Raw genomic sequence first — 144179 nt, 5'->3', positions numbered from 1 at the left:
ACCCTAACCCTAACCCTAACCCTAACCCTAACCCTAACCCTAACCCTAACCCTAACCCTAACCCTAACCCTAACCCTAACCCTAACCCTAACCCTAACCCTAACCCTAACCCTAACCCTAACCCTAACCCTAACCCTAACCCTAACCCTAACCCTAACCCTAACCCTAACCCTAACCCTAACCCTAACCCTAACCCTAACCCTAACCCTAACCCTAACCCTAACCCTAACCCTAACCCTAACCCTAACCCTAACCCTAACCCTAACCCTAACCCTAACCCTAACCCTAACCCTAACCCTAACCCTAACCCTAACCCTAACCCTAACCCTAACCCTAACCCTAACCCTAACCCTAACCCTAACCCTAACCCTAACCCTAACCCTAACCCTAACCCTAACCCTAACCCTAACCCTAACCCTAACCCTAACCCTAACCCTAACCCTAACCCTAACCCTAACCCTAACCCTAACCCTAACCCTAACCCTAACCCTAACCCTAACCCTAACCCTAACCCTAACCCTAACCCTAACCCTAACCCTAACCCTAACCCTAACCCTAACCCTAACCCTAACCCTAACCCTAACCCTAACCCTAACCCTAACCCTAACCCTAACCCTAACCCTAACCCTAACCCTAACCCTAACCCTAACCCTAACCCTAACCCTAACCCTAACCCTAACCCTAACCCTAACCCTAACCCTAACCCTAACCCTAACCCTAACCCTAACCCTAACCCTAACCCTAACCCTAACCCTAACCCTAACCCTAACCCTAACCCTAACCCTAACCCTAACCCTAACCCTAACCCTAACCCTAACCCTAACCCTAACCCTAACCCTAACCCTAACCCTAACCCTAACCCTAACCCTAACCCTAACCCTAACCCTAACCCTAACCCTAACCCTAACCCTAACCCTAACCCTAACCCTAACCCTAACCCTAACCCTAACCCTAACCCTAACCCTAACCCTAACCCTAACCCTAACCCTAACCCTAACCCTAACCCTAACCCTAACCCTAACCCTAACCCTAACCCTAACCCTAACCCTAACCCTAACCCTAACCCTAACCCTAACCCTAACCCTAACCCTAACCCTAACCCTAACCCTAACCCTAACCCTAACCCTAACCCTAACCCTAACCCTAACCCTAACCCTAACCCTAACCCTAACCCTAACCCTAACCCTAACCCTAACCCTAACCCTAACCCTAACCCTAACCCTAACCCTAACCCTAACCCTAACCCTAACCCTAACCCTAACCCTAACCCTAACCCTAACCCTAACCCTAACCCTAACCCTAACCCTAACCCTAACCCTAACCCTAACCCTAACCCTAACCCTAACCCTAACCCTAACCCTAACCCTAACCCTAACCCTAACCCTAACCCTAACCCTAAGCCATCGTCAATCTCGTCATCAGTTGTTTGCAGCTGAAAATAAGAAGCCAAATCGCCAACAGGCAGCGAAGCCCCAACTTGACAAGAGCGCTGCGACATCCGGTCGAGAGAAAATTATGACCAAGCCGCATGCGCCGTTAAAAATTCCCCCGTATGTGTAGACACGCCTCAAAGGTGTGTCTAACAGTAAAAAATATTTTGATTGGCTACCAACGTTCAGGAAGGTGGATATTCGACGATGAAGTCACGTGTCCGGAAACAGACCATGACGTCATAGGTGTGCAAACTGCGATATCTAGCGATTACGAGATCGTAGACTCCTCAAAGTAGGTTCATTCGAAAGATAATTTAATAGCGAATCGTTTAGGCTATAATTTAAAAAGATTGACGAAGGCTCCTTTGCAGGAAACCGGATTAGCAAAGCCGGGTACTGCCCGGAGGTGGAGACAAAGTACGCGCGTTACCGACGTCACTCCACGTGATGACCTAGGTAGGCGCGACGTAATAACTAGTCAGTAATAGATGGGTTAAACGATAAACTGATTGAATGATCAAACAGACACTCATTAGATTTAACCAGACAACACATGTACACCGTCGGACACCGTACCACTTTTCTCTTAATCCATCCACTAACATACGACATACCCCAAGCTTTACCTTCATGCCAAGATCGCCGAATAGTCACTCCCACCCCAACAACTACATAGCATAACTCTCCCTAACTTTGACCCTTAAGATCGCCGTAATTGTCACTCCCACTCCAACGAATACATAGCTTAACCTTCCTTAACCCTGACCCTAAAATCGCCGAATAGTCACTCCCACCACAACGAATACATAGTTTATCTCTTCGTAACCCTAACCTTAAGATCGCCGAATATTCATTCTCACAACAACGAATACATAGCTTAACCCTTTGTAACACTTACTCTAAGATCACCGAATGGTTACTGCCACCACAAAGAATACATAGCTTATCTCTTCGTATCTCTGACCCAAAGATCGCCGAATAGTCACTCCCACACTAGCGAATACATACCTTACCCATCTCTAACCATGATCTTAAGTTTGTTGAGAGCCCGCACTAATACACGACACGACTCCACTCTTTACCCTCACCATAAGATCGCCGAATACTAACACCGACACCAACAAATACATAGCTTAACCATCTTCAACCATCACCCAAACATCGCGGAAAAACCGCACTAATACACGACACGATCTCACTCTTTACCCCCACCATAAGATCGTCGATTAGATGCCACCACACCGACGAATACATCGCCTAATCCTGTTTAGCCTTGACCTTACTTAAGATCACCGAGAACCCGCACTAATACACGACACGATTCCTCTTTTTACTCTCACTACAAGATCCTCGAATAGTCGCTCTCACGCCGACGAATACATAGTATAACTTTTTTTAATCTTGATTTTAAAATCGCTGAGAACTCGCATTAAATCACCACACGAACCCGGTCTTTACTCTCACCATAACATCAACGAATAGTCGCTCCAACACTGACGAACACATATGCATATCAACTGGTTACTATGAACATAACTCAAATACTACCACACAGCTATAGTCCGAACTGACAAACACTTTCTAAAACATTGTAAGAGCAAGATCTAGCGAAAAAACTAAGCGATTAGACATCCAAATGCATAAATTAGAGCGTGAAAGCGTCGCTATTTTGACAAACATGAATTTCATTATTTTTTTCCGTCGCGTCTTTAGTCTAAAGCATAAAACACATCAATGACAACAACAGGCGATGTTCCTGACATAAAGATTTAGCGAAATCTCCAAAGTCACGGCTACGCGGCCAAACCGACCCGATCAACGTGTCGGCAAAATTGTTACCAAGCAGCATGGACAGTTAAAATATTTGCAGTATACAAAGAAACGCCCAAAAAGTGTGTCTAACTCGTAAACATATTTTGATTCGCTAACAATACGCCGAAAGCTGGATATTAAAAGTCGAAGTCACGCGGCCGAAATAAGCCGGTAATGTCACAAGGTGTGGCATCATAGAAAATGCGATATCTGGATATTGCTACAACGTAGAAAGCGAAATGTAGGCTCATTCAAAATGAAATGTATTTACAATACATTTAAATTAAAGTTTGTTAGGCGAAACCAAAGCTACGTTTCGGTAAAACGTCCTACGTAGAGACAAGAAGTAAACTAAAGCAAAAATATAGGGCGGAAAAAAAACATTGATACTAAGTAACTGACACGGAAACAAACGTCATAAAATAGTGGAAATGAAAGGTTAAAGCTCTAGAAGCAATCATGGACAGGCAAAAAGAAAAGATGTTTTGAGTACTTGTTGGTTTGATGTGTGTCTATATGTGTGTGTGTGTGTGTGTGTGTGTGTGTGTGTGTGTGTGTGTGTGTGTGTGTGTGTATGTGTTTGTGTGTGCGTCTGTGTTTTTGCACATTCGTTTGTTGCGTTTATGTAAGTGTGTGTGTGTGGGTGTGTGTGTGTGCTTGTTAGTACACACACACATACATACACAGTCATACAACACACAACACATAAACCTTGAATCAAAAGACTTTGCATGAAACACAACAGACACAGCACACTCATATTTCAAACACCGCAAATGGTACACACACAGACAGAACACATGCACACATGCACAACAAAACAAATAACATAAAACATGTACATATCACAAACACAACACACACATACACATTCAACATACAAAGACACACACACACACAAACACACACACACACACACACACACACACACACAGAAACACACACACACACACAAATTACACACACACACTTTAAACATTTTGTTGTTTTAAACTGTTTTTCACTTTTGTACCATTTGGCTGTACTTGAAGAAATGTTTATCGATATTTTCTATTGTTGCGCTCACTGAAACACAAATGAAGTAAATGGATATACAGCTAAAGCATTTGAAAAGCTTTAAACAATCATTTAATGACAAAGAAAAAAAGGATGTTGCTTAGTGATTGTGATGTTATGTGTTTGTTTGTGAGTATGTGCCTTTGTGTGTCTGTGTCTGTGTTTATTTGTGTGGTGTATGTATAAGTGTAGTGTACGATTGCCAGTACACGCACCCATGTAAACATATTACAGACACAAAACAAACACAACAGACTCAACAGCCCAACTCAAACACACACACAAGACACACACACACATACACACACAATTTAATTTTTTCATTGTTTTCAACTGTTTCTCCACTGTTTAAGCATTTGACTGTTTTTAAAAATATTATAATTGATAATATAATTGTTGTGCACAATGAGAGATTATGAGACATCCACACGTAACACAACATACACAAGACACTAAATACAAACCATACACAAAACTAAAAACTAACACAAATCACAACTAGCACAACATGCAAAACAAACAACACAAACAACATACATAACACAAACAAGAGCACGCGACACATACAACACAGACGAAACAAAATGTACTCAACATACACAACAATCTCATCACAAACAAAACACAACACACACATATACAACACACATATACACACATAACACATACACTACACATAGAACACACTCAACACACAATATGCACATACACACACTCCAAAAAACATTACACACTTCACACATATCACACTCGGCATAAACACACCACACACACACACAGACACATACACACACACACGCGCATGCACAAACGCAAACACACATACAAACACACCACACTTACCAAACTTACACACACACACACAAAACAGAAAAAAATTTAACACAACAAAACACACACAACGCACTCTCACACATACAAACACACAACACAAGACACAACAAACACAAAAAAACAACTTTAAATACGCAATCAAAAAACACAAAAATCACACACACTTTACACAACAACCACACAAAACAACTCAAACATCACACACAACTGACAAACACACGCAAAATACCCTACAAACAGATCACATAACACACAACAAAACAACAAAAATACACACACAACACACACAACACAACCAACAACTTGCATAACACACACAACACATACAACACAAAACACTCAACACACACAACACACACAATACAGACTTGAACAAAATTATAGATGCACTTGTCATTTTTGTTTTTAGTCCAATTTTGTCATTACATTTATTTTTACCAAATCTAAATGCTTTACAAATTTCATTTTTGTGGATTGCGCTATTGTTAAAATTAACATAGCTGGAGTTCAAAACTGCAACTTTACTTATTACTTATTGTGCATCACATTTGCTTTCAGGAAAGAGGACGGCCATTCTTACATTTCTTGTTTTTGAACACATTTATCGCTTTTGGATGCTCTTCTTGGCATACAATTTAAAAATGTTTTGTACTAAACAGTCAAAGCAATTTTCTAAGTCCTCTTACTTGTAAATAAAGCTGTATTTACACAGTCTCCTTACAGCTGCGAGCGTTTGTGTGTCTGTGTGTGTGTGTATGTGTGTGTGTGTGTTTGTGTACGTTTTTTGGCTATTTGTGCACATGTGTGTGTCTGTGTGTGTGTATGTGTGTGTGTGTGTGTGTGTGTGTGTGTGTGTGTGTGTGTGTGTGCGTGTGTGTGTGTGTGTAGATGTGTGTGACTGTGTGTGTCTGTGTCTCTGTGTGTCCATGTGCGTGTGTGTGTGCTTGTATTTATGCCCATGTGTGTGTCCATGTGTGTGTGTATTTATTGTAAATTTTAATGCAAGTTTTATTAAATGTTTGTTTATATATTGTCATTATCATTAATTAATTTTTTCAAAACACAAGAATGTGTCGATGTGATTAAAACCGCTGCCCTTGAGACCACCAAACATACGCGATAAGTTAACCTGAAAGATCAATCTTTCTCCGTGCGATACATTACAAGTTGCAGCGATACATTGAAGCAAACATTTGAGTCGAAAAGCGCGAAAAAATATTGAAGCTTTTTACTTAGTTGGCCATTCTGCGCATCAAATCAACTTTCGTTCGCAGCAACAAGAATTTGATTCATCACTTCTTGCAACGGCTTTCTCATAGCAGAATCGATTATGAAAAACGATCTGGACGTGGGAAGGCAACGACAATCCGAGAAGATTATCGACTAAAGACAATAACACTGCAGAACCGCATAGCACCTTCACTATTGCTTTCGTACCAGCTGGCTGAAAATAGATGCAAGAAGTTGTCAAGTAGTACTGTCCGTCGTTGTCTCAGTGAGACAAGAGTAAACGATCGAAGGCTCAGATAAAGCCACTGCTTTCAGAAAAATATCGGCGTTTGCGACTGGGATTAGGAACCACTTTTTTACAGTCGACTTTCGATGACTGTAAATTGGTTTTTTTAAGAGATGTGTCAAAAGTCAACATAAATAACGATGGTGCTCTGTACATTCGGCTTCGCAAATAAGAGAAATTTTTTCATAAATGTTATAATCGTACGGTCCAGCACGCGGCTATTGTGATGGTGTGGGTAATGATGTGTTGGAATGGTGTGGTGTTTCTGGTGAAACTGGAAGGTCGTGTGGACAGCACGGCGTACAAACAGATTCTGCAAAAGAACATGCTTAAAGACGCAATAAAACTGAGAATAAAACGACTTTTGTTTACTAGCAAGACAACGTGTAAATGCACACGTCTCGGTCAACAAAACATTGGTTACGCCAGCATGACGTCACACTGTTGAAAAGACTGCCACAATCGCCTGATTAGAATCCAATCAAGAACTTGTGGCATGAACTCAAAACTGCTGCCAACCGTCGCGAAAAGAGCTGCTGCTGATCTCTGCAATGTTCCACAGGATACGCAACAACAGAATTTCAACCGCGCGAAAACAGAACTTAGCAGAAAATGTTTCGCGACGTCTGGACGCAAACAGGAGAACAAAACTCAATACTGACGAACTGGTAAAGGGCTTCAATTTTTATTCGCGTTACCGAAACCAACTGTTTTAATAGCAACTAAACAAATCTAAGAAAGTCAAACTTACGACATATAAGCAGTCATAAAGTCGTACACTTTTATAGTTTCTTTTATATCAATGCGAAACGTAAAGAAATTAATATAGGATTTACAGTATTCTCATAAAATCTAACAATAAACACTGTAACTATTATGTTCTTAACAATATTGATAGTTAGTAAATTGTGATTTAACTATTGTGTTGCTACATACAAACAAAAGGGTGTCCATATAATTTTGTTTAAGTTTATACACATAACACACACACACACACACACACACACACACACACACACACACACACACACAGTCACACACTCACACACACACACACACACACACACAAATACACACACACACACACACACACACATACACATAAAATATACACACACAACAATATGACCGCACACACACACACGACACACACAACAACATTACCAAAATACACAAAAACACCCTCACACATTTACACACAATTCAAAACAATCAACAGTAAACAATAACAACACACAAACACAACATACAACACTAACTAACACAATACACACATAACACTGACACAACGCAACTAAGGCACACACAAAGCACACATCCAACACACTTAATACACTCAATACACAAAACAATCACACACCATAAACACAGCACAAATTTTGAACATACACACCACACGGAATACAGACGGCACACACGGCACGCACACATACACACACAGACACACACAAGCACACAGACATACAAACACACCCATACACACACACACACACACACACACACACACACACACACACACCCTCACACACACCCACACACAAAAACACACACGCCATACACAAGCACGTCACACATACACACAATACACACAAAACATACAATTTTCAAAAAAATACAGTACTTACAACACACCCACACAACACACACAATACGCAACACACAAAAACACAGAACTCACTTCAAGTACACAACAACACACAACTCACACAACACACACATACACAAACGCATACGCAACATTAACAACAAAAAACACATTCAACACACAAAATACACACAACTCACACAAAACAAACAACAAACAACACACAAAACACGCAAATTAATTTCAACACAACAAACAAAAACACAATACACACACACCACACACAACACACACAACACACACAATACAAACAACATTCACAAAACAAAGAAAACACACTCCACACGTAAAACAATCTATGCACACACACACCACAAACACACCACACACACTACACAGAAACACACAACATACAACACATACGCTACATACACACAAAACAAATACACATAAACATTACTCATACACACAGCCAAAACACTTTCGCACATACAACACACTCAACACCCACAAAATATACAACACACATAACACAGTCAACACAAAACACACAACACACACAACAACACACAACTCACAATACACACAACACTAGCAATTCGCACTACACACATAACTCATAACACAACACTAAACAAAACACACAAGACACACAACACACACGCAACACACACACCCGAAACACAAAAGCACTCGAAGCACAATTTTCTCACAAACAACACACACCACACACACCAAACACAAACACCGCGTAAAAGCCATACACTAAATCAAAACACAAGACACATACAAAACGTACACACAAAACACCACACACACCGCTCGCACCACACACACACACACACACACACACACACACACACACACACACACACACACACACACACACACACACATACACACACACAAACACACACACACATACACTCACACACAACCCAAACAACACACAACACGCACAACACACACAAAACACACAACAAACACAACACTCATTAGACACAACACACAACAAAACAATCAGGAAGTTTGACTAATGTCATATAAATGATGTTTTTACCAATTTATATTTGATGTTGTTACAGCAATGTAAGTGAAAACTTGTATTTTATGGCAACTAGTGTTTCAGTAACTTGTCTCGTCACCTAACGCAAAAGACTACTGTTTATGACCTCATGACAATGTACTTTGAAAATTTGTAATATTTTTGCTGTTTATTGGACATTGGTGAATATATGAATGGTTAAAAACCACCAAGTCTGGCATCTGTTTACTAAATTATTTATACCCTTCTTACAAAAAAAAAGCAAAAGATAACACTTTTAGCATATAAAGTACATATTAATCAAGTTTGATAATTATTATATAATTATCTTGTAAAAACAAGGGATCATCAACTGGATCTTATTAAAATAATTGGTGTGGCATTTTCTAATAAGCACACCTGTTGTAACTTTTACTTCAATGCTCACTTTCCATATCAGGCTTTACAGGGATAAAAAGATAGTGGATGTACACCTAGAAAACATACTCTGATAATGCACATGGTCTAACTTATGAATGTCCGAATCTAGCGTTTTTGGTTTCACCATTCCAGTAGCCAATGTCTGGACATGTTTGTGCATGCACGTGTATTCAGAATAACTGATGATGTAAATGCCGGTAACTATTGGCTTACTACTAAGGGCTTTGTAATTGAGTAGTCAATTGCTTTTAAAGTTTACATCACATTTCTTTAGCATGTGAGCTTTACCTGCATGCCGTCTTCTCTTTTGTTTTCTATTACATACTTGGAAGAATAGGCAGCACATGAGCAACCACTTCTAGTAACTTAGGGTGTTGTACGTTGCATGCATTGAACGAAAAGATTATTGACAAAGCTTGATATTTGCACTCACCTAATTGCTATGATTTGCGTACATTGCAGTAGACTTTTGGTTTTACTTCTGTAGTGAACTTTGAGTCCAGTGCTCTTAAAATAAAAGACAGACAACGATAAAATCTGCAAAGAATCGACCTATTGTTTGTAGACTTGTATGGCATGTGTCAATATAACATGAACTAGAGTCAGAACGTAATTACATTAAAAAAAATTTAATTCAGACTTGCATCTCTATCGTAGATTACAAATAGTGAACGTCACTCTGATTGGAAAATTATAAGTATGCGTTTTGTTTGAGAGACGAATGTCTCCAGTCTGTCTTTCTTCGACAGATTCAGGTAATAACCGGCTGGACGTTCCAGCCTATGTATGGTAGACATTGACTTGTTTTGATCAGAAATATCTGGTGTCCGGGCCCGTACTTTTGCCTTCTGGACTTACTCACTTACTAGTAGTGAATTACTTCTTAAGCCCTATTGTAGAAACGAGACAAACTAATTTTCAGATTGAATTGCAGTTGACTTTCATCTATGTTTTATACAAATATTATTTTCTGTATGCTAAATTTGTTTCATAGGCATGGCCAAGATAATTTCTAATGCGTAAATATTTAGTGCACTTTCTAGTGCCCAGATATGGTGAATAAAAGACCATCTACCATTTAGCACTGTATTCTTTCATTTTTCAACATATGATCTCGACAAGCTTTCTTCTAATGTATAACGTACTGTAACAATCCATTGTGCAAGTAAACGTTTCCAAAGTATCACTCATGTAGCATAGAGTCAACAAGCAGGCTAGCTAAATGTCTTCATATAACAGGCATAGAATTTTTCCTTTACGACAATAGAAGAAGCAATAGATATGGCATTGTGTTGTAGTTTTTGAGCTATTTGCTATCGTGACATGCTCACCTTCTGTGCTACAAGTCAATGCTAGTGATGCAGCTCTGATACTATTAAACATGGAATGGTTTGCGAGTTATTAGAGAATCATCTGGATACAATTGAGCAACAACAAGATCTACTTGCAGTCTCGTACTCAATCCATATTAAGACAAATTTATACACAAGAAGTGATTGTATACCTAATGTACTTTCCCTGTACTATCAATGTCAATCATGAAAACTGTTCTAAAAATCATAACCACAAAACGATGCGACATCGGTAACTGTTACTGAAACCTTGAAAAATCCAAGTAAAAAACTGCTAGATTCACAGTATTTGGCAATAAAAAGTACTATGTCTTGTAGCTATAAAGAAAAGTAAAAGCAGCTGCTCTTGGTGTACGTTCAAAAAAAATTGTACTAAAGAATTAATCTTTGTCATACTTCCAAATGCAATTATAGCATTAAAAATTGCTAGCTTTTACTTGCAGTGATTAGAAACACAAACAATTAGTTTTCAAGACATTTATGGTTTTCATTCAAAACAACAACTCGTGCAACAAAGACTGCAGTCTTTTATATTAACTAATAAAACTGGTGCCAAACACTGATTGAAAACATATTAAGACAAAAAAATATTTTTGTTTTAAGATTGGATAAGCTATATAATCCACGTGTTGTTCTTACCATTTCAGTGCAAACAATATGACAAATCATCTTGTGCCACTTCAACACAAACAGATGTTTCTAGTAACCAAATGCAGAAACATGCTAATGAATGCATGTACATGCACTTGTATTGTCTCCTGTTTGATAGCAAAATTGTCAATCAGTGACTTACTGATACTGGTCACTGACATCGTTTGTTTCGGGTAGCTGTTACATTGATTCATGTATGTCGTTTAATGTTAGTAGTTTATAGCTAAGATAACTACAACCACCAAACAACTCTCTTTTTATTGAAGCTGTAGAGATAATGCGTTCGACGTCGCAATGACGGGATACTCTGAAAGTCGCCCTCTAATAAACAAGTGTATTAGCATGGCTCAAGTTGATGTGTTTTCGGCTGCCACAATTTTTTGGGTAGTTAAGATGCGCATTAAGCTAAACTTCGGAAATATCATAGTTCGTATTTGCACTAATATTTGGCAAAATCTATTGCGCATTTGTAATGAAGTTACCTCTACACTAAGCGAATTCTTTAAAGGTTTATGCAAGTTTTGGCCACTTTCACTTAGTGACATCAGGACGAATACTTCCTACACAACGCAAAGTTAGCTAAAAAATTACTCTAATTTTATAACAAAATTCAGCAGTAATGGTAGTATATTCCACCAGAAATCGCAATGTATTCTAACAGAACTCGCAGTGTATTTCAGAAGAACTCGTGGTGTATTCTAACAGAACTCGCAGTGTATTCCATCAGAACTCGCATTGTATTGCAGTAGAAACAGAGGCGGCGTCTATTCGAATTTTTAACGTATTCTTGCAATTTCTATACTCAGTGAAATCGTACGGAATTAGTTGCAAAGGAAAAACTTACCGGAACTATTGTCTACAATGTATGCATTTATAAACGCCACATCAATTCAGAATATCGATCTCTATTATACAGTACTACAATGCAAATAGTTCTCGCCTAAACTAAAACAGTCTCTTCTTACACTAAAATCGGAACTTGTTTCCAGACATTTTGTTCAACTTGTTCAAAACGACCATAAGTACTTCATCTGGACCCAAAAAAATCTCAGCATACAAAAACCTTAACACCACCACAAAGCAACCATCAGTCAGAGTGATGAACAAGACAAGCAAACATACTTCTTAAAGCTTCCATTTTCTTCACATCCTGTTGTCGTTTTTCTTGTGCTTTCCCTTTTATGCTGCTGCAGGACTGCTCTTCCTTAAAAAACAGAGTGTCTAGCAGGTTTCTTGCTAACTCTTTTTTTTATAGCAGCCTCAGCTTTGTTTAAGCACAGAAAAGAACTATCACATTCAGTCTTCGATCTTCAACAAACGCAACTGATAGTAACACAAACAGATGAGTAATAGTTCTTATACAAAACTAAATAAATCTTTATATCTCGTACCTTCACTTGATGAAGCATCTTGTATAAAAAAATGGAGAAGCGGCTAATTCCAACCTAACAACTAACCTGTCAAGCTCCTCCACTGATGATGTGCTCCTAGTTTGAGTATGCTGAGCTTGGTGTGGTAGAAGATCAGTTTTTTCAAATTTGATAAGAACATGAAAGCAAAGCTGTTGTTAACTGTTCAACACATGCTAGGTGTACCGACAATTACCTTCATCTTATTGTAATTAAGCAATATTTTGTGTATATTCTCTATCATAACTGTGCTGGTATCCAATGAGAAGTCAATGAGTCAACAGTTGATATCACTTCAGCCTGAGCAGCATTCATTAGCAAGAGAATGTTTTGAACTTTTTGTAAAGTGCTCTATTAATTTTTTACAAAGCCAGACATTGTTAAGTTAAACTTAGTTGATGAGCAACTTCAGAAAAGACGTTATATCACTACTAGTCTCATATTTAATAATATTTAGTCTGCTAAAAATTCAAAGCTTTATTGCTAGAAAGTCTGTAATTAGTCAAGTTAGCATATACTTAAAATTCATGGCATAGTTCCAGATAGATAGATAGCATGTTTACTATAATCTAAAGTGCGCTGACGCATTAGAGAGACTGTTGTAATGTGGCCATTTGCGCGACAAAGATGTTGCCCTCCGGGCAGATATTAGTATCAATCGAAAGCTATTCACTTGCTTGATCTTATTCCACTCACTATTGGGCTACAGAGATGTAATTGAAGTTAATAGAGCCAGTTTTTTTGTATTATATTGAGTTAAGGGGGAGAAAGGCCCGACTAAAGTGGGACTAAAGCGGGATTACTGTTAATTGCATAAAGCTAAGAACATAATTGTTATAGCTAGCAAGCTGATAACAGCATTCAGTTTCAGACGAAGACGCATATTTTGATTCAGTGCCAATTTCAATGACCAACTTCTCCACAACGTCGTCTAACACACCGTTTATTGTTCTGTAATACTTCCACCTTTTCACGTACGTGCCTTACGCAGTTTGCCCACTTCTCCACCGTAACGTTTGCTACACCTTCTCTACAAGGCGCTTGATGTTTTCCATTGGAAACCCCCTTAATCCCTGTGTTGTGTTGTGCAGAATATTTGTAAGCCAAAGAATGCAAATAGATTAAAGTCCTTACAGTGATATCATCAACGCTGAAGAATGCACTAAATGGCAATTTGTTTTGGTTCTAATATGGTCAAATTTGTCAAGTTTTTGTTGTTTCCAGACGCCTCTCAGAGACAGAATTAAATGAGTGTATATATCTGGTACATATAGCTAATTTTTTATAGAGGCAACTGACAAATACAACCAGTGAGTTCATAGAAAGGTGCAGGTTAGTTGTCATGGGTTAAAGCAAAAAAACAATTTTTAGTATATCATTCCATGATGAAAAAAACCGCGTTTCAAGAAAGCGTACCAGTCAGAGGCAACACAACACGTTCATACCTAAACTTTCACGTAACAATATAGTTACTTAAACTGTTATTGTCACCGTATACTCCTAAACATTAATGTTATTTGCCTCCTGTTACAACAAAACATTTGAAAGCGGAAACAACATGCATACTTAAATACTCTTTCTTCAATTGCTCAATGCACTTACAATAACAAACACGTTATTGTACAACTTCACTTAAAGCAAAAGGTATTGCAAATAATTACTTTTATGCATTGTATGTCTTTTTGAGAAATATTCTTGCCACTAAGTAATGCAACACACTACTCTATAATGTAAATCATACTTATATACGTACAACGTACAACCATATCTGTAGTTTCAATGCCATTACTGTACCTGATTTCTGAATTGACAATAACAAACTCTCTATACAATAAAATCACACATAACTATATACAGACCTCAACACACTAATGAAAACAACATACACAATTGCATCCATCCGAGTCAACGTTTAATTCGTCTGTGTCAGAAAATATCTATAAAAACCCGCAACCACCTGTGCAACTCTAATAGCCTGAGAAACAAAATTGATCAATCTTACATCACCTGATATTGATATACTTCGTTGTAATGATGATGATGCCTTCTTTGCTAGAAAAGAACTTTTACATTTCTTGACTTCTCTGACAAAAGACTCTGTTTGCAAGAACCACACAGTACATTAAGATGATCAGCAAACATCTCTGTACACGAGTATATCATACTTCATAATATTCCAGTTTCTGTTTGAAACCTCCTCGTTGTGCACTTAAACATTACAGAGCACAAGATCAAAACTAAGACAATTCTTTAAGAACAGACACCTCCTTCCTTCATAGTGAAAGTACTATTGATATTTCACTGTATGCTAAGACAGTTACTAAACCAAGCTTTGACGATATCCTTTCTTCGTGTACTGGTTTGAGATTTCTGTATCTAGCGTACATATCACTAACGTGCATGTACATGTATGTGTAACAAACCAGCAATTCAATTTATTGTCATATAGATTTACAACAAAATTGGGAGACGGATCAACATAACGAAGCCAGATCAACGACATGCGCCACAACTGACGTAAGGGTTTTCTTCAAAGGGTTTACTAAATTTTTACGAAATGATTTAGGTGACTCCCAATTCACGAAACGTAAGACAATAGGTAAGTGAGTTCTGACAAAAGAGTTGAGGTACATACACTAAAGCTCGCCCCAGCAATCATAATTATCAATTTTTACTAGTACTCTAAAACTAGACAAACCTTTCAGTGCCCATTGTAACGGCTGATGTCAGACAGCAAGCGTACGATGTCTTGTCCGGAGAGTAAAAGCAGAAGGGTGCATTGTGGACAAACTTAGTCGAATGCAACCATGTTTCCATGCTTATCTTTCAGCCTCTACGGCTACGTGACCACCCTTGTCACGTTGCCTGCATCGAAATATATATTGACAGTCGTCAAGCAATTTACAGAAACAGGAATAGTTGACTCTAAAGTACACAACAATATATCGTAAAAACGTGACAAGCCGACTGGCTCGCTAGACCTACTAAAACCATTCTGTTCAGTACTATAGAAAATATAGTAATCTTGTTGATTGACCCAATGTTTAATTCGTGTGGATCGTGTGGTTCTGGTCTTCGTTTTCTCTGCCATTGATCTCCAAGTTGTAAAACTTGGTAATAAACGACAACTGAGCACATGGACGGATAATATAATTGCTCGTTGACCCACTGAATTCACGAAGATATGACTTCATCTATTATCATAATCTATTCATTACAGAGAGCAGAAGTGATCGTCGATTGTGAGAGTGTTGCGAACATCGACCAAATGAACAATCCGATTGAATTCGAAGCTGACCAAGAAGACTAATGTCGCGATCTGAAAGAATTAGTGAGTTCACTTAATCGTAAAAAGAAGAGAACTTAGTAAGCAGTAAGATTTGGGTACCCGAAAAAATATTACAAGAAAGAAGAAGAAGCCATAGCTCAACAGCATCAATGGCTCCACATGATGACTTGTCCACATTGGCTCAAACTGTAAGAGAAATGTCTTCAAGAGTATACTTACTATTCATTATAATTAATTTCACGTGTAGTAAAGGGATAGTATAAAATAGAGAATCTGTACTTATATAATAATTTACTCGCATTAAAGATGCAAGTGTAGTGTGTGTGTGTGTGTGTCTGTGTGTGTCTGTGTTTTTGTGTGTGTGTGTGTGTGTGTGTGTGTGTGTGTGTGTGTGTGAGTGTGAGTGTGCATACATGTGTGTGTGTTTGTGTGTGTGTGTGAGTGTGAATGTTCATGCGTGTGTAAGTGTGTGTGTGGATATTTTGAACTTAATTGGTCTTTTCTGATTAGACAATATTATAACATTATTATTAAATATGATTCATAATCTAATTCTGAATGTTGACACAACTCTTGATATTTACATCAAATACCTTGCATTTACATATATATTTTGTTCTGTTGTTTTCTGAATTTATTGTGTTAAGCTGGATTTACAATATGCAAACGTTTGATCGTCGCGTCGCGTGCATCGTGTCGAGTCACGTCGCGCAGTACAAATTCAAATTTTAAATGGTCTACCCGACGCGACGTTCGACGGACACGACGCTCGCGACGCGACGCGTCCAAATAAAATCAAGTTCTATTTGAGCGTCAAATCGAAGGCTGTACACGTCCCGTCGGAAGTAGCACCTATATTTCGACCAATCACAGCCAACTATAAATGCACGTGTGGCTTCCGTGGGCAATGATTATTGATATGGGCGCTGTACTCGACGTTGAGCGGTCTATAGATTGTATAGGGAGTTGTCCTTTCTTGTGGACGATCAACTGCATGACGTACAAAGACCTGGCTGCATGGGAGAACGCCTCGAAATTGATTTTGAGCAAGCTGGGAATTCCGGCAGCGTTCTGCTAGTAGAAAATCGAAGCGCGAGTTGTCAGTTCAATAATTCAGGCAGCGACGTCTACGACGCGCCGATATCGTATTGTGAATAGTACGACGCGTGTGACGCGATACGTACCATTCCCACGCAAAACAAACGTGACTGGACGCACGCGACGCGACGCTCGAGCGTTCCCATATTGTAAATCCTGCTTTACGCTCAACATGCATATGATGTCTGCCCAGTATGCAAATGCATGTTTGTTGACATTGTCCAGTCTGTCTCTTATTTAGCTTTTATGTTATTGAAAAGAGATATGTTTACAGAGCTATAAATCAACCATTCAACAAAATGTCACATTTTGCTACTACTCAATTCATGTTTTGGCTACTGTAAATTTAAGAGTTCGAGACATGATGCTATATGCAATACCATTTTATTTCTTGTTTACAGAAAACATAATTTTTTGGGAGAGCTGTGTTGATTAAACTGCGAACACAAAGTCATTTTTATTAGTACATATCATTATATTTGTCTTTGAACTAATCGTGATATTCATTACATTATAACAACTTACTTCCATTGATTGGGTCTATAAGTTACTGAAACAACAGTAACTGTGTTCAGCTAAACTGTAATATGTGCTTAGCACCTTTTTTGACCTGAACTCTGACACTGCATACATAGATGATTCTGTACAGTGACTGGATTTGGATCTTAAACATTATATCTATAATACTGAATTATACATAAATTCATACATATAAGACAGGATATTATTATACGTATCAAGCTTTCATGAACAAAGTTGATTTTCTTCCAGGTACCTACTGCATGCTTAACAAAGTTGTCAAATGCATCTTATTGATGGAAACAGTGCTAGTAGTGATAAAGATGTGTCACCAAACAGTAGCTTTGATGATCAGTTGCTATCTGATTATTCAGACATTCCTATATCCGATAAAGAAAATATTCAAGAAATTGTGTAGGAAGAGTCTTCATAACCAGTGTTTGACAGCTGTCCTTTTTCTTGCAAAGTCAGTGCTTTGTCAACAATGGCTTTGATCAGTCCCCACAAGCTGACAACTCGTGCAGCCAAGACATCATAGTTCTACTGGTTCCTCATTGACCAGATCCTCAACCGGGTTTTACTTACTTGTACACTTTAAAGTCACGGTTTGCAGAAATGGTTAGGAAGCAACCTGAAATGTAAACAGTTAACTATTGCAAACAGTGCCACTCAATTCTAAATGAAAGTTGTCAGTAGTGTGACCAAGCCGCAACAGTTGGCGAATATCTTCAAGTCAATTTAGGAATACAAATTCAACAACTTTTCAAAGGTATGATCGTCTTAAAATTGTGACATAAATTAATTGCATACTTATTAGAGGATTTTATAACCATAGTTTTGTATCACACCTACACAAGAGATCTGACAATATAGGAGATCCTGATATAGTTGAGGATGTCACAACTGGTAAGTAGTATACGAAGTATCTCCTATTCCATAGATCTGCAATGTCAAAGAGTAACCTTAGCTTGACTCTAAACATAGATGGTGTAGCTGTTTTTCAAAATTCAAAAAAAGGTAGCCTGTGGCCAGTATATCTGACAGGAAATGAGATACAACCAAAGCTCAAATAGGCTTGTGATGTCAATTGCTTTTGGTACACTTAGCCAGATGTACACATCTTACTAAAACAATTAATGAGGCAATTACGTCAACACTTTGACCAAGTACAATTTGCAGTCTTGTAAGCAAAGAAATACAGAGGCAAGCAGACAGTTAAGCAAGCAGATATATACTCAACTGTTGACAATAAAATGGATTCATTACTTGTCGTCTATGCACTAAAGGTACCAGTTGAGACTTCTTTCTGGAAAGGTCGATGCCATCTTGGTCTGCTTCTTGTCACTGTTGATCTCCCAGAAAGAGCTTTAATTACTTGTATGAAATAGTATAATTCCAAAAGCTCACGCCTTTATTGTGAGCAAGTTGGCACAATCGTATCCACCCAAACATATTGGCCTTATGAAAATGAAGCACGTACAAGAACTCAACAGTCTCTGAAAAGAAATGCCAAATCAGCAAATTCCAGGAGAGAGCCTGTTAGGACAGTCTTGTCTGCGGTTGACTAGTAGGTCAATTAATTGATATACATTTACAGGTTGGTTGTAATAAAAGTTCATCTCCACTGCTGCTAGCAAAACCCTTTGACATGTCAAAGGGAGTTGTAATAGACTGGATGCATGGTATGCTGTTAGGGTTGACAAAAAATTGTTGGAGTTATGGCTACAACCAGTGAATCGACATTGCGTATTTTCCATTGATGACAAAGTATCTTTAGTGGATCCAGTATGAGAACGTATATATATAGTTTGCTAACTGTTCATTGCTTGCAATAGATTGATGCTGTGGATAACCGACTCCTGAAAATTGAAGTGCCAGATATTATTACAAGAAAACCTAGAATTTTGAGAGATTCGTCTGGTTGGAAAAGTTTCATAAAGTTTTGGTTTCGCACATAGTAGTTACTGGTATATATCCATGTTCTTGTCTTATCTAGCCAATGAACTGACTACATAGATTGTACATTTTAATTGTCTTGATCACGATCGCAAAACGACGACTACAGTACCTATACCAGACCTAGATACGTAATCTAAAAGCCTGTCCATGCTAGACCAGAATGGATCGCGATCCGATCGGGATAGCGAGCGTCCACACTGCACTTTGAAAACGATACCTCCGCCTCATTTCGCTATCACGTGACTGATGACCGATGTGTATGTGTGGTTTCTTTACTTATAGAAAGCGTTAAAACAGCGACGTAAAAGTGTGCGAAAACAAAGAGGAGCCTGGTATATGCTATATTCGCATGCGCGCAGAAATTAGAAGGAAATCGTGGTAATATATGCACGGATACGTAATCGGCGTTGTTTAGAAACTCGAGCCGATAATGTCGCGCGCAATGAGACCCAATTCGGCAAATGGTGAAGGCACAGCTTCTGGTTTTGATATGCGTCGTACTTTCCTCTAGGCAAGCTTAATGTAGTGCTGAAAGAGCAGCAGCGTGTTGTCGTAGAGCACATCTACAACAGAAACGACATGTTCGTCTGGCTTCCTATAAAATACGGTAAATCTCTGTGCTATCAACTTATACCGTCTAGGGTTGACTGTAAGCTAAGGAAATGTGGTGAAGAAGATTGTTGATATGTCGTCATTGTCGTGTCTTTTCTAGTTTCGCTGATGACAGAGCAAGTCAAAGATTGCGTGATCGCGGAGTTTCACTTGACCTGTGGTCTAGATCTAAAGCTTCATCACTACTGAACACGGAAGCTGTTTCACTGTCGATTGAGCGCGACATTATCGGCTCGAGATTCCAGACAACGTCGGTTCCGCATGCGTGCATACAATACCACGATTTCCATCTAATTATGCGCGCATGCGAATACAACGTGTACAAGGCACTCTTCTCCAGGCGCGCAAGAGGGCCTGAGTCCGAGGCTAGATCGAATCCACCTCGCGATGTAGATCGGACGGATCGTGATCGAATCGGACGGATCGCGATCGAATCGCGATCCAGTTACCAGAGTGCACAGACCTTAAACTACTAGGAAGTTCGTATGTTTACTTCCATGACAGCTAGTGTTTCAACAAATACATATTGTGTAGTTAGGACTCGGCATTTCAGTAGACGGTCTCCGTACTCTGTTGGACGTGTCACTCACAACGCGAGGCCCCTACGGATACCTTACAACTAGTTGTATGCACCAAAAGAAAACAGACAAAACCAACAAAACAGAACAAAATCGGATCTTGCCACTCACACCAGATCTGATATGCGTGTTTTTGCCACTCGACATGGCGACCTAGCAACCATTGCTATAACAAGACGACGTCAAGACAACCTCTATAGCCTGACATGGGCATAATTATGGAGCCACCCTGAGCATGTGACTTAGATTAAAGAATTATCGGGCTCTCAGACACAGCAATTACATGCATCTACAGCAACAGCTGCATTTTTTAGTAAATTAAACCAAGTCATAATGGTGAGGTAATGTCTCTGATTGTGCCATTCACATGTCTCAGATTGGAGGTGATCGTGTGTGACCTACAAGACTGCTTCTTGCTGTCAGTTCAATCAATTTAAAAGTTGATAACGAAAATCGTTTTCAAGAAAGATTCTAAACAATAAAATGACTTTGCTCATGTCAGAGGAGACTATACGTTTCAGTTTACTTGCATATTGTGATTCTGCTCTTGTGACGTTACAACATGGACGGTTTGGACATGGTAATTTATGATGGCGGTGGTTAGTCTGGTCTTTCTCAAATGCTTTGTTGCTAAGGGTTGTCAAAACGTCCAATCAGAACACTAAATACCCAAATAGCATGACTTATGTAGAATCAGCAAGTCAGCGGGTATATTCATAAATCTGCAATTTGTTGATTTTCATGCCTCAGCTGATAGGGTTGCTGTAAAACGCAGACTGCAGACTACGGAATGGGGACTTTGACGCTTTCAAAGATCAAAGACATGCGCACATTCCTATAAACATACCTTCACGTGCTAACGTTTCCAGCCTTGCCTCATAACATGTTCAGTAAAACAGCACGGCTAAGCCTCATCGAAGCCGCTTCTATCTCCATCTGTGCGAGCACGTACGTCGTCTGGATCTACGTCGATCACTTGCGCGACAACTAGATAGTGAAAACATGAGACCAACGCAATAGACAGCCTAGTGTTTCTCTAGCCTCGCAAGCCAGGCTCTTCCGCGCAGTCGCTGAGCTAAACGCACGTGAATCACACGAGGAGGAGGAGCTTTTACCGGAATTGCTCCAGCGCGAGAAGAGCCTGGTCGCTTTCGAGAACGTCATAGTGACGTGGGACCCCCGATCGGATTTCATAGCTTGATAAATCTAATTCGATTTCCTAAAGAGCTCGTTTATGTAATTGCGCTGATACACGAAGCAGAGAGGTAGCCCTCCGCGGAGAGCGCGTGAACACGAAATCCAGTGAAGCCGTTGATGGACGAAGTGCTGGTGAATATTGAGCGTAGGAATGGCCTACATGGGACTGGTCCGCTGAACCTACACTCTCCAGCAACGTTTCGTTCTACTGAACTCATCTGCAGGTTTGCGCGAATTGAAACAGACGTAGAACTATTCACCACTCCTGCGTGTCTACTCTGACATCTATAGCCTGTGGGGGAAATGGTGTGAGAACTGCCGGCCCAGTTTCACTCAACGGTTCATGAAAACAGTGGCCTAGAGCTTGTTGCAATTGACCTCTCCGCGTGTATTGCTAACACAGTCTATGTGACGGTACTTTCCACTCAGCAAGCAACACTTTTGTACGATATTGACCTCCTCACGGTGAACTGGAAACATGTAGGCATGGGAAAACAGCAGTGCAGTGGACCTACCATGTTCAGGAAGTGTAGAGTTGACTCGTAGTTGCACGTGTACACGTACGACTTGTTTCAATGCACGGTTTCTGACTGCTACATATATACACTAACCGCGTACAATGAGTTCATTTCTCAAACTACCGCGCTGCAGATCTAGATTCGGCGGTGTGCTGTTGGCGAAACTGAATGCTGAAAAGGAGTCGTGACAATGCAGAATATTACATGGCTGAGCTGTCTGCATACGTACTAGAAGCGAACGATGATGTCAACTACGTACTTCGTGCAAAACAAGCAAGTGCGTGAAGCGATGTCGCATGTTCTCAACTTTCATACCTACATGCTTACCTAATAGAATTAGCTTTATCAAGCTATGAAATCCGATCGGGGGTCCCACGTCACTATGACGTTCTCGAAAGCGACCAGGCTCTTCTCGCGCTGGAGCAATTCCGGTAAAAGCTCCTCCTCCTCGTGTGATTCACGTGCGGTTAGCTCAGCGACTGCGCGGAAGAGCCTGGCTTGCGAGGCTAGTGTTTCTCCATCACAGTCTGATTGTAAAATGTTTCTCTTCATATTGTGTGTGGTGAGGCGATAGTTGGAAGAAAGAGTTAGAAAATGGACGATAGGGCGGTCTCCTTGAAAGAACGAAGTGGCTAGAGAGCCGGTACCGGTCCCGCAAGCGGAGGACTTGGAGAGCCGGTAATTTGCACGTGACCGATGATGTCATGTTCATTAGTAGCGACGAATGGCGGGAAGTCCAACTGATTCCGCGTTTTCTGTTGGGAAAAGATTCAAGTCATTCGCCGACCTACAAGAGCGACTGTCGGCGTATGAGTCATCAACATACACAAAATTATGGCGGAGAGACTCGAGAAGTGTTGAGGCTGCCCGGAAGCGAATCAATCGTCCCCTTTCTGAAGCAATCACATACTACGAGGTGACGTATAGCTGCATTCACGGAGGGAAAAAATTCGCTGCCCGTGGTGAAGGAAAGCGGTCTACATCGTAAGTGCAGCTTGTGCGTTAGCAATTGTTTAGGAATCCAATGACCTACACTTTTCCATGGTGATGGCTCAAATTGTGGGCCCAGGCTAAATACTGTACATACAGTAGTCTCAGATAAAAAGAACAAATGTAAAAGAAACAATAATTAACTACGCTTGGCAAATACTCTTATTATATATATATATATATATATATATATATATATATATATATATATATATATATATATATATATATATATATAGTTGATCAGTGAAACCTCTGATGTAGTGTTACATCTGCACAGTACTGTACTACAATATTGAAAATACATAAATATACCCAGTATACATCATTGCTGCTTTACCGTCTTTTTTCTTTCTTCACACTTTCTAAAGACAAAAATGTCTTTCAATGAAGCATGTTCAAAATACAGCAAGGCATGGGCTGGGTAAAAATGCTAAGATTCTCTCTCATCTATTAGTTTGTATCAGGGTGGCAGTGTAGATGCATTTGGATATTCTATATTCTACAATTCTTAAGCAAATTTGAAATTACCACATTTAATATCAACTAGTCAACAGTAAAATTAATATCAACAATTGTTGGGGTACAATTTCAGACCTTTGGTTGATTTGTTTTGTAAAATTTAACCGGTAATCTAAAACATATTTCTATATCATATTACATATTATTTTTGTAATTTTATACAACCACAATTCCTACATTTAAAAACACACCTAAAATTTTGTCATGCTCTTACCGAAGTGCAAAGAAACGTTACTTGTGAGTGTTGCCTGACTTGAGTGCAGTATGCAAGCCATGAAAGAGCAACAGGATTTCCCTAAGATGTAGGCTTTACGATCAATTCCATAACAAACCATAATTAAATATTCCTTGTACATAAAGTACTAAAAATAAACTTCAAAGGATAAGCAAACACACCAAACTGCACATAAGCTTAATTAATTGATACCAGAATTTTTGCTAATGCAAATTTCTCAAATTTTATAACTTTAGTATTTGCACTCAACACAGTTTTTCATTTAATTTTCCAATTACATTTTCATTGTGTTTTGTATTTTTTCTTTGTGCTTTCCATCAACAGGACTTTTAGGAAAGAATGCCCATTTGAATTGTCCCTAAGAGTTTCTGAAGATGGTCAATCACTAGTTGTGCGAAGATTTAAAGAGAGCCATAATCATGAAATATCAAGAGTAAGAATAATTAATTCATCTTGTACATGTACATGTACTGTACCAACACATACCGTATTATCTCTAACATAAACGTCCTTAATTTTTCAAAGGGCCTGATAGATGTGACTTTATTAGAGACCCGACTGTGCCTTATGTAATTTCAATGTTGTTTAACTCAACATGGTTACATTAGCAATACAATTTAGCTATCATTTATTACCGTCCAATACATTACGTTTGACTACTGGTAATAGGTACTTTGGAGACTGTGCGTTTCATTCTTTGTATGAGGTCCCATAGCGTGCTTTTATTGGAGACGTAACTGTATTGGAGACATGTGTTTATGTTAGAGACAATACGGTATTCACCAATATGGTAGCTGCATTAATACTAAATAGTATTATTTGAATATTATAAACCTGTACAGGAACTATTCAAACAACTGCCTAGTCAGAGAAAGCTACCATTAGAAGCAAAGGAAGAAGCTGAAAAGCTAATAGAACTAAAAGCAAATAAAAAAATGATTCAGAACAAGCTGGCAGAAATGACAGGAAACGTAGTGCTGCTAAAAGACTTGAGCAATATCAGTACTGGTATGAGAGCAGGAAAGACAAGAAACGATTTAAATACAGCTGTAAAGCAACTGACAGACAAATACGGTACATGGCTGTTATGAACAGCTCGCCTTGAAGTTGCATTTTTTGTACGTTGTGGTGTTTTGCTTGTAGGAGCTAGTGTGAATGTTGTCGTCAGTGACAATAACGTGTTGCAAGGCATCTTCTTTCAGGAAGAGAAGATGAAGCAGGCGTTTTCAGCATACCCGGAACTACTATGTATTGATGCGACTTACAAGCTGCTGGAATTGAGATTTCCTCTCTATATCATGCTTATAGAAGATGGCAATGGCCATTCTGAAGTGGCTGCTGCATTCTTGTTATTAGAAGAATCCAAGGCATCAATTACATGTGTAGCAAATATTTTCAAAGAAAACAATCCTGAATGGTCGTCTGTAAGAGTGATAATGGCTGATAAAGACATGACAGAGAGAGATGTTCTTGCTGCCAGTTTCCCTTCTGCTGCTATTTTGATATGCTTATACCACACATTGCGATCGTTTCGAAGAGAGATAACGATGGAGAAGATGGGCATTATCTCTGGCCAGCGAAGCACATGCCTTGAAATGGTACAGCAAATGGCCTATGCTCCAAGTGAAAAAAAGTACCTGGATCTGTATAGGCAGTTTCAAAATTGTGCTCCTCCGATTGTGTTGAAGTATTTTGATAATCAGTGGCACCCTATTAGGAAGCAGTGGACGATGGGGATGAAGTATAGCACAGGGAATTTCCTCAACAACACCAACAATAGATTGGAGTCCCTGAATGCAAAGTTAAAATCAGTAATTTCCCGGTACTCATCACTAGAAACATTTGTTGACAAGTTCTTTCTTATTTTACGAGTGCTTCGATCAGAACGAGACTATCAAGCAAGCCTGTCTACTCTCAAAGTCCCTGTAACATACCATTCTATCACTGATGCAGCATTGATTAACTATATGAAGTATCTTACACCTTATGCCTACAGATTTGTTGCCAAACAGATGGATATGAAGACAAAGGTACAGCTCGCAAATGATGGCAACCAACATTACCATGTTGCATACAACGATAGTTCAATAGTAGTCACCCCCGCAACATGCCAGTGCATGACTTGGCAGTCAATGAGGTTGCCTTGTCGTCACATACTGGCAGCTCGATCTGATCTCGGATTGAACATGTTCACTGAAGAACTTTGTGACAGAAGATGGTCTTTAGATTACTACAAATCTAACCACAGAGCATTTTCACCTATTGCTCATCACAGCAACCATCGTTAGCTTTGAAACACCATCAAGAAAAGTACACTCTCAGGTGCGTTGTCAAAGTGATTCTCAACTGTTACATAACTTAGCACGTGTCCGTGTTGTAGTTTGAAAAATTCCATCAGGCTTCAAAGATTGCTACCAAACTTGCTAGTTTAGCTTCAGAAGCATCAGGAGTCAATTTCACCAGCAGATTGAATGTAATGAAAGAGTTGGTTTCTGCTTGGGAAAATGGACAAGAAGTGGAACTGATCAGTGGTAAGAGTCTGCTAGCGTCCATGAATATATGCAAACATATCTTTAACATCATACAGCCATATTAATTCTTTTGTGCCAATAGATTCAACTGAAGGAGAGAAACATGATGAGGTCTTACAACTACTGCTTAATCTTGACAAACCTTTGACAGGTAATTGTCTGTCAGCATCTACGGATACCTGTGTATCTACATTCTTACATACCTACCTTCCTACCTACATACTCTTGTTGGAGATACTTGTATGGGTTAGGGGCACCAGCTCCTCAAAATCACTAGGGGATCGAACCCGAGTACTTCCGCTGACCTCTGCCTGAGTTGTTTTTAAGCAGACCTCCATGTATATTCCTAGGTGTGCACGCTGACTAACTGAAGTATTACTACATGTAGAAAAGATGCACTTACAGTTCCTCAATATGACCCAAGTCAATCCGCATGATGTCCATGCAAAGTCAATCATCGACCTTCATAATACTTGCCATTAGCTTGATTGACTGACTGACTGACTGACAAAAACAAATCATTACACACAAGCTTTTGTTACATACAAAAAACTAAAGTTAAAAATATTATCCATGACAGTTCAAATCAGTACAATCACAGCAAACTGACTGACTGACTGACTGACGATAATTTATTAGACACAAACTTCTACGTACAGAACACTAAAAGTTCAAGTCAGTAGAAGCACGGTCTCAGCGCTGATGGACTCACTGATCGAATTGATGAGAGACTACTAGTACATTTTATTAATTCTTTTGTGCCAATAGATTCAACTGAAGGAGAGAAACATGATGAGAACTTACACCTACTGCTTAATCTTGATAAACCCTTGACAAGTAATTGTCTAACAGATTTTACACATACCTGTGTATCTACCTACCTACCTACCTACACCTACCTACCTACACCTACCTACCTACCTACCTACCTACATCACAGTGGTTCACTGGTTTCAGTGGAGACACTTTTATGTAGTGGCTGCATGCTCTCTATGGGAAGCAAGGCCTGAATTAGAGATGTGTGTAGGACAATGAAGCCTGAGAATATTACCAACAGACGATATTGTAAAATATTGTACAACACTAATACATACATTTTTTCTTTGTATTCTAGGAGTCTGTGCGACTCCACCAAAAACGTACAAAATTTACAACAAATCACTCTACTCACAAAACACTATGAAATCTAATCATGGTGTTACAGACTCAACCAATGGTACCCAGAACTTATAAAATGATTCTGTTTCTTTGCGTCTATACCAGCAGTGTCTTATACACGCAGACATACATACATTTATACATACATGCATGCATGCATGCGTATACACTTATACCATGGTCACAAGACGTGTGACCAGTCACAAGTGCTTATTTAGATGGAGTATATGAAATATTGTACGGCAAGTGTGCAAGAAGTTCCGGTTAATATTGCACTCTCACTTATCATATACACATCACATAACCATTGTATAAATTACTTCTTATATGATTAGCATGTTATATGGCTTTTAGTAGCAGCAGGGTTTTAGACATTGATAACCATGGCCCTCATGCTTTAAAAAGACATATAGCATGCTAATTACACAATAACCTATGCATACATACCATATTTCCTTGAATAATAAACTGTACTCAAATATAACTGAAGGATCTGATCAGTTTGAAATGATAGTAACCCATGTTTGAACAGTAACCCATGCCTTGGAGCCGAAGACTGGTATCCGACATTGTTCACACTCATTGTTTAGTTTGCCATTTGACAAGAACTGTCCACGAAGAGAAAAAGAGATCTTAAAAATTGAATATTGTGAAGGAAAGTAGAGCATCATCTCTGAACAACGTGTGGCAACAAAATACAAAATCGACAAACAGAACCTTCGTCAGTGGATAAAAAGAAATTCGAATGAATCTACATAAAAATGAAAACAAATGAGTGGAAAAGGCATAATACCAGATGCTGAAAAATAGTAAACCTGTGCTGAACAGTCACCCATGGAGCTAATTAAGTTGAAATAATAGTAACCCACGTGATAATATTTGAGGAAATATGGCACATACATGCATGAACACACACACACACACACACACACACACACACACACACACACACACACACACACACACACACACACACACACACACACACACACACACACACACACACACACACACACACACACACACACACATATATATATATATATATATATATATATATATATATATATATATATATACCCTTTACACGTATGCATACTTGTATACTGTGCAGACACACATACTGCACACATACCTACATGTATGCATTAACATATTACCTCTCTTGACACAGACAACAAACCACATTATTGTAAGAAAAACTAGGCTAATATGTTCCATACAATTATGTGTGTTGCAGCAGATGATCATTCACTAAAATCAGACAAAACAAACTTTGCAAAGAATAAAGCAGTATGTGCGCCTACTCAAAATATCATTGTTCAGGGTACGTTCTCAAAACACTTCTCTTATTGTTGAATGCTAAGTAACATTCATGCTGTTTAATACATTGTGTCCGCTGATGAATAGTTTTCTATATTGACAGAGCCAAGAAGTGTTACAGTTAGTGAATCACAACCACTCTCTCATCCATCAGAAACTCTCTCATCCGAAGCAACTACCTCTAACTATGACAAACGAAATTTACAAAATCTCCAAAGTGAGTTTTAACCAGAGGCATTAAATGCATTGATTAGAATACTCTACTTACTTACAACCTCATTCAATTTAAGTGATCAGCATATCTGATAGTAGACTCTGTACCTAACAGTTTCACAAGCAACTAAATGCAAGCACCATGCCAGCTAGTTCTACACTAAATTTTAGGCACAACAATCAGCATATCAACAGACTGTATATGGAACTACCTACAGAGTAACTATTTAATCAAAAATAGAATTAAATGACATGTTAGAAAAGATGATTAATTTTGGTGGTGTATGTGCAATGCCGACTTGACTTGTTAATTAAGCATTGCTAGTGTGGAGTTTTCAGTATCAGTGAAACTCGCATGCTTGAGTTATGAAAAAGGACTCAAAACCTGGGATACCTGCTAGCTTTGCCTGCATAATTAGATGTCCAAGGAGAATATTATATTCCTAGTTGCCTTCACGCTACTGTTGAATTTGGCAATGCAATGAATTTGATCATACTGTTCCTTACATAATGTACAGTACTCACAGAACAAATACCCTTACTCACTGTAACAATGTTACTGAGTGACTACTCTGCACATACCCCTGATGCACATAATCACTGAAATACTGTAATATCACTGCTAAGGATGAAAGGAAATCAACTGATACTGTTTCTAGGTATTTTAATGCCTCCTGTTCTTCGAAAACGTGGCCGTCCAAAAGGCCATGAATTGACTGTGATTGGTTTACCGGCTAAGAAGAAAGCAAAGTCAGGAAAAGTACAACCATTCATTAAATTACACATATCATTGAAAGAGAGAGGTATTCACATGTCCATTTACTTGCTTATAATTACGGCCTTGTTCACGAGGTGCTTTTGCATACTTTGCAGTCATGTTAGCATGGTTTGTGGATGACAATATAGCAGCTGCTGCACTACAAAATCCCAAGACGCTGATCAATGAATCAGACATCGAAGTTCAGCAAGAAAACATCTCTAATGCAGTCCTTGATGACAATGTTGACTTGCACATAATTCGAAAGTTTTTCACCGATGATGCCTGGCTACTACTTACAGATGTTGTCAAGCAGAAACGTAAACATTGCAGTTATGTCTGCCAAGTTTGCTTTCACAACTTGGATGAGGAAGCATCAATTTTGTGTGACCATTGCCTCTTGTGGTCCCACATGAGTTGTATTGGTCTTAAAGAAAGACCCAAATCAAAGTGGTGGTTTTGCCGAAGCTGTCACAAGACTAGCAAATAAGATAAACTGGTTGTAGAGGCAACCGTTGCTATGTAAATTAGACACGTGTGTGTATTATGTGCAAGCTATGCAGTGTTGTTTGACTATATATTAAGAGCAAGATCTGGCAGAGCAGATGACAGAATCATGTAATGCTATTTTACCAGTATCTTTTTACTCTCTTCAAACCACAGTGACATAAGAACTAAAATGATAATCTACCTATCTATGTATGCACCTGCCTACCTACCTACCTACCTAACTATATACCATATAACCGGTTATTACTGCAATTTGAGAATCTAGACAAAAATTTTAGCTGCGAATTAAATTTCTGCATTCCAACCAGGAAGAGAGTTACTGGTACACATATGTACACATGCATGTACATGTGTCGCAACATGACTCCTGGGACTTGGAAGATAAACATAAATATTTGCAAATTTTATTTGTGCACTCCATGAATCTGATTTCTTTGCAGAATTCGCAGGAATATCATGATCGCAGAAATAACCGGTTATACAGCACATGCATATAGGATACCTAACTAACTACAAATCTCTAAAGTAAAGTTCAACAACTACATAGCAATCAATTATTAACTAGCTAATAAAGCCAATATATTTAGCTTAGACAGTCAACACAGTCACTAATTAATTAATTGATTAATTAGTAGATTTATTACTACAATCACAGTCATACAACACAGCTTCCAACTCTGTCGCACCATGTGAAATACATTCCAAAACTTGTTCTTTGTATCCAAATTACGTGAGACTCGGCTTCGGTAGTCACGCAATGAACACTTCAAAACTAGGTGCTAGGTCAAGAACGCGTGCACGTATACTCCATCACAGCATCCATAACATAATACGATAATGCGACAATGAACTCAGTACGCACGTTAGCAGGAATCCGGGAGTATGGGTCACGTGCAAATTACCGGCTCTCGAAGTCCTCCGCTTGCGGGACCGGTACCGGCTCTCTAGCCACTTCGTTGAAAGAAAGGCGGTGACGTGTTGTCTTCTATCATATTTATCTTTGTGCTTCAGCCTTCGTTCTTTAGATGCTAGGAGGTAAAGCAGGCACTTGCTTTTGAACAACGTATGTTGCAGCGCATCGCAATCGACTAGAGGAGATATATGTATGGATTCAGATAGGCTCTTTATTGCGCAGTATCAGACAATGAAGATGCATTGCTAGGACAGTGTGAAGATCACGGAACTTGCTGACTAGGTGAAAACTTCCTTTGCCTTGGAGACGATCACATACATCTGAGGTAGACTAAAACTAACATTTTGAATGGTTATGTATCTAGATATGATCTAGAGATAGATCTAGCTTAGCAATGCAGGTAGAGTAAGCATATCCCAGTGCAATAACTAATAATGATGATAATAATGATATGTTAATTGGTTTGATATTTGCTGCATTCAATACTAACTGAAGGTACACAACTGCGTAAGTCATGCTTCAGTAAGTTTAGATGTACAGATAATGTTGTATTAAACTGACGTTTGATTTTTTCATACATATTCCACAGTTTGATCAACTCTGTTTAACTTTGACCTTGCTGGTTATTCGTGTATGCCCAGATATACAGAACGTACGTGCCGTTGGGACTGACAGAGACAGGGCACTATTCAATGGCTTTGTACAGCAATTCCCACGTGCTATTCATGTTTTATGCAAAAAGCATATGGAAGACTACATCCAAAGAAAGCTGACCACCTAGGAATCACGGGAAACTACAAAATAGACTTCATCAAAGACATCTTTGAATCAGCAGCTGAACATCAGTCCGGTATGGTAGACTGCACAGACGCATCAGAATTCCGGCAAAAATTGGAGGAATACAAAAACACTTGGGAAAGCAGAGAGCGACTGGCACGAGACAGCAATTCTTGCTCGTTCTTTTCCTGGTTTTAAAAATACCAGGCGAAGGATATATAAAAGAAGATGTTACTCAACATTAGACGGAACGCAGGGTTAGGCGACGACTTCTTTCTCAACAACGACGTTGAGAGTTCCCACCATGCTCACTCCTGCAACCACAAATTGTCTGACTGGCCAACATTTGTGAAAAGATTACGTGAGCTTGTAGACAGGCAACAAAGAGATGTGGAAAAATCTCTTGTTAATACCGGCCCGTACAAACTAGCGCCACATTACAACAATTTAGAAGTCTCTGTGGACAGGTGGTTTAGTGCCAATATCCCCAGAGCAGCCAAGAAGTCCTGACCAAAAAATCCTTCCCAATCACGAGAAGACCGTCACACGTACAAACTAAAATGGTTGAAGGGTACACGGGTAAAGAAATGCTATGGCTGCGGAGGCTCCATTCGTGATCCACCTCATGTACCTCCACCCAATGACATGGTCTTCACTTGCAACGAGTATAGATTGCACCCAACTACAAAGGGAACATTGAGATTCTTCATGAAAAAGGAAGCCACTCATTATCATTTATCCATGCTTTCATTGAACAAAAAAACAAGAACTTCAATCCTCAAGATGTTGAAATATTAGAGGAAGACCGTAAACAATTTCTTGTAAGCCACAAAGAGCTCCTTAAAGTTATCTTGGGTGTTGACATGTAGCTTTGTAAAAGAACTGCTAAAAGATTTAGTTAGAAAAAGATTTGTTTTCAATTGTTGGGCAGACTCATTGATCCTAAGATCATTTTAGCGTAAACAAACAGCTAAGAACAATTCAGGACATGCTACAATACCATTTTGTCAATTTTTTGCTTCCTGTTATAAAAAAACTGTATACATAACAAGTGCTAGACTAATAAATTAAGTAATACCTTTCAAACACACACTTTCCTGTTATACTAGTTAAAAGGATTCAAAAAACAGTTTCAAACACTGGTTCTAAAGTTTTATACACAATGAACACGTACCTGCTTACAAGTACATTCCACACCTAATGAGGCTGTCAGTACTTTGCATGTTGACAGTGCACTTCCCGCACCATTCTTACATTGACGAACTAAGATCCAGCAATTTCCGTGATCTTTACTGTCCTAACAAATTTAATGCATCTTCATTGTCATGCACCTTCATTGTCTAATACATGCACAATAAAGAGCCTATCTGAAACCATAAATATATCTCCTCTAGTCGACTGCGATGCGCTGCAACATACGTTGGTTGAAAGCAAGTACACCTGCTTTATCTCCTAACATCTAAAGACCGAAGACGAAGTACAAGGGTAAATATGATAAAAGACAACACGTCACCGCCTTTCTTTCAAGGAGACCGCCCTATCGTCCATTCTCTAACTCGTACTTCCAACTATCGCTTCACCACACACAATATGAACAGAAACATTATACAAACAGACTCTGATGGAGAAACACTAGCCTGTCTATTGCGTTGGTCGCCTGGTTTCACTATCTAGTTGTCGCGCAAGTGATCGACGTAGATCCAGACAACGTACGTGCTCGCACAGATGGAGATAGAAGCGGCTTCGAAGAGACTTAGCCGTGCTGTTTCACTGAACATGACGATGTCATGAGGCAAAGCCGGAAACATTAGCACGTGAAGGTATGTTTATAACAATGTGCGCATGTCTTTGATCTTTGAAAGCGCCAAAGTCCCCATTCCGAAGTCTGCAAGTCCCCATTCCGTAGTCTGCAGTCTGCGTACTCTGCAGTCTGTGTAGTCTGCAGTCTGCGTAGTCTGCAGTCTGCGTAGTCTGCAGTCTGCGTAGTCTGCAGTCTGCGTAGTTTACAGTCTGCGTAGTTTGCAGTCTGCGTAGTCTGCAGTCTGCGTAGGAGCAGAAGTAAAATTTGCACGATGCTAGCACAAAGGAGCATTCCACTTGCGTTTGCGGATTATCTTAGTCCAATGATTCGTGAAGTGTTTGATGGGCAAGTTGCAAAGAGTTATTCTTGTGCTATAACGAAATCAACGGCAATCTTAAACTATGCTGTTGCACCTGCATTAGAAGAAGACCTTGTATCAGCAATGAAGAATAGCCCATTCTCTATTTTGATTGATGGTTCCAATGACACCGGATTGGAAAAGATGAATCCAATTACAGTAAGGATATTTGATATACGTCGCGAACAGTCCAAAGCAAATGTTTCTACAAGGTGGCTCAGTCTTGCAACGGCGGTGGAACGTACCCTGAAACTGTATGAGGGTCTTCGCTCATATTTTCTTTCAGAAGAGGAATCCCCACGCTTCAAACGACTTTCGCTGCTCTTCAGTCGACCAGTTACGGAAGTGTACCTCCTATTCTACCATGCAGTACTTCCAGTGTTTACGCGCTTTAACTTGTTGCTGCAGCGGGAAGACCCGTGTATCCATATCCTGCACAGCCAGTGCGTTGAGTTACTTCGCAAGCTTCTTTCCAAATTTGTGAAGGTCGCAGTAATCAATGAGGCTACCCATTTAGCAGAAATTGACTATCACACGAAGGAAAATCAATTGACTGATGACACACTCTTTATTGGCCTTACCACCAAACAGAGATTAGAAAAGTTAAAAAGAGAAGGAGAAATGTCATCTTCAGTCGAAAAGAAGTTTTTGATGGTGTACGTCAGTACTACGAAGCGGCTACAAAGTATATCTTTGACAAATTTCCTTTGAACGATGATACCCTTAATTACGCATGCTCAATTTGTGGAGTTTCACAACAGAATGAATGCTCATTTTACCGACGTAGAATACTTTGCCGATCGTTACAGCACAGTTCTGCAGCTTACTTCCGAACAGTGCAATGCACTGTTTGATGAGTTTGTAGATTACCAACTCCTAGAATCAACAGATATTTCAGACGACACATGGAAAGCTGCCAATGTCCAAGTCGAAGAAGGAGAGATGCAAGCTGTACGTCCGGATGCTACATGGAATTTCTTGGCCAGCATGACGTCTACAGATGGCTGTCGACCAAGGTTTCCTAACCTGGCAAGGGTAGCAAAACTTGTTCTTGTTCTTCCCCATTCTAATGCTGGGGAAGAAGGCTATTTAGTCTCGTTCGTTTGAATAAGACTAGCTACAGATCCGCTGTGTCTTTGGATGGTACTCTATCAAGCATTATGACAGTGAAAACTCATCTTTCCGACTCGTCTACTAAGTTTGACCCACCCAAGGAGTTGCTGGAAAAAGCGAAGAAGGCCACAAAACAATACAATCTAGAACATCGCAACTAGTTGCGAGAATGTCCATACTTGTTTAGTTTATCTAAGCTCTCTTGTAATATTAGGCAGTAGTACAAGTTCTGTATTTAATATACTTAATTAATTAATTGGCGTTGGTATACCTAACTCACTTTGTGTGGGCAGTAATTGGTTGTACATTTGACATGAATTTGTTGCACTTAATTAACTAAGTGTATTTTCAATTAATAAAGGTTTCTACTCCAGCGGGTCATGCAAATATTTAAATTTTGATAATTAGATATATTATCTAACGCATATTACGATAACCTTTATTGATATTAATGCTATTGTGGGCGTGGCAAAAATTTATCTCCCGCATTCTTTCTGCAAACTCACGCATTTTGATTTGGCTAGGTGGCATGTCTGCGCAACTTGTCATCGAAGTGTGGAGCAGCCAGTGGTGGACAGCTGACGACGACAAGCATCTTCTAGTAGACTTCCGCCTACAGCTGTTGTCTGGATCCTATCGAATATTGCTTTCAGGTCGTGAAAGCGTATATCAAACGTAGCCTCAGCCAACATGCATGGCGCTGTCGTGCCTACGGAAGATCAGACTCTATCAGCAGCTAGACAGCAACTGCGTTACACATCGTACCGATGGAGCCACCCAGCGATAGCGCCCGCTTGTTGCCTGAATTCTGTTTAACATGTTGTGACGGTGAAGGCTCCTAGGCTGGAAGACATGTAGATTATTTTAGTTTGTGTAACTGGTACGTAGTTTACAGTATCTACATGTGTGCAGGTAAACAGACCGTTGCGCAATACTATGTAGTGTTATGTAATTACCATTATTCCTAGATGTCAATGCATAGGATAGATGTACAGTAGTCTTACCTGAAGGTGACTCCATTGCAACCAAGGAAGGTTTGCTAAATCGTGACGATCAAGAAGTACGCAGCCACAACGTTCGTTTGGTTGGCTCGAGAGTAACGTTACAAATGATTAGTGCGTAGAGACAGCTGGTACAGTCAGACCTCGTGATTCTGACCACGTTGGTCTGGCTGAGGGTGTCAGATTATCCGATAATCAGCCATCAAACCTCGTTATCTAAGTTGTCGGACTAATATGCTGATAAAACTCATAATGACATGTGGTTACTTAAAATACAAATCAATTCTACGTTGCAGTTTACTATGCAAAGATAGGACAGCACGTGTCTCATCCTTGAAAGATAGGAAATCTTTGTTCCATAAAGGTTGTTAAACAACTTAGGCTGTGTCTCCACTTGTTGCCCTTTAAACATGTTTAACATTAAACATGTTTAAACTCTAAACATGTTTAGTAGACAGCGTCTCCACGTGTCCATTTATTCCGGGCTATTAAAAGAATTATCCGGGACTTTGTTGTACCGCACGAATTCGTTTCTTGTGCACCAGACAGTCGGAGATCGTCTTCTTGTCGTCTGAAGAACAATCACAGACACAAGTCTCTGTCTTCGCCAAAATGGCTCTCTCCTGACACTCTGCATCAGTCTAAGCACTCTCTGACATTGCCTAGTTTTGTCTTCTTCCAATAGTCTCCAAAGAAAGAGAAAGAACAGCGTGAAAGAACTAACATCCACCGTTTTGGAACGCGTGTTTATATCACGCGACTGTTAAACCTAAACCACTTTCGTTAGACTACCTCTGAAACTTTTTTAGCAAAAGCTGTTTAGGTTTAGAGTTAAACAGGTTTAACGCCAGTGGGGACGCATTATTCTTAAACATGTTTAGACTTAAACAGGTTGTAAACATGTTTAGGCCCTAGTGGAGACGCGCCCTAAGTTAAAGTATGAACTGCAACAAGTGCATCAGACAAGGTGACAGCAGGTGGTGGATTACTGTCATCATCTTCATCTTCATCTCTCGTCCATATCTGTAGCAGTAACCAATTCCACAGTTTCCTCATCAGTCAGGGAGTAGTCTGTTTCAGCATCTGAGTCAACACTAACGAAGCCACTGGCTGACATCTGATTGGGTAGACTTCGGATTTTCTTGCTTGTAAATACAGATTTGGCGATTCTGCTCTCCACAGATCCACGCGTCTCCGCTTGACAGCCATGCGTGCAACACGTGCAATGCAAATATGATATTGCGCATGCGTATGTCGGATTAGCTAGCGATATTTTGTGTCATAGTCGGAATCCGAGTGTCGGACAAATGAGACTAAATCCAATACAAAGTGATCCATGTAAATTGGTTTCACGTACATCTGTGTCAGAAAGTGCGGGTGTCGGATTATCGAGTGTCGGAATAACAAGGTCTGACTGTCTAGCGATGAATGATAGTATTTCAGCAGATGCTCAACCGCAGACTATGTAAGTTATTTTAGTTCGTCATGCATATTAGGCGCAACAGATAATTGAACGCCTGAATCGGATAATTGGACGCCGGATTCGGATAATTGGACGCCGGATTCGGATAATTGAACGCAAAATACTATAGTAGGTACCATAGCCCTCCTAGATCACTAGTTCTACGAGAAAACCATCCGCGAGTGTAACGAGTCCTACTCACCTGTTGCACAAAGCAGGTATCATAAGCTGCAATGCCGGAGTCACGGATTCTGTAGACACAGCATGAAGAAAACTGCGCACGAGTAGTAAGCTGGTCACGTGAACCAGCAGTCACAGACTGATAACAACTACACTTTCTTCTATGCGTAGGAGCAAATTTGAAATAATTACCATTACTTCTAAACACACCCAACAAAAGATATGATAAATTATTCAGATACTGAGAAAGAAAGGTGGTCTTAGCCTGCAAAGAATAGCTTCGGAGTACCAGACTACCCAGCGCGAGCCAAACTCCAAGGCTAACAAAAGGGGGGTTGCAACCCCCACAACCACTACCCTAGATCCGCCACTGCACACACACACACACACACACACACACACACACACACGCACGCACCACATATGCACACACGCACCACATACGCACACACGCACCACATACGCACACACACACACGCGCGCACACACGCACCACATACGCACACACACACGCGCGCGCACACACGCACCACATACGCACGCGCTCACACACACACCACATACGCGCGCACGCACACACACACACACACACACACACACACACACACACACACACACACACAAACACACACACACACACACCACATACGCACACACATGCACACACACACACACACACACACACACACACACACACACCACATACGCACACACACGCACACACACACACACACACACACACACACACACACACTCGTAGCTCTGAAGCAAGCTTCATTTACTGCTATTAATTATAACGAATGTGCATGTGTTTTAAATATCTGCATCTAGATGAAGAAGACAAGGTGCATGTGGAATAGGTAATATTAAAGAATCTTTGTGAAGAATTTGATATCAAAATTTAGGGAATTAAGTTAAGAGGAGACCTTGGACTGTACTGGAATGGAATCTGGCACAGAGATCATCTGACACTATGACGCTGCATGTAGCATCAAAGCAAATTTTGCAGTGCCAGAGCAGCGTCAAGACTGTAGAAAGCTCTAGATCTGGCACGCCCTTAACTGATTATCATGCACAGTATAGATATGGTAACTTGTCAATCTGTCATATCAAAAAACAACTGACTTCTGTATACTGGTCAAGCATATCTAGAAGGTTTGGTTTTGAGATGCAAACTGTGGCTGTCACAGTCTGTGACACCAAGCGCTTCCACACACAGGGTTAGCTTGGGTTAACTTAGGGTTGGACTGGGATTAAACAAGGGTTAAGCTAACCCTGGCTCCGAGTAGGGTTAAACCAGGTTAAAGTGGAGCTAAGCAAAGACACGCTCTAATGTACGCAAAAACACGCCCAACGTACAAATGGCTTCTCCTTCTTGTTCTGCTATCGCCATTACTGCTTTCCTATTCTCAAGCAGAAACTTCAAGCTATCAATGTATTCCCTCTACTATAGATCTTCTGCATTTAATTACCTATGTTCTATGTGTGAACGCAAGTTGGCTGGAGTAGGGTTATCGTAACTCTACCCAAGCTATCCTAACCTGAGTTAACCCTGTTCGAGAAAGCGCTCCCTGAGGCTGCTGGTACACCTGCAGAACCAGCACAACTTCTCAGCCTTCAGATTCCATTAGTACAGTTACAGTATATTTTCTGTTGTGTCCAGTAGAAGTACAGTTAGACTATGCCACTGCAATGGACTAATGCGCGTTCCAACTGCTTACACCCACTTTAGACAAACGATCATTAGTACACTGTTTCCACAAAATCATTAGTAAACAGTTTTGAAATGTGTTTAAAAGAAAATTAAGAGTTAAAGTACAGATGAAAAACGTAAACACAATCAAAGTTTCTATTGCATCCAACCATTCATTACCAAGTTGATGTGACGTCTACTATACAATACTGAGTCAGTCGCTCAAGATCTATTGCTTCAAGTTCACGTCTGAGCCTGATATTAGACTGAACTGCCTAGTATTTCTGCATAGTTACCTGGAAAGAGGCCAGTCATGCCTCCCTCCATCACTCCCTCCCACCAGCCATCATCATTCAAACGAATAACATAAATAATTGTTCCTTCTTGAAAAGATAACTCATCATCACGATCCTTTGTGTAAGGGTAGATAGTCTCAACTGCACAGCACAAGACAAAGTCCATTGACAGCGTCATATTAATCATTTGGAATGTCATGCATGTACAATTTGCCACACACACACACACACACACACACACACACACACACACACACACACACACACACACACACACACACACACACACACACACACACACACCTGGAACCTGAAATTCCACCAATACCCACTATGGACGGCTTGTGACAGGTCAATGTTCAACAATATCAGGTCTCGTTGTATGGTATCTATCAACCCACCTATTCTTTGGACCATGCTGAACAGTTGCCCTTTGAGGTCAAAAAACTGCATTGCTCTTCCAAAAGAGAAGGTTCTATCACTGGTCTTAGCCGACCTATCAAACATTGGCAAGGACTTTCCCAAAATTACTGAGTAATGATATCCCACAATACCCGACGGTCATTCTTAGTAGTATATAGAGTATCGGTTCTGGCACAATTCTAGTCTGCACTACTTTCTTGTGCCCATTTTCGTACCAGCGCTAGTATTTCTTGAATCTGTGTTAGTAATTCCCTGAGTTACAGATGCTTCTACCCTATCTATTTCAATCTTCCACCCACTGTCCGTCCGTGAGTATAAGGTATGGATTACAATTGTCTATCTAGTATCTTCCCTTGTTGAGGGTGCATACCTCCACTTGGCACCTGAAACGCATCAAGACAAGCGAAGGCAAAGCGATAATGAAACACTACCATCACTCTAGAAAGGCTATGTTTATAATATGATGTGGATCGTCGGACGTCGGTTCAGGAGATGTCATTCCTGGCATACACCAATTCATCGTGGGTTCCTCTTTGATCTCCTCTTCCTGCTTGGGTGATGTTTCCTCCACATTCATAGGAGGTCTCAGATCACGCAATGAGGAGTCGAGCGCTTCATCACCGAGTCTATCATGCTCATGTAGTTGTAAGAGGTATTTCAGTATCTCCCATGCCAGAACGCACAATACATAGTCGAGTGCCGTGCAACTGATATGCTTCTGGTCATACAGTTGTAAGAGGTATGTGAGCTCCTTAGTGGGTGAATTCAGAAAGAGCAATGCACTGTCGAGTGCCACAGCACTATTATACCCTTGGTCGTACAAGGACAACAGATATTTGAGCTCCTCCATACCTATATAAACGGTTACATAAAAATGTTGCACTTTATTAGAGAAATGAAACCTATAGATAGAAGATGTTGTGTATGTGCAAAGCAGACGCTTGGTACGGCATCGGCACTTGCCGCAAACCTAGAGAAGTTATCCGGGGTCCTCATTGCCCATCCACTACGACGATGAGTGTTGGTATTGCGCCCTCCATCCTCTACCAAAATGCGTGGGATGTGGTTGCTTCTACAACATACATGTCTGAAAGCAGGGTCAAATACTCACTATGTCAAAAACTCCAAATACAACATCAAATACCACATCAACAAACAAACAATTAGAACGCTTCGATCTCCCTGAAGATCAGAAGAGGACGGTCGCGATGAGAATCTGACAAATAGAGAAAATATGGTATAGTCTCTACAAAAGAAAACTCATCAAAGTGGATTATGTTCTATCCGAGATATTCACGCGAATTGGGCATTCAGATCAAACTCACAATCCCAACAATGTGCACCCATCCGCGAAAAAACTCTGAACTAAACTACGAGAAACAATGAGGTTTTATCAAAGCTCTTATCCAAGGGTGGTTAAGAATACAACAGAAGACAAACAAAAGTAATACATACCTTAGACTCACAGATGGGAGACAGTGTGTGGAAGAGTAAGTAGATAGAGTAGAAGCATCTGTAACGCAGGGAATTTACAGAAGTGCGCCAGAACCGGTACTCTATATACCACTACTCTTTTTCAATACTAAAATCAGAACCAAATCTTTTCATTCTTGAAGAACCAGTCTCCCAGATCAATTGAATAATCTCAATTAGCCAGTCAACAAGTTAATTCAGGTGGCCCAGCTTTGAGAAACTCTGCTGCTAATCTGTCTTGATCAGTTGCCTTACCATTCTTCAACTTTCTAATGGCCTCTATAATTTCTTCATCATTGAGTGGAGTGCCAGGAACCGAACAAGGAGAAACACCCGTGTCCAAACTCACTGGGTGTGTCACATTCAACACTGACACAAAGTGGCGTTTCCAACGACGTAATTGATCTTCAGTTGCCAACAATTTGTGACCGTGTTCATCTAGGATTACATCAGGGGGCTGCACAGACACCTTATCAAACTTCCTGAGTTTCCTAAAGAATTCGCCATGCTTGTGTTGTTTACAATCACTTTCTAAATTTCTCATTTCCCAATTTAGTGACTCCTGTTTGTCCTTTCTTACAGTATTTCTTACCATTATTGCAATTCAGTATATTTAGTACTTGATTCTTGTTCATCCTGAGAACGCATTCATCGTTTCTTATCAATGAAATCCAAAGTTTGCCCAGAAATCCAATTGTTCTTTGCCCTTGCTACAAGATGTTCTCTTGCTGAATCCGTAACTGTTTTGCAAAATTCCGACCATTGTCTTCAGCAGTGTCACTAGATCTTCGTAAAAAATTCAGGAACTATACTAGCCCTGTATTCATTTAAGGATTTTGGGTCTTCCCGGACGTCTCTCCTTACAATATTAGCTTGATTTGTCACATTTGCCTTTAGCAGTTTCAATACCAGCTTGCTGACGACTAACTTGTGATCACTTCCAAATGTAGGCCTCGTTTTACTCTGCAGTCATAAACCATAGACCTCACACAAAGTTTGACCAAAATGAAATCTTTCACACTTGGATGCAACTGACCGGTCACTGGGAGAATACCAGGTGGCAGTATGGATGTGTTTGTGCTGAAAGAGAGTCTTTATAACTATCAACACATTTCTCTTTCAATAACAAATGAGAGAGAAACATTCAGCGAGCAGTCTAGCGTTTGCTACAGAGAATGTTCCTCTTTCTCTTGCTGCTGATTGAGTAAAAGGTTACAATCCCGGATGTAAAATATGAACATCCTGTATTTGCACACGCCAAACAGTGCTTCTCTTCAGATATTAATACAACAAAGCAGCCGTAGTAATAAATCCTGCTTGAAAAAAGTTAGATGGAAAAACAGTTCTAGCAACACCATGGCCATTTTACTTTAGAGAGGAACCACTGAGAGCAAGAAGGCAGATCTTCTGAATATATTCACATTCACATTCGGCATTCTTGATATATCCGTAGCAGTCATTATAAACGCATTGATGATTCGCTCACAGTTTGCAGAGCATAATCAACCAGGAAGCAGAGAGAGGGCGCATGGGCATTGCACATCACAGAAACATAGCTCTTTCTCGTTTACGAAAGCAGTGATAACGGAGTCGGAGTAACTTATACTGATCGATTTGTCTTCGTAAGATCTACTCAAACAAGTTAGGCCACAAGAAGAAAACTAGTTGTTTGACAGGTGTGCGACCAATACCATTTTTTATTTTATTCTGATCTGACTGTGCATGTGCTTGTAGTAACTGCTGTAATGAAAGAACATATTATTTCTGCCATATCTACTTATGTAAAGCAGTGAAAGGGGTTAGCAAATCACGATTGTTCTAATAGGTCTCGCTAAACTAAAAAAATCTCTCGTACACGTGTACGCATATACATAAATTATCCAGCATCCAGGCAGCATCCAGGTACTAACAGAACAAGTCTATCTAAGACTACGCGGACAATGATGTATTGCTGCGAAGACATGCACTGTTCAGTGCTTCTGTCAGTTAGTGTAAGCGTGCGGTTTTAAGATCATTGTCCCTAGTCGGTTAGTGCAGTGCTGCTCTGCATAAACTTTCTCCTCACGCACGCTCCACGAGTTTTAGCACATGCTTTTTGTTCCACTAGCAAGGAGAAGGACTGGTAACATATTATTTAATTACCTTCACAATTAGACGGTTATTAGCAATTGTTGTCATCACCCAAGGTGCAAGCTGATTAGTGTTGTGTGCTGTGGGCATCCTGACAATGACGTCTTCTCCAGCCAGAATTGACAGAGATGTCTCTAGCTGCTCAGTACAAAGTGAATGGTAGCCAATAAACGACAGGAGCGCGTATAAGGTGCATTCACTACTGCTAGATAGTAAAGCTACAATATTCATAAAGCGAGGTTTTCGCTCGCCGCAACAAAAACGATCTACTTTGTAACCCTAATTTCTGAACATTCCCTACAAAGAGCATAAAGCTTCTGTGTTTTTGGTGTTCGTTGGCAACATACACTCTCGTGAGATTAATTACTCGACACCATACTATCAGTGCAGGTGGCAACAATTTACAGGATCGGTTTCTAATAATTACTAAACTAATGAAATAAATGGTCACATGACATAATATGTTACCAGTCCTTCTCCTCGCTAGTGGAACAAAAATCATGTGCTAAAACACGTACTGGGTACGAGTCTACATGAACTCTACAAAGTTTATTTGTTGATGTACCTTATGATGAAGATACCGCTTCTCATTTGCCTATTAGTGGTGCGGACAACGTTTGCTTGGAAGAAGAACTACTTAGTCAACAAATGTCAGCCATAGTGAGTGCTGGAGCTCACTCTTCACGATCGAAAGAAACAGGCCAGTGGTGCCCTTTGGACACAACAATTGCTGACATTCAAGAGCACATTGGCAAGGCTGTTCTGTCAATTTCATGATTGAGCTTCTAAAAACGTTAAAATTTGTTCACTGGTAACCCATATGTTACATAATATTTATATTAATACTAATAATTGTAAAAATAAAAATAAAAATAAAAATAAAAATAAAATGCACGCACACACGGATTTCTGTAGCCTCGAACTTCCAGACCAGAGAGTGCGCGGAGCACAAGAATTCTAGTCTGGACCACAACTGTACTAAAATGATTTCGGAAATAGCCTTCTAAGCCAATCAATGTCTTAGAGAACCAGAACGTCGCTCGTAAATTCTGATTGGTTTAGCAGTAATTGGTTATGCTAAGTGCACCAATGCTAATTATGTGCATGTGAAATCCTCCTGGGCACTAAGTGCACGCCAGAAGTGCACGCCAAAGTCGTGAATAGAAATGCTGGTGCACACACAAGTCTTAGTTTTAGTTTCAGCTTCAATTCTTCAATCTCTTCAAGCTTGCGGTGACAGCAGCTGCACAGCAACGTACTATCATCTTTGACAGCTTGTCAAGCGGTAGTCTTGCTAGTCGAGCGGTTAGACTACTGTCTGTTCCCCATAAGTGTGAACTTTGAAAATCTTCAATATCTTCGCTGCTTTTTGGACTTCTGCGATGATCTCGGTATTGTTAGAAACCGCTAGGTCTGGCATTTCTGTTTATCAAATTATCAAAAAACCTTCAATGGAAGGATAATTCTTTTGCATATCAAAGATAAATGGATGGAGCAATGGTTATTATCCCATTATCTTGTAAGACCAATGGATCAGCAACTGGAACCATTTAAGATAATTGGTGTAAAATGGTCCAACTGGAGCATCTCTTAGTGCTCTAATGAGCACACCCGGTGTGACCTCTACTTCATTACTCACTTCCAAGTTCACACTTACGAGGAATTAGACAGTAGCTAACGCTCTGCCACAGAATCAAAGAGTTGTTGTTTCATGTCGTCCACTAAGATACCACCCCAAACACGGCAGACGACTCTTCTTCATTCGTGAGATCTCATGGCATTTACAAATGATATGTTTGTGTAACGCAAAAAGCACAGTATCTTTCCATCTCATTATTGAATTAGGTAAAATGACCCCACGCTGTTAGACTGCCATATAGCATCTCTTTTTGATAAGTGCTTCCGAAATCATTTTAGTATCGTTTTGGTCCAGACTAGAGTTCACGCACTTCGTGCGCTCCCTGGTCTAAAAGTGAGGCCAGGATTTCTGAGCCAAATTTCCTGTCACACTAATTTTCTTCTTGTGGTCTTAAGTTCATTCTTGTTGGACTTCCCACACCTCTATCTGTCATAACATCCACCCACATAACCCTATCTGAGATTGGGCCAAAACACATCAATGATTTCGTAGCATCAAGTTGCACAATCAAACCAACACCTCTTGCAGCAACGTCAGCCATTCCAGAAAAATACAGATTGTAACCTGACTGATTGTCCAACTCCATACAGCCGCAACCAGGCAAGTGAGTTTCAGTAATACTGTAGCACATAAAGGAATTTGAGCTGCTGCTAATTCTTGGGCAAGAAGATTGGGTTGAGATACACCTTGTAACGTCCCAACATTCCATAGACCAATCCATAAATTGGGTTTCTCTTCCAGAACTTGTTTCTGACATTCTTCCTTTTATGACAAAATCGAGACACATGAACTGCATTTACTGAATGCTGCTGAGAAGTTGGCATGCAGATTTTCACGGCAATATTTAGAGAGCTGTGAAATCGTCTCAGATGGTTTCTCATAGAGTTGGCTGATGATAACTCACTTTGACAAACAGCTACTGGACATTGTACTGGTTGACCATTAGTTGAAATTATTGCAAGATGCACTGACTTCCAACTTGTTGAGATGACATGATCAGTTGGAGGTTGCATGACAACCCCTTGATCCCCGAATTGCCTCTAGATCTTCAGAGTCCAGTACTATTCCTGGTGTCACTGGCTCTTTTCCTAGCATCACCCCTATTTCTGCCACACGCAAGGGAATGCGCTCTGTTCTGTAAGTAGTAGCATATACACAGTCACTCAGGTGACCAGCTTGCTAAACTAGCGCATCCTAGCCTCACACCATCCTCACTTTGCCAAGGCTGAAGTTAGCATGTATTTCCTCCCCCGAGGGCAGGAACCTACCAGAAATACAAGGTCCCATGGGGTACCCTTTTGAAGGGTTCTATGACACACACACCCACCCACCCACTGACACACACCTACTGACACACACACCCACTGACACACCCACCTACACCCACCCACACACACACCTACACCCACCCACACCTACACCCACCCACACCTACACCCACCCACACCTACACCCACCCACACCTACACCCACCCACACCTACACCCACCCACACCTACACCCACCCACACCTACACCCACCCACACCTACACCCACCCACACCTACACCCACCCACACCTACACCCACCCACACCTACACCCACCCACACCTACACCCACCCACACCTACACCCACCCACACCTACCCACACACACCTACACCCACCCACACCTACCCACCCACACCCACCCACACCCACCCACACCCACCCACACACCCACCCACACCCACCCACACCCCCACCCAACCCACCCACCCACACCCACCCACACACCCACCCACACACCCACCCACACCCACCCACACCCACACCCACCCACACACCCACCCACCTACACCCGCCCACACACCCACCTACACCCGCCCACACACCCACCTACACCCGCCCACACACCAACCTCCACCCATACACCAACCTACACCCACCCACACACCAACCTAACCCACCCACACACCCACCTACACCCACACACCTACACCCACCCACACACCCACCCACACACCCACCTACACCCACCCACACACCCACCTACACCCACACACACACCCACCTACACCCACCCACACACACACACACCTACACCCACACACACACCCACCTACACTCACCCACACACCTACCTACACCTACACACCTACCTACACCCACCCATACATCCACCTACACCCAAACACACACCCACCTACACCCAAACACACACCCACCTACACCCACCTACACCCACCAACACCCACCCACACCCACCTACACCCACCCACCTACACCCACCCACCTACACCCACCTACACCCACCCACACACACACCCACCTACACCTACCCACACACCCACCTACACCCACCCACACACCCACCTACATCCACACACCTACACCCACACACCTACCCCACCCACACACCTACCCCACCCACACACCTACCCCACCCACACACCTACCCCACCCACACACCTACCCCAGCCACACACCTACCCCAGCCACACACCTACCCCAGCCACACACCTACCCCAGCCACACACCTACCCCACCCACTCACCCACCTACCCCACCCACTCACCCACCTACCCCACACACACACCTACACCCACCCACCCACACACACACACACACACACACACACACACACACACACACACACACACACACACACACACACACAAGTGGGTGAGAAACATGCTTAACTACGTAAAAGTCTTAAATGCACCAAAGAGACTTACTAATAACAGCAGTACTGTAAATGCCTGACAGATTGTCAAACTTGTACAACAGATAGCAAAAACTGAAGTTTAGCATACCTTTGTGAATGTACTCCTTTGGTGCCCATGACAGTTCCCTTGGTTCATTGCTGCCTGAGTCCGCCACTGTTGAAAAATCTTCTCGATGTTTGTCTTCTCTACTTTCTTCCACTGGCTCAACTTGAATGGATTTTCTTTCCTTTGCTTTTGGTGGCTTGGTGCTGACAGGAGGGGCTACCTTAATCGCTCCATTATTTACAGCTGCTGTTCCATCTGGTTCTTGCCCTTGCTGCTGAGCTGCCATTCTCTGTTGTCTCTTACGGGCAAGCTCTGCAACCATTACAGCAGGATTCACAGGGTCAGGTTCTACTTTTGGCTTCGGTTGAGGTTTGACCTCCACAGGTTTGGAAGTACTCCCTGGTAAAGGAGGTGGTGGGGGAGGAGGAATACTTCCCAAAGGAGGCGGTGGAGGAGCAAGGTCAGAACCAGTACGTGGAGTAGCAGCAACAGTTGGTGGTGGTGGTGGTGGTGGTGGTGGTGGTGGAGTACCAACAGCTGAAGCAACAACAGGTGGAGCAGGTGCACCTGCAAAAGAGCATAGTCAGGAACTACTTAAGATAAGCATGCACAAACTTCCTTAGCTACACTGACAATCTTCTAACTAAGATATAACAACTTCAGGTTTGCCAAAACTTGCTATCACTTGAATTCTACGATGAGAACATGTTCAGATATTTTGCATTGTGTTAATAAGTTAACCACACATTCATTTAGCTAAGATATAACAACTTCAGGTTTGCCAAAACTTGCTATCACTTGAATTCTACGATGAGAACATGTTCAGATATTTTGCATTGTGTTAATAAGTTAACCACACATTCATTTAGCGATATATCAACTCTTTGATTCTACCAATGCATTTTGAAGCTGAAACTCCAGATATAACATGTGATGGAACAATATGTGTATTCACATATTGATTCCAAACCTACGCTGAATTCACGCTATCCGTTTACTAAACAAAAACAAATAAGAAATAAAAGTGGAGTTTGGAAATAACTGCTTTACCAAGTATATAATACAATTATGCTCTCTTGCCCACGCCGACTAAATCTTGATTTTGTAGGCTAAATATGTTTCTGGTCATCTATAATATCATTTCCCAACACATGAAGCTGAAAGCAAGTTTAGTAACTTCATTCTAGATTTTTGTCTAGGTTTCTTTATACACAAACCAACACCTGGTGTGCGAAATAATATTTTGGGATGGTTGCAACAACTAATTTCAAGCACTCACCTATCAAACAATTAAGTCACCGAATGTGGTCTAACATCAAGCCAACATCTCATGATTAAATGTCCTTACAAAAAATTGACTACATTCAATGTAAAGCTCTTGTAAATACAATATTGGAATGATTTGTTGACTAGCAGAAACAAAACCACAAACTCTAAATATTCCAATACATGTATCATTATTGGCCAGGTCTGCATACTCAACAAGTATCAACAAGTATCAACAAAAAACACCAAAACCTCTGCTTTGCAATTTGCACCAGTTCACTTCTGTTCAATAGATTTTCCTTCAAAAATATGATTTGGTAATTCTTTGGCAGGTTTACAGGATAGCAGAGTAGCCAAGATCAGCAAAGCATAGTGTAAGTTGTATCATGTCACGTGGTTTTTGGCACCCTGATTGGTCGATACAGTGGGTACAAATCGTTTTTACTGTGATACCCTACCGCCGTCAAGGGAAACGCATATACCTTATCAACAGCACAACACACCTGGCTTCAATAAAAACAAGGGAAAATACTTTGATATACCTTTAATGAGGTACTAAACGGCCAATGCATTTAAGCTGGATTTACAGCATGCCAACGCTTGAGCATCGCGTCCCATCATCTTGTGTGGGAGTGGCACACATCACATCACGCACGTTGTACCATTCACAATATGATTTCAGTGTGCCGTAGACGCTGCTGCATGAATTCTTGAACTGACCACTCGCGCTTCAATTTTCTACTGGCAGAACTCAGCCAAAACCCCAGCTTGCTCAAAATCCATTTTCATGCATTTCCTTGCAAGAGGGTCTTTGTAAATCTTGCAGCTGATCATCTACAGGCAAGGACAGCTCCTTACACAATCTAGAGACTGCTCAATGTCGAGTATAGCGCCGAAATCAGTAATCATCGCTTACGGAAGCCAGGTGCATTCTTAGTTGGCTGTGATTGGCCGAGATCTAGGTGTTACTTCCGAAGCAAAGTGTTCAGCTTCCGGTTTGACACTCAAATAGAACTCGGTTCTATTTGGATGCATCACATCGTGTGCATCGCGTCGAGCCATTTACAATTTGAATTTAGTATGACATGACGTATGAGACGCTCAAGCATTCGCATATTGTAAATCCAGCTTTAGACTCCATCAAATTAGTTACAGAATGGTTACTGACAAACAAGGAAAAGTAAGGTTTACGTACTCACAGCTCAAACTGAACTGTAATTCAAACCAACCAATGCCCTTGCATGATCGTATGGGCGAATCTCGGATATCGCTGTTATTCCGCCTCGGGTGAGCGGCAGCTAATTGCCTTGATAATTACCTTGGCTTGGCCCCCGTAATTATCTCGCTTTACCTGCCACTCCCCTCAAAGGAATAACAACAATATCCTTGACGTGCCCATACAATAACTAGTAAGTGTGGGACTGAATTGGAAAGTACAAAGTCAGCACTATAATCTGTACATAAACTATAATCAAATAAAGTGTCACTTCTATGATACCTTATAGTGCCTAATTTTATCCATAAACTAAACGAAGTGGCTCCATTACGTGTCAATGGTGCATGCGCAATGACAACGCCTCTGACGTGCCCTCTGCACATGCACATACAGTCCAGCTAGGCTCAACACTAGGCCAACTTCGCCTTATGTTGTGTGGTAGAGTAACACGCGCGATTATATGTGGGGCTCACATGACCTGAAACAAAGTTGCCACTGTAAGGCAAAGAATGCCCTAGAGACACATTATGCATAAATACCTTCGTGACTCATTACCCAATTAATCAATAATCTTTTTAAATTAATTAATAAAGTGAGCTCCTCCTGGTTCATCATCATTACCTTCTCTCATTCCGTAAGTAAGTCAACCTGGGAAAACCGTTTCCAGCTGTGGCAGATCAAACGACAGCCGGCTGCAAATGAGCAGAACAGGAAACTCTGTTAAACTGTGAGGATGATGTGGGTCTAAGTAATTTCAAGAATCAACAAACAATTGCCACGCTAACGGCAATTGTAGAAATGTAGTCTGTGCCTGTGCTTGCACAATTCTTTGGATGGCAGAGGTCCTGAGAAGACATCTATTCACAGAATCTTTGAAGGCACAGGTAGTAGAATTTCACTCACAAAGCAAAACCAGTGCTGTGTGCACGCAGAAACATAAGGTTTTATTCATTTTATTGTGCTTCAATCGCCATGATCTCACAGCCATTTCTTCTCTGACCACTAATCTATTGCTAATTAAATAACTGACTTCACAGGCACCACCTAGTAGTAATAATAATTAAGCTAATTTAATTGAATACATAATGTTTGGACAACCAATCACAGTATGAAAAAGCCATCACATGACATGTTTCCCTAGGTTATTCTTTGCCTTACAGTGGCAACTTTGTTTCCGTTCATGTGAACCCTATGTAACATGACGCACGTTACGTCACCACGTAAGGAGAAGGTGGCCTAGTGTCGAGGCTACAGTCAGACAGTCATGAAGCAGAAAACAGCGTTTCGCCAGAGTTTGGGATGTCCTACTCTAGTGGTGCGTCATCTGCTAATGTCATGTCATCATCTACACAAGTCTGCTCGCCACATCATCTAACCCACACCCAAGTTTCGATACTCGCGCCAAAACTATTGGCGTGACTCCAGTATCTCCAACCTGATTTTGCACTTCCATACTGTGCCGATTGGTATAAATGGAGGCTCTAGGGCAAAGGGGAGCAATACTGTTCACCGTCCTTGCCTGCGTTGTCAATAGAAGTTGCGACAAATTCGTAGGAGCGGTAGCATCCAGTCTTAACAGAACGTGCTTGACCTCTAGCCTGGCAGTTTAGACGACCAGCTGCCGCAACACCAGCCACTGCCTAAACTAACTGCTTCCCAAATGCCACGCACGACTATCGACATGCAGCTAACACAAAGTCTTTCGCAACAGCACAAACATCTATACTGCCTCTAAGTTCCTTGAGAACATAAAGCATAAGACAGTTAAGCGGGGTTTACATTAAACACGTAAAACCTGAACGTGTTTGCGTTCGCGTATTATGTCTTTGCGTCTTGCTTCTTCTTGCACCGTTTTTCTCTTCACATGATTAAATCTGCATTTAAATTAAATGCGTTTGCGTTTCCTGGTTACCACTCTGGCCTTTCCTGACTTGCAACATTGTAATTTAGCGCTTGTGTTGTGTCGAAAATGACAACAAAGAAAAAGGAAGAGAGAATGAGTCGCTCCAGTCCCCGCCAAAAAGATCCAGCATGGAACCTATCACAATTTAATACAAGAAATGCGTCTCAGCACTGTACACAATACAATGATATAAATGAATGCTCTCAATTAGAGGTTTTTCTATCAAAAAATATGGGACTATCATTCCTCCACAAATAAAGTTGATATAAAATGCAAGATGCAAGACACAAAAATAGAAACCGAGTATACTCCTGCAAATCTTTAGGTGTCCATCTGTCTCCTCTTTGGCATTCGCCATTTCAAATGTCAACAGACACACAAGGACATAAGAAACGCAAGAGCACGTAACACCTCCTAATGTCTTTAATGTAAACCCAGCTTATTCAGTCTTTCTGTGTCATGCGACTCCATAAGAAAGTCTTCAAGCAACATACAGAAGAAAGTGTTCTCTCTGACATAGCTGACAATATCAGCAGGGTGAGGTATAGGGGCAGCAATTTGTGTACGTCTGACAGCAATTCTTTATATGTATACTACTAACATTGCTTCTCATCCAGTCAATCCAAGTTGAGGGGAGCTTGAGCCCCTCAACCCTCACTCCGCATTTCCTGGTGAGTGAGCCCCTTCTTGATTTTCAGGAAACCTTTCTAATCTTGTGAGGAAACGTCACATTTGTTGTAACTTACGATGCTTCTTTCAGTACTGTAATCAAGATTGTTGATTTTGTTGCCGTTAATTAACAAGACTCACTACTGTAACCAGAGGCTCCACCTCGGGTTAATAAGTTCCTACTCAATAGACCTTTTTTCTGGCTACTATCATTGGTGTGACATTCAAGACTCTACCTAGAGGAACATTTCTTTGTCTCTACTGGCTCTTCTAGAAGAGTCTCCCGAAAATTAACTGGCAGAGCCAACAAAGTCAGAAGAGGTGTTTTCACTGAAACACTCAGAAGAGGTCGAGGTCGAAAGAGATTACGATTGCGCAGTATACATAAAAGAAACAGAATAGATAAAAGTTTTCTATACGAGCCAAATGCTTGTTACTTGACTGTGCACTACAGGCAGACTCTCGATCGTGATCATCTCTTGTCTCTCCAGAGATGGGGATCCCTGGGCTGTCAAAGACTTCATGAAAGACATCCATTCCCTTCTCTGCTGCCACTTTCCACTCTACTAGGACACCAGTGATTGTCACCACTGTCATTAGTGTGCAAAGCATACAAACTGTGCATGCGAAAGTTTTCCTCTACTGCCTCTTCTGAGTTTCAGTCAGAAGAGCAGAAGAGGTCTCGTGAACACTTCTGCCCTCTTCCAAAGAGGGTAAAGAAACACCTCACTTTTTCAGATCTTTCAGAAGTCAGAAAAGGTAAAAAATGCACTCCAGGTTTGTAGGAAAATGACCAGCTAGAAACATTCACTATTCAAACAGTCTACCAACTCTCAATCCTCTAATCAGAATGGTATATCAGGCTTATTGGTTGTGGATGTGGCTATTGGCTCCTGGTTTATCAAATTTTGCTCTGATGCAAGTGGCTTGGACTTATTTAGTGTCAACACATGCTACCCAAGTTTCTTTACATTTCCCAGTCTCCTTCTTGTTATCTATTTCTTGCTAACATCACCACCTACAGTACAGCAATGGCCAACCATTGCTGGATGTCGACCAAAACTTACAAAAATCACAAGTTGCACGCAACCGTGCTTCAAGTGCAAATACCTGTAGCATCTGAAAAGTTTCCTGTATTGTGTACAAAGTGTAGCTCTTTCTGGTGCATTCAAAGTGTCCAACTAACACACTAATGATACACCATTTATGCATTGATTGGCCAAATTTAGCAGGATTCTTGCAGCTGATAGTTTGCGAAAGTGATTTCAAGTCTTACAGATGGATGTTACGACCACTCGTCACTCGTTTAAGCGAGATGAAATAAGAACTTTCATCAAATTCCTACAACTGTGGAAGAAGACGCCAACAGAAATCCACCAAGAAATGTGTCTTGCTCTGGAGGATTATGCTCATCCTATAACACAGTTCCAACGTGAATAAAAACGTTTTTTTGGGCAGAGCTGATGTTGCTGATGCTCCGTAAAGTGGGAGGCCTCTGATTACAACAACACCCGAAACAGTTTCAAGTGTCAAACTAGTTACAGAAGATTGACAAAACGTGCGAGTAGATAGACGCAATCATGGACATCTCTCACAACACTGCTCATCAAATTCTTCGAGACAATCTTGGGAAGAGAACAGTTGCTGCAAAGTAGCCAAAAGAGAGCGAGTGCAACTTTCTCAGCAACATGTCCATCATTTCAAATTGTAGCAAAGGATGAGACGTGGGTCTATTCATTCGAGTCTGAACTAAAGCAACAAAGTGCTGAATAAATGATGCAGTAAAGGGCCCTCTACGTCTTCTAAATGCTGTTAGACGTCGCAGTGCCCCGAATGCCATGCACATGATATCCATGGCATTATTATAGACAAAGCTAAAGTTAATTAGTGGAGACTACTACGAGCATGTGATCAGAACAAAATACATCTGGACATATGAAAAGAGGTATGACATTCTGGAGAGAGGCTCACTTATGTTGCATGATAATGCCACTCCTCACAGAAAGAATTCTGTGGTCCTGGTCGACATGCTTCATGGTTGAGGTTGGGAAATATTAGCACATCTTACATATTCCACTGATTTGTCACCATGCAACTCTTACTTCTTCATCAATGCAGCCAAAAATCACTAAGAGGAAGAAGGTTTGCCAATGAAGATACAATAAATACAGAACTTAGGCGAGCGGAAAGAGGAGGGATAAAGCATGGGATTAGACGACAATGATGCTGTCATTGTACACATATATGCAATTTCGTAAGAACTCTGACAAGGATTCATGGATTTTAAAACAGGAAACTATTCGGATGCCCCTGTACCATACCTCCTTCTGTGAATGCGCAGTGATCAACATATATTCAATGCATGAAACAACACCTTGAGCATCTAAGAATTTTTTAGTACAGCTTTTGCTTCTCCTGCCTATTCCTCAAAGCCATGTGCTCATATCAACATGTGTGGGGTAAGCAGCTTCCATGTTGTTCCCCACTTCCAAAATGAACCACTTCCATAGCACTACACCTGTCAACTCATTTGTAGAAACAATGCAATGACACAACCCTTTTCCTCAATCAGTTAGAAGAACATAAAACAGCATGCTCACAAACAACACCACTTGCAGAAGCAGCTCACAAGCAAACGAACAACAGCCTTCTTAGTAACTAAATTTTTCAGGTGCCGACTAATCACAAATCGTTAGTTGGCAGTGGCTAGTTTGTAGTAAACCCAGCTGAGACAACTACACACTGTTCGGACAACATGGCTGTTTTTTGTTAAGATCTAAGCAAATGCTTTCTGTCGTCAACAAAGTGTGCTACTGTTCTTTCCTAACAGTCTAGCTACTGTAGCAGCGTTGTATTGTTACATCAGGGCCATTTCTTTGTCTCTACTAGTAGTGATCAGCAAGAGTGAAAGGCGTGACTAGTTCTAACAGCATCTTTTGTTCTCAGTATCAATTCAAACAAAACTGATCTAAGAAGGTGAAGCAGTCAAGTAACAACAACCTATATGCCCTGTGATGTAAGCCTGTGGCATATAGCCTTAGCAGGTGGTATATCACAATATGACAATTAGCCTACTGGCTAGTGGCCTAGAGGAAGCTGACCTTGTCAACCATAAGGAACACGTACACCTTGAAATTTTCAAATTCTGACTGAATGTGATGCAGGTGTGTGGATCATTTGGAGCAGTCTCGCCTAGCCAGACACTTCCCCGCCTACATCCACTGGCGAGAATGGTCTGGTGAACAGCCTTTGAAGTTTCGTTCCGAACATCGGCCAATATTTATTTCTCACTTCATTAGAACGTTCTTGCTCTCTAGAGACAATTTCAACTTGTTGGTATCACGACAAAAGGTCCGAAAGTGCCGTAATCATGTCTTTTATGTATTGCCGTATCTCACGCGTACAATAGTCTGAATGTCAAGGCTTGTTGGTATTTCTTGCTGTTTCGCAACCATCAAGACTGGAAATGAAAGAAATAGTTATGTATAGTTCCTACCAAACCTTCCCAAAATTGTGTACCCCTAAAAACGTCAATGAAAGATTTACGATGGTGTATCACGTGATAACCTTGCCAACCCAGATTGGTTTATTATGACAGGAATAACGTGTATTTATAGCTCAGACAACTCTAATAACTCCTAGATAATTAGTTTCTTTGGTCAGCTACTTTCTTCCGTCATTACCACAGGAGTCTTGATCTTTTATTTTCATCCGTACCGTGTGTGCCATCTTGTTGAGGCCATGCAGTTACAACAATTAAATTCTGCATGCAGCCACAAAAATCAGCCCAAACGACCGGCAAGAGCATCGTGGACTTGTGCAGCCTGTTTTGCAGTTGCAACTAACCATCTCCACAGCTCTCGGTGCTAGTAATTTCTCCATCCAATGATGAAGTCGTAGGCCATTGTTGGTCTGCATGTGTATCCAGCCATGATTATGAGGGTTCAGAATGTCTGACTGCACAATGAGTGCCCTTCGCCACACAGCAGCTTGGTAGTTTGCACAAAGAATATGTTGCTTGAGTGCATCATTTGAAGGCGGCAACTGTGATGCTTGTGCTGACCTGGAACAAAGAGTTGGTACCAAACCTGAAATAAAATAAATGCATAATTAATTAGTCTATGGTTATCTTTAATAAATATGCGTACTTCGTTAACTGAATCATAACTCTTCTTTTCATAAAGTTGACAAGTGAAAGCCTCCAGACCAAAGATTGTGCCTGTAGGTATATACTTCAAAGTTCTGTCCAAGGCTACTAAAAGCAGACTGTGCAGCTGCTGACTCGCCAGTAATGATGTTGTACCCTAATTTCTTTCCTTTTCCTGCTAAAGCACTTGTCGAGTCGCAGCTGGTGTATGCATGAAATCCAATCAGTGCATCACACATGCTATCATTAAGGCATTTACCGATGGCAGCAATGTCAAGTAGATGACAGCAATTTTTGTTCCTGTTTGAAAGACAATGTTTGATGAAATATTGGTAGAATACGCACACACGCCAAGACCGCTACGTCTGTGTCAGCTGACATTATCACGACGGTCTTGTACCCTAGTTGTGCTGCGTGAGAAGCACATTTAGCAACACACAAGCATGTATCTGCTTCCTCATGCTTACACTCTAGCTCATTACACAAACATAAAATGAACGATCATCTAATCTGGACACAAATTTAAGCTTGTTCCATTTGTCTGTGAGAAACAGTACCAGTTCGACTTTGTTAATTATTAAGTCCGACTGAAAGAAACGTGGACCACTGCTGAGGACATGCATTTCTGTAAACCACTAGTGATTTGTAGTCGAATTTCACCACTTTGCTCGTGCATCTATCTCGTTCATGTCAGGACACTGATCACAATCTGCACAAAATTTGGGAGAACAAAGATTGTGAGCAACAATAGAAAATACGTATTCAGCGAGTTCTGCAAACGTTCCAGGCAAGGTAGCAACATTCATCGACCGAAAAACAGCCATTTCGTACTAGACCCACATGGCAACAGTAGGAAACTCTTCTAGAGGCGACTGACGTTGCTCCAAGAGATGCATAGAGGTGCTTCACTTTATTGGTTTTAATTAACAGACCATCAGAAGTTGAAAGTGACAGAGGCAATGGACCAAGGGAATAGGACATTTTAATACTTCTCTCATGTCCATAGAATGCCAATGATTTTTGTGAGCTAGGATGCACAGCCTTGCAAAGATAGCTTGATCCGCTCAAAGGACCGCCTTTGCTATTTCCCCAGATATTTCACTAGCAAGGGTTTCAGAAGATCGCCTTTAGCACTTGTGACCCTTGATAATGCTGTCTTCATGTGACAACTTCTCAAAAGCGTCGTCTTCGACTGATGCTTGGTCATTCAGGTATACGTACGCTTGTTGACTGAATTCGGCTGGGATGCGTAAATGTAGCATAACAGGATCGATGGTAGCGTACTTCAATTGCTATGAGATCTTGGTTTTCGCATTAAATATATACGAATACGTTGCTCATTCCGAAGACAAGCTGCACTCAACAACTTCTCTGCGGATTTCAACGTTATAGGCACTGACTGAGATTCTCATTTCGTCGCTTATATAAAGTGATTTTCTATTCTGTCTGACAGATAATACATTTTTCTAGATTAGTTGTTGGTACTTTGCTGCACCTCAATCAGTAATGAAGTGACTTTAATTAACCATTAGTCGTTTCAAAAACAGAGGCTGCTCATCAGTAGTACTTTCTATACCATTCTGTTGGACACTAGGATTACCTTCGATTATTGTAGAAAAGAGCCTACTCAGGGTAGTTCTGTTTGTATAGGTCTGGTAACCTAGGCAATGGTAACCACCCATTGGGCCTTCATGAAATTTCCGACAGGAAATCGATCGCACCATATGTTTGCATGCAGCTTCCTGCAATGTTTCCCAACTAGCAACTGCGAACATTGAGAGAAAACCTTTAGCATCTGGTCGACAGTGACACAAACTGTGTGGCAAGTCTAGGTGCCTTGTTGGGCGACTTCAAAAAACCTCGTGTAGACTACAGTAGAAGTGCTTAAAATTCAAGAAATGCGGTCGATTACTTATTTGAATGAAATAACCACTGTTATAAGTTTATTTACTTACTCTGCCTGCCGATCTATGCAAACAAACCTTCCGACAGGAATACATCCGAGTACTAGAAATGCATTTTCACGTGTTTAGTACAGACTTTGATTGATGTCTTGGAGATGAACTAGTAAATGAAGCTGTGTTTACACCATCGCTTCAGAGCTACGAGCGTGCACGCGGGGTGTGTGTGTGTCTGTTTATTGTGAATATTAATGCAAATTTTAATTTTTTTATCTATTTTCATTATCATTAATTAATCATTATCTTGTTGCTAAAATGTATAATTCTTTGAAAACACAGGGATGCGTCAATGTGATTAAAGATAATTAGCTAAATCAATGTCTCACACTATAGATACTTCGAATTCAGCACAACTGACAGAAGCGACGCTGTGTGTGTGTGTGTGTGTGTGTGTGTGTGTGTGTGTGTGTGTGTGTGTGTGTGTGTGTGTGTGTGTATTTATTGTAAATATCAATGTAAATTTTATTAAATTTTGTTTATTTATTGTCATTATCATTAATTAATCATTAACTTAATTGTTGCTAGAATGTAAACGGCAAGTCTTTGAAAACACATGGGTTTATCAATGTGATTAAAGATAATTAACTAAATACCATCAATGTCCCACAATACTTCGAATTCACACAGCTACGCAACTCTTGTATGGAGCGAACTTATTATCTACGTTATGTCTCAAATCTGCATGTATAGCGCTATTGTATTACTGGAAGTTAATAAATTAATTAACTATTGAGGTGGACATCATTATCATGCTTTTATTTCACTGTCGCCATCTTTCGTTCCGCTATTTCGTTGTAGCTAGAGATCGATGTACGTCTCCTAGCTGCTTAGAAAATACCGTGAGGCGACATCATGTACATCTAGCGACCGGATCCAGAAGAAAGCAGCGTCAACGTTTCCTAAGAATCGTTCTTGCAAAATGATGTCGATCATTCATCATCAGTCCTACTTAGAACATATTGCTCTCTTAAAGATCGCGGATGACATGCTGGTGGCGCACATGCAACGGTGCTTGGCTAGATGCATGGTCCCATGGGACCCTAACTTGGCTTCTTGAAGAACGATGAATTCGTTTGTTTTGCGATTCTTTTGTAAAAAGTAACAAACGCATACAACTATTACCTGAACTTTACTCTGTGCTTCTCGGTTTGACAACAGTTTGACAATAAAATGGAGGTTTACAACAGCTCGGCTTTCCCGTCATAATGCACGGGATTGTTACGTCACCCATTGTTGGTCTCCCAAAGGATTGCTGATTGGCTCAACAAATTCCCGAGAGTGATTCACGCTGACAAGTTAGTATTGCGTCACCTACGTTACGCGTCCCAAAACGATTGCTGACTGGCTCGACAAACTCCCTGAGGGTGACACACGCTTACAAACAAACATAGATAGATAGATAGGTACGTACAAACATAGCGACATACCAACAGACAGACCGAAAGTTAATTCAATCCGTTTAGAGTGAGCTTCTTGCAAAGCAGTCCACCATTCATTGTGGTGTCCTTCTTTTACGCTCGTAGCTTAATTATCAAGATGTGCGCCTAAGAATTAAACTATTTGACGTTTTCCAATAGGAATCTTACATGTAAGTTGTACATGTGCCAAACATGCTAGGTAATCTATTTGTCCTTGGGTTCCCTGACCGCTGTTTGCGAGAGAACGAGTCAGCCGACAACGAAGTGATTTTGCCTATTTTGGACATTTTTCAAGAATGACAACACATCGATTTAATAACAACACATCAATTTAATGTGTAGGCAATATGATATATCGAAGTATAAAGAGAAACAAATGCTGGCCAAGTTCAAAGCAAACTGACACGCTACTATTTCGTTCGCCGCACTCAATTACTTCTTGCATTCCGGGGGGGACTAAAGACCTCTTTAGTGGTCAACATTGATGCCTAAAGAAAACAACTAAGCATGTGCTTATGCATGAGATCAGACACGATAACGATCGCAATTGCCCACCTAGCTAGCACATAGAAATCATATTATGGTATCTAGTACAGAGTAAAGATGTATGTGTGACAGAAAGAAAGACGTCCTAGGAGTACACACCGTACGGACATCGAAGTTGTGTGTGAGCTTACGTACAACCGGTGTCAGTGTCACCGCGCATCAACGATGTGATCGATTTCTGAAGTGCAGGCGCTCGCTGTCGATGCAAAGTCACCGGTGGAAGCTGCTGGTGAAACGTAGCTACAACAGTAACAGCTAGTCGCTATTAGAGCAGCGATTGCTACAATGCCTGCAACGCCCAAACAAAGACTTAACATGTCCGTACGGTGTGTACTACTAGGCTGTTTTTCTTTCTCACGTGCATCTTCACGCTGTAATAGAAACCATAATATGATTCATATGTGCTAGCTAGGTGGGCAATTGCAATCGTTATCGTGTGTCCGTTGATGTGCTTAGTCGTTTTCTTTAGGCATCAATGTCGACCACTAAAGAGGTCTTTAGTCCCCGGAATGCAGGAAAGTAATTGAGTGCAGCGAACGAAAACTTCAAAGGCTGTTCACCAGACCATTTCTTGCCGGTGGATGTAGGCGGGGAAGGGTCTGGCTATGTGACACTACACTTGGAGTGTGTGTGTGTGTGTGTGTGTGTGTGTGTGTGTGTGTGTGTGTGTGTGTGTGTGTGTGTGTGTGTGTGTGTGCGCATGCACGCCCACACTCGTGCCAGTGATGGAACCAATTTTCATGATTAATTGCAAAGTGATAAGCAGTACTCGCCACGATTGGAATATCTGACCAGATGTTTCTAATGTTCTGCAAATTCTAAATTGACAGGGACATGATGTCCGGTGGTCAGTCAAAGACTATTTCACACACTGGAAAAAGTTTTAATTCTAGTTTGCACAGCAAATGAAAAAGGTAGCAATTAAAAGGTTTACAAATAACTGGAAAACGTTGTGCCAGACTTGCATGTACAGGAAAGTTACTGTTTGACCAGACTTGTGTAGTAGAACACCTCTTGAGTCTTTGATAATCTACGTTGCAATATCTGAGTTCAAAAAATTATAAAGAACTTGAGTCTGGTTACATAGAACTGACCTGTCTATGCAAGCACGACAAAATGTTTGTCCAGCTATTTACAAACCCTTAACAATAGTACTGCTTCCACATGCAAAAGTATTCACTGACAAACACCAAGACAGGCAGTCAAACAGACACTCATAGATAATCTAGTGGACAAATGGATAAGTAGATAAAGAGAAAGCAAAAGCAGTTAGTATTTCAAATAAAATATATACTGTACCAGCTTGTTGTTGTTGTTGTTGTTGCTGTGGTGGTGGTGGCGGCGGCGGCGGTGGTGATGATGCATTAGAAGGACCAGATGGAGGTAGTCCTGGAGGAGGTGGTGGAGAAGGAAGAGCAAATGAATTGCCTATATCATATGAAGATGATGAAACTGGAGCAGTAGGAGCTTTGGGAGCAGGAGGAGCCATAGGAGCAATTGGTGGCATCGGAGCTGAGACATTGCTCCGCATTGAACCAGTAGCTATTCGAATCTACAACAAGAAAGTAAAACTCAATTACAAAAAATTCCACATCATCAACCTAGAAAAAACTTCATCAATCAGTCGTAACTCAGTGTTGTCACCAGCGATCTCAAGGCGTAGCACCGCTACACCTAAAGTGGAAACATGGACATGGCCGCTATGCTTATAACATGAAGCCCAAGCATAGAGCGTTCCTGGAAATTTATCATCTTTCGCTAGGTTATGACTTGTCTTGGCAGATTAGTCTCGTATAGCCAGACCCTTTCCTGCCGTCTCATACTTTCGGGCAAGAAAGGATCTGGCAAACTTCTTTTGAAGTCGCTGTGTTACAGCTTTACCGTTAATGGGTGAACTAAATACCAGATTTGGTTTCTTAAACACTTAAAGGCCAGATCACTATGCACACCCCTTCACTTACTTATCTTCTCTTGTTTCATGGCAGTCGATTGTCATCTATGAGGAAACCTACTTGCACACTTTAAGCGGTACATATCTGGGAGAGCTTGGAGCTTACATCATCACAACAAGATGAGGCATGCATACCAATCTGGTCTTTAGCACTAAAGAAACCAAATCTCTTCATCATTGAAGCACCCTTCTCACTTTCTATGGGCTGGTTGCCATAAACAAGACAAGTGGTTCAAAAAACTGTACCTATACACTCTATTTCTGCGTCGATCCCCAAATTAGACGTAATGATGTCATCCTGCTACACCTTGAAAAAATCCGGCAACAACCTTGCAACTGCACTTTATGCATTAAGAATTTAGAGCCCAAGATAAAAATTACTTGTGTTGACAAGAGTTGTATATCTAGTGTTAATATCAACTTTTGATGCACTGAAATATATCCATTACACCTCATTTTATACAACCAGCATTCCTCAAAGCCATATGAGGTAAGAGTTCAAGTACTCCAAATAAAGTATATTTCGAAGTCACTTTAATTTCGTAAATTTCATAAGGACCGACCACTTTACTAAATTGAATTGCTTCCTAAGTTTCTAGAAATCAGCAAATTAATTATACATGCCTATATACTATACATACATGTATATACTATGTACACTAGTACTCATGATTTGCACTCTCCAATGTTGCTTTCTCAAATATCACAACAGACTCTTGACTAACCTCCTCATTTGGGTCTGGCGAAACGGCAATTTACGAAATTGTAGAATTCTTGCTTTTCAGCCACGCGATCAGTGACATGCTTCGTGGAAGTTCACTCACGTGGGAATTTCTGTCGTTTCAAAATGTACGTACAACTTACGCATGTGTTAAAGTTGTGCCTCACATTTCCATCATTCTTACTGCGACATACTACACACTGTACTGCAGCAGTATGGTACTGCCTTCTGGCAGGTTTCAAATTAAATCACTTCCGAAATATACTTGATTTACAGCATGTACTGTAACAAGCACTACCTAAATAGTAAATGGTCGGTTAGCATTGTGTTAGGCGAGTGATGTTGTTCTGTCTTTACTTATTCGCTTAAAGGGAAGTCCAACAAAAATGAACTTAACTTGTATGAGTAGATCTTACAAAGACAATTCGATCGGTATAAGTTACTCCATTATCTTCACATTTGTACATGAGAACGAGCAATGTTTCTGTGATGTGCAATGCCCACACGCCTGCTCCTCACTTCCTGGTCGATTAAGCTCCGTCCACTGGAAACGAATCAATGTGTTTACGGATGACTGCTACGGATATATCAAGAATGCCGAATGTGAATGCAAAAATATAATGGTGTCGGTAGAGCTGTTTTCCCGCCAGACTCTGAAGCAGAATTCCTCAATACCATGATTTACCTAGAGTACGCGCTTGTGCTTGAGTATTTGTTTATCCTTGTTCTTTTAATACCCGAAGAGAAATGTTCAGCGCGCCGTCTGGTGTGTGCTACAGAGGACGTTCCTATTTTCACATCCGGTCTGCTCACTTTCTTTTGCCGCTGATTGGTAGAAGGTTACAATCCCGAATGTACAAATAGAATCATCCTCTTCTGCACACACCAGACAGCGTGCTGAACGCTTCTCTTCGGATATTAAAAGAACAAAGATAAACAAATACTCAAGCACAATCGCGTTCTCTAGGTAAGCCGTGGCATTGGTATTGAGGAATTCTGCTTCAAAGTCTGGCGAAAAAACAGCTCTACCAACACCATTTTACTCTAGAGAGGAACCACTGACGGCAAGAAAGCAGATCTTCATAATATCTTCACATTCACATTCGGCATTCTCGATATATCCGTAGCAGTCATCCATAAGCGCATTGATTCGTTTGCAATGGGTGGAGCTTAATCCACCAGAAAGCACGGACCAGGCGCGTGGGCGTTGCACATCACAGAAACATCGCTCATTCTCGTATACAAAAGAAAAGATAACGAAGTAACTTATACCAATCGATTTGTCTTGGTAAGATCTACTCATACACGTTAAGTTCACTTTTGTTGGACTTCCCCTTTAAATCACCAAAATTTCTCATTCTACGGTATATTCTACTTTGAGATAATCAATATCAGAAGGGATATCATTGAACAGGATACCTCTGAAGGAAATTCTTCATGAGAATTCTAATTCTTCAGACCAGAATAGAAATGGATGTGAACGAGATATACGTTAAAGGGGAAGTCCAACAAAAAGCAACTTAACTTCTGTGAGTATACAGAGAGAAATTGATTGGTATAAGTTACTCCGTTGTCTTCGATTTCGTAACCGAGAACGATTGATGTTTCTGTGATGTGTAACGCCCACGCACCCGCTCTTCACTTCCTAGTCAATTAAGCTTTGCCCACTGCAAATGAATCACTACGTTTATGAACAACTGCTACGAATATATGAATGCTAAGATATTATGAAAATCTGCCAGCTTGCCGTCAGTGGTTCCTCTCTAACAAAACTATGCCATGAGATAGAGTTCACATAACAGAACTTTCTGTAAATGGAGTCTATCAGGGGCATTCAGTCTCCTTCTTGAAAGGCGAACAGCATTGTGTCGTTCTACATTGCACCCCCAAAAGGGAACCAGACTGAAGCTGGAGGTCGATGCCACCCTGCCTATGTTCTTATTCATCCCGAGTTATGCCTGTACCCCAAATTTTAGCCTCTTGGGTGATCCAGTCCAGCAGGCTATCAAACTTATACATTTTTTTTTTTGTTATCGAACTTATACATACATACATACATACATACATACATACATACATACATACATACATACATACAGTACATACACACACACATATTATATATATATATATATATATATATATATATATATATATTATATGTATGTATGTATGTATATACAAACACCGTCAATTTTAGCAGTATAGATACACCTGCATTGTGACATCATAAACCATTGTGTCTGTGATTGACTCAAAATAAACATCATTTCTGGTCGTTCGCTTGTACCAACACACACACATCTCAACAAAGTACAGTATACATAGGAAGAGTCTTGCCAAGGCTTGCCCAACAAGACAGCTCGAATATTTACTCAAGCATACTAGTAACAGTTTAATATTGACCAACTAATAACCATCATACCAATGACAATTACAACATTGTCAACAAAGAAATCCTCTACGCATAGATGTTTGATGCATGTTCAACTTCATTCTGGGTTCATAGCATACACGGATCTACAAGAAAACTATGAGAGAAAGATGAAATGACTAGTATTGCAGTGTTCTCCCCAGAATATATCAAAGGCGTGGTGGTGTAGGCGTGACTTAATGAAAACGTACTTGTGGGCGTGGTTGTTTCAAAACGTGGGCGTGGTCATCTGAGTGGAGTTTCCTGGCTTTGCGGTGAGCAACGTAGGGTGCTTGTATTTGGTCTAAAATGTTAGCTGTACAACAATTCTATGCATGGATAGAGTACAACACAAGCAAGCTATCAATAATTATCCCTCTAGCGCCCAGCTTTTCATCCGGGCTACTTTCTAATTTGCATGTCGAAAACCTGCGCGTCGAAAACCTGCGCCTCCCAATATATTCCAAGCCAGTACAAATCACAAAATCGATTTTAATAGCTTTCGTTAGTAACGTAGCACTAGTAGACAAGTTCGCTAAGCAGTCGATGGCAATTTTCCATGCCGATATCGACGCTAGAGACGTGCGCAGTGTATTGGCATGTTCGCCGAGATCTACAAGTCGAAACTGTGAACGTGTCTACACTAACCTGAGCAATGCTTTCGCTAACTTTGGCTTTGGGCCGATGCCGTTCAAGTGCGTTTTGACGTCTGTAATCAGTGCATTGTCTTACATCCTGTGTAGGGTAACGCCTCCCAGATCGGCTTCCGTAGGTGCCAAAAACGCCACTGGAAGAACGAGAAATTGAGCTATCACTTCAACAACACAATTTGACGCATTGATGTACTTTGTCTTGCGACTTTGTATTCTCTCAACGCACCAATAACGACTCCATGGCACAAACGGCTGCCGAGGGCGTGACTCATATACGAATTGGAATGTGGGCGAATACGCCACCAAATGACGTTGGATCAGATTCCAAACTATGTTATAAGTATATTTCGAACATAGCGGTCTCTATGACGTTGATTTTGGACTTTCCACAACAACAGCAGGTGTTCTATTCGTCTAGACGAGAACCCAAACTACTGGTCTCCCATTTCTTGCCTAACACATAGATAGTAAGGCGTGGTGGCGTTAGCCAAGGGATGGCGGGATTGGGTGTGTCCTTGTAAAATTTAGCCAAGGCATGGCAGTCCGCCACGTCTTGAGATGCCTGGGGAGAACACTGTATTGGTCGCACAATTTAAGTCATCACATGATTTCCTAGGTTTACAGTAAGTAAAAACTAGGTCACAGCCTGAGCTTTTGCAATGGAGTGTGAGTGGTACATGTAATCGATTTGTGCCAAAGGTTGCACTAAACTGGCAACTGCCTCTTCTAATTTAACCCTGTCAAAAACTAACACAATGCTCCTATGCTATGTACCCTTAAGCTGGTGTTGCTTTCTCTTCTTCCTCCTTGAAATAATCTACCAGCATCATTGGTCGGTTTCACTCCATGACCAATATCATCTAGTATCCCATAATCAATAGGAACTCTTTTGTATCTGTAAAAACAAAGTCAAACAAATTAATTAATCTAATTGTGCTCCAAATTCTATGGGTATGCATATACCGGTGCTTGCAATGGTAAATACACACACGTGTACATAGCACAAAAACTAGCCACAAACCACACATTGTGCCTCATGTAATATGATGATAAAACAATATTACACAGGGTTGCCGCCAGCAATCTTATGGCATAGTGCCCCGCTACGCCTTAAGTGGAAACGTGGGCATGGGCGTTATGCTTATACCATAAAGCCCAAACACAAAAGGTTACTGAAAGCTTGTCATCTTTTGCTAGGTCATGACATTTTAGGTCTTGTGTAGTCAGACCCTTTCCCGCAACATCATACTTCCAGCAAGAAAGGGCCTCTAAAGCCGCTGTGTTGCCATTTCACTGTTAATGGTGAAATAAATACCGACTTTGGTTTCTTAAATGCTTCACTAAAAGCCAGATCAGTGTGCACGACATACACACCCTTTTACTTATCTTCTCTAGAAAGAAACCTCCTTGAAAACTACAGATTCTTTGCTGATAGTGAAACCTGCATGTCAACAGTAGCCAACACAACCAATGTAATAAGTAACTGATGTATTTGAGCATGAGCTCAAGCAGTGTTCTCCCCAGAAATCTTAAATGACAGAGCGGGATACTCCGTGAAGTACTTCCACAGCTACTGGAAGCAGATTTGCAGGAGCATTGTCTGGTATCAGATCCCTAGCCAGCAAATCTAGTTGCCACCGAGACAAGAAACTAGTAGCTGGCTTCCGGGAATATTGGTATTCCCCGGTCTCGGCTAGAATTGCTCTGGCTTCAACTTCTGTTGCACATTTCAAGTTTCGTAAGTTTCGTAACTTCTGAATGCACGCCATTATACGGGAAGCCAGTCAAAATCGAGCATATTATGTGGTTTCTTTAATTAATTAATTATCTATGTGTTTCCCAGGTGCAGGTAAGTGTCATTTCTTGTGCATGTGCTTCAGCGCATTAGGATCGCGGAACACACGGGAAGGCAGTTTACATTCAAGATGGAAAAGTTGAGGTTTTTGTGTACCCAGATTACACCGTACTAGTTTTCAAGCTCCTACTAAATTCGGAAATCTGGAAAGTCCACCTTCATCACGGTTTACCATTCCTACGGCATGGTGACTTGGCAACAAGTTTTTCGAACCCTGACTACGGTATTCACAAACTTTTAGTGAAACCTCGCTAAATTGTCCAAGTTTGTACCACCATTTCTCCGGTCTGGATGCGCCACTGATTTAAGGTATCAGTTAATTAAAAGCCAGTAAGCGGGCATATCCTGTAGCAGCGTGAGGTCTAGCCCCCACTTTTAGAGATCACGCTACGCCCCTGTTTGGACTAGCAAGGTTGCCGTAATGTGAAACGTTACTGTGGAACTCTCCTCAACTTAGAATTTCATTCAGTTTTAAGTAGCTACTGTGTTCTTCCTGGATGATACCTCTGTCCCTGAATTCTACCATTCCTGTGTCACACTTTTTCAAAACTATATGAAATTATGATAGGATCAAGAGGCTCATTCACAAGGTCAATAGCTATATATTAGACCCCTTTAGTCAATAAATGACACCATAGTGCAACAAAACCGTTGACATGTAAAACATGACATCACGACAGTAGATAAGTTAATACCAGATGTAGGCCTAGCTACCTTTGTGGTTTTTCTGGCTCTAGAGGTGCTGCAACTTTGTGTGGCGTCTTAGTCAAGTGTTTGGAAATAGCCAGACTGCCCACCTTCCGCCGAGCAACATTCTCTTTATAATTGTCAACACTCTACAATCACACAGCCAAACATGGAAACGTCCAACGACATATCACCACAAACAAAGACAAACCTGATCAAGATGATTCAGGTTCGACTCCATGTGACCTAACTGCTCTGTCTGTATCTCCAACATCTGCATGACATTTGTAGCCAACATGTTTATCTGATAAGCTACGCTAGCTAGAGACTGTATGGCATATTTCTTGGTTTCTTCTAGTGCGGTAGCCTTGTCTGTGCAATCCACGTAGTTGGCCTCACAATAACTAGCGAGCTCGGCCAGGTTCCTGTGACTGTCTTTCAGAGCTTGACGTGAGGAAGGTATCTCACGATCCATTAACTGCTGAAGACGAACATCATCCTCAGTGGCCATGTTGAATTATTAATAACAACGAAGTGGTTGGAAGTCACGCTCCCGTATAATAGTAGCGTGCGCTAAGCAGTTGAGTACAACGTGCGTAAAAGCAGAGCCATATATATATATATATATATATATATATATATATATATATATATATATATATATATATATATATATATATATATATATATATATATTTTTTTTTTTATATTATACATATATATTATATTATAGGTCCCATAGGGGACTAGCAATATATATATATATATATATATATATATATATATATATGTATATATATATATATATATATGTATATATATAGTAGTGCACTTGTTTGACATATCCAGTAATAATACTTGTCTTTCATGTATGTTTTTTGTTTGTCCCATATGGGACATTTAGTTATAATATATATATACATATGTAAAAATAAAAAATAAAAAAAAAAATATATATATAAATAAAATATATATATATATATATATATATATATATATTTTATTAAAATTATAACCGCCCAATGGACGGAACACTACTGAAAAACACCACTACAAACACTTGCTACAGACAAAACATCTAGATGTTCAGTTATCATGCGAGAGTTGTATTGCCACAGTTTCACAGACAGTTGTTCATGAAGGTTAGTAATAGCTCGGCTGAAACTGTGACCTGTAGACAGAGTAGACTTCTTGGCAATAGACTTCAGCAGTTCAAGACTATGTTCTGACCAGACTCCATATGACTCAACAACCAAAGGATAGAACAAGCAACCATACGAGGAAACATTTGAGTCGTGGCGTTCGTCTTTCTCCATTTCCCCAGCTTGAGCAGCAGCACCAGCCTTTACAGCTGCATTGATGACATGTGAGGGAGAAAATGAATTTCGCACTGAGATATCAAAATAAGCAGCCTTTCCGTTGGAGAAGTCGGGATGAAAAACATCACCTGGTCTGTCCATGGATTGAGAAGAACACCGCTGCTCTCTTCGTACCCCAGAATTATCCACAAGCAACCAGTGATAGACGGTGTCACATAAGGCGTCATGTCGTCTGATTCGCAGAGAGCTGCTACAGCCAAGTGCGTGGTCACCAAAGACATCTAAAATATGGCCACAGACACAGCGAATTGAACGTGGGGGAGGTGAAAACACTGGAACTCCTAAGCGCAAACGCAAAGCAGTCACGAATTCACGCGGGGACATGGCCAGGCTGAGATTTGGGTTAGGGATTGCCCTCAACCAAGCCCCCACATGAGGAAATGTGACAGCATTAAAACGCGCTTGTTCTCGCAAACTACAAAGAGACGACCTAACGCTGGATTTCAAAGCGTCATCTAAAGCTCGTTGAATTGAATGTTGCGTGGAATTAACAGATAGCGCCGTACTATTAGGTGGTAAAAGATCCGCCAAACACTGCCGACATTCCAATTCGCCAGGGAAAACGGAAGTAGGAGACATACTATCTGACCCATCAGGTGGAGAAAATGGCATTGAAGGAGTGAAGAGCAGGCGGAGAGACAAAGTCCGAGAGGAGTTGCAACTACCGACAAAGGCTGCAGAGGAAGATCTGTGAGCCTCACGTAGACCGAGACCACCTAAACGAGTAGGAAGTGTAGCCTGTCTCCATGGCAAATCAGAGATAGAGGAAGAGGACAAAGACTCCAAGCTATGATGAAGCACTCTGTCAAAACGTAACAAAACTTCGTCAATCCTGCAGCCAGGAACAGTTCTGATGATATGATTCAGCTTACAGAGGCTCAAGCAACTCCTCAGGAGATGAAGCTCCACTTGGGGATCCTCCAAAGCTGACAGACGATCCTGCCAGTTCAAAATCCTGTCCACACGTTGGGAAACAAACTCACAAACATAGGAGTCAGGTCCGTATACTGGACAGCCAAGAAAGTCAATACCACCATAGATATTAACACTTCGCTGAATTTCAGGTGCGAAAGCAGGGAATTCCTGATCACCCGAAGGCCAGAATATTTCACATTTCTTCAAATTGACATGCAGACCAAAAGAGGGACCTTTGGATATTAAGAGGTCTAACAGCCCAGCTACTGAAGAACGCGAACCTACGAACAATCCGTCATCCAAATACCATACCTTTAGCTTGAAATCAGGTAATGGCCCCAACTCATCCAAGAACTCTAAAACAACTAAGGAGAAAAGAAGTGGCCCAAGGGGATCCCCTTGCTGCACTCCTGCGCATGACTTAATCCATGAAGAGCCAAAGGATAGCATACTTTCGCAGTGATAACACCATGATGACCATCCAAAAAGGGCTGGAAACTCTTTGTGTAAACGACCCAAAAATGAAACGCGAGAACATTCATTGAAAGCATTTGTCATATCAATTTTGAGGCAACAAAGAGAAGGATCCGACCCATAGCGTGCTATACAACTAGACAGAGCATGTATGGCAGCGTCTACACCTCCTGGGACCCCAACTCCAACCTGACCATAAGGCAAAAAAGTGTCTGGCAAGTCTGCCTTCACAGCAGAACAGCATAAGCGACTGATTAGTCGACGCAGAACCTCACCAACTGCTATTGGGCGAATGCCACCTTGCTTCTTCAGCAGAGCAGTAAGAGGAGCTCCACACAACCAGGGAGCTATTCTGGGGTCTGCACGACCAGAAAGAAGAAAGTTAATCAAGCATGTCAAGTTCTCCAGACAATGCTTGGCTGAGGGTGTTGTTGTACCAATAGCATCAAGCAAATGTTGAGAATTTAATTGAGAAGCACCAGGACTGGAACCACGAGGAGAAGATTGAAGGGCAGCTAGAACTGCATCCAAACTGGCAGACAGAGGAGAAGGAATCTCATCAGTATGACCTGGCACAGCGTGAGCAGGGTGACGCTGACGTAATTCTTCATGAGCCTTCTTGTTGTTGGGATTGACAGTACCCAAAGAGCCAAGAGAACGCATAGCTTCTCGGTAACGACCCTCTCTGGCATAAGCTAATGCTCGTTTTCGGTTGGCTTGCTCAACAGAAGAAGACTTGGGAAAGATCGACTTTCTGGAATCAGCATCAAGTCTAGCCTCAGACCAAAGACCCAGAAGATTGCCAGAAGTCCACTGTTCTAACCGGGAGAGTAACATAGCCTTAACTATAACGCGCTTTTTCTTGCCTCCTCTTGGTGGACATCTCAACACAGCCTTAGCAAACATGTGTAAGCGTGCATAACCCCACAGACCATGATGAGTGGCATTCCTAAATTCTGTGGCAAGGGCTTCAGCAACAGCAGGGCGGACTGAACATGGAATGTGACCAACAGTCTTGACTGGCAACAAAGAAATTTCCTGCATCAAGGCTTCAAACAAAACCGACTCAAGATGGACGGGGCACGCAAGGTTACATGCAGCCCTGATTGCTTCCACAACAGGCTCATCAAAATCGCATGCTTGAGCAGCAGAAGGACCAGATATAGAAGCATTTGACACACCAGGAACATCTTCAGGATGAGCAGAATCAAGAAGAACTGCGTCCACACCTTCCTGTTCATATTCTAACGCCATCTTAGAAAACCACGACGAAGAAGACGGATCAACCATCACACCACCACATCTTGCGCGACCAGAGCCTTGAGAACGTCGGCAGATCTTCCAATGTGCAGAATAGGCAAAGCCGCAAACAGAACAAAGACGACGCCCGTGAGCAGACAGAAACGACACAGCGGGAAAATGAGAGCGCGAGATGTGCTCCAGATTGATATGCTGCCAAAGCGAGTTACTGTTGGAGTATGAGCAATAACACAAGGGGCAAGAACAACCATCTGACGGCTCACAAGAAGACCGACCGTTGTTCAGAGAACGGCCACATCCGCGTTGAGAACGACTGGCGTCTTTATCAACGACACTATCCTCAGCAACTGCTTCATCTTCATCTGACGTGGTGGACATGCTGTCAGAACCCAAAAGAACGACGTAAATTGACCAAACGGCAGACTAAACGGCAGAAATATATATATATATATATATATATATATATATATATATATATATATATATATATACATATATATATATATACATACATATATATATATATATATATATATATATATATATACATATATATATATATATATATATATATATATATATATATATATATATATATATATAATATATATATTATATTATATATTTGTCTAGAATACAGATAACACAGATAACACATATCCGCCCTAAGGACGGAAGCACAAAAGTCATAATAATTAGGCAGATAGTCACTAATCAGTCTTGAATTGTATTGCCATAAACGAACAGATAACTGTTCGTGAAATTGCCTGGAAGCTTGGCCCAGAGACAAGCCAGATGATAGAAGAGACTTCTTGACAATTGATCTCAACACCTCCAGACTATGTGCAGCCCACACTCCGTATGATTCCACCACAAGAGGGTAAAACAAACAGCCATAACTGGAAACGTTAGCAAGATGGCGTTCATCTTTGTCCACTTCCCCAGCCTCAGCAGCAGCACCAGCTTTTATGGCAGCATTAATAAGGTGAGAGGGAGTGAACGAATTCCTCACGGAAATGTCGAAATAAGCAGCCTTGCCTAGGGAAAAGTCGGGATGGAAAACGTCACCTGGTCTTGTCATAGAATGAGAGGAACAGCGTTGTTCTCGACGTACATTGGAGTTGTCTAAGAGCAACCAGTGGAAGATGACGTCACATAAGGCATCATGTCGCTTAATCCGAAGAGGACCACAGCCAAGAGCATGGTCACCAAAAATGTCCAATTCATGACCGCACACACAACGGACTGAGTGTGGGGGTGCTGGAAAAACTGGAATTCCCAAACGCAAACGCAAAGAAGTCACAAATTCACGCGGAGACATGGCCAGGTCTAGACTTGAGTTGGGGATTGCCCTCAACCAAGCCCCCGCATGAGGATATGCGACAGCACAGAAACGTGCCTGTTCTCGCAGACTAACAAGGCTGACTTTAATGCTAGATCTCAAAGCATCATCCAGAGCCTTGTGGAAGGAATGTTGTGTAGAAGAAACAGAGGACGAGACAGAACTAGTAGGTGGTAAAAGACTTGCAAGATGTTGCTGGCATTGCACTTCACCAGGGAAAGAGGAAGAATGCTGAGTCCAATCATTTTCTTCATATATATATATATATATATATATATATATATATATATACAAGCTCCAATGCCCGGGTTCGCCCGGGAGACAACACATGCCAGATGCTTCTCCTTTCCACTTCATAGCGCCACAGTTTGTCATAGAGCCAATACAACACGGAAGTGGAGGAGAGACAGGTCGCCTCTATAGGTAGAGATTAGAGCAAAAAGTATCTAAAATGCATTTGATGGTATCATAGGTGATGTTGGCCATGAATGATTGCAGTGAATAAAATGTCGCGTATAACTTGCAATCGTATATCACTCTCGGATATTGCGCTGTCCCGTTGAATGAAATAAAGTAAAGTAAAGTATTAGACGAATCGTATAGTACGTACTCCCGGATATACCGCTGTCCAAAATGAAGTCACGTGCAGTACTCACCCGGATAATCCGTTCCCCGTATCTAAGAAAGTCACGACTCGTTCCGACTCTCGTTATTTCGACAGTCCCGTTGAACGTCGTCTCTTCGAAGACGTTGCTGGCGTTTCGGCGAACAGGTGCATCAAACACGGCAGCTCTTCGACGGTCGTAGACTGGCAAACGACTGTGGGCGTATTTTTCAAGACCCGGATATCAGCAGAAATATCTTCAGTTTCCCGGCGTCGCCCGCAATAAACCACATGCCAGGTGCTTCTCCTTTCCACTTCATAGCGCTGCAGTTGACACACACGTTTGTCATAGAGCCAATACAACACGGAAGTGGAGGAGAGACAGGTCGCCTTTATAGGTAGAGATTATAGCAGAAAGTATCTAAGAATGCGTTTGATGGTTGGAGAGGCAGAGGGGGTGTAGCCAGGTCACGTACAGTTTGTATAGAGAACCGTTTACTGTCACTAATTAGCCGTGGTGTAAGTGCTTTTACCGTCTAGTAGCAGCCAGACAGAATTCTCATTCATAGTTATATCCCGCTCAATTGCCGTTTCTAAAATTCCGTTGATCGGATTAGCGATTGGTTGAAATCGTTTCGACTTGGACGTTGCTGCCGTTGCGAGGAACAGGTGTATCGAACTTGGCATCTATTCGACACGTGTCCATTTTCAAAAAGTCTCGTTGATTGGATTATTGATCCAGTTGAAGCCATTTCGACAGTCCCGTTGCGGAGAACAGGTGTAACGAACCTGGCATCTATAATTTCGACGTGAATCCCGTAACATGCAGGTCACGTGCATACTTACCCGGATAATCCGTTCCCCGTACATAATGAATGCCGACTCTCGCCATTTCGACAGTCCCGCTGAACGTCGTCTCTTCGAAGACGTTGCTGGCGTTTCGGGGAACAGGTGCATCAAACACGGCAGCTCTTCGACGGTCGTAGGCTGGCAAACGACTGTGGGCGTATTTTTTCAAGACCCGGATATCAGCAAAAATATCTTCCGTTTCCCGGCGTCGCCCGAAATAAACGACACGCTCGGCGCGTACCGTCCGACGTCGGGAACGGGCAGTCTGAATTCGGTGGAGATATGATGCGCCGTTCCAGAGATATTCGCGCGCGAGTGGAAGCGAGCGCGATCGGCGGGAAATGGCGTCGTCGTGGGAGACGTCAGGAAGACGATCACAGTCTCACTTTCGAGATTAATGAATTCGGCGAGCGCGAGCCAAATTCGGCCGAGATCGGACTCGCCATCTTTGAGAAACGCTCGTATGGACGGACACACAGACAGACAGGCAGACACCTCTTCTTTATATATATATATATACAAGCTCCAATGCCCGGCTTCGCCCGGGGGACAACCCATGCCAGGTGCTTCTCCTTTCCACTTCATAGCACCGCAATTGACACACACGTTTGTCATAGAGCCAATACAACACGGAAGTGGAGGAGTGACAGGTCGCCTTTATAGGTAGAGATTATAGCAGAACGTATCTAAAAATGCGTTTGGTGGTATCATAGGTGATGTTGGCCATGAATGATTGCAGTGAATAAAAATGTCGCGTATACACGTGCAATTGTATAGCACTCTCGGATATTGCACCATCCCGTTGAATGAAATAAAGTCACGTGCAGTTAGACGAATCGTATAGCACTCCCGGATATTGCGCTGTCCGAAATGAAGTCACGTGCAGTTAGACGAATCTGTCAGAGCAGAACTGGAAGTCACATGCAGTGTACTCACCCGGATAATCCGTTCCCGGTATGTAGCGAAGTCACGACTCGTAGCGACTCTCATCATTTCGACAGTCCCGCTAAACTTCGTCTCTTCGAAGACGTCGCTGGCGTTTCGGGGAACAGGTGCATCAAACACGGCAGCTCCGTATCTAACGAAGTCACGACTCGTACCGACTCTCGTCATTTCGACAGTCCCGCTGAACGTCGTCTCTTCGAAGACGTTGCTGGCGTTTCGGGGAATAGGTGCATCAAACACGGCCAGACAGGACAGACAAACAGACAGACAGACAGACAGGTCGCCTTTTTAGGTAGAGATTGTACTATTGGGTTCTTAGTGAGAGACACCGAGTGGCCTTCTACCCTTGCACACAACTCTATTCACCTCTCAAAGCCCCCCAGGCTAAACCATACTCTTAACTATATACGCGGTTATGGTCCCTCCCATAGGAGTGGCCAACACAATCTAGTAACCTCTATTACATCCCCCTTTCTCAAGTCAATAAACTGCCTTACCAACATCTCCCTTCTCAAAGCATGCAACTCTACTTTTTACTTTCTATAAGTCTAAACGTTTAGGAGTCACTACTCGTCTTCCAATCCTTGTCCTGAGTGTTGGTGAATTCTGTCGGACTCGGCTTTCTTGAGTAGTAAATGTAGATGTATCCGTTTGATGATGTGTTGATTCGAAGTGAGGTTAGGGTGTCTTCTCTGGAATCTCCTCCTGTTGTGATGGTGGAATGTTCACTAGATGTCGCCTGTTTCTTCGAACAGTTGTTGACTGAGTTTGCACCCGATATGACCTGGTGTTGACTCATCTTGTAAGACTTTCCCCGGTTCTCGCCGGTCTCTCACCCAAACAGTAGTGCCCTCAGATAAAGGTTTCAGCACTTTAGTTGCATGTCGCTTGCCGAATCTTCTTTTGTGGTTTTCTTTACCAATTGCTTCTTTCGTTTGAATCTCCTTCCAAGGAAGTACTCTTGGGTGTAAAACGTGAGGTAATTTCGGCACAACAGATCGAATCTGTCTTTCATAAGTAATTCTGATGGTGAAAATCCGTTTGCTAGTGGTGTAGCTCGATATGCCAATAATGCTAAATATGGATCTGTTGCTTTCTTGAGAAGACTCTTCACAGTTCTGACCATCCGCTCAGCCTCGCCATTACTCTGAGGGTATAGCGGACTGCTACTAATATGCGAAAATTCGTATTCGCTTGCGAATTTTGCAAATGCGGCAGAAGAATACTGAGGCCCATTGTCTGATCGAACTTCTTCGGGAATTCCATGTCGGGAAAAAAACGATTTCATGTGTTCAATCACAACTTTTGATGTCGCATCTGATAGTCTCGCTATTTCTGGATACCTTGACAAATAGTTTACAACGAGAAGATACGATTGTCCCTTCCATTCGAAAAGATCAGTTCCGACACATTGCCAGGGACGACTTGGCAAAGGTGTAGGAATGAGAGGTTCCGCTCTATTGCTGCGCTTTTTGCTGCAAACAGTGCAGTTCTCCACTGTCTCTTTCAATTGAGAACTCATTCCTGGCCACCACACTGCTGCTTTGGCGCGATCCAGAGTCTTTGTGATACCCATGTGGCCTGTGTGGAGTCTCTTTATAACCTCATCTCGTAATAATTCTGGAATAATTATCCGATCGCCTCTTAGAAGTAATCCATCTAGGACTGATAATTCTGTAAATACAGGATAACACTTCTTGATTGGCCCCTTCAGCAAGTGTTTAGCTGGCCATCCCTGTATGCAAAATCGTTTCAATTGATTGCATGTGTTGTCTGCAGTCTGTCTGTCCCGTATGTCTTTCAGTCGTTTTTCCGTCACAGGAAGATGGTTGATGATCAGTTCGACATAGGCTTCAGTTGCTGTTTCCAACTCATGAGCTGATTCCGTAGTTATCTGTACTGGACTTATGGACAATGTGTCAGGTGTGAAAATTTTCTTCCCTGAGACATGACTTATTGAGAAGTTGTATCGCATCAGTCGAAGCCTTAATCTCTGAATACGTATTGGTAGCTCATCCAGCCTCTTGCTTGAACTAAGTAAAGAAACTAGAGGCTTATGGTCTGTCTCCACCTGAAATCTCATACCGTAAAGATAATCACTAAAACGCTCACATGCCCATGTAACAGCCAAGGCTTCTCTCTCTATTTGTGCATATTTTTGCTCAGTGGGAGTCATCGACCTCGATGCATATGCTATCGGTTTGAAGTCTCCTGTGTCCTGTCTCTGCTATATGACTGCACCTAAGCCAAAAGATGATGCGTCAGCTGACACCACCGTCTCTCGAGTGGGTGTATACAAAGCCAAAACTGGTGATTTTATGAGATCCTCTTTGATCTTCTGAAATGCTGTTGCTTGCGGGTATTCCCAGATCCAAGCATTCTGTCTGCTTAGAAGTTTCCGCAGTGGTTCCGTTTTCTCTGCCAAATTTGGAATGAACTTGCCCAAATGGTTCACCAAACCAAGGACACGTCTCACTTCAGCTGTGTTGGTTGGTTCTTTCAATTGTAACACAGCTTTCACTTTGTCAGGGTCGCTCCTGATCCCTTTCTGATCAATGACTTGTCCCAAGAACTTTATCTTTGGAACAGAAAACACACACTTCTCTCGATTAAGAGTAACTCCTGACTTCCTCAGTTTCTCCAAAACCTTGCAAAGTCGAGCATCATGTTCTTCTTGTGAACTTCCATAGATCAAGATATCATCCATAAGACATACAGTTCCTTCCATTCCAGTCAGAAGGTTAGACATTCGACGTTGAAACAATTCAGGTGCTGATGAAATATCAAATGGGAGTCTGTTGAAGCAGAATCTTCCAAATGGTGTTATGAAAGTGATGAAAAGAGCTGAATTTTTGGACAATGGTATTTGCCAGAATCCACTGTTAGCATCCAATTTTGTAAACACCTTAGCTCCAGCCAATTGACCCAATGTGTAGTCTACAGACGGTAACATCAAACGCTCTCTGCATACACTCTCATTTAGTCTAGACAAATCTATGCATATTCGAACTCTTCCTCCTGATTTTGGCACTACAACTATGCGGAACACCAATCAGTTGGCGTTTCAACTTGAGAAATCACTCCCTCCTTCAGCATTCTTTCAAGCTCCGTCTCCACTTCTTTCATGAGTGGCAGCGGCACACGACTGGGAGTGGACAAAGCGAAAGGTGTTGCATTTTCTTTCAGCTTGATCTTATACTCTCCTAGTTTTCCCAGACCTTGGAACAGTTGAGGAAACTCTTCTTGAACTGACCATGATGGCTGTCTCGCTGCTGAATCTATTCTCATTAGCAATTGAAGGCTCTCGATTGGAGGCCGCCCCAATAACGCCCGTTCAACATCACGCACCACGTAAACCTCCTGCTGTGATGACCTCTGGCGGTATTGTAATCTTGCAGTAAACTTACCACGAACACGTAGCACATTATCTCTGGGCCCTCTCAGTCTGGCTCCCGTTGGTTGTAGCTTTGTTGTAATGTTACCAAACTTAGACTCTGGGATCACGGTAACGTCCGCTCCAGTGTCTATCTTAAATACGACTGGAACGCCATCTAACGTAGCCTGAACCATCCATGCTTTACATTGTTTAGACATGCTCTCATTACTCAGTGAGAAAAGATCACCGAACTCTCCCGAGCCCTGGTCTTCAAATACCGTTGAGACCTTCTTTGTCTTGCAGACACGCGCATAGTGTCCCAACTTCCCGCACTTGTGGCATTTCGCGTTAATCGCAGGACACCGCTCTCTACCGTGTGTAGGTTCTGCGCCGCACGTCTGGCATGTACTTCCTGGTGTGCTCGTTTGCTTTTTGCTGACTCGACTAGCTTGAAAATGCGCCGGCTTGCTTTTTCGTTGCTCTGTTAGCGATCGCTTCTCGCGGCGTATCTGAGCTGCTTCCAACTCTGTTGACTTCTGAGATTCCAAGGGTAGTTCATTTCGAACTACAGTCTGCTGCTCTTTTACAGCTTCGCTCTGACGAGATTTTGTTATTGCCGTCTAAAGAGTCAAATCTGAGTCCATCTGCAACGCTTCCGATAATTTGGCATCCCGCAACCCTAGCACCAGGCGGTCGCGAATTAGCTCTTCGCGGAGTGTCCCAAACTCACAATGCTCCGTCAAGCTGTAGAACGCTGTGATGAATGTCTCGACTGGTTCATCTCTCATCTGGCGTCGTTGGTTGAATTTTGCTCCTTCAAAGATCACGTTTCGTTTCTTTACGAAGTAGCCATCTAACCCAGCCTTGACGTCTGCATACTTCGTTCTCTGCTCCTCAGTGAGGGTGAGACACGCTAAAACATCTTCTGCTTGAGCGCCCATGGAGTACACGAGTGTACTGACCTGCATTGCGTCTTCTTTCTTCACAAGACCTGAAGCGGTTCGGAATCTCTCAAATCTACGACTCCACCCTGGCCATTGCTCAGGGGACGAGAAATCAAACGTCTCTGGAGGTGCAGCCTGGAACGTAGCCATCGCTGGTAGCTCTCTAGAGTTGCGCCACTCCTGACACCATGTACTATTGGGTTCTTAGTGAGAGACACCGAGTGGCCTTCTACCCTTGCACACAACTCTATTCACCTCTCAAAGCCCCCAGGCTAAACCATACTCTTAACTATATACGCGGTTATGGTCCCTCCCACAGGAGTGGCCAACACAATCTAGTAACCTCTATTACAGAGATTATAGCAGAAAGTATCTAAAAATGCGTTTGATGGTTGGAGAGGCAGATGGGGTGTAGCCAGGTCACGTACAGTTTGTATAGAGAACCGTTTACTGTCACTAATTAGCCGTGTTGTAAGTGCTTTTACCGTCTAGTAGCAGCCAGACAGAATTCTCATTCATAGTTATATCCCGTTCAATTGCCGTTTCCAAAATTCCGTTGATTGGATTAGCGATTGGTTGAAATCATTTCGACTTGGACGTTGCTGTCGTTGCGAGGAACAGGTGTATCGAACTTGGCATCTATTCGACACGTGTCCAGTTTCAAAAAATCTCGTTGATTGGATTATTGATCCAGTTGAAGCCATTTCGACAGTCCCGTTGCGGAGAACAGGTATATCGAACCTGACATCTATAATTTCGACGTGAATCCCGTAACGTGCAAGTCACGTGCAATACTTACCCGGATAATCCGTTCCCCGTATATAACGAATGCCATTTCGACAGTCCCGCTGAACGTCGTCTCTTCGAAGACGTTGCTGGTGTTGCGGGGAACAGGTGCATTAAACACAGCAGCTCTTCGACGGTCGTATCTAACGAAGTCACGACGCGTACCGACTCTCGTCATTTCGACAGTCCCGCTGAACGTCGTCTCTTCGAAGACGTCGCTGGCGTTTCGGGGAACAGGTGCATTAAACACGGCAGCTCTTCGACGGTCGTAGGGCGCGTTTCCACTAGTGCCTAAACCGGTATATCAAGTGGTCTAAGCTAAACTGGTTTAAGAATTGACCTGTTTCCACCTGCACTAAACCAGGTACATGTTAAACCTAAACCTATTTCCTAGACCTACTTCGAAGTAGGTTTAGCAAAGTGGTTTAGGTTTAACTGTCACGTGACAGTAGCGCACTTGTTTAGATGGCTTCTGACAATGTCGTTTTGATGATATTGACTATTTTGCTGGGATAGGATTGCCTTAAAAGATGTAAGGGTCGTTAACAAGGGGAGAGAAATCAGTAGCTACGGAGAGAGACAAGACGGTGCCTTTGGTCATCGTCATGCAAACTCCTACTAGCAGATGCTGAATCAGTGAAAACCAACAGTTGCTCTGACTCGGCGACAAAGCAGCCCAATACTTCAAAGTAAGGCGTTTTGTTTTGCACATCCGGTATGTGCAAGTTCCTAGTGGAAACAGCGCTTTCTTGAACTGGTTTAGTTCTTAAACCCATTTAAGCTAAACTAGTTTAAGGTGCAGCTAGTGGAAACACGGGCGTAGGCTGGCAAACGACTGTGGGCGTATTTTTTCAAGACCCGGATATCAGCAAAAATATCTTCCGTTTCCCGGCGTCGCCCGCAATAAACGACACGCTCGGCGCGTACTGATCGACCGACGCCGGGAACGGGCAGTCTAAATTCGGCGGAGATACGATGCCGCGAGCGGAAGCGAGTGGGATCGGAGGGAAATGGCGTCGTCGTGGGAGAAGTCAGAAAGACGACCACAGTCTCACTTTCGACCCGAATGAATTCGGCGTGCGCGAGCCAAATTCGGCCGAGATCAGACTCGCCGTTTTTGATAAACGCTCGTACGAACGGACACACACACACACACACAGACAGACAGACAGACAGACACCTCTCCTTTATATATATAGATACAGGGGTTTCCCTATAGCGCGGCGCCGAGGCGCGGCGCCGCGCTGTGGTGATGGCGCTATGGTGATGACTGTATCTCAAATGATAGTTGATAGGGAATGCCAAAAGTTACTTGACGGCACAGCACGTAATTTTATCTGCCCAAAGCGTAATTACTTGAAGGCAGATCAGCATCCAATTGTCTACAGGGTTACAAGTCTGTCGCGCTGCGTAGACCTGATGTTAGTCCCAGCTCACCACACCCACAGCTTTGTAATTGGCATTTCCTCAACGCGATCTTGTATACATAATCCTGTAGATAACTAGGTGCTTGCCGTCAAGTAGATTTGGGCAGATAATTACGTGTTGTGTAGTCAAGTAACTTTTGCTTTCATTGTCAATCCTCATTTGAGGTAACTGTTTACTGTGTGTGAGGTCTTTATCATTCTTGTTTAGTGTACCCTAACAGATCGATTTACAGAGTGTAACCACTCAACTAGAACAACAATATAAAACTTTACAGTATTTACTCACAGGACCACTAAATAGTATGCATAGTAAGCTGTACAAGTTCAGTTAGATGTCAGCTAACATTACCTGTAGTCTATATGATCTAGCAGTTGTGTTGTGATAAAAGACAGTAATTCATATCACTTTGACCTAGTGACTATCCATGCAGCATGTATTCGTACCACGCTATCATGACATTTACGTCAGTGGCTACACCAACAAGTCTGACAATCATTAATTAATTAAAGTTACTTCTTCTGTTTAAAATAAGATCTCGGTGGCTATTTAATATTAATAAAATGCCGCGCTGTTATTAATTCCTGAAGAAACTTCTGAGATATGGCTCTGCAAGCGCAGGGCCGTATCTAAAGAGAGTTGCGACATGGGTGTTTGAGGTCACGTGACGAATGGGCGCCATTTTGACTCCAACTGCGCGTGTACGAGATCCGTGTTACTGACTCTTTTGGTTTTTTCTTTGACTATCGAAGGTTGAGAGCAATGCCCGCTTGCTGTGCGTGGGGTTGTTCCAACAGACATGAGAAAGGGCAAACCATGTGTAGTGTATGGCACTTAATTAGATTAGACCTAGCTGGCATGGTATGTAGTAATTAGACATAGCACTATTTGGTTAGTACGTTAGTGAGCGTTGTAGAGTGTGTAATAACAAGTGAGTCTCTAACCAATCGAGCCTGTGTCCACCGAGCAAACACAAAATTGGCGACGAGGATGGCGCAGAGCCACACAAAGTATGAACATTTGGAACCACTCCAACCAGGTGACAAGACTGATAAATATCACCAACGCTTTCTGCTCTATTGTACCGCCAACCACATCGTCGACGCGGACAAAATGAAAGCAATATTCCTCACGACAGTTGGAGGAGCAACGTACTCAATATTATCGAACCTCGTCAGTCCGGCTAAACCACAAGATAAGACCCTCGACGAACTCATCATATTGCTGAAGAATCAGTACGAACCGAGGAAGATAGTCATTGCCGAAAGATTCAAATTTTATAAGAGACAGCAGAAAGAGGGCGAATCAATTGCAAATTACCTTGCAGAATTGCGCCGCTTAGCAAAATATTGCGAATTCGCGGACAGCCTGAACACAGCGTTACGTGATCAATTGGTGTGCGGTCTCCGACATGAAGGCCTACAGCAGAAGGTCCTAGCAGAACGAGACCTGACATTGGAAAAAGCACTGTCGCTACCTCAAGCGCACGAAACCGCAAGACATGAACTGAAATTGTTGCGAGGAGAACCGCAATCAAGTCGACAAATATACCAAGCAGCGGAGACAACGTTTACCGTGCAAGCATCCGGAGGTAGGCGGTTCACTCCCAGGGATAGCAGAGCTAAAGAGCGTGTTTGCCATCGTTGAGATGGACGCAATCACGACTCTGAAAAGTGTTGGTACAAGAGCGCCACTTGCCGGGTTTACAACGTTAGAGGTCATATCGCCAAAGCTTGCAGGAAACGGAAGCAATCTGGCCAGAAGTATCAAGCGAGTTATGGCTTGGAATTTCAGAACCGCAAGCAAGCATCGAAGTCGACGAAACCCAGACACCAAACGAACCAAGTCGAAGAAGACGACGAGGTGAGTATAACATATACTCTGACAGACAAACAGAGCTCACCCAAAGTCACCGTGGAAGTTGCGGGGGCGTTAGTGACAATGGATGTCGATCCGGGGCATCTATGACTGTGATACCTGCGGACATATACAAAACGTTTTCTGACTCACGTGAAGTTACAGAAGAGTAGAGTCAAACTTCAGACATACTCCGGAGAACCACTGACGGTAAGGGGGAAGCTTACGTTCCAATCCGTTACGGCAACCAGACCGCACGGGAGAAAATGGTAGTTGTTAAAGTTCAAAACAAACCAGCAGTCTTGGGGCGAAACTGGCTTTCACAGATCCAACTGGATTGGCACATGTTATTTAGGGTTGACAGACCGACTAGCCCACGGAAGACGCTGGGTACTGATTATACTAAGAGATACCCCAATTGTTTGAGAAGGGAATTGGAACACTGAACGGATACAAAGCACGCATTACACTAAGACAGGATGCAGTGCCAAAGTTCCATAGACCGCGACCGGTACCCTACGCCCTACAGAATAAAGTAGACGAAGAACTGGACCGTTTGCAACAGGAGGGAATAATTCGACAAATTAACAGAAGCGAGTGAGCATCACCTATTGTAATTGTAAGGAAGGCTGACTGGTCAATACGGGTATGTGGTGACTACAAAGTTAGTGTGAACCCTTACCTAGAGACGAAATGCTACCTAGAGACGGAATGCTACCCAATGCCTAATCCGCAAGACCTGTTTTCAACCCTAGCAGGAGGAAGAGTCTCTACTCGTTTGGACATGAAACAGGCATACCAACAAATGAAGATTAGCCCAGACTCTCAGGCATACTTGACAATCAATACTAGCAAGGGACTCTTTGTGTATACAAGGATGCCGTTTAGAATCACATCTGCACCTGCTATTTGGCAAAAGGCCATGGATGAAATTTTAGCAGGCATTCCAGGATGCATATGCTACTTAGATGACATATTGGTAGTAGGAGGTAGCCAGGAGGAACATGACCAGCGGTTAGACATTGTGTTGGACCGACTGAATAAGAGAGGTATTCGACTAAAAGAAGAGAAGTGCACATTCAATACTTCCGAAGTGGAGTATTTGGGGCACCTAATTAGCGAGAAGGGGCTCAGACCATTGGAGAGGAAGTATCGAGCAATTAGAGAGGCTCCCCAACCACAGAATGTAACTCAATTAAAATCATACTTGGGTTTACTCAACTACTATGGTCGATTTTTACCGAATATCTCAACTACCCTCCAACCTTTGTACAAACTACTCCAGAAGTCTACGCCATGGATTTGGAAGAAATCACAACAAGAAGATTTGAAAAAAACAAAGAGAAACTATTGAATTCGAGCTGTCTAACGCATTACGATTTGACAAAACCATTACGACTCAAGTGTGACGGCTCGCCAGAAGGAGTTGGGGCTTGTTTAACGCACGTTATGCCAGATGGAACTGAACAACCAATTGTATTCACATCCAGAACATTGTCTTCAACTAAAAGAGGTTATGCACAGTTGGAAAGGGAAGCCTTAGCTCTTATCAACGGTGTACAACAGTCCCACAAGTATTTGATTGGATGTAAATTTACACTAGTGACAGACCATAGACCTTTACTTAAAATATTAGGAACAAAACAAGGGATCCCGACTTTTGGCAGCTGCTAGATTGCAGCGTTGGGCAATAGTACTGAGTGCGTATGACTACGATTTAGAGTTTACTCCCGGAATAAACAATCAAGAAGTGGACATGCTGTCCAGACTTCCACTGCCTGTGGAAGCGATCGATCCTAACGAAACAAGTCCAAAAACATTTTGAGAAAATGATGGGTATGTAGGGATGGGTATGTACTTATGTCATTTATGCCTATCTCGTACATCACATTCACAACTGCTGCAAGCGATATAGGTAAAAAGAGTGTGATGTAGGAGATGGGCATAACTGACATAAATACATTCCCATCCCTAAATACCCATCATTTTCTCAAAATGTTTTTGGACTTGTTTCATATATTTTTGGACTTGTTTCATACATTTTTAGATGGAAATGACAGTTTTAGTAAACGGAGTGCTTAGCATTTTGAACATGTGAGAATACTTTCATGTTCAAACCCCCAGGACAGACCACGTGGAGGTTGCACTCTCTGTCCCGCCACCCCTCCCACCTTAGGCCACGAATTTCAGGCTGTAATTAGACGCTGCACATCCCAGTTTAGCTACGGTATTTCTTTTCAAGTGACCTCTAGCCTGGCTGACAAAAGTGAAATGTGAAATGTGAAAGAATAGATGAGGTTTTCTACTTGCCGATAGCTGGCTTCTGAGGCGCTTAGTGTCAGCGGTGATAGTCTGTTTAGACTTGGGTAGTTTGAAATGGAAATGACAGTTCTAGTAAACGTGTGCAGCTCGGCTGTGATTTCAATCTTTGATTGCATTTCTAAACAACTCCCACTTTACGCTCAGCATACACAGAAGTACGTAGCAGCTGACGGATGTACGTAAGAACACTGATTGCATCTATAAACAACTCCCATTACCTAGGGTTCCACGAAGAGATACACGCTTACATGCACAGAGAGTCAGATAGGACGCCGCGCCGTTGAACATAGTCGTACATGTTCAACTACATGCAACTGTAAGCAGTATGTAGCAGCAGGTGGAAGTGGCAGCTAGGCTTCCAAGCCGTAGTCACATGTACACACGTGACCGGAACAACATGGCGTTGTGGGAAGCAGTACGTGGAATTGCATGGCAGCAGTTAACTAGCTGATACAAGGTGACTTTGCACATTTCTAGCTGTTGGGTCAGTGCAATTCTTCGGACAAGAGCGAATCGTTTGGTGTGACTCTGGTCGTCGTAGCTGCTTCAAGTGAGGCGCTAGCCTGGCTGACAAAAGTGAAATGTGAAATGTGAAATGTGAAAGAATAAATCGGGTTTTTTTACTTGCCGATAGCTGGCTTTTGAGGCGGTTAGTGTCAGCGGTGATAGTCATGGCTACCATTAGGAACGTTTGAAGTTGAGCGCTACCTGGGTCCGAGATCTCTGAGCGATCCGGTTCGGATACTTTTGTATGGGGCGCCATTTCAGATTCTTCGCATCTCTACATAGGGAGTGCTACCGCACTCCCTGATTACGTACCATATAAATTACTTGGACACGTTACCAGTTACAGCAGATCAAGTGAAACAAGCCACGGCCAAGGATCCTATCCTTAGCAGAGTATTGAAGTATACTCTAGAGGGATGGCCAACCAATGGGTCGCCTGAACTACACAGTTATGCCAAGAGGTCAACCGAGTTATCTATTACCGAGGGATGTCTAATAGATGGAGGAAGAGTAGTGATTCCATATTCACTACAAAAACAAGTATTGTCTGAACTACACACAGGACATATAAGAATGGTGCGAATGAAGGCGACGGCTAGAAGTTTTGTGTGGTGGCCTGCCTTGGACAGAGATGTTGAGAGTATAGTCAGATCATGTTCCACGTGTCAGGAACAACGGAATAAACCTGCAATTTCAATGCCAACACATCCTTGGATATACCCGGAAGGTCCTTGAGAACGTGTCCACGCAGACTTTGCGGAGTACGGATGAAGACACTACTTATTGTTAGTAGATGCGTTTTCAAAGTGGCCAGAGGTCCATGAATTACACAAGAATACTACTGCTTGCCAGACAGTAGAATGTATGAGAAGAACATTTGCAACTCATGGAATACCATATTGTATGGTAACTGACAATGGACCTCAATTCCTATCAGAGGAGTTTAGTAAATTCATGCGCTCAAATGGCATCCACCATCAACGTACCCCACCATATCACCCATCCACGAATGGACAGGATGGTACAGGAATTAAAGAAGAGCTTGAAGTCTAAGCCATCAGAGCTAACATGGAGTCACCAAGTGTCATTGTTCTTACTTCATTATCAGACTACCCCACACGGGACGACTGGAAAGACTCCAGCTGAGTTGCTGATGAAACTTTCTCCTAGGACAAGACTAAGTCTGTTGAAACCGGAAGCTGGGAAAAGGATACGAGATCATCAAAGAGAAGAATTTAACCAGGCTACAACCAATGTAAGAGAAATGGGACCAGGAGACACTGTTTCTGTCTAGAATCCAAGAAGAGATGGTCGAAGCAAATGGCTCGCAGGAAGAGTGACACAACGACTGGGACCAACATCTTATTTGGTAAATGTAGACGGACACATAAGATACGTGCATATTGATCACTTGATAACAAGAGATGCGACCAATACACAAGTGATTCTGCCAGAAGAACCAGATATCTTGCCAGCTACAGTTGTACCAGATTCATCAGGACCCGTGTTAGAAGATCCTACACTTCCAGCAAGTACACTTACACCTACGGAGACTACAGATGAGGAGCATGTCATGAGGAAATCCACTAAGACTAAAGATCCAGTCACAGACAATGGAGCAACTGAACCTCAGAAGGAAATCAGTCAAAGGAGATATCCAACTCGAGAGAACACAGCTACCTCTCAGGTATCGTAGAAAACTAAAGGGGGAGGAGTGTAGTGTATGACACTTAATTAGATTAGACCTAGCTGGCATGGTATGTAGTAATTAGACATAGCACTATTTGGTTAGTACCTTAGTGAGCGTTGTAGAGTGTGTAATAACAAGTGAGTCTCTAACTAATCGAGCCTGTGTCCACAGAGCAAACACAAAACCATGTACAGGTTTCCGTGCGATCCTGCCAGAAGAAGAGTGTGGACAAATCGAGTCAGCCGAAAGAATTGGACTCCTACATTTATTCTTACTTGTGTGACGTAAGAAGAACATTGTGTACAAGCATGTGTGAACAAATGTCAAAAAGAACGTCTTAGCAAACGTCTTAGGCCTGCTAGAGTGCGGTAGCTAGACTGTGTGCACAGGGTACAAGAATATAATTGATTGTTAGTTTCATGCGGCATTTTGGATGGTGCCGACAAGCTCGTACATCTGCAGTACACATTAGAACACTACACAGTTCGGTAAGGTTTGAAATTAGTGCTTGTTGGCTGCTCTCACGCTACCTGCAGTATAACTTTTGCAATTGTATATATATACCTATATATTTACTGCCCACACTTGATACTAGTAAAATTACCGTAAGAAGCGCCTTGTAAAATTTCTGTTTATTTCTTCAAGGCTCATTTTGATAGCTCTCAATTTGAGCAACACAGGAAAGATGGAAAGAAGAAACTGAAATGGAATGCAGTACCAACAATATTTCCCCACCGGAAAGTTGGCTCCAAGAATAGCAGAAAGTCTCAAAACAGCACAAAGGAAGAAGACCCTCTGAATGCTGGTGTCCAAGTAACAACAGATGTGCAAGATCACAGATATATGCTGCTGATGCTATGCAAGAAGACCATTAGTCATCTGATGAGGGTAATGGTCTGTATTGAGATATGTCATCTTGTTTGAAATGATCATGAATGCATGTTAGTTTGTGCATGGTCGTTCTCATCACATATTTCATTGGCATGTTGTACTTCTGCTAACATAATGAATTTTTTTTATTTGGTCTGTGGTCACACTCTTCAAGTCTTTGAAGATTAGTGGAAGAGAAAACTGGAAGCCTGTGCAAGCAGGTGTCATAATGGCAACAACTTCTGTGCTGGACATACAAGAGGAGTTGCTTGGTAGTGGACATAAGTTTCTGCTGACTTCACACCTCACTCAAGATTGTCTTGAGAACCTTTTTAGTGTAGTAAGGCTAAACAATCCTGTACCATCACCGGTGGCTTTCAAATGTGCACTAAAAATCATCAGCATTGCTCAGTTTATGACACCTGTAGGTGGGAATCGTGGAAGCTATCAAGATGATGACTGTGGGTTATTGTGTCCATAGTATTAAGAAAAATGAGGTAGTGTGTGATGCTTGCCTTGAGTATGTCTTAAATTCAGCTCCAGATCATAGCAGTTTTGCAACGCTAACTAGTTTGAGAGAATTCAAGAAGGGCAGTCTTGAGTATGTTACAGGTCGCACATTTGATATGATGTTGAAAGTAGAGCTAATGTTTTGAAGTATAGCAGAAGATACTTTGATGGCTACCAGAAATGTGAAAGAGGTTTTGATACGGATGGCTGAAGAACTCACTGATGACTGTGTCTATCCCACATGTCATAATATTAAGAGGAAAATGATAGCTAGATATTTCAATGTATGTCTGCACATTTTCTGCAAGGGAGTACAAAGGAAAGGAAACATAACTTGGAAACAACCAAAGTAGGAGGAGAACTGGGGAGTCGAAGCATGGCAATAAGAAAACTGATAACGAATGTGAAGTAGAAAGGATGTGAATTGTGTATACCATGTAGTTATGTAGAATGGAAGACATCACTCTACCTTTGTTTGAGATATTTGATTAATTAGTAAACGTTTGTTGCTTTCATTACACCCACTTGTATGTTTCAGTGTCTTTTTTCATCATTCATTCAAAACTATGTCCATACATACATTTATTCCTAGGCTATAGGAATGTATATCAGCAAGCACGTTTTGTACTTACATATACATCAGTTAACGTATTAATTAAATTACTATACATCTCCTCAGGGACAACATTGTCAACAGGTAATGAAAATATACATGTCTTATTTATGTAGACATAGAGGGTCAATGGGCAGTTGGACCCTTCTATGTTTTTGTATTACAGTTTTTATGTATCTAATTTTGTAATATTCTGCTTTTATTTTCTAATTCTTAATATTATTTTCAAAACAGTAATTTGAAGACCTAATATTTTGGAATTTAAAATTTTAACATTTAAATTTAAAATTTAACTAAATATTTTTAAAAAATTTAATATTAACGTTTGAGTTTTAATTAATTTTTACTTTTTAAAATTGTTATTTTGTTTTTCTCTTTTACTTTAAAGGGGTTGTTGTTGTGGTGGTGGTTGCTGCTGTTGTTGTTTCTTTTTAGGTTGCTCAGTGACTCACGTAAATTTAAAAATTTTGGGCATAAAGACTTTTTGTCATTTAGAGCAACTATTAATTTTTCAGTTTGTATTGACTTTTTTTTAATACACACTATTATAAATATATATATATAGAGAGAGAGAGTATGATTACTGCTTAGAATTTATACTGCCTTTTGTAGTTTGCGTAGTCTCGCTTGATTATTTCTTTAACTGATTGATCGTTTTCAAAAGATTGTACGTCTCACTTTGCTCACAGATAAGTCTAAGATACATGTTGCACAGTTAGGGTGACATGAACCGAATTCCGAGGCTAACGCGAGAGGTTCTGCAAGAGTCCTTGGAAAGTGACGTTCTGATCGCCTAGTTCTCCTTCGAAGGTTTTCTGTTAGAGTGCATAGGGTGCGAGGAACGAATCTAGGGTGTAATGCGGTTTGTTGTAAGCTTCATATCTCTCAGCGACTACTTTTCTGAAACCAGGACCAACGAGAAGCGATACGTACTGACGTTCAGTCGACCTCGACTTTACGCTACAAGTTTCTGCTTGAGTAGGGTAACAGCTCAGTCTAGTATGGAAACGTCATTTGTTTCATACGATTTTTTCCAGATTATTGTAGTTGCGCAGTTGGAGTCAAAATGGCGTCCATATACGGCTCTGCGTAAAAGCAGAGCCATATATAGAGAGAGTTGCGACATGGGCGTTATGGAATTTGTGATCACGTGATTGCATGGGCGCCATTTTGTTTCCAGTCGTGTGTAGACAGTATCCGGCATTAGGCGCGTTTCGACCCACTAGCGAGACTATGGTTAACTGCTGCGCTTGGAACTGTAGTAATAGATCAGAAAATGGATTCAAAATGTTTCGGTTCCCTAAGGATCGTGCCAGAAGAAAAGTTTGGGAGGCTAGAGTAAGTCGCAAGAACTGGATAGCATCGCCATATGCGCTCCTGTGCGAGGTACATAAATACCGTAACGTTTATCGTGTTTCTCAAACACTAAGGTACGGTAGATACGCGTTGTGATGTCGGCCAAAGCGGATTTGGTTCTAGTAGACTCGGATCTTGAACTGCCTAGATGGTATGTCTGGCAGCTACATGCTAAGTTGGTCCACTTGTGCACATTTTTAAATAATGATGATAGTCTCCTCCATAAGTACATGGAATTTTCATCATTTTGAAGGCACACTTTGATGAATCACAATTTGAGTGCAGAAGGGCTGATGGAAAAAGAAAACTTAAGTGGAACGCTGTTCCAACCATATTTCCTCACAAGGAACGACATCAACGTATTAAAAAATCACCATTAGCAAGACATCCAGTGGACATTTCCAAGCAAGTGAATCTGGTCTTGAGAGACCACATGTACTCAATCAGTGGTGTTTCACCAAAACCATTTTCAAAATGTAAGTCACTATGCAACAGTTCACAAGTTTATATCAGTGCATGAATTGTTCTTCACTTAATTAATAACATCTCAATCAACTGTACTATATTTATAAAACTACAAAGAAAACTGCAAATTACACATGATAGAACACACACGCAATAATGACAACAGGCACACATGTAGACATAATTTCAAAGTTTAGTAGAAGTTTCTTCAATCTTGGGATTGTTTTTCATTTTTCAATTGTTTAAATTACTACTATGAAGAACCAAGTACAATTAATGCAAGTTAACTAATCTACCTCAATTGATTAATGTACAGCTGAACATAATTCCAATGATGATGAAACAACTCGACATGACTCTGTAGCATATGAAACCAGTGTGGCAGATCTAGAGATAGATGTGGATGAATCTAATACCCTTTCAATTGATTCCTCTACAACAGCTAGAGAAGTCGTAAAATTGAAGCCAAATTACAAGTTTCAAGAGCCAAACTGCATAAAATTACAAGAAGAAATAATGCACTTACTAAGCAAATGGCAAGTCAGGAATCAAAGATTAAAAAACTTTTTGCTGAAGATCAGCTGCTAGCATTGTCCCGAGGAATGCGAGGAATTCGGTGGTCATCTGCCACAGTGAAAAAAGCCTTACAACTTCAATTTGCATGTGGAGCCACAGGATATAACTTACTTTTAAAACAGCAGTTTCCTTTACCATCTCTTCGAACTCTTCAATGACGGATGGAAACAGTTCTATTTGAGCCCGGCATACTCAACCAAGTTTTTGAATACTTAGCAGTGAAGGTAAATGATTTGTGTGAAGAGGAAAGAGTCTGCTGTCTCACATTAGATGAAATGTCCATTACACCTAGTATTGAGTATGATGCAAGTAGTGGACAATTGCTTGGGAATGTGATTTTGCCTGGTCATTGTGGTACTGCCACTCATGCTCTTGTGTTTATGTTGGGTGGACTGTCATCACGGTGGAAACAGACAGTAGCATACCATTTTACAGGAAACTCCACTGACGGAACTCTAATGAAACCAATTGTGCTGGAAATTATTGAATGTGCTGCAAAGATAGGCTTACATGTCATAGCTGTGACTAGTGACATGGGATCTGCAAACCGAGCACTGTGGAGAAGCTTTGGCCTCATTACTGGAAGACACTGCAATACTGTTAGCAAAGTAGTACATCCTCAAAGTCCAACCAAATGGTTATATTTTCTCGCTGATGTTCCTCACCTAATAAAGAATCTTAAGGCAGCTTTGGTTGGTGGCAAAGTCATCACTCTACCTGATGATGTTGTTAAAGCAAACAACTTGAACTGTAATTTTGTGTCCATTACACCTGTAAAAGATCTAGTAGAGTTTGAGAACCATCATGATTTAAAATTAGCACCGAAGCTAACTAACGCCACTATTTCTCCATCACATTTTGAGAAAATGAAAGTATCACATGCACTGCATCTGTTTAGTAAGTCAGTGAGCTCTGGACTTCAATACCTTGTGAAAGAAGAAGGCAGAGGAAACGAATATCTTTCTACTGCTTGGTTTCTGGATGTGTTTAACCGGTGGTTTGATTTCATGTCAAGCAGGTACCCTGCAGTTGCACTAAGCAGATTGAATTGTGATAAATATGAAGAAGCTCTACTATTTCTTATGTCTATTATCAACTTAGTACAGAGCATGAAAATTGGAGATAAAAATGACTGGAAACCCGTGCAAGCAGGGATTATAATGTCTACAAACAGTGTTCTTGGTATCCAAGAGGAGTTGCTTTCAATGGGATACAAGTTCCTTTTGACAAGTCGTCTTACTCAAGATTGCCTTGAAAATCTTTTTAGTTTGGTCAGGCTAAAAAATCCTATTCCTTCACCACTGACATTTAAATACGCATTAAAAGTCATTTGCATTGCACAGTTCCTGGAACAACCTCATGCATATCAAGGAAACTACCAAGAAGATGATAGAGACATAGCAATTGACTTTCTTGACCAGCCATTGAAGCTACCAAACACTGAACTGGATCTGAAAGATTTAGAAGTGGAAATATCAGAAGTAAATTGCATAGATGACATTCAGAAGGCTGAGTTGAACAGCTTATATTACCTTGTAGGATACTGCCTACACAGCATAAAGAAAAATGAAGAAATCTGCACAGGTTGTTTTGTAGAAGTGACCAGCTGTGATCTAAGTGATCAAGACTCAGCAACGTTCACTATCCTAAAAGAGTATAAGCAAGGATGCTTTACTCAGGTATTAGAGTAAGCATTCTCTATGATGCTCAAAGTAGAAGTCATGCTAAGAAACTTCGATGAATCAGTGTTGATGACATCAAAAAATGTGAAAAGATTATTGTTGGACAAAGCTGAAGAAATAACAGTACATGATTTGTTCCTCAATTGTCATAATATCAAGCAGAAGCTACTATCAAAGTACTTGACTGTTCGCTTACACATTCTATGCAAGCAGATGAAACGTAAAAGAAACAGGAGTTAGAGAAAGAAAAGAATCAGAGTCAAGGTGAACTAGGAAGCAAGAGCATGACAATGAGAAAATTAGTCAAAAAATTGAAATGAAAATGAATGCCCTTGTATGGAAACACAACTCTAGCCAGTCAACAAATGTGTGCATGAGTATACATGTGTGCTTGTGTAACATGTGATTAAGCATCGCATTTATACCTTTTGTAACTTGAGTTTCTGATGATGAGCCATCGTTTTATTTATACCATTCATTGCAGAAAGAAACGTGTACAGAACAACACGGTTATAAATGTTGGAATTCCGAGGCCAAAGCGCGAGGTTTTCCTTGAAAAGCGTCAAAACTGTTCAGATCGGTTGTTTGAACAATACAACGTCTCTCCTGCAGTGCAAACATTGACAGAAACAACTGAAATCTTGCAAACAGCTCATTTTGAATCTCTGTATTTCGGTAGCACTCTCACCCGAAACCACGATGATCAGGAAACGACACAAATCGAGCTTCTGAAGAAGTAAATCATAGTCCAACAGTTGCAACAAGTAGCAACATAAAACTCACTTTAATGTAGAAATAGTAGTAGCTTAGTATGATTTTAGACAGATTTTTTACGTAGCGCGCATGGAAACAAAATGGCGCCCGTGATACGGGTTGTCGCAACTCTCTCTCTATATGGCTCTGCGTAAAAGTATAGCCTCGAACTTCCAGACCAGAGTTCACAGTTCACAGAATTCGAGGCTAGTAAAAGTACGGAAGCCGACAGGTGCACATTTATATCAACACATACCTCTCTAGGCCACGCAAATTATTTTTTTGGGCCCAGTTTGAAAAATCCCGGATATCCCGACACGTGCATAACTAACGCGCACTAACCCACCGTCATTCTCCATAGCGTGCGTGCGGTTCTATTCGTTTGCACTCTAGACACAAGTTTCTGCAAGCATTCTCTTCTTCTTTGGTAATCACCTGTTCATTGGCACCGTTTCGCTCTGATTTTGCATTTTTTCTGTATTTCATAGGGAAATGAAAGCGACAAACACTACTGGCCCGCACGCTCGTAAATCGACGTAAATAGCACGTAAATCGACGTAAAATACGAAGACACGTAATATTTTCGTAATTTACGATCCTGGTCGTATTTTACGTCTGAAGTGACCTTTGCGCATGCACTTTGCCACGTAAATTACGAAGATCGTAAATTACTCAAGATTTACGTGTCTTCGTATTTTACGTCTATTTACGCCCTATCTAGTTACGCTCATTTACGCAACATCGCTAGGTCATAATGACACGTGCACTGTGTGATTACACTGTGTAATCATGCACAGTGCACGTGTCATTATGACCTAGCGATGTTGCGTAAATGAGCGTATCTAGATAGGGCGTAAATAGACGTAAAATACGAAGACACGTAAATCTTGCGTAATTTACGATCCTAGGTCGTATTTTACGTTTGAAGTGTAGTTTTGCGCATGCACTTTGAGGCGTAAATTACGAGGATCGTAAATTACGGTAAATTACGAGGATAGTAAATTACGGTAAATTACGTGTCTTCGTATTTTACGTTTATTTACGTGCTATTTACGTCGATTTACGAGCCAGTACTTGCCTCATAGTCATAATAGACGACTGTCTAAGCTATTTGTGAGAATAATCATATTCACTCTAGCTTGCAACCTCATTCCGGACGCCTGCACGGTGAAAACGTTTACATCTAAATTAACATATAATGCAATACGCCATCAGCAGCTGGCATCAGCATGAGAATATTAGAAGATCCTGCTATTTATATCATTACATGTTGATTTGTAACGCGTGTATACGTGATAGCGGTGAGTCACTGTGCTAATGTCACAAGAAAACAAGATATACATATATAATAACAATAATGATAATAATAATAATAATAATGAAATCTAATAGTACCCAGGGAGTTTGTCGTAAACAACGTCGCTCCGCTAATTGCGGAGACCGTCCAAGAGATGTATAGCATCATGACTTCAATCAGGGAAAACCTGCTTTTTCAATTAAGTCGCAGTCAAGAATTCTTTTGGAGACGCTTATGTGAAATAGCAAGTCATTCCATGCGGGAGCTGCTGCTGAATCTGGGGAAATAATCAAGGACCATCGCTATGAAACCAATGTCATCGCAACTGGAGTTGTCTTCTATCCATTGGCAGTGGAATCATTTGGTACATGGAGCATACATAGCCTGGAAATTCTGAAGTCTATTGCGAGAAAGACGTCGCTTTTGCATACTTCGACAATTAGCAAAGCTGTGGTTATAACTTACATGAACAACTATAAATAGGACTTTGGACATTTATATATATATATATATATATATATATAAATATATAGTAGAATGATTTTAAATGACTACATTTAGTTTCAAAACATAGCTTCTTAGATTTTCCCTCATAGGTGTGATATCAAAAAAATTATTTATTGGCGATCGAAGCGAGCCACTGCCTTGTCATGTCAACTGAAATCGATGTATTTTATAAAAAAAATTAAGAAATAGAAAATAATATATATATATATATATATATATATATATATATATTCTCGTTTCACTTGGCACTATCCAGAGCACACCGCGTGGAGGTGGAAACGAGCTGTGCTCCAAATTTGATTGGGGAAGGGTGTTGGGACCTTTCATCGTACTATCTAACGAAACAAATTAAAACCCAATTCAACGCAAAGATACTTATACAAGTCAAATGTCAAGTTTCGACAAAAAGTATCAGCTAAAACAGCAATAAGCGAATAGGGAATCCACAAAGCCCATCTAGATAGAGGAACACTAATAACGAAACCTTACGTTCAACGTAGACGGAGAAAGAAGGAAGCAATCAGACACTGACGTTCAAAATGGCGTCAAGGTGCCTAGAAATTCTACAGTTTAGAACCCAAATGTAGTTACTACTCGGATCTTTAGCCACTGCTACAGGGATGATGTCATCGATTGGCACGAATGGTTCCGTGTAATCAACATTAGTTGGATCATTCGTGTTTATACTCCACAACATAGTTTCTGTGTCTTGCTGAGCTCTCCCGGCCCAAACAACTTCCGTCACTTGAATGGACTCGTCAGGAAAGAAACCTACTTCACCAAGTCGTAAGACTCTCGCAAAATAGACGTAAATAGGATCTTGTCCATCGTCTGTTGGTACGTAAACACAGTGTGGCTCTTCTTCATCGGTTCGTGCTTGCCTCATGAGAACAGCGATCCACGACGACTCAGAGGCTGGAACTTCATTTCTGCCCAGCGCTCCAACTGGTCTGACATGAAGCATGTTGCCAGGGACATCTACATCAGGAATTGCTGCACGACGAAAGGATTTGAATTGAACATCTGGACCATGACGCAGTAGTCTGATTCGACTTTCGTCAAGACCGAGATTGTCTTCTGGCATCCATTCTCTCATAGTCGGAAAAGACGAGTTGTTGGCCTGTTGTTTCTCTTCTTCATACCTTGTAGCAAGATCGCCGTAGTCTCTGTTGTATACTCGAAAGAAATCTACCAGGTGACCGTACTCAACACGTTCTAGTATGTCCACTCGAGACTCTCCATAGAGATATCCAGATGCTCGTCCTGTGACACGTTGTACCATGTACTGCGTATATCGCCGATCAAAGTCTTCAGTGTCTTGGTCAGACTCAAAACCTAACAACTGAAATGACTCCCTTGGATATAATGGGTGTATATTATATATCGGCGAGTCTGGCGGTACCTGCAGTCGTAGCAATGTACACGTGCTATGTACAGAAACAGTCTCCATGACTGTAGCTTCGGGGAATCTTTTGTTGTGGGCACGTCTACTTAACATCCCCATTAATCTTTCACATCCAAACATCCATGTGCTGTACACAGTGCCATACTTTCGTATTGCTACAACGGAATGATGAAGAAGATGTAACATGACAACTTGCAAAGAAGCTGGAAAGTTTAGTTCTACTTCAGCTAGTGTTTCATGAATTAATGATTCAAGGACGTCTAAAGAAACAGCAGTATGTACTGAAGCGGCTATATCACGCAGACAATCAAGGAGACGAAACAAGACTAGTCGTTGACGTTCACCAAGGAGACCACGCAGACAAAATTTTAAGATTCCGGTAGTGACTAGTTTCAGCCAATCGCTGGTGCGGTGTATCTTCTGATAATTGGTAAACCAGGAACCTGACTTAAAACCGAAGCCTATCGGTAGACAAATGGACATTGCACGGTCATTGGCAATTCTGACCTCTTCCGGCGTCAGTTCCCAAGGCCCTGGCAAAGGTTGGACGTCGTCCTCTCCATTGGCTTCTGATGGCCATAAGTCAAGAAAGCGTCCGTGATCACGTTCTTCTCGTAAAACGTGGTCCCCAACTTTGACAGAATCTCCCGTGAGGCACCGAAACAAATGTACCAAGACATTGCGCTGTAAGTGCATAAAATCTACTGGTACATTCCCATGCAAACCAAGTCGCACACCAGGAAGAGCCTCTACAGCTGTAGGCCCGTTGACTCCAGTCTTCTTTTAATATTCTCTTAAACCTCTTTCTGTCATTATTCCTTCCTGTATCCTTTGGCGTATTGCCAAACATTCTCTTCCTTGGGCAATGACGTCTTCGTGATTTCGTGGTTCGGGTGTGTCAAGGTTCTCTGGGTTGGAATTGAAGGACACTGTGGCACTTCGTAAATGATGACTGAGAGAACGAATGTACGCTCGGTTGTTGAGATAGACCACCTTTCGTAAATTGTGAACGTGTTGTCCTTGAATAGTACAAAGATGACAACCTTGCATAGCCCCTTGCCCTTTCATGCATAAAACTTTTGACTGGGCTTCGTAATCCATAACTAGAATGTCAGTCACACTTCGTACTATTGAGCCATCACTGAGGACAATCCCTTGATCGAATAGTTGGACAAATTCGTCAATTACGGGCCTTAGAAAAGAACTTATGTTTTTTAGAGAAGGACCAGGAATGATAATTGTCAAAAAGGAGTGGCAAATGAATAACGTAACTCTGGAGGCAGATTCAAAATATGAGCATAAACAGGCCACAGAGTAGTCCGTTGACCTCTTGCGAAAGGGGTTGACACCATCATTGCTAATTGCTAGAACAAGATTTCGTCGATCTCCTTCCATGATACCACCATTGACAAATAGAGATTTCCAGTGGTCGGTCTGATGTAGGTCATTAACGTACCCGTTGCTTGGGGATGTAACATTGTGATGGTGTGTCAGCAAGCCAACCATTCGATCACTTTCCAAAACTTGTTTTAGTCGTGGAATTAAGGGCAAGACTTTGAAGGTTCTTCTTGGGGGACGATCGAGTCTACGACGTTTGGGTCTGTATGCCCATGATCTAGGTTGCCTGCGGTACCGTCTTACATTACATTCAGGACATCGCTCGGCGTCGGTCAACTCTCCGTAGTAGGCACGACAGCCATTCGGACACATGTGAAAAGACTGTAACTGTTGAGGGCGTAGTAACCTTAGGAACTGTTTGTATGTAGTTGAAAGACGATGTTCCTTTGGCAAAATATGTGCCAACAGCTTGAGCAACGATTCTAGCGCTTTCTTTGTTACACCACTGTACCGAGTAAACCAAGTTCCCAATAAGAGTACTGTCTCAAGAATGGTGGTACTAGAGCCGGGGTAGAGATAGTGACGCAAATTGCTCTGGTTATCGCTGTCTTCGTTTTCAGACTCACCATCGCTGCTGCTGCTACTGCTGCAGCTGCTGCTGTCGACCTTGTGTGTATGTTGTTCTCCGTGTTCAGGACTAAGTTCATCTGAAACAGTCATATGTTAGAATATGCAACCTCCCTCTTACTGAGAGAAAACATATAACGTTAAATTTATAATATTTAATAAATCTATTATCATTATATAATTTTAAAAAGTACGTTATTTTAAATTTGGACTAAAGCGGCGGTCAAGAAAACAAATTAAAATGTATGCATATTAATATTTAATTAATTATACATATCAATTGAATTTGTCTTAATAACAAAAATATATAAAATAACAGTAAAACTATTATGTATATTACTATATATATAGGATTCTATACACTTGTTGCATTTTTTTAGTATACTTACAAATTATGCAAAAATTCATGCTCTAAATTCCAACCTTGATTAGCTAATTGCACTCTAAATCTACTTCACCTGAACATTGAACACCTGCATGCACGTCTTCTTCTGATGACACTAGAGCCTCCATTTGCTCATCATTTGCGTGTTCGAATTCAAAAGTTTGATCGGACTCGCTTGGCGTTGAAGAGTGTCGGCACTCTGCAGCTGCAGGGCGGTGTATTCCGTGCTCTTTCAGATGTCTTCTGATTGTGCGTTCACTTAAACGCGATCTTCCGCGGCACACTGAACACACGCAGAATTCTTTTCCGTCATCCATAACGCGTTCGTGATCCTCACGTGTTAAAATAAGAAATTCCGCGTTTATCCAAACTTATTAATTTATTTAAATGCAACATCACTATGTCTTAGTGACACGTGCACACTGCGTGATTACATGCACTCCTCTCAATCATTTGGCACTAGGAGAAGCTCTTGAACATGCATCTTCATTAATTAAGATTGATACCCCCGTTCAGTTCATGCAAATGTAAGCCGTAGACAAAGGCTCTAGAGACCAACGGTTTGATAGAGCCGTCAATCATGATCAGGTTCCGCCCATGGGAGGGGCTACGCAGTATACAATCGAGTTGATAGGCGTAGAGCTGTCATTATACGCTTTCTGCCAGGAATCATGGATGGACCACCTGAGTTGATGAAAGGGACGAGAGAACGCTTACGATACAGGGTAAGCTAGTTAGGTATGTGCATGATTAACAAAAAATCGATGTTCGTGGACTGATCAAATAACTGCATCGTGCATACTAATTAATAGCTATAGTTTCTCTAGGCAGAAATTAGATTGGCGGCGGATAGCCTTGGCAAGACCTGCTCTAGAGCAGACTTACAAAAGGCTTCTAAAGGAGGTAAGCTTCGATTCAGATGTCAGTATGATCTCTTCGCGTGATCTCGATCGGTGATCTATAGCTAATATGCATATGTCTGTGGAAACAGGTTGTCAAAGTCTACTCTAGAGTAGGTCTTGCCCAGGTTATGGGAGACATGCGGGAGAGAATAAAACGGCGTGAGTATGACAGAGAGTAAGCGTACATTGTTTTGCACTGTTGTATGCATCTTTTTCATAAATTTCGTCTCGTGCTTCGATATCTAGACGAAGACCTCGTCCTTCGACAGCAAATTCCGCCACAAGCTCGAGGTCGTCTCAGCACTCTAGATCTGATCCATCTCTGCACGAACAGCTCCAGCCAGTTGGTGGTCAAGACGTAGATTTGGAACACCTGCAGCTGTCGCCAACTGCAACCTGTGAAACTATTTATACAGGTTTCTTCGTGCACGTGACAAATGCAATTCATTAACACAATAATTTCAATTCAATTTGTTGCCATGGTAACAGGTGAAATAGATTATGCAGAGCTGGCGACAGCTGCAGGTACTGTAGCAACTCCAAGACAACAGATGCTGCTGTTGCATCATGAGACGCGCTGTCCGGTGGCTCTGGGATTTCCAGCTGACAACTTCCAAATGATAGGTATTCTACAAATGGATACTCTAGTATAGGGTGACTTATAATTATTAGACATCTTTTTTGATACAGATTCTTTTTTAATCGAAATTATTCAAATTATTGATGGGGAAATGATTATACCGGGAAGCAGAGGAAGAAAACTGGCATCAATGGAATTAAATGTATTGAGACATTAGCATCTCACTCATGCTCATATTGTCACTGATCTTTTCCTCATAGGAGAAAATTATATGGAAGAAACAAGATTGTCAAATAATTTAATTAATTAACTTGTGATTGTAATTTGTGTTGTATGAATTTACAATAAAAGATTCTCTGAATTAGAATTATTTTCAACAATCTGTCGCGTTACCGCATGCATATATAACTGGGTAGTAAATGCTACGTATATGACAGTAATTGAAAAGCAATTAGGCCGTAATTAGACGTAAATTTTACGTAAATGACCAGTAGATAAACCGGTTTTTGCAACGTCAATAGACGTAAGTTAGAGTAAATTGAGTCGTAAACCCTACGTAAAACAACCGTGAATGAGCCGTAATTGCTACGTAAATGAGCCGTAAATGAACGTAAATGAGCCGTAATTGCTACGTAAATGAGCCGTAATTGCTACGTAAATGACCGTAAATGAACGTAAAGTGGCCATTTACGAATAAATACGTCTATTTACGAGTAGCATCGGCGTAAATTACGATGATCGTAAATTCGATTTACGTGCTATTTACGTCGATTTACGAGCGTGCGGGCCAGTAGTGAAAGTTGGCAAGCCGCGGCTGACTGCGTAGCTATAGAAGCCGCCGTTTGTGGCAAATAGAGGGATTACAACTGGCACTTTCATTTACTTTTGAATGTGAGCGTGAGATGAAGAACTCATCAAAGCATTCAGAGGCTGATCCAGAACCCGATCGAAGGGGGGTCACAAAAACCGATCAGGTATAGTATGACGTGACATTCATTAAAAGTGATGTGAAATTGCTTTAGACGTCCATTAAATTAAGATGACAGATGTGTTAAATTCTGTTCCGAGAAACATGTATAGATATCTGGACTTTGTCTAGAACTACAGAAGACAAGTAAAACTGCAGCAAAGCCTTTCTGGTAAGGAAGTTTTGGTTACGAGTTGAAGCAAGTTGACTGGATAATCTGAGTTCATGCACTGACTGACGAAAATAATCAGAAGACGTATTTCTGAAGGGGGGAACGTGCCCCCAGTGCCCCGTCTGGATCAGCCTCTGGCATTGTCTCTCAATAATATAATTCTGGAATATTTTTACAGATAACAATTCTGTGCTAAACAAACATTGTGAATAAATTCTATCTTGCAGATTAATACTGTTACATTAATTAATTAATATTGTGAAGCTAACTAGATAGTTATTTAATAATTTCTTTTCATTGCAAAAGAACATAACATGTATTTGTTACATTATGTTATATTATGTTTATTATACTTATGTTATGTTACATTATGTTATGTTATCTTGTATTATGTTGTGTTGTATTATGTTGTGTTATGTTGTTATGTCATGTTATATTGTGTTATGTTGTTTTATGTTGTCTTATGTTACATTATGTTGTATTGTGTTTTGTCATGTTGTGTTGTATTATGTTTAATATGTAATGTTATGTTATGGTATGTCCACAGGACATAGCATAGCATAACATAACTAGTACAACATAACACAAAACAACATCACATGACATATCATAACTCAACACAGCATAACATAACAATACAATATAATGCAACATAATACAACATAACACAACATAACACAATATAACATAAACAACATTACAATATAACACCTCATAACACAACGTCACATACTACAATAACATTGACATTGGATTACAGATAGCATGTTTGCTGGATGAGAGAGTGTATTGGTGATCTGATGCTCTCTTGTGGTGTGTAAATGATCTCTTCTTTACTGATTTTTCTAGAGTATGGTCTGATCTAGGTCAAAGGTACACATTGTAAAGGACTGTTGATCTTCGCCTCTACCTTGCTGCTCCCACCTTGCTTGTGTAACACTAAATAGACATCAACTTTTGCCAGATGCATGTTGTCCATTTGGGAAATTCAAATTGACAATGATGACGTAATTGCTAGTGTGTTAGTTAAATTTCTGAGTTTCTGCGCAGAATGTAGTCAGTGTAAATGCTTTATAATCTAATACATGTATTCTAGATTAAGGCCATGACCTGTTGTAGTCTACATACAGACACAACTACATAGTTTGAACGGCTTGTGCAACTTTTCTATGTAATAATGTTCAAACAGACTAGTATTGTAGCATATTTTGAAATATATATGTGTATATATATATATATATATATATATATATATATATATATATATATCAATATTTTATATTCGGATATCAATCCTCGATACGCATGCCTTCGTGCACGTGCAGGTGTTCCTCGGTCCCGTGCCAGACAACATTGGCACGAGAGTATTCGGGTAAATTATAACTTCGCGGGAATCCAACAGACTCGAAAAACGATCAACGACAGCTCTTTGTTCTAGCAGAATGGCTACTTCGCAACTCTGTATAGATCCCAAGATGCTGATAACGAGAAGGTGAGACAATGCAATTACGTTCAAGTTTGTAGGAGTGTGCTTGGCAGTACGTTGCGTATCAAACTTGTGGCTGTAGACTAGTTTTCAAACACATCAATACCGTTCTACTAGAATACAAATATCGACGTTTGAATGTAACAAAGGAGCTCAAACTGTGACCCCAAAAAAATTGAACTCAACTGTTAATATTACTATTATTATGGTAAAATTTTAATTTGCTTGATTATTAAATGTAGAATACCATATACTTGTATGCCATATTATTTTATTAGGCAGTTTCAAAAGTTGTCTGCTCTCTTAATTAATTAAATAATAGCAATTGACATAGTAAAACAGTACGTCAAGAGTTTGTTGAATAAGCATTTTGTGAACTGCAAGAGTACGTACTAACGCTCTACTAGGTACACATCTTTCAAACAGGAATTGATATTTACACACACACACACACACACACACACACACACACACACACACACACACACACACACACACACACACACACACACACACCACACCACACACACAGAGCATGGCTTCAGGTGTCATCTGACATGCATAAACGTTGTGTGTTTTCATTTTCAAGGTCTCCTTCAAGCTTGCTTCGCCATGAATGCTTGACATACCTGCACTCTGCAGTGACTAGTGACGCCTGCCAGTTGAGAGCATTTGATACCTCCCATACTACAAAGTGTACAGATCGACCCTCGTTTAATTCTTGTCATGCCACCCCAAAGAATGTGCCAAGATCTTCTATCTCAGCTGTTATAAAGACATCAAACAAAACCCTCAGAGCTGTATTTCCCTATGGTATGTTTGATGAAGAAGGCCTTAGAGAGTTCTTGACATTGCATGAAGCTAAGAAAACTGAGTATGAAGTCCAATGTGAGACAGAGTGGTTTACTTCAATAGAACAGATTGTCAACAGACCAATTAAAGGCTTAAATGGACACCAGTTACACTTGAAAGAAATCAGTACTTCTGACATATGTGCATTAAAGACAACGCTGTGGTATCAAAAAACTTCTGATGTTATTATGGGCCACCTCTCTGTACAGCAGTTGTCCACACTAGTTTGTGACAGATGGGTTACAGAGGACGTGATGCAGCACACTCTTCATTGCTTAATAGAAAATGTCAAAACAACGACCAGGTATACTGTGCAGTATGGACCCCACTTTAGAGGGCAACGCAGGGAATTACAGTTGCTTGAAGATGCAGTTAGCTCAAAGCACATCAGACTAATCTGCTTTGCCATTAATGTCCGCTTTGATGAGACAAGTGGAACAACCTGGATGACGAATCGTCTGCTGTCAGGAAATCATTGGGCACTTGCAATTATCGATTTGCAAACAAAGATTTTATGGTATGAAGATTCTTTAGGATATCCCATACCAAGCAACATTGACATTGAATTTAAACCAGTACTGAATACACTGTCAAATGCCACAAAATCAAGAATGTGTTTGTCAAAGAAGGCCTTCCATGTGACAAACTTCGATAGCCAAGGTAGCCATGTCTGTTCCTGTTTATGTAAGCACTATCCCCTCCAAACTTGTGCCTCCATTTGTGGCCTTGTTACTGTAACTGTTTCAAGTCTCCTGGCATCCTGCAGCAACTTCTCTACCTGGCATGACATGACAGGATCGGATAAAAAGTTACATGTCACTATAGTTCTTGCAAAGTTGTGATGAAGCCAACTGATCACTCACCTCGAATTAGACTTTCAGTGGCTTCATGGATTTTGAATGACAACATTCAAATGTCTCAACTCATTGATTTCAACCATCTTGAAAAAGCATCAACCAGAAAAATACCATTGTTGAATATTACTCAAAGACACCCACTTGTAGAAAACATCGAGAGTGCAACAAAACTGGTACAGAACTCAATTAAATTTCCCAGTTCTTGCTGCAAATAACAATATTGTATCACTTTATTTTGTAGCTTGACATTAAGATGATGACCAATCACAAGGAAGCAGAAGAAACAGCTGATATCTGGAAATCAACTCTCAAGAAACATAAAGCTGTTACAAAGAAACATCCCATTCTCACTGCAAAGACTGTCAGCAGTAGAGAGACACAGATCAAAGACATTTCTACAGGCTTGGACAAATTAAGTAAAGACCTCTCAAGCAAACAGTAGCATAGAAAGCTCTTCAGGTCTCTCTATTCCGGCTATTGAAAGCACAGTACATAATGACCAATTCTTACAGTTGAAAGAATACCTGCCACAAACAAGTGCATACATCATTGAAAGTTTCAACACCTAGAACTAGAAACCTTCCTTGCAGCACCACCATGTGCTTTTCAAGTTCATTTTTGGCTTCAAGTTGATACAGACATGGATACAACAGCTAGAAGAGAAAACTAAAACAACATATCGAATTACAAAAGGCACTGCATGCATATGGCACAACAGGGAAAAGAATCATTTTCAAAACTGTTCGGCACTGCCAACATAAAAGAAAAACACCAATAAAGAAAATGCCAATCAAGAAGTTTGGCTATGTCAGAGAAGGATGTGAAAGAAGCACAAGAGACAAGAAGACAGGCTGCCCATCTACACACTCTGTCACAATTATGTCACCAGACAAACACATGAAACATCCACTATATCCATGTTTGGTGAACTGTTGTTCAATCACAATCATCCAATAGATTCTGGCCATGCTCTCAGCTTTAATTAGACCAATATCTGAAACAGACAGAAAGGCATATGTCCACTTGTTTGAAGATGTCAATTCTGCATCTAGTGCGAGACATGAATATGTCACGTCTCTTCAGCTAGAATATGATGGAAACCAAGCTATGGAGAGAGTATTAGCAGATCGTTCAATCAATCCCAGCACTCAGGATGTCCAGAGATTGTTCCGAAGTTGGAGGCTTATGACAGTAGGAGCTGAAAACGGTATGCCAATGTTTGTAAGGCTAAATGCTGAGATCAATTGACACAACAAATTCACTGAAGCCGATGGTGGCAAAGTGCACATATGCAACAGTATACAGCTCACACTGACAGTAAGCTAGACATACCTTCCCACAGCCAAGACCATCCTTAATTACTGCAAACCTAAAGAAGTTAAACAGCAAACAGAAAGTCCATTTGTCCTTGCTATTGTCACACCTCTTATGGCAAGAGTCCACAAACTTGTTCAGCAAGCCGGAGAGATGGTGTTTTGCGATGCCACTGCCAGCTTGGACAGGTTAAATACACCAGTTTTATAATCAGCGCCGCAACTGCTGTGGGGGCACTACCGTTAGCAGTACTGATGACATCAGGGGAAGATGTCTCAACTATGACAGAAGCATTTCGCATCCTGAAAACAATTTTACCACCTGATGCATTTTTCAGGCGAGGACCACAGCTTGGACCTATGGGCATCATGACAGACGATTCAGCTAGTGAAAGGCAAAGTCTTAGAGCAACATGGCCTCAAGCTACATTGTTTCTATGTTCATTTCATTTTCTACAAAGTACTTGGCAGTGGTTATGGAATTCCACATCTGAGGTGGACAGGAATGACCGACTCCTATTTATGAGTATGGTCAAAGACCTATTGTTTGCCAAGACTTCAGAGCAGCTTTATGCTGCCAAGAATTGAATTGACTGCAATGAGAAAGTTCAACAGCACAAGTTATTTAGAAAACGCTTGCAGCAGTATTGGGAGAGACGCGATGAATGGTGTGTATGTCTCAGAAAAGACTTCATGACACGTGGAAACAATACCAACCACTATTTGGAGCAAGTCATTCGTATCACCAAAGACATTATATTTGATAGGTTGAAGGCTTATAATGCCATTCAAATGTTTCATTTTGTGACTAAAACAATGGATATGTACTACAAGCGTCGACTACTTGCTTTGGCTGGCAACCGACTAGATCATTTTGTAGCACTTCGGTTTACAATTTCAGGAATGAATGCAGACAAAGCACCCCTTCCACACACAATCCATGCCACTGAATCAGAAGATGTCTACACAGTTGAAAGCAGAACACAAAAGAACCAGACTTGGATTGTAGACCTACGAGCAGGAACATGCACTTGTCCAAGAGGAAGATAAGGGCAGCCATGTGCACACCAGCTATCAGCATCACTGAAATATCGATGACACTGTCTCAACAAAATCCCAACAGCATCGGCAGTTGGATGACGTCTATATGCCCAAGTAGCAGTTGGAAAAGACGCCCTACCCCTGCAGTTCCACAGCCACCTTCACCAAAAGGAAGAAGACAACTACATGGAAACCTTAGATGTTGAACCAGAATGGAAACAGGAAAATGAATGCCTCCTGTCAGGCCAGCAGAGTATCACATCAGATGAGAGTGCACTCAAAGTTTCCCTTACAGCTCAGGGAGATGACTTTGATACACCAGAAAATCCTGAATGCTTGTCAATTGAAAAGACTTTGTCAGTACAAAACATGACTAGTGAATATGATGATGTCACAGCTGGTCTTGCAAACACAATGGAAGACATTCACCAAAAACTGGAAAGTGGAGATGATGAATTCCTAAAATCAGTAAAAGAATTTTGCAAGCAGTACAAGAAAATTAGTGGAATGAACGCTAAGAAACTGATATCTTACTGCAAGCCTTCTTTAATATCTGCCTTTCATAACTTTGGAAAGGGGCGTGGTCATAAACTCAAATGCACTAAACGTGTAATCAGAGTGCAGCCAACATCTGTCAGCAGGAGAATCATAAAGCGTTATGGAGCAAAACCCATAAAAGCTGGACGCCCTTCTTTCCACCAGATAGCATCAGCCAACGTAACACATGGGGTCAGAAACATATGTCGCAACATTATGCCAAGGCGAAATATTCGCTCAAAAAGACTGCACCGTCTCCAAACCAGCATTGACCAAAGCAAACAAAATGCTCGATAAGAATGCTATCACTAGACATGTCATTACTTGTACAATTAATACGTGTAGCCTAGTTACTATGTTGACAATTGTTCAGTAAATTTGCTTTTAGTTACTATGTCTTAGTTAATTTGCGGACACAGCAAGAGCATTAATAACTTAATTAGACAAAAGGTACAGCAATCTGAATTCATGTAGTGTGCCCAGCTTTATGTCACAGCTTTATAGATAATGTTTGAAATACAGGATTTGACACCTGTTTCTAGGTGTATGTCAATAATAGAGGCGTTGTTTGCTGTGTGTGTTCACGATTGTGCGCCTTGGATGCATAAATGTAGACATGAGCACATTCAGACAAGAGGCCAAAGCCAAGGTATGGAACTCAAAAGCTACAATTGTTTTATCGGACAACCCATTAATCCGCCATAGTTTAGGCAAAACCAATTGTGTCCGATAAAACAAAGTGGATTGTATTTGAACTAATACAGAAATGTATGCAAAGTACCTCATTTCATTGTTCACTTGTGTAATCAACAATGTTTCTTTCCAACACTTGTACAAAGTCTCAACACTTCAATTCTTTCCTGCAAACCCAAAACAAATGTACATTGAAAATGCATTCTACAAGAAAGCAAATCACAACTGCGACTGCATGTGTTGAGAAGAAACACATAAAGCAACACAAACATTGACAAAAGACACATTAGTCAGCAGAACCAAATGCAAGCTATACCACAAATAATACAGTCATAACAGCAGTTCTGTCACTGAATAGATCTTAAATGTACTTTCTGCTACTTACAGAATGTGATTCTAAATTCCTGTCTTCCTCCTTATCTCCCTCTTGCATTATGTTGTATTATGTTGTGTTGTATTATATTATGTTGTGTTGTATTATGTTATGTTACATTTTATTGTTTTGTGTTTATTATGTTGTATTATGTTATGATACGTTATGCTATGTCATGTTATGTCAATTAACATAACATAACATAACACAACATAACATAACATAACATAACACAACATAACATAACATAACATAACACAACATAACACAACACAACATCACAAAATACAATAACATAACACAACACTACATAACATAATTCAACACAATATAACATGACATAACATACACATAACGTATTATTAAACATAACATAATACAACATAGTACAACACAATACAACATAATACAGTATAACATGACATGACATAACATAACATAATAGAAAATAACACTACATAACATAATACACAATATAGCATAACATACCATAACATGACATTACATAACATCGCATATTAAATAATAATAATAATAATAATAATAATAATAATAACAACAGTGTATTTGAATAAATTTGCACTGCGTACATTATGAACAAAACTAGGGCACAGTTGTGCAGTTCATAGTGTAAATACAGCAAAAGTTTTAGAAACATCTAAGCTACACAGTTATGATGTTAGTCATTGACAAGCTGGGCAGCAGCTACTTGCAACCGCAAGCTCGATGTCTCCTTGTTGTTGCAATCTCGGCTTCATGCGACAACCTTGTAGGCACATTATTGCAGCCCCGAGAAGAGCCATATTAAATACAACATCACATAACAACATAACATAACATAACATAACACAATACAACACAACACAACACAACATAACATAATACAACAGTACATAAGATAACATAACAATACAAACAACATAATATAACATAACAAAAGTATTAATTAACACAATATAAGATAATGTTGTATTTGTATCATGTTATGTTTTGTATCATGTTATGTTTTGTAATCATGTTATTTTGTAATGAAAATAAATTATCAAAATACTTAAAGTATCTAGTTCTAGTTAGTTTCACGATATTAATTAATTAATTAATTAATGTAACAGTATTAATTTGCAAGATAGAATTTATTCACAATGTTTGTTTAGCACAGAATTGTTATCTGTAAAAATATTCTAGAATTATATTATTGAAAGACAATGCTTTGATGAGCTCTTCATCTCACGCTCACATTCAAAAGTAAATGAAAGTGCCAGTTGTAATCCCTCTATTTGCCACAAATGGCGGCTTCTAGCTAACACTACTGGCCCGCACGCTCGTAAATCGACGTAAATAGCACGTAAATCGACGTAAAATACGAAGGCACGTAATTATTTCGTAATTTACGATCCTGGGTCGTATTTTACGTCTGAAGTGTAGCTTTGCGCATGCTCTTTGCGACGTAAATTACGAAGATCGTAAATTACGAAAGATTTACGTGTCTTCGTATTTTACGTCTATTTACGTCTTATTTAGATACGTTGATTTACGCAACATCGCTAGGTCATAATGACACGTGCACTGTGTGATTACACTCCATCATTTGACATTAGTCTAGAAGCTCTTGAACATGCATCTTTATTAATTAATTAAGAATAATACCGCCGTTCAGTACATGCAAATGTGTGTAAGCCGTATACAGAGTACTACACAAGGCTAGAGACCAAAGGTTAGACGGAGCCGTCAATCTGTGTGAACTGAAGGTGCCGCCCATGGGAGGGTCTACGCAGTGTACAATTGTGGTTGATAGGGGTTGAGCTGTCATTAGACGCTTCGTGCCAAGAATGGATGGTTCGCTAGAACTGGTGAAAGGCAACAAAGAGCGGTTGCAATACACGGTAAGCAAGTAAGAATCTAGCTATCTAATTATGAAGTGTATGACTGACTAAAATTGATCTAAGTGGACTACATCGTGCATTCTCTAGGCTGAAATTCGATTAGCTGCCTATAGTACTGGCAAGACCTTTTCTAGAGGAGACGTACAAAAAAGGCTTCTATGAGCTAAACTTCGATTCAAAAAGTAATGTCAACATGATAAGTTTTTGGTGATGTAGTAGGCATAAATATGTTGACAGGCCTGTGGTCAAAGTCTACCGTAGAGTTGGTATTATGCAAGACATTCGGCAGCGCATAAAACGCCATGAACGTAACATAGCGTAAGTGTTTATCGTTTTGCACTGTTGTATGCAGTTTTGGGATAAATTTTGTCCCGTGTGCATCTAGACGATCGCGACGGCCTCGTCATCCTAGGAATTCCAGATCCGTATGTCGCGCCACGTTACCAACGCAGTACTCATCACAACATCCACCTCTTGATCACGAACAGGCAGTCGGTGATGAAGGTTTGGGAAACCTGCAGCTGTCGCCAATTGCAAGCTCGGAACTACGTATTTGTCGTGCACGTGACAATTGTAGTTCATTATCACAATATTTAAATTCAATTTGTGGTAACAGGTGAAATAGATTTCCAAGCTGCAGGGCTAGCGACAGCTGCAGGTAGCGTACCCACTTCCAAGCAACAGGTGCATGCTTTTGAACAATCATGACAATGGGCTGCCCCGTGGCGCTGGGACTTCTAGCTAAACGACAGGTATTCTAAAAATAGCTATATATAGATACTCTGACTTACAATTAGACATCTTTTTTGATACAGATTCTTTTTTGATTGAAATAATTCAAATTATCGATGGGAAGACGATTCTACCTGGAAGCAGAAGAAGACAACTGCCATCAAGGGAACTAAATGTATTAGCATTATCTACATGTGTACGTTCATGACATTATCATTAATCTCTTCATTCAGCAGGAAAAATTATTTGGAATCAAGAAAACTGTCAACTAATTTATCTTGTGATTTTGTAATTTGTATTATATCATTTTGTAATTAACATAATTATTTCGGTAATAAAGGAAATTTGCATATCGGTGTGGCAATTTGCACTCTCGCGTTACTGCATGCATATATACGAAAACTCAGTCGTAAATGCTACGTAACTGCTACGTATATGACCGTAATTGAAAAGTAATTAGGCCGTAATTAGACGTACATTTTACGTAAATGCCCAGTATATGAACCGTTTTCACAACGTAAATTGACGTAAGTTAGAGTAAATGGAGTCGTAAACCCTACGTAAAACAAACATAAAAAATAACTCGTAATTGCAACGTAAATAACCGTAAATAAACGTAAAGTGGCCATTTACGAACAAATACGTCTATTTACGAATGAATACGCCTATTTACGAGCACCATCGGCGTAATTTACGGTTTCAATACGACGATCGTAAATTTGATTTACGTGCTATTTACGTCGATTTACGAGCGTGCGGGCCAGTAGTGTACGCAGCAGACGCGGCTTGCCAACTTCGTCGCTTTCATTTCCCTATGAAATACAGAAAAAACGCAAAATCAGATCGAAACGGCGCCAATAACAGGTGATTACCAAAGAAGAAGAGAATGCTTGCAGAAACTTGTGTCTAGAGTGCAAACGAATAGAACCGCACGCACGCTATGGAGAATGACGGTGGGTTAGTGCGCGTTAGTTATGCACGTGTCGGGATATCCGAAATTTTTCAAACTGGGCCCAAAAAATAATTTGCTCGGCCACTGCTACGTATGCGACCGAAAGCTGCACGTTGATATAAACAATCCAAAATGCAGTGCGTGCTACTAACTTATAACGCACTCTAAAATTTGAGTTGTTTAATATCAATGTAGCTATAACCGGATTGTTATCAACAATATACCCTTCATAACGTGCGTTATTTCATATTCGATAGACGCGCTAAGGTGGGTTTACATTAAAGACACAAAGCCTTACGTGTTTGCGTTCGCGTCTTGCGTCTTGGGAGCGACTCCAGTATCCCCCCCAACCAGTCTCGTGAATGCTAATTTAGTCACGTGCGAGTAATTAAAAAAACAAAGGGTTTTTTGATTGACATGGGGCGCGCCAAGGTAAATGGGGTTTAGCGCTTCGGGCGATTTTTTTGGACGAGGTTTGGGAACTTAGCCGCTGCAGCGAATGCGCTTTGGTGTACGAGGCTACCGGCGCGCCAATTGATTCTTGGTAGTGAACGGACATGTTACAACCGCGATTTTGACATAAACGAACTGCTGCCTTTTTGTGCATCTTTCGAGCAGTAACCTGCACCGTTTATTGAAAGGGGGCCTCAGTGTTGAGAGTCGCAGAGCTGCCAACTCTCCCGCATTGAGCGGGAGACTCCCGCATTTGGGACCCTTCTCCCGCCTGTCCGCATTTGGCGTCAAATGTCCCGCATACTGACCATTGGTGGGTGTGACTAATGGGTGTGGCTGATGAGTGTGCTGTTAGCATATCAATGTATTATATTGTATATGTTTATATAATGTGTGTCAACTCCTCTTTTCATCCGACTCTTCTATGGTTGGTCAAAATATTAATTAACCGGATATAGGCGGAGTCTGTCAAGCAAACTCTAATAACTATCATGCCAAGGACGTGCTGCTGTCACTACGACGTTTGCACGTCGTACTTTAAACACTGACTATCATGGAAGCGTACTTTTTTTTAAAGCGAACCAAAGCAGGGCAGAGAGATACGCCGATCGCCCATCGGTCCCACTATCTGCGTCCTCAGAAACGTAAGTATTTATGAATGTCTGACCGTTGTCATCTAGATGTAGTTCTTTATTGCGCATTTAATTTAATTAATTAAGTCTATGCCTTCTACAAAAACCTTAGGTGTAAGCATGCAACGCTAGATATAGCCGTACACTTTTGCAATCTGTATAGTCAGGCAATCCTCTGCGGCTTTCTGAAACGTACTTATCATTCCTGACAGATGAATCGATCAGTAAACGATTGAACCGGGAGGCAGATGACTCTGACTCATTAGGTCTTACGATATGAGGTAATCGGATTGCGAAAAGACAAATAATAACACTCTAGATCGATGGTATCAGCTAGTTTAGTGCCCCCATGCAAGGCAAGTCTCAGTCTGAAAATGTGTCGAGCGCTGGAAAACTGTGTCCTGATACAGTTGTGTAGGTTTTTAGTTGATAGGCTTTATCTAGTTATACTTTCTGGTAGTATGTGCAAGCTACTCTAAAATTGGAATTCATCAAACAACTAGAATAGTACATGCACGGATCAATATCTATAGTATATGTAGAACGTTAATAATTATAATTAAAGTGATAATTCTGAATAAGAATAATAACTTAGATACAATATCACCTTAATTTTGTTAGGCGCTAGTGTATGTTGACAGCATGCAGTCGAGTTCCTTTCAGTTTTGACTCTGTGGTCACACAACAGTAGAATGCATAAGCTACAGATGTAAGAATATTTTCACTCTAGCAGTACACTTGATTCCACTGCTCTTGAGGGAACGTCAAGAGAACACCAGGTAGTAGAGACAGTTGAAGACACACTTCAAAAGGAAACTGAAGTCAGTGAGAATACCGAACAAGCCGGAGGTTGTGACACACCACCGAAAAAGAAAAAGAAGACCTCAGCGTACACAGGATCAGCTCGCTATTTATCAAAGTTTAGCCGAAGTTGGACTCGGATGTATGAATGCATTGAAGCTATCACTAGCGATCCGTTTTCCTTCTTTTGCACTTTGTGCAAGAAAAAGATATCTTGCAAACATCAAGAAGAGCTAGATGTAAAACGACATGTGGCCAGCACTTCTCACAACAAATTTGCAAAACAGATGGAGACGCAAACACAGCTGAAATCTTTATGCCATGATGCTGTAGCAACTAAGGTTAGCAATTAATGTTATAATTCTACAAGGCGTAAAGTTGTTATCTAATTGAAGTGTTCCGTATACAGACGATAGGTATGGCGTGCGATCTCTGCCAAAACTCCCACAACGCAAACAGACGTCGGTAGCACAACGCAAACAGACGTCGATTGCATGTGTAGAGTAACGCAGTCATAATAATTAGTGGTTTCATGTTACCGTATGGACACACCTACTTTCTGACTAGTAGAGTAGTATATAGTGTACGGGCACAATAGAATCGTGGCCTTTTGGGTTTCAACTGTTGCAAGTCGTATACTCGTTACATTTTGGTGTCAGAAGTGAGTTCATGGCTCAGCAAGGTGCCGATCAGCCAGTTGTACAGCAACCTCAGGTTCAAGCCTATCGTCAGCCGTGCCTACCAGAACCTTTTGCTGATGGCGACATATCTACCTGGTTGCGTCGCTTTGATCTCTGCTGTTCTGCTAACCGCTGGGACGCCCACGACAAGGTCGTACGGTTGCCTACTCTGCTGCAAGGACGAGCCTTTGCAGTGTTTGAACGGCTGACCCAACAGCAAACGGATACGTACGACCACCTCATTGCCGCTCTGAAAACAGCATTTGAACCGCGTACAGAAGAACGTCGTCGCCTTGCAACGCGGCAGCTCAATAGTCGCACTCTGCAGACGGGTGAGGATCTTGATGTGTTTGTACGTGATCTAGAACGTTTGCTAGACAGAGCACAGCCTGGGTTATCCGCAGAGTTGCGTCGGCAGCAGTTGATTGACTGGTTCATTGCCGGGTTACCGGAGGTCATCAGTGATCAGCTATACGTCTTAGCACCAGTGGGCCTTAACGAAACGGTGAGCAAAGTTAGAGAGCTGTGTCTCTTGCAGCGTCGCAAAGAGGACAGGCAAGGTACAAGACAAGGGAGGATAGCTGCCACAACAGGAGCGCAGTCCGCTGATCATGAATCATTAGCACAAACAATGGTGCGTTCTTTAGAAGCGTTGACCTCGCGCCTGGAACGACTGGAAGACCGCATTCAAGGTGGAGTTACTGGGAAGTAACAGTCCCGATCTCGAAAGATTAGTGGAGGATGCTTCAGATGTGGTAGTACAGATCATTGGAAACGAGATTGTCCAGTGCCGGCTGGGAAACCTACCCACAAGGAAGCATGGAAGAAGTCCAACAGTAACCCCAATAGCCTGACCAAAGAACCGCGGAAACGTAATACTGTGGGTATTCTGACTGGTGGAGAAGCTGATCAATCATGCTCTCTCACAGTACAGGCGATTGTGGCAGGACAGATGACGCAGTGTCTGGTAGACACTGGTGCATCTGCATCTCTGGTGCCCAGCAGGCTTTATCTGGGAAACCACGATTCATCTAGGAGTGATGAGAATAGCCACAATTCACTGAAAGGAGTGGATGGAAATGATATCCTTGTCTGTGGCAAGATGGACTTGCAAGTGGAAATTGGTCAGTGGAAGACTCATCATACATTCTTGGTAGCCAACATAGCTACAGGACCCATTCTTGGTGTAGACTTTCTTTTGAAGCACAACATTACTGTTGACTTGAGGCGAAGAAGGCTGACACTACCAGGAAGTGCAAGTGGAAAATTGACCACACCAGGAGTACAAAGCAATCATTGTTTTCTGATTCTCAACCACAGCATGCAGATTCCCACAATGACGAGACAGCTGGGAGAAGCTCACATAGTGGATGAGTATGGTAACAAGGTATGTCAAGAGGGAGTGGCAATGTTAGAGCCAGACAATACGGTCATTAGCAAGACAGGTGTCATGATTGCCCACTCACTAATCAGTTTGGATCAGGATGTGGTGCCAGTGCAATTGATGGCACCTGGTGGACCAGTGCAGCTGTCACAAGGAACTGCATTAGGGCAACTGACCAGCATAGACCACGACGTCCCCATTGTAGGCGTGATTCAAGAACCAGATGCACGAATTGACACTAGCCAAGATGCAGTCCCTAGAAGTTATGTCATACCTACTAATGCATCAGTTAGTGAAAAGAACAATGAGCTAGTGCAGCAATTTGAACTAAACAAGCTGCCACTGAAGGAAAGCGAACGAAAACAATTGGAGGCACTGATCATCACGCATGCTAATCTGTTTGCATTCCAAGCAGGCGAAGTAGGCAGAACGGATCGTGTCCAACACAGAATCAAGACTGGGGACAGTCCCCAATTAGACAGCACCCCAGACGACTTCCACACAGCTTGAGAGGCGTGGTCAAAGACCAAGTTCAAGAGATGCTGGAAAGGGACATTATTCGTCCATCAGCAAATCCTTGGTCAAGTCCGATTGTTCTTGTAAAGAGAAGGGATCGCCGATTTAGATTCTGTGTAGACTACCGGAAGTTGAACGCTGTCACGACTAAAGATTCATACCCATTGCCTAGGATAGATGAGGCACTGGACAGCCTTTCAGGAGCCAAGTACTTTTCTACGTTGGACTTAGCTTCTGGGTACTGGCAAGTAGAGGTGGCACCCGAGGATAGACCAAAGACGGCATTCACATCAATGCATGGGCTGTATGAATTTAATGTCATGCCTTTCGGTCTTACCAATGCGCCCAGTACTTTTCAGCGACTCGTGGAAGCAGTGCTAGCGGGATTATCATGGGAAGAATGTCTAATCTACTTGGATGACATCATAGTGTTTTCATCATCGTTCAAGGAACACATGTTGAGGCTAGAAAGGGTATTTGGGAGATTGAATGCAGCAGGTTTGAAGCTACAACCTGTTAAGTGTCACTTTGCGAGGAATTCCGTGAAGTACCTGGGACACATAGTATCTGCGAGGGGTATTCAGCCAGATCCGGTAAAGCTTCAGGCAGTCAAGAATTTTCCAAGACCAACAGAAGTTAAGAGCTGAAGGAATTCCTTGGCTTAGCGGGTTATTACCGGAGGTTCGTACCAGGATTTTCGCAGATTGCTGCCCCACTTTTTCAACTGCAGGAGAAAGGCACAGACTTCGCCTGGACTGAAGCCAGTGAAAGAGCTTTCACTGTCCTAAAAGAGAGACTGACGGAACCACCAGTCCTAGCTTTTGCACAGTTTGATAAACCGTTCCACCTAGCCACCGATGCTAGTGAGACAGGATTGGGGCAGTGCTATCTCAAGTGATCGAGGGGAAAGAGAGAGAGTAGTGTCCTATGCTAGCAGGGCTTTGCGTAAAGCAGAACACAACTATTCAACAGTAGAGAAGGAAGCACTCGCAATTGTGTGGGCAGTTACAGCATTTCGTCCTTACTTGTACGGTCACAAGTTTACAGTAGCAACGGATCACTGTCCATTATCATGGCTGAAGTCAGTCAAGGAACCAACTGGACGACTGGTACGATGGATCTTGATGTTAGGGGAGTATGACATGGACGTTGTCTACCGGAGGGGCAAGGACAATACCAATGCAGATAGCTTATCGAGACGTCGACACCATGACACAGACAAAGAAGACCAGGAATTGCTATCCACTCACCACAACGAGACATCTGAATCATGTGCAGCAGTTGGATTCCTTCCCCAATGGTCAGCTGCTGACTTGCAGCACATGCAGAAGAGTGACACTGAAATATAGGAAGTGTTTGAGCAGATGCCAGCAGGACGACCACAGTTTGCGGGAAAGTGGAAAAGTAATTCAAAAAGCTTAAACAGTTTGGTCGAGTGTGGCATCAGTTGAAAGTAACAGACGATGGACTACTGTACAGAATTCGGGACAGGAGAATGGCTACAGGAAGACAAACGCAAGAATTAGTAGTTGCTCCAACATCTTTAGTATCGGAGATCTTAACTCAATTGCATGACCAGAGTGGACACCTTGGATTGGAAAAGACTTTGGGAAGACTGGAGGATAGATTTTGGTGGCCAGGATACACTCAAGATATCAAAGACTGGATCAAGTGTTGTATACAGTGTAGTCAGAGGAAAAGACCACCACTTCACCCAAGAGCAGCACTACACAACATTACAGTTGGAGGTCCAATGGAAATGATCGCTATTGACTTTCTAGGTCCATTACCTCAGACAGAAAAGGGAAACAAGCATTTGCTTGTCATGGCTGATTATTACACCAAGTGGGTGGAAGCCTTTGCACTACCCAACCAGAAGGCATCAACAGTGGCACGAGTACTTGTTGATGAGGTCTTTTGCAGACTTGGAACACCAGCTATCCTCCATAGTGACCAGGGGAGAAATTTCGAGAGCAAGATACTGCAGGAGGTTTGCCAGATACTTGAGATAGAGAAAGTTAGAACTACTCCGTATCATCCCCAGAGTGATGGGTTAGTCGAGAGGGCAAATCGAACTCTGCTAGACCTGCTTGCTAAGCATGTCTCCCACAATCAGCGAGACTGGGATGTATGTCTACCTGTACTTCTGTTTCACTACAGAACATCAAAGCAATCAACGACACAAATGAGTCCATTTGAATTGATGTTAGGAAGAAGTGCACGCCTTCCTGTCGACGTTCATACTGGAGCACCTCTTCCTGAACCAGAAGCAACAACGGAGTTCGGACAACGATTGAAGGAGGACAGAGCTCTGACCAAGGAATTCGTAGAGACGCACATCGTGTCAGCACAACGTTGTCAGAAGGAGAACTACGACAAGAAGACATCTCCTCATCATCATTACACGGCAGGTGATCTAGTTTGGTTGTTTACTCCAGTTGTAAATATAGGAATGTCCAGCAAACTAGCCAAACCTTGAAAGGGTCCGTTCCGCGTATTGGCAGTGTACGACAATGGCACCATGGACGTCATTCCTGCGGAAGGTAGAAGACGACGACGGAGGCGAGTACACTATAACCGAGTGAAGCCATGTTACAGACATCCGGTACACGACAGCTGTCAGGAAGATCGAGAACAACAAGTGATGAACCTAACTGAAGAGAACGAGCAACAAGCAGAGGAGGCCAGTCCGAATATTCTACCGGCAGCAGTTCAGTACTTTGAGGAGGTAGTCGCGGAAGGCCAAGTCCCGGATGTACTAGACCAACCATTGGTCGTGGACTTACCGATTCGAAGACCTGCTAGAGAACATAATCGACCAAGATGGCTACAGGACTACGTAGTTAGTGACACAAAGTAGTGATTTTTGCAGTTGTGTCATTGTAACGTGAGGTCACGTTAGAATCGTAGGAGGGAGGAATGTAGAGTAACGCAGTCATAATAATTAGTGGTTTCATGTTACCGTATGGACACACCTACTTTCTGACTAGTAGAGTAGTATATAGTGTATGGGCACAATAGAATCGTGGCCTTTTGGGTTTCAACTGTTGCAAGTCGTATACTCGTTACACATGTACAACGCAAACAGACTTCGGTAGCACAACGCAAACAGACTGCGGTTGCACAACGCAAACAGACTGCGCTAGTACAACGCAAACAGACTTCGGTTGCACAACGCAAACAGACTGCGCTAGTACAACGCAAACAGACTTCGGTAGCACAACGCAAACAGACGTTGGTTGCACAACGCAAACACACTGCGCTAGTACAACGCAAACAGACTTCGGTTGCACAACGCAAACAGACTGCGCTAGTACAACGCAAACAGACGTCTGTGTAGCACAACGCAAACAGACGTCGGTTGCACAACGCAAACAACACGCATGCAGTTGCTTACTCATACGCATGCTCTAGAGCTTGCAGACCTTGCAGTACACTGTGGACTACGTTGAGCTTCCGTTCGGCCTCAAGTAGACACCACCTGAGTCTAGTACGTACCCATATAGAGAAGAGTTGATTGTACATGCAAGTTATTGGTGGTAAAGAAGATTAATTAACTCTGCAAGATACAGCGTAAGTTTACAGAGTCGCAGGGTAGGGAAAATCATTTGCTAGTCAAATTTCATGACAACTCAATACTAAGCGAAATTCTATTCAAAGATCTCTTATTTGAGATAAGGCAATATCCTTCATTGTCAAATAGATATCGATGCCAAATGAATCACTGTCTGCTAGAGGGTCAATGCGTACATCTTGCTGCTTTGAGCATCAACAGGTGATGCTATGTTTGCCATGTCGACATGGCTGTGGTCACCCAATCTATCAGAGAGTGCGGGCCTTCCCAATCTATCATGGATGCGAAGAACCTAAAATGGCCGCCCATTCAAAGTATCCAAACGCGTCCTATCCAGATTTCTTATAACTCAGTAAAAAATCTCAGAACCGGCCACCTAACACTAGAATGTAAACGGTCCGAATTGTAGCCAGACTACTAACGCTGACACTAGTCTCAGAATTTAGGTCGTCTAGGAAACGCGTCACATTTCACTTTTGTCAGCCAGGCTATGTAGCGCCTCACTCACATACCCATCCCTACATACCCATCATTTTCTCAAATGTTTCTAGATTTGTTCTCTAGAGTGACTATGCGTCACTATCAATTTATCATAAATACGCATTGACTGGGCAAAAGAAATGAACTTCTGCAGCTTCTACTGTTTGCGTTGTGCATGCTACCAACGTCTGTTTGCGTTGTGCTACACAAACGTCTGTTTGCGTTGTGCTACCGCAGTCTGTTTGCGTTGTGCTACCGAGTCTGTTTGCGTTGTACTACCGCAGTCTGTTTGCGTTGTGCTACCGCAGTCTGTTTGCGTTGTGCAACCGAAGTCTGTTTGCGTTGTGCTACCGAGTCTGTTTGCGTTGTGCAACCGCAGTCTGTTTGCGTTGTACTACCGCAGTCTGTTTGCGTTGTGCTACTGCAGTCTGTTTGCGTTGTACTACCGCAGTCTGTTTGCGTTGTGCTACTGCAGTCTGTTTGCGTTGTACTACCGCAGTCTGTTTGCGTTGTGCTACTGCAGTCTGTTTGCGTTGTGGGAGTTTTGGCAGAGATCGCACGCCATAGATAGGAGCAGAAGTAAAAATTTGCACGATGCTAGCACAAAGGAGCATTCCACTTGCGTTTGCGGATTATCTTAGTCCAATGATTCGTGAAGTGTTTGATGGGCAAGTTGCAAAGAGTTATTCTTGTGCTACAACGAAATCAACGGCAATCTTAAACTATGCTGTTGCACCTGCATTAGAAGAAGACCTTGTATCAGCAATGAAGAATAGCCCATTCTCTATTTTGATTGATGGTTCCAATGACACCGGATTGGAAAAGATGAATCCAATTACAGTAAGGATATTTGATATACGTCGCGAACAGTCCAAAGCAAATGTTTCTACAAGGTGGCTCAGTCTTGCAACGGCGGTGGAACGTACCCTGAACTGTATGAGGGTCTTCGCTCATATTTTCTTTCAGAAGATGAATCCCCACGCTTCAAACGACTTTCGCTGCTCTTCAGTCGACCAGTTACGGAAGTGTACCTCCTATTCTACCATGCAGTACTTCCAGTGTTTACGCGCTTTAACTTGTTGCTGCAGCGGGAAGACCCGTGTATCCATATCCTGCACAGCCAGTGCGTTGAGTTACTTCGCAAGCTTCTTTCCAAATTTGTGAAGGTCGCAGTAATCAAGGAGGCTACCCATTTAGCAGAAATTGACTATCACACGAAGGAAAATCAATTGACTGATGACACACTCTTTATTGGCCTTACCACCAAACAGAGATTAGAAAAGTTAAAAAGAGAAGGAGAAATGTCATCTTCAGTCGAAAAGAAGTTTTTGATGGTGTACGTCAGTACTACGAAGCGGCTACAAAGTATATCTTTGACAAATTTCCTTTGAACGATGATACCCTTAATTACGCATGCTCAATTTGTGGAGTTTCACAACAGAATGAATGCTCATTTTACCGACGTAGAATACTTTGCCGATCGTTACAGCACAGTTCTGCAGCTTACTTCCGAACAGTGCAATGCACTGTTTGATGAGTTTGTAGATTACCAACTCCTAGAATCAACAGATATTTCAGACGACACATGGAAAGCTGCCAATGTCCAAGTCGAAGAAGGAGAGATGCAAGCTGTACGTCCGGATGCTACATGGAATTTCTTGGCCAGCATGACGTCTACAGATGGCTGTCGACCAAGGTTTCCTAACCTGGCAAGGGTAGCAAAACTTGTTCTTGTTCTTCCCCATTCTAATGCTGGGGAAGAAGGCTATTTAGTCTCGTTCGTTTGAATAAGACTAGCTACAGATCCGCTGTGTCTTTGGATGGTACTCTATCAAGCATTATGACAGTGAAAACTCATCTTTCCGACTCGTCTACTAAGTTTGACCCACCCAAGGAGTTGCTGGAAAAAGCGAAGAAGGCCACAAAACAATACAATCTAGAACATCGCAACTAGTTGCGAGAATGTCCATACTTGTTTAGTTTATCTAAGCTCTCTTGTAATATTAGGCAGTAGTACAAGTTCTGTATTTAATATACTTAATTAATTAATTGGCGTTGGTATACCTAACTCACTTTGTGTGGGCAGTAATTGGTTGTACATTTGACATGAATTTGTTGCACTTAATTAACTAAGTGTATTTTCAATTAATAAAGGTTTCTACTCCAGCGGGTCATGCAAATATTTAAATTTTGATAATTAGATATATTATCTAACGCATATTACGATAACCTTTATTGATATTAATGCTATTGTAGGCGTGGCAAAAATTTATCTCCCGCATTCTCCCGCATTTTTTCCTGCAAACTCACGCATTTTGATTTGGCTAGGTTGGCAGGTCTGGTGTCGTCCGCTGAACGTTGCTCTCTCGGCACAAATCGACTTCCAATAAATTGGACGACAGGTAAAGTGATTTTTAATTACTATGTTTGGCGGTTAAATAAAAAAATTTGCAGTTTTCTTGAAATATTTTTTGGGTGCGCGCATCTGCTACGCACATTATTAATTAACTGGATTGAATTGTGTGTCAATATTTACATTGTGGCGTGCACTGCATACATCAAATTGTGTACTATTTATTGCAAATTTATTTCCTGTGTCCGATTAAATAATAAGCAATTAATTAATTTTTAATACAATTGAAACAGTGCAAAGTACTCAGGCAATTTAATTCTATTTCACAACTACTCCTACAAAAGATTTATTAACAGATAAACACTATACAATTAAAATGACAGCAGACCATACGTGTGTGTACACAATATTTATTAATTAAGCATTATGTAGTTGGTATAAACACGTACATGAAATAATCTATAGACACTTCAATACTCATTACAAATCAGATCATTTAATGCAAACCACATAATAATTACTAATGCATAGAATCATTGTAGATGGATGACGACAACGTATTCATAACTCTGCTGGTTGTCACACAGCTACAGTATTATTGAGGTAATGTATGTTTAGAGCTAGCATTGGTTTTAATTAAATTAAGTTAATTAATTTAAGTTCAGTTACTTAAGTTGATGATATCAGTCATTGCGTTGTTGGCACTTATAGGTATACGTTGTATATGCCTCTTGCCAACTGGCATTGTATTGCAAACTATATAATTATTATGGCATTGTTATATGGTTGGTGACGTGGTGAATGACAGTTATATAATTAGTATACTGGTGTGTGTGCGTGCGTGTGTGTGTGTGTGTGTGTGTGTGTGTGTGTGTGTGTGTGTGTGTGTGTGTGTGTGTATATATATATATGTTAGAGGTAATAAGAAATAATTGTAGTATGCCTCTTTGTGAAGTGATGAAATATTTTGACATTCACTAACACATGTACAATCAAGAGAGACAACATCTGTCTTTTTTGATGATTTAACTATGTGTCCTTACGATTTTTGTTTTTGCTTGTTTTGGTTTTAGTTTGTTGGGGTGAAAAGTTTAAACCACTGTATCTGTACATTGCTTCTGCACTCTCATAAAGAACATTCTCTTTTTACAAGTTTCCAGATCATTCAAAATTTAGTACACTTTTGAGCTAGTTAGTAACTTGATTCCGTATTCCAAAACTTAATTGTCTGTACTGGCAAAGACAACAAGTAGACAACTCAAGGGAGTCACTTGGACAAGGCAAATAGTAGCATGGGGCAGCACGTGCAGTATGATCGAGTCAACTTTCTCATTACTATCAATGGAACTAGAAATGGTTGCCAATTCTTGAGCAACATTTCTGCTATATGTTGCTGAGAAAAGTCACCAAGATTTCTATTATACTGCAAATAATTAATAATTCACCCTTTTATAGAACCAAGATCAGTCAGTCTGGGAATCAACAAAATCATTCTCTTGACTGCATGGCCAGCACAAAGCCCTACTTTAAATTCTGTTGTCCTTGCTATTGTCTACGGTCTGTTTGCCTGTCTGTTTGTCAATACATATGTTTTTATAAATCATCACTATAACTTACACCAATGCTAATTACATGTCTGTGTCTGTCTGTCTGTCTGTCTGTCTGATTCAGATAGATTATTTGATTTTGACATTCAAGGCCAAGTACATTAGTCAATCTATGACTTTGTTGTTTGCAACAACTGGTTTGCTTTCACAAATTCCTAGCAAATGTGCAAGTAGAGTCTCTATGAGAGTACAGTATATGTCTGTCTGTCTGTCTGTTTGTCTGTCTGTTTGTCTGTCAAATTTTCATATATTTTTATACATCAAAGCTAATACAGGTGAAACTAAAGTAACAGCTAATGAACAACAAGTGTCACAACTACATTTACAATTACACAAATAACAATTAGCATTAAAAAGCTCCCCTACGGAGCCTACAAACCGAAATTTAGTTTACTGAATTGAAAGTTGAACAACATCTAAACTCTGGTCAGTATTCTGTCCATATGTTACTCTGATCATCTTTCTAGCCAACACCGAGGCATTGCAACGCTGAAGTTGTACTGACAAGCGTCTTCTCCAATGTGTTTTAAAATCTGAGGGATTGTTTCTTCCTTCTTCATCTCTATATACTTTGGAAAGTTTATTGAGGAACGTTGATGCTTCTTCTCCCCACCCACCAAAGTGCTCGAAAACTAGTGGAATAAGGGTAGGAGTGTACCCTCCAGGCAACTGCTCTTGAGAATATTTGTTATGTTTGATGTCTTCTCTTCTTCTTGCTGCAGCTCCATCCGTAGTTGCTGCACTTCGCAGAATGTCCTGGCTCCAGGGGTGAGCAAGGGCCACATCAAGCTCGACATTTCCCCCACATGTTGAGTCAAACACAACAATGTCTGCTCTATTGTTGGATGTTGTATATCTATCTTTTGGTTCAATTTGATGCTGGCATTGTAGACTGCTCATGCATTCAGACCAGCACAAAACAACAGAATTGTGAGACCAAACTGGGCCTCCACCCATTTTGCATGTTAGTAAATGGTACCCTTCAACATCTAGTGACTTTCCACATTCACATTTAGTGGCCCAAGGTGGTAAAGACAAAGGTAGACCCAATCTGTCTGTCTGTCTGTCAATGGTAGTACATTTCAAACATGATCACTATACAGGCTAGGTAAAGTAGCTATGATAAGCTTTAAAATGAGTTCAATAGGCCCTATAGGGCCATTATACCTATCAATCTAATGTACATAAAACTGAGTTACAAACTCATCAATGCCATTATGATTAGTGAAAGTTAAAATGGAAATCTTCTTGGCGATTGTGTTAGCGTTGCACTGCTGCTATGTTGTTGAGAAGTGTTTCCGCCAAAAGCACATAAATTCCTTGCAGTTGTTCTGACCTGAATCGTCTGTTGCCCTCTGTGACAGTTCCTGCAAGTATTTGTTGGCTTCTTCACCCCAACGACCACAGTGTTCCATGACAAGGGGAACAAACCTCAACGACGGTGTTACAGGAAGTTTGAGTTGACTGTATTCTATTGTTTCCTCTGTCTGTCTGTCTGTCTGTCTGTCTGTCTGTCTGTCCTCAGAAAGTTGGCCTCAGAAATCTTTCAAGATTTTCAACTAATCATGGTGATTTAGATAGATTATTTGACTTTGACATTCAAGGCCAAGTCCATTAGTTAATCTATGACTTTGTTGTTTGCAAGGACTGGTTTGCTTTCACAAATTCCTAGCATATGCAAAAGTAGAGTCTATATGGAAATAAATTATTTTGTCTGTCTGTCTGTCTGTCTGTCTGTCTGTCAAATAACATTTATTTCAAACATGTACATCTATAATACAATGCTAGCAAGGTAACTATGTAGAGGTCCGCAACTACAAGAGTTCACTAGGACTACATTTAGAAAACAAACATATAACACGTAAAATAGAACAATGCAGACTATCCGGAGCCAACTTAGCGGCTGAAAACTGGGTAGAGCAATCTACGGTACAGTCAATGTCACTTTTGAGAGGTGAGATTTTTCTCATTATTACCTTGGCATTGCATTTTTGAAGTTGAGAACCTCTTTCCCCAGATGTCTAGAAACTCAGCAGCATTAGGTTGACCGAGTTCATCACGTGACTTCTTGACTAGCCTTTCCAGGAAGTTTTTCCCATCTCAACCATCGTCCGTCCGTCTGTCTGTCTGTCTGTCTGTTTGCCTGTCTGTACATGTACTGCTAAGTATGGTAAAATATCTACCAAATCATATAGGAATAAATGTCATCAAAGTATTTACTCAATCATGTTGTAATGAAAGTGTTAGATGCAATATGAATATATAGACATTTACCTGTGGGTTCTTTGTTCAGTTGTTGAGTACAGCAGATGCATAAGCTGAGTAGGTCCTGTCAACACTTTAGTACAACATGATTGAGTAGATACTTTCAAGTCTACTCTTACAATGCATTGCTATCATCGTACAATACAGAAGGATTGCACATCCTTCTCGGGTGTTGACTCCTAAAAGTACTGCATATCTTCTCTATGTTAAGTAGAATGTCAAATCCATGAAGCGCCAAAACACCTAAGTTGCCAAGTCTATCGCAAGTCATAGTGGTATGAAGCCAGGTATGCACTTGCCTGAGGCAAGAAAAATGACCTCTCTGCTTTAGCACTACCAACTGGAAGAACAGCTAGAATGCAGAGCAGTTCTCAAACATTTGGAAAGAATAGCGGATCAGCATCCTCGCTCAAAAGTTGTGTTATGGATTTGGTCTCCGCAATCCCATGACAGTGCTGCCTCCAACGGATAAGTTCACTCTCAAAGTTATCCTCTGTTGGCATCAGATGTCCCCATTTAGATGTCAAAATTCCTACCGTTTCTTCTAAACTTTCATTCTTGGTAATGACCTCTGGTACTAAAACATAGAGTTCAAAGTGTGCTCTTTTATCGCTTGCAAATCTAGACTCAAGTTCAGAAAGGATGGAGTCCAAAAACGGAATTGTCAGTGTTACTCTCCAGTAATCACAAGACAACAACACAGTAGGATTTGCTCTTGTTTGCTTTCCCTTTATGATGTGTGGCATTGCTTCATCACTTACAATATCAGCGGCTAGCTTCTTGGCTTTAGCGTATATTCGGTTATGCTCTACATCCACATCGTTTCGAATCCTTTTGTAAAATTGGACAACTTCGTCAACTTTCTTGAAGCCAAAGTACAACTCCTGCAACCTTGCTTGCAGACACTCTGCAATTGGACGTATGGGTTCAAGACGCTGCCTCACAAGCATAAAAACTACAATGTGCTCAAATCCAACAAATGTGTACCTCAAGCCATTTGCAGCAGTTCGTGTTTCTGAATCCCATTTCCAGTTGCTTCCATCAGGATAAAGTTTGTCACAATTGCTTGGGTAACATATCTCATCCCAGGTTTCAATAAGATAGGTGTAAAGTTCCAGAATTGTGTCAAAATTTGTATGCCTCTCAACCCATCTCGTCTTGCACAAACCATTGATTTTTGTCTTCTTGGTAGCTGGGCACTGACAGCTAATAACGTGTTCCAGAAATCTCTGTCGTTTGGGAGAGTTATGGAAAAATAGGTATGCTTGCTGGCAACTGTCAAACATGTTCCTAATTGCCGCTATTTGTGACGACTTGCATATTACTAGATTCAGACTGTGCAAGCAGCAGCCTTGATAATCTGCATCAGGTGCCACACGTTTGATATGCGCTTGCACACCAACACTGGATGAGCTCATTGAACTGGTTGTATCATACGCTTGTCCTCGACAATTCCTGATGTCAATCTTATGCTTTTCAAGAACACATAGGATACCCTGTGCAATAGATTCCCCAGTTATCCTTTGAAGAAAGGCGAAATCCAGCAAGACTTCATGTTTCTTTGGCTTCAGCTCAAAGTTCCCTTTTTGAACTTCTAAGAACCGTAACAAACAGACAATATCTCTTGCCCATGAGATGTAACCTCGTCTGCTACAACTGAAAAGTGTGCACATTCCCTCAAGCATTCTCTGTAGAAATCTCAAATCTGGTCAGCAGCAATCTCTAATATTTCGTTCTGAATGTTTTTACTGATGTACTTTGCATTTGCAGGTCCAGTCCTGAGATGCTGATCCAAGCAAGAATTGGTGCCAGCAAGCAGCCTCACCAATGCAATAAAATTTCCCTCGTTTCGTGTTGCAGGACTGTCAAAGTTGATTTTATCTTGCTTACAACCTTGCAAGGCGATCCACTGCTTTCCACACATAATAACAGCTTCAACGATGGTAGGCAGAACTTCTAAGTTGAATTTGTAGTTTCTGGCATTAATATGTCATTCTGTTGTCAATTCTTGCTTTAGGATTGGAATAATGCATCCTAAAGTGGTACGCCCTATCAACAGCTCGTGAATGATATTCCGTTGTCGCATGTCTACCATGAATCTCTTTGGATTTGTTGTAATTAACAAACGGGGTTCTAACGAATACGCCAAGGTGAAGAGATCTCATCTCATCAGGAGTCAGAAATAAAATGCACGGTAGACACCAACCTCCCTTGTCATCCCTTGATTTACCATAGCAAAGCCAGTTATCCTCTCGAAGCCACCTTCTTTGAAATGTAATCTGCTTGACCTTCCGCTTTTTACCCTCAGAATCTCCAGCAGGAAATGACCTGTGGCCAACTCATCATCCCGGATGTCGTCTTGCACGGTAGTTAGCAAACGGTACTTGCCATTGGCAGTTAGCTCTCTTGTATGTCTAATTGCAATCTGAAGGAGACTGCTTTGCAAACCCTCCGGCTCCTGTAGTTGACTTTTGCTGAGGGTCGTCATCGCAGGTTGTACATATTCTTGCGACAGTTGCTTTGTTCATTCCGCATCCCTGATTCTTGTGCTCCGTAGCCTCCATCGAACGCTAACTCAAACAGTGTTGGCTGCTTGAATTTCTTTGAGTCAGACGTCATGATCAGATGCTAACGTCACCATCAGCCGCCCTTGGCAATATCCCGGATATGGGCTACAGTCGCTGGTGGACTTGAGTTAAACTGTCTTCACTCAATTCGCTAGTAGCTATCTAGTACAATTTTGTCACACTCCCATATGTCTCACTTACGACCACTAGCTAGCCACCCCTTTCTAAAAAATCCTGGATCAGCGCCTGCCGTTTCAAGCCTTTGGACGTCCCGCGTCTGGAATCACAGTCTTTACTAATCCTTGTTACTGTGGGCTTTAACAAAGCTCAGTCTTACTTCATTTACATTTACTTCTTGCACCGCTGTCTGATAATTGATGGTGTCCGATAACAGGGGCGTCGCTCTACCCTAACGTTGTTAGTCCAGACATATTGTAACGTTAGCTGTAAGTGTCACAAACACACAAGTTGTGTTCTGAGCACTATTCTGGTGTGTGTTATGGCCATCCCGTCAAGTAGCAGGACCCAATCGAGAGACGTGTGTGTTGTGGGCAACCTGTTACATGTGGAATCGAAATCTATGGTGTGCGATCTCTGCCAAACCTCCCACAACGCAAACAGACGTCGATTGCACAACGCAAACAGACGTCTGTGTAGCACAACGCAAGCAGATCTAGACGTCTATGTAGCACAACGCAAACAGACGTCTGTGTAGCACAACGCAAACAGACGTCTGTGTAGCACAACGCAAACAGATCTAGACGTCTGTGTAGCACAGCGCAAACAGATCTAGACGTCTGTGTAGCACAGCGCAAACAGATCTAGACGTCTGTGTAGCACAGCGCAAACAGACGTCTGTGTAGCACAGCGCAAACAGATCTAGACGTCTGTGTAGCACAGCGCAAACAGACGTCTGTGTAGCACAGCGCAAACAGATCTAGACGTCTGTGTAGCACAGCGCAAACAGACGTCTGTGTAGCACAGCGCAAACAGATCTAGACGTCTGTGTAGCACAGCGCAAACAGACGTCTGTGTAGCACAGCGCAAACAGACGTCTGTGTAGCACAGCGCAAACAGACGTCTGTGTAGCACAGCGCAAACAGACGTCTGTGTAGCACAGCGCAAACAGACGTCTGTGTAGCACAGCGCAAACAGACGTCTGTGTAGCACAGCGCAAACAGACGTCTGTGTAGCACAGCGCAAACAGACGTCTGTGTAGCACAGCGCAAACAGACGTCTGTGTAGCACAGCGCAAACAGACGTCTGTGTAGCACAGCGCAAACAGACGTCTGTGTAGCACAGCGCAAACAGACGTCTGTGTAGCACAGCGCAAACAGACGTCTGTGTAGCACAGCGCAAACAGACGTCTGTGTAGCACAGCGCAAACAGACGTCTGTGTAGCACAGCGCAAACAGACGTCTGTGTAGCACAGCGCAAACAGACGTCTGTGTAGCACAGCGCAAACAGACGTCTGTGTAGCACAGCGCAAACAGACGTCTGTGTAGCACAGCGCAAACAGACGTCTGTGTAGCACAGCGCAAACAGACGTCTGTGTAGCACAGCGCAAACAGACGTCTGTGTAGCACAGCGCAAACAGACGTCTGTGTAGCACAGCGCAAACAGACGTCTGTGTAGCACAGCGCAAACAGACGTCTGTGTAGCACAGCGCAAACAGACGTCTGTGTAGCACAGCGCAAACAGACGTCTGTGTAGCACAGCGCAAACAGACGTCTGTGTAGCACAGCGCAAACAGACGTCTGTGTAGCACAGCGCAAACAGACGTCTGTGTAGCACAGCGCAAACAGACGTCTGTGTAGCACAGCGCAAACAGACGTCTGTGTAGCACAGCGCAAACAGACGTCTGTGTAGCACAGCGCAAACAGACGTCTGTGTAGCACAGCGCAAACAGACGTCTGTGTAGCACAGCGCAAACAGACGTCTGTGTAGCACAGCGCAAACAGACGTCTGTGTAGCACAGCGCAAACAGACGTCTGTGTAGCACAGCGCAAACAGACGTTGGTAGCATGCACAACGCAAACAGAAGTCGATAGCACAACGCAAACAGTAGAAGTTGCTGAAGTTCATTTCTTTTGCCCTGTCAATGCGTATTTATGATAAAATGATAGTGACACATAGTCACTCTAGAGAACAAGTCTAGAAACATTTGAGAAAATGATGGGTATGTAGGGATGAGTATGTGAGCGAGGCGCTACATAGCCTGGCTGACAAAAGTGAAATGTGACGCGTTTCCTAGACGACCTAAATTCTGAGACTAGTGTCAGCGTTAGTAGTCTGGCTACAATTCGGACCGTTTACATTCTAGTGTTAGGTGGCCGGTTCTGAGATTTTTTACTGAGTTATAAGAAATCTGGATAGGACGCGTTTGGATACTTTGAATGGGCGGCCATTTTAGGTTCTTCGCATCCATGATAGATTGGGAAGGCCCGCACTCTCTGATAGATTGGGTGACCACAGCCATGTCGGCATGGCAAACATAGCATCACCTGTTGATGCTCAAAGCAGCAGGATGTACGCATTGACACTCTAGCAGACAGTGATTCATTTGGCATCGATATCTATTTGACAATGAAGGATATTGCCTTATCTCAAATAAGAGATCTTTGAATAGAATTTCGCTTAGTATTGAGCTGTCATGAAATTTGACTAGCAAATGATTTTCCCTACCCTGCGACTCTGTAAACTTACGCTGTATCTTGCAGAGTTAATTAATCTTCTTTACCACCAATAACTTGCATGTACAATCAACTCTTCTCTATATGGGTACGTACTAGACTCAGGTGGTGTCTATTTCAGGCCGAACGGAAGCTCAACGTAGTCCACAGTGTACTGCAAGGTCTGCAAGCTCTAGAGCATGCGTATGAGTAAGCAACTGCATGCGTGTTGTTTGCGTTGTGCAACCGACGTGTTTGCGTTTCGCTACACAGACGTCTGTTTGCGTTGTACTACCGAAGTCTGTTTGCGTTGTGCAACCGAAGTCTGTTTGCGTTGTACTAGCGCAGTGTGTTTGCGTTGTGCAACCGACGTCTGTTTGCGTTTTGCTACACAGATATATGTTTGCGTTGTACTACCGAAGTCTGTTTGCGTTGTCCAACCGAAGTCTGTTTGCGTTGTGCAAACGAAGTCTGTTTGCGTTGTACTACCGCAGTCTGTTTGCGTTGTGCAACCGCAGTCTGTTTGCGTTGTGCAACCGAAGTCTGTTTGCGTTGTGCTACCGAAGTCTGTTTGCGTTGTGCATGCAACCGACGTCTGTTTGCGTTGTGGGAGTTTTGGCAGAGATCGCACGCCATAGAAATCTCTTCTACTTCGCATCACGACCAAACGAGCCCCAGTCCTCAAGCAGCAAGCTTCGTTTTTACACTCAATCTTCGCTATCTCAGATGAGGGAGTCAGCACGCTACAGTATCACCGATCAGCGAAAACTACAGTCACGTAACGTGCACATTGTAGATGTGTCACGCGAAGCAATAACTCTTGCTAGCGTGCGCTACAGAAAAGTTACCTGTCTTTAGCCGCAAGTGCGATTAGAAACCACCTCGCGGTGTGGATCGCGGTCGGATCTCGCGATCCAGTTGCAAGTGTGGACAGCATTGCAGTTGGATTGCGATCCAGTTGCCAGTGACATCCAAAAATGTAGATGAATGAATTGTGACCTCTCTTCCAGAGGATCTTGTACCACTGCAAGCCGACATGTACTACAAGCTAGGGACAAATTGTCCTAAGTGGCGTGCAAGTAATGCTAGGTAGATTATCAAGTCTAAACTTGTCTAGATCGACAAGGAGAGTATGTCGTCGCTCAAAACACGTGGCTCGGTAACGGACACACTCCAACGCATACTGGCACATACGACGTGTTCACACGGTCACCCGATCTCTAGAGCTATTCATGGTGTTGCAAATTAGTTAGCCTAGTAGGTACGCCCTTTGAGGACACCTTGTGCGTTTTACATTTTGCAAGTCTGAGCTCAAACCCAATCGCAAGGTGTTCGCGAGGTGGGAACAGCAGAGTACTTGCGAAAAACCTCGTGATACAGATCTGAATACATATGAAGAAAGTAAGTGAAGACACAAGATTTAGACCTAGGAAGCCGACGGCCTCAATTGGCGTAAAACAAAGAACAATATCTGCTATTGTGGTGTGTTTGTTGACGAGTCAATGTCACCTGGCAGCGAATGAAGTGGTCTGGGAGTCGGATTCGCACGATATTGTCATAAACGGCACATTCTTCTATGACAGCGGTACTAACTGGACTCCTCAACGACTACCGGATGTCTACGACTTCACTATTGGGACTTCGGATATATCAATGTATACAAGCCATGTCGATGTGGATGTAGGGGGTAGCACTCGTTCTGTATTGTACCATCTAAATGTAAGTCGACACCTCGGTTTGACGTCGGTAATTAGCGAAAGCTTCCCGTCGACACACATGTTTATGAGCTCTGCTGCAGCTGAGACTTTTATGAGTGCCACAACACTCGCTTCAATGTCTGGTCCCTTGCCTGTACTGTCCATAATTCCCTTTCATCAATGGCATGTAGATGGAACTCGATTTTCTAACGGATATATTCCGAGGTTCGGGCAGGAGCTCAAAGGCAGAGCTCTGGCAGACCTACTTCTGCAATCTAGAGCTTGGCTGAATATTAGAAAGGTGCTAGTTGTTAAAGGTGAACAAGCTAGTCCAGAGCTGAAGAAATTTAACTTGGAACTGGCAAGTTATTTACAGCTGAAAACAATACTTTCAGTGAAAACAATATCCGTCGACTCCAGATATTTTCACTTGGAACATATGCTCAATGAAGCAGTCCACGAGTCTGATGTGGTTATTGTTGATTGCAGGCTGGAGTACTTTGAGCTGTTTTCCTCAATACTTGTGAAGTCAGATGCAGATGCCTTGAGTCAACACGCATGGATTGTGTTCATGCAGGATTTTGCAGAAATTCGAAATTCAACTTCAATATCAAAGATTGCCTCCATACTAAATCATTTCAATATTCAGTTGTTTGCTTTTTGCCAAACAGTTGAAGAACATTTGGGTAACTGCTCAAATTTTTCCAGTCCAGTTAGCATTTACTATCATCTGTTTGATGACCTCTTAAATATCATTGGCAACGCAGCCATTACATCAGAGTTTAACGGTAGCAAAGTGTCCTATCAACCATTACAACTGCGAAATAGAAATGTAACGGTACCTATTTTGACAGACGGTGCAGCCTTTGTTGAAAATCTTGGAAAACAATGTATGAACACTAGTTACGGAAAGTTAGCTCTCACAGCTGGTAGTGCAACACCTGATGACTGTACTGAGACATCACATGTTCAATTCCAGCTGCTATCACTGCAGAGCAAGTCATATGGAACAGTAGTTGGAAAATGGAATGCCAGTAGAAAGGCACAGTTGACTGCAAGAATTGATAGCTTTACTCATAGTTTTGAAGACAAACACTCTACGGCTTTCACCAGGAAACTAAAAGTATTGTATGGTAACGACTACCCTCCATTCACACATTCCAATTCAACTCATAATTATAGTGGAGTTGACTTCGATCTATTGTACTTGATTGCTAATAAATTGGGGATAGGAAATAACAACATCGAATTTACAGAGTGGGACATTACCAACTACAGCTACTCAGATATGATTGCGACTGTTGGTTCTGAAGACAGTGAATATGACATGGCGCTAGGAGGAATCACTGTCACACCAAACCGAGCGCAAACATCAAATTTCACTAGGAGTTATCTTGTTCCTGGCATCAGTGTGCTGGCAAAACGGCCAGCAATGCGTGAAGTAAACTACCTGTGGAGGTTCCTCAACCCATTCAAATGGACTGTGTGGCTAACCCTTCTGGGCATGGTTTTGTTCTCGGCTTTTGCATCAAAATGGTTTGGAATAGTAAACGGTTATGCAAGTGGTTTGTGGTTGTCAAGCATTATTCTCTTCTCCATGAATGAGAATCGCCTGGTAACAATAAGAAACCCTTTTGGAAAAATTTACATGTCAGCCTTAAGTTTTCTGGTAATCATTTTCGTGTCTTCCTACACAGCAAATATGGCAACATTTCTGACATCATCTCAGACACAACCACCCATTGAAGGTCTTTCATCTCTTAAACAACAGAGGGTAGCCGTAGACTTTTCATTCCACAGTTATGTTCTTCTAAAAGAGCAAACTGGTTTACGCAATCTAGTGTCAGTTAAAGGTAGTCAGTACCTGACTCTCTTTGCCCAAGGGGATATTGTAGCTTACGTCAGTGATACTCCTGATCTTATAGCCATTGCATTAAAGCAATCAACATGTGACTTGTATGTTCTTGAAAAGGAGTATTTTCAGTACCCGTTTGCTTTTGCTATCAGTGACAAACTTTTTGCATCTCACGGTCCAACAATTAACAAGATCATTGCTGATGCAGTTGCCAACCAGCTGGTGCTGACTTGGCTTGATCAGCATCTCAAGTATGGTTCCACTTGTGACAACGTGACTGGGCTTGTGAGTGATGAAGCAACCAGATCTGGAAAGATTGATGTTGACAACTTGGGTGGTGTCTTTATCATAACACTTGCTGCAGCTGGTCTGTGTCTACTTTCAAGAGGAGTGCAAATTCTTAAGAAGCAATCCATCCGGTCCAGAGTTGCAGTCAGTACTGAAAAGCATTGAAAATTCCCGCAATTGAGAATTGGCATTTACAATTTAAACTTGACTATATTTGTACAAGATATAAAGTCAATAGTTATTTTACTGTAAAGTATGCTAATAGTGCATTGACTCGGACTGGGGTTCACCTTACCTCCATTTTCAGTGGTGGATCCAGAGGATCAAGTCTCTATGGTTTCTGTGGAAACCCCTTAATTTGCTGTCTTGATCATGATCACGACTACTTACCAGGCTTAGATATGTAATCTAAATTACTAGAAAGTTTGCATGTTTACATCTATGACAGCATTTCAACAAATACGTATTGTCTAGCTACAGTGCGGCGTTTCAGTAGACCATCAGAACTCCGTTGAGAGGTATATACTCACCAACGAGAGGCACCACCTACGAATACTCTACTATAGTTTTACTGTAATGTATGCCATAGTGTATTGACTCAGACTGTGGTTCATCATACCTCCGATTACAGTGGTGGACCCAGAGGAGTTTCTATGGTTTCTGTGGAAAGCCCTTAACTTGCTGACCCTTCCTCTTGCTACACACTGCAGTTCAATGTCGTATCTACTCTAAAAGAAAGGTCGTTTCTATAAACACTAATCTACGTGCTCACCAAAACTTAATAACTTTTCAGTGTTGTCAATATTAGTAGACTTGTTACTGCATGGGAAACAGGTCCTTCAGTTCAAATGTTATGGTAGTTCATTCAAGTGGTCATAAAAATGCATTAGCTAGTGGCAGGACAAAAGGGATGAGATCCACTTAATTAACCTGTGTTAACGCAGGTGCTACACCTATTCTTGTACACAGTAGTGACCCAGGGGTGTCCCGACATTTTTTTAAGTCCCCGGCTGAAATTGGTAACCACGCCCATGCTACATTTTTGGCCCTGCCCATTCCAATTCTTATGGTGCCGTCCCCACAAAAGCATTGATACACTAAGATGCCACAAACTGTTGTCATGGAATGCTCAGGAAAAACAAGTTTATTTTCGAAGAGTGTTTCTCGCTGTCTTAGTTTACTGTGCTTGACCACATGATAGCTATATTAAGCCTTATAGCCGGTCGAAAATTTCCAGACCTCAAGAACCTGAGAACCTAAAAGTACATAAGACTATAGGTGCTTGACCATTTCGTCCATTCCATTTCCAATTCCCAGCAACAATTAAAATAGCCTAGAAGTTGCTTGCAATTTCAATATTCAATTCTATTAAAAATTGAAAATTGACTGATCGACAAACTATAATTATTTGCGGATTAAAATGAATAATGAAAGCATACTTAAAATTTTTAACCAATTTTCATTTGCAATGCAATGGAATATTGAAATTGCAAGCACGTTGGTTCAATTTTCAATGTTAAATTCAATAATCAATTTAATTTAAAAATTGAATGTTAAATTTTGAATTTGCGTGGCCAATTCGTCCATTCCATTTTTAATTTGAGACAAATTGAAAATTGAATGTCAAATTAAAAATTGACTAGTGTTGCTTGCTCTTACAATATTCCATTACATTGAAAAGAGAAATTGATTGAAGACTAATTGTCATTTCAATATTCATTTACTTTGCAAATAGATTCAATCTTTCCATCCATTCATCCAATTTTTGCAAATTATGAATATTAAAATGTAACCTCTAATGCAATTTTCTTTTTGCGTACTGAATGGAAATAGACAGTTACCCACAGTTGCTAGCGCCAGCGATATCTCATAACAGCATAATGACACCATGCGGGCGGTCGCCGGTGACTTCAATGTTCAATTCTATTGAAAGACAAAAGTTGAGTCTAGCTTAGCCACGCCCAGCCACGCATGCGATGTAAGGCAATTAAGAGATGCACGAGAAAGCCACGTGACCGACATCTCACAACAAACCGGTAAGCACTTGCACCTGGCTCTTGTCAACCGTCACGCCCAAGCATAAGACATTCCTTGCCGCGACAAGGGAAGCCCGTCGCATGAAGGCTCGCTTACGTTCTATAGTCAACGAGATCAACGTCTAGCCTGCACTGGGAAGTTGACGCCTAGTCGATTTGGAAAGACTCCAAGTAACTATCTAGAGTCAACATAGCGTTGACTACTTATCTTGACCCCGAGTTCTGCTTCCCGTTCCTCTCGAGCACTTTCACTACTGTACCTGTCGACCTGCCTGAAAGGAAGGTCGGCGCTCACGAAGAGGGCGGAGCCCGGTCATAAAGCCTCACGCGCGCTAAAGGCTGCCGCTTGGGGAGTCCCGGGCTACCCAGACGGAGACCGGACTCTGTCCCAAACGGCGGACAACTTCCAGATTTGATTCCGCCGCCTCCAAGCACCACCTCTCTCACTATGTATATATAAGTATATAAATAGGCACCTTGAAGTTTTCAGAGAGCCTTGTCTCGGCTGCTATTAGACTTAAGCGCTCGGGCGCCCGCCCTATGCGCGTTGATGTTGCTTGTACGCGTAAACGATGCCTGTGTTTTTAACCAGTTATTAGCGTAACGTGCAACGATACTTGCGTGAACGGTTACGCTGCTGCACGCAACCTGCTTGGCGATACACCCTACTTCCTGTCCACGCTATCCGTATCTAGGTGAACAATCAAGCAAACAAGAAGCAACAATGGTTCTCGCTCGCGTGTCTCTAAAGTGACGCTCGTGTCACCAGCGCATTGATGTACTGTTTCCGGTAGCCAACGTCCGAGAAAATTGTGCCAGCTCCCTGGCGTCTCTTCTTATGTACCGCTGGTACGCATCGCTGCGCCGGCGACCCAAACTCCGAATAACCGAGTCTTCTAGCCCTGTGGCTGCAGCTGTAGTCGCCGCTCCAATGCGAAAACTGTGGCCAGAGTACAAATCGCAGTTAAAACCGAGGACCGACAGAGACTCCCGCAGATACGACACTCAGCGCTGGCGTGACAGGGGAGAGTCGTCGCTGAAGATAAAGAGAGACCCCTGTGACGATCCCCTTCTTGATAAGTACGCCAACCCCGCCGAGACCGGACAAAGATCATTACCTGGTTTTCCCAGGGAAATCATACCTCCTCGTCTGAAAGGATCTGTCTTCGATTGCTTGATGACCACCCAGACTATCTGGGGGGCTTCCCTTGAGTCCACTGACACGTCCGCCGGAGTCAGGTGACATGACGGGTCAAAACTTTTGATTGAGTCGACCGTGAACTCCCCAGCACGCAGAAAACCAAAGAAACCGAGACAACAGGCCGCCCACAGCATTGCTACATCGTATGTTATACCTGATGCGGACCAATGGCGACGCAACGCGCGAAGAATGTCCTGCG

At 41.5% G+C, this 144179-nt stretch overlaps 9 protein-coding genes and 6 long non-coding RNA genes across 23 annotated transcripts; 6 read left to right on the top strand and 9 right to left on the bottom strand.

The window, feature by feature from the left end:
- Window positions 1–12559: 12559 nt before the first annotated feature.
- On the bottom strand, window positions 12560–15210 carry LOC134179124 (uncharacterized). Its single transcript, XR_009969793.1, has 6 exons — window positions 15116–15210; window positions 15000–15050; window positions 14908–14937; window positions 13096–13413; window positions 12827–13027; window positions 12560–12767 (listed from the first exon to the last, which is right to left on the bottom strand). It is a non-coding gene; the product is annotated as an uncharacterized LOC134179124 (long non-coding RNA).
- Window positions 15211–23523: 8313 nt separating this feature from the next.
- Window positions 23524–27170, top strand: LOC134178204 (zinc finger SWIM domain-containing protein 3-like). Its single transcript, XM_062645028.1, has 5 exons — window positions 23524–23867; window positions 24955–25063; window positions 25473–25704; window positions 25774–26952; window positions 27011–27170. Exons 1-4 carry the CDS (start codon window positions 23608–23610, stop codon window positions 26916–26918), a joined length of 1746 nt encoding a protein of 581 aa, XP_062501012.1. The 5' UTR covers window positions 23524–23607; the 3' UTR covers window positions 26919–26952; window positions 27011–27170.
- LOC134178206 (uncharacterized) lies at window positions 24111–34631 on the bottom strand. 4 transcript variants are annotated; one of them, XR_009969600.1, is made up of 4 exons: window positions 34187–34631; window positions 33987–34109; window positions 28767–29070; window positions 24111–24238 (listed from the first exon to the last, which is right to left on the bottom strand). It is a non-coding gene; the product is annotated as an uncharacterized LOC134178206 (long non-coding RNA). The 4 variants fall into 4 exon arrangements; XR_009969601.1 differs by lacking the exons at window positions 33987–34109; window positions 34187–34631 and adding exons at window positions 31809–31901; window positions 31985–32080; XR_009969598.1 differs by having other exon boundaries at window positions 33987–34631.
- Window positions 26978–31258, top strand: LOC134178203 (uncharacterized). The gene is made up of 6 exons (XM_062645027.1): window positions 26978–27161; window positions 27244–27312; window positions 29560–29646; window positions 29746–29859; window positions 30515–30658; window positions 30729–31258. Exons 1-6 carry the CDS (start codon window positions 27107–27109, stop codon window positions 31100–31102), a joined length of 843 nt encoding a protein of 280 aa, XP_062501011.1. The 5' UTR covers window positions 26978–27106; the 3' UTR covers window positions 31103–31258.
- LOC134178207 (uncharacterized) lies at window positions 32093–33961 on the top strand. 2 transcript variants are annotated; one of them, XR_009969603.1, is made up of 3 exons: window positions 32093–32225; window positions 32285–32360; window positions 32677–33961. It is a non-coding gene; the product is annotated as an uncharacterized LOC134178207 (long non-coding RNA). The 2 variants fall into 2 exon arrangements; XR_009969602.1 differs by lacking the exon at window positions 32677–33961 and having other exon boundaries at window positions 32285–32493.
- Window positions 34632–40454: 5823 nt separating the features above from the next.
- Window positions 40455–49846, bottom strand: LOC134179052 (abl interactor 2-like). The gene is made up of 2 exons (XM_062645956.1): window positions 49157–49846; window positions 40455–40857 (listed from the first exon to the last, which is right to left on the bottom strand). Exons 1-2 carry the CDS (start codon window positions 49434–49436, stop codon window positions 40682–40684), a joined length of 456 nt encoding a protein of 151 aa, XP_062501940.1. The 5' UTR covers window positions 49437–49846; the 3' UTR covers window positions 40455–40681.
- A 13096-nt stretch (window positions 49847–62942) lies between these two features.
- Window positions 62943–71035, bottom strand: LOC134178866 (abl interactor 1-like). Its single transcript, XM_062645773.1, has 4 exons — window positions 70732–71035; window positions 70548–70669; window positions 68753–68873; window positions 62943–63792 (listed from the first exon to the last, which is right to left on the bottom strand). The coding sequence occupies exons 1-4, from the start codon at window positions 71029–71031 to the stop codon at window positions 63466–63468; spliced, it is 870 nt and encodes a 289-aa protein (XP_062501757.1). The 5' UTR covers window positions 71032–71035; the 3' UTR covers window positions 62943–63465.
- Window positions 71036–71527: 492 nt separating this feature from the next.
- LOC134178660 (uncharacterized) lies at window positions 71528–72709 on the bottom strand. Its single transcript, XM_062645544.1, has one exon. It carries the CDS (start codon window positions 72509–72511, stop codon window positions 71555–71557), a length of 957 nt encoding a protein of 318 aa, XP_062501528.1. The 5' UTR covers window positions 72512–72709; the 3' UTR covers window positions 71528–71554.
- Window positions 72597–74970, bottom strand: LOC134178581 (uncharacterized). The gene is made up of 2 exons (XM_062645452.1): window positions 72681–74970; window positions 72597–72615 (listed from the first exon to the last, which is right to left on the bottom strand). Exons 1-2 carry the CDS (start codon window positions 74924–74926, stop codon window positions 72597–72599), a joined length of 2265 nt encoding a protein of 754 aa, XP_062501436.1. The 5' UTR covers window positions 74927–74970.
- A 22267-nt stretch (window positions 74971–97237) lies between these two features.
- Window positions 97238–98477, bottom strand: LOC134178877 (uncharacterized). The gene is made up of 4 exons (XR_009969710.1): window positions 98051–98477; window positions 97956–97995; window positions 97693–97873; window positions 97238–97536 (listed from the first exon to the last, which is right to left on the bottom strand). It is a non-coding gene; the product is annotated as an uncharacterized LOC134178877 (long non-coding RNA).
- A 7387-nt stretch (window positions 98478–105864) lies between these two features.
- On the top strand, window positions 105865–107400 carry LOC134178878 (uncharacterized). Its single transcript, XR_009969711.1, has 4 exons — window positions 105865–106035; window positions 106161–106200; window positions 106961–107013; window positions 107067–107400. It is a non-coding gene; the product is annotated as an uncharacterized LOC134178878 (long non-coding RNA).
- An 815-nt stretch (window positions 107401–108215) lies between these two features.
- Window positions 108216–109072, top strand: LOC134178580 (uncharacterized). Its single transcript, XM_062645450.1, has 2 exons — window positions 108216–109017; window positions 109064–109072. Exons 1-2 carry the CDS (start codon window positions 108244–108246, stop codon window positions 109070–109072), a joined length of 783 nt encoding a protein of 260 aa, XP_062501434.1. The 5' UTR covers window positions 108216–108243.
- Window positions 109073–109083: 11 nt separating this feature from the next.
- On the bottom strand, window positions 109084–114649 carry LOC134179038 (uncharacterized). Of its 5 annotated transcripts, XR_009969758.1 has the most exons (7): window positions 114590–114649; window positions 113068–113146; window positions 109975–110048; window positions 109820–109919; window positions 109625–109754; window positions 109402–109565; window positions 109084–109316 (listed from the first exon to the last, which is right to left on the bottom strand). It is a non-coding gene; the product is annotated as an uncharacterized LOC134179038 (long non-coding RNA). The 5 variants fall into 5 exon arrangements; XR_009969757.1 differs by lacking the exon at window positions 114590–114649 and having other exon boundaries at window positions 113068–113310; XR_009969756.1 differs by lacking the exons at window positions 113068–113146; window positions 114590–114649 and having other exon boundaries at window positions 109975–111631.
- A 14191-nt stretch (window positions 114650–128840) lies between these two features.
- On the bottom strand, window positions 128841–134823 carry LOC134178950 (uncharacterized). The gene has a single exon (XM_062645862.1). The coding sequence runs from the start codon at window positions 133347–133349 to the stop codon at window positions 132036–132038; it is 1314 nt and encodes a 437-aa protein (XP_062501846.1). The 5' UTR covers window positions 133350–134823; the 3' UTR covers window positions 128841–132035.
- A 4028-nt stretch (window positions 134824–138851) lies between these two features.
- LOC134178789 (glutamate receptor ionotropic, NMDA 2C-like) lies at window positions 138852–141230 on the top strand. Its single transcript, XM_062645686.1, has one exon. The coding sequence runs from the start codon at window positions 139040–139042 to the stop codon at window positions 140906–140908; it is 1869 nt and encodes a 622-aa protein (XP_062501670.1). The 5' UTR covers window positions 138852–139039; the 3' UTR covers window positions 140909–141230.
- Window positions 141231–144179: the final 2949 nt, after the last annotated feature.

This window comes from Corticium candelabrum, chromosome 4 (assembly GCF_963422355.1).
Source record: "Corticium candelabrum chromosome 4, ooCorCand1.1, whole genome shotgun sequence".
NCBI lineage: Eukaryota > Metazoa > Porifera > Homoscleromorpha > Homosclerophorida > Plakinidae > Corticium > Corticium candelabrum.
This window is presented reverse-complemented; position numbering and strand designations above follow the sequence as displayed.

What these genes read in the sequence shown, in the direction of transcription:
- LOC134178204 (XM_062645028.1), top strand. Translation starts at nt 23,608, where the DNA reads ATGGCGGGAAGTCCAACTGATTCCGCGTTTTCTGTTGGGAAAAGATTC. An exon ending in ATAATCATGAAATATCAAGA is followed by an intron (nt 25,064 to 25,472) that starts GTAAGAATAATT and finishes AAACCTGTACAG; the next exon opens with GAACTATTCAAACAACTGCC. An exon ending in GCAACTGACAGACAAATACG is followed by an intron (nt 25,705 to 25,773) that starts GTACATGGCTGT and finishes TTTTGCTTGTAG; the next exon opens with GAGCTAGTGTGAATGTTGTC.
- LOC134178203 (XM_062645027.1), top strand. Translation starts at nt 27,107, where the DNA reads ATGAAAGAGTTGGTTTCTGCTTGGGAAAATGGACAAGAAGTGGAACTG. An exon ending in AGAAGTGGAACTGATCAGTG is followed by an intron (nt 27,162 to 27,243) that starts GTAAGAGTCTGC and finishes TTGTGCCAATAG; the next exon opens with ATTCAACTGAAGGAGAGAAA. An exon ending in TCTTGACAAACCTTTGACAG is followed by an intron (nt 27,313 to 29,559) that starts GTAATTGTCTGT and finishes TGTGTGTTGCAG; the next exon opens with CAGATGATCATTCACTAAAA.
- LOC134179052 (XM_062645956.1), bottom strand. Translation starts at nt 49,436, where the DNA reads ATGGTTGCAGAGCTTGCCCGTAAGAGACAACAGAGAATGGCAGCTCAG. An exon ending in AAAGGAGTACATTCACAAAG is followed by an intron (nt 40,858 to 49,156) that starts GTATGCTAAACT and finishes TGTGCTGTGCAG; the next exon opens with TTGAGACTATCTACCCTTAC.
- LOC134178866 (XM_062645773.1), bottom strand. Translation starts at nt 71,031, where the DNA reads ATGGCCACTGAGGATGATGTTCGTCTTCAGCAGTTAATGGATCGTGAG. An exon ending in GAGCCAGAAAAACCACAAAG is followed by an intron (nt 68,874 to 70,547) that starts GTAGCTAGGCCT and finishes TTGTTTTTACAG; the next exon opens with ATACAAAAGAGTTCCTATTG. An exon ending in AAAGCAACACCAGCTTAAGG is followed by an intron (nt 63,793 to 68,752) that starts GTACATAGCATA and finishes TTCTTGTTGTAG; the next exon opens with ATTCGAATAGCTACTGGTTC.
- LOC134178660 (XM_062645544.1), bottom strand. Translation starts at nt 72,511, where the DNA reads ATGCCATTTTCTCCACCTGATGGGTCAGATAGTATGTCTCCTACTTCC.
- LOC134178581 (XM_062645452.1), bottom strand. Translation starts at nt 74,926, where the DNA reads ATGTCCACCACGTCAGATGAAGATGAAGCAGTTGCTGAGGATAGTGTC.
- LOC134178580 (XM_062645450.1), top strand. Translation starts at nt 108,244, where the DNA reads ATGCATAAACGTTGTGTGTTTTCATTTTCAAGGTCTCCTTCAAGCTTG.
- LOC134178950 (XM_062645862.1), bottom strand. Translation starts at nt 133,349, where the DNA reads ATGCTTGAGGGAATGTGCACACTTTTCAGTTGTAGCAGACGAGGTTAC.
- LOC134178789 (XM_062645686.1), top strand. Translation starts at nt 139,040, where the DNA reads ATGCTCAATGAAGCAGTCCACGAGTCTGATGTGGTTATTGTTGATTGC.